The sequence below is a fragment of the Amphibalanus amphitrite genome, unplaced genomic scaffold, assembly GCF_019059575.1.
Source record: "Amphibalanus amphitrite isolate SeventyFive unplaced genomic scaffold, NRLGWU_Aamphi_draft 000085F_arrow, whole genome shotgun sequence".
Taxonomy (NCBI): Eukaryota; Metazoa; Arthropoda; class Thecostraca; order Balanomorpha; family Balanidae; genus Amphibalanus; species Amphibalanus amphitrite.
The window spans coordinates 1,011,354-1,155,532 of record NW_024881581.1 but is presented as its reverse complement, the minus strand read 5'-3'; the positions used below and the strand labels follow the sequence as shown (position 1 = coordinate 1,155,532).

General features: G+C 49.7%; 3 protein-coding genes and 1 long non-coding RNA gene across 11 annotated transcripts; 2 read left to right on the top strand and 2 right to left on the bottom strand.

The window, feature by feature from the left end:
• The first annotated feature begins 9,291 nt into the window (after positions 1-9,291).
• Positions 9,292-13,476, top strand: LOC122379863. Its single transcript, XM_043362414.1, has one exon. The coding sequence runs from the start codon at positions 9,292-9,294 to the stop codon at positions 13,474-13,476; it is 4,185 nt and encodes a 1,394-aa protein (XP_043218349.1).
• Positions 13,477-28,803: 15,327 nt separating this feature from the next.
• Positions 28,804-47,559, bottom strand: LOC122379878 (DDB1- and CUL4-associated factor 6-like). The gene is made up of 14 exons (XM_043362455.1): positions 47,521-47,559; positions 44,098-44,341; positions 42,779-42,933; positions 42,351-42,468; positions 41,811-42,001; positions 41,302-41,437; positions 40,564-40,893; positions 39,961-40,193; positions 38,949-39,637; positions 38,332-38,496; positions 37,685-37,821; positions 32,438-32,553; positions 31,678-31,780; positions 28,804-30,586 (listed from the first exon to the last, which is right to left on the bottom strand). The coding sequence occupies exons 2-14, from the start codon at positions 44,192-44,194 to the stop codon at positions 30,579-30,581; spliced, it is 2,478 nt and encodes an 825-aa protein (XP_043218390.1). The 5' UTR covers positions 44,195-44,341; positions 47,521-47,559; the 3' UTR covers positions 28,804-30,578.
• A 315-nt stretch (positions 47,560-47,874) lies between these two features.
• On the top strand, positions 47,875-130,132 carry LOC122379847 (phospholipid-transporting ATPase ID-like). 8 transcript variants are annotated; one of them, XM_043362392.1, is made up of 22 exons: positions 47,929-48,170; positions 59,575-59,744; positions 76,455-76,513; positions 81,692-81,904; positions 89,326-89,531; positions 92,900-93,055; positions 108,238-108,412; positions 109,232-109,301; positions 110,422-110,563; positions 111,166-111,328; positions 111,703-111,795; positions 115,237-115,399; positions 115,711-116,012; positions 116,374-116,545; positions 116,830-116,934; positions 117,440-117,629; positions 121,988-122,035; positions 124,001-124,281; positions 124,651-124,874; positions 126,688-126,913; positions 127,940-128,043; positions 128,529-130,132. In XM_043362392.1, the coding sequence occupies exons 2-22, from the start codon at positions 59,708-59,710 to the stop codon at positions 129,075-129,077; spliced, it is 3,678 nt and encodes a 1,225-aa protein (XP_043218327.1). In that variant the 5' UTR covers positions 47,929-48,170; positions 59,575-59,707; the 3' UTR covers positions 129,078-130,132. The 8 variants fall into 8 exon arrangements, with proteins under 8 accessions (XP_043218330.1, XP_043218327.1, XP_043218331.1 ...); XM_043362395.1 differs by lacking the exon at positions 121,988-122,035 and having other exon boundaries at positions 47,875-48,170; XM_043362390.1 differs by lacking the exons at positions 47,929-48,170; positions 59,575-59,744 and adding an exon at positions 70,959-71,569 and having other exon boundaries at positions 122,018-122,035.
• LOC122379848 lies at positions 65,456-66,687 on the bottom strand. Its single transcript, XR_006256239.1, has 3 exons — positions 66,576-66,687; positions 65,995-66,264; positions 65,456-65,778 (listed from the first exon to the last, which is right to left on the bottom strand). It is a non-coding gene; the product is annotated as an uncharacterized LOC122379848 (long non-coding RNA).
• Positions 130,133-144,179: the final 14,047 nt, after the last annotated feature.

The window sequence follows — 144,179 nt, the reverse complement described above, 5'->3', positions numbered from 1 at the left end:
ATATATAGCCAAATGCTTCAGGCGCACGAACGAGATTTGACGATGCTTGATTGGCCCAGCCAGAGTGGAGTGGCGAATGGTGAATTGTTGATTGATTGAACATCGAAGCTTATACGGCGAATAGCGATTGAGCCACTGATGTGGTGAAGAATATCCTGATTTAGTTATTCATTTGAGTAGGATTGCGGGTTTTTTGAAACGCTGAGTTTTTGCAGCGAGCTTTTTCTCTTAGGGCTTGCGAGATAGCTGCGTGCACACATATCTCTTCAGCATTGCGCGCCTCACAGGAATGCGGCTGATTCACGTGACAAACTCGGTGGCGGTCCCTCCGTTGCGGAGATTCGCCGCCGACCGCCCGACGACGGGAAAAACTGCCGAGTCTGCCGGCAGCTGCTGCCACCTGGACCGCAGTTGGGGCGGCCGGACCGGTGGCTGCTGCCACCTAGCGGTACAACCGCAGTCTGGCGCATACAAGACCGCAGCGTACACTTATCAAAGCATACATGGAAGTCGTAACATACAACGTTCAAAACATACAAAACAGACCAGGTAGTCGAAACATACAAAAGTGCAGTACCAAGTACATTTGCGAATACCAAGCACTTTCGCAAGTACCAAGCAAGTACCAAGTACTTTTACAAGTACCAAGCAAGTACCAAGTACTTATGCAAATACCAAGCAAGTACCAAGTACTTTGGCAAATACCGAGTACTTATGCAAATACCAAGCAAGTACCAAGTACTTTGGCAAGTACCGAGTACTTTGGCAAGTACCAAGCAAGTACCAAGTACTTTTGCAAGTTCAAGTTTTTCGCCAATATCGAAGCTTCTAGACGTCCGATCGTCACCGGAAAAACACCATTCGATCCCAAATTTTCTCCCGAATCTTTTTATGGCCAAAGCGACGCGGAGCGAGCCAAGATATCTTGTTTAAATATCCATTTGAGTAGGATTGCGGGTTTTTTGAATTGCTCAGTTTTCGCAGCGAGCTTTTTCTCTTAGGGCCTGCGAGATACCCGCGGAAACACATATCTTAAGCATTAGACGATGACCAGGAATGCGGCTGATTCACGTGCTTTTGTGAGCGAGGTGCCTCCCTCCGGGAGAAATTCGCCGTCCCCATATGCTTAACACAGAGCCGAGCGGCGGCTGACAGGTGGCCGGCTCTCGGGAGATCGGCAGCCAACACTCGAAAAATCGACAACCCGCCGCTGAATGCGCGTGCGGCAGTGCTGAGCCGAGTCGTTCCCACGGTCTGAGGTACCCCCAGTTTGAAGATTCGGCTGTAGAATATGTAGTTTTAAATACGTAGTTTGACGTACATCTCGGAAAAGTGAGATACGGCCAGAAATGAGTGTGGGTCCCTCCGTTCTGAAGATTCTGATCGACGCCGATTGAAATAATCGCCGTGCATATCTCGGCTTATTGACGACCGATTGACACGGGATAAACACCGATCGATACCAAATGGCTCTGTGGGGGGGGAGTAGAGTGGCAAGTTTTCCTACCCGACGAACCCGGAATTATCCCGAGGGGTTAGGTGTGGGAGTAGAGTCGGGGGAACGGGGGGGGGGGGCGAGTGCAAGTACCAAGTACTTTCGCAAGTACCAAGCAAGTACCAAGTACTTTTACAAGTACCAAGCAAGTACCAAGTACTTATGGAAATACCAAGCAAGTACCAAGTACTTTGGCAAATACCGAGTACTTATGCAAATACCAAGCAAGTACCAAGTACTATGGCAAGTACCGAGTACTTTGGCAAGTACCAAGCAAGTACCAAGTACTTTTGCAGGTTCAGCAAGTTTTTCGCCAATATCGAAGCTTCTAGACGTCCGATCGTCACCGGAAAAACACCATTCGATCCCAAATTTTCTCCCGAATCTTTTTATGGCCAAAGCGACGCGGAGCGAGCCAAGATATCTTGTTTAGTTATTCATTTGAGTAGGATTTCGGGTTTTTTGAAACGCTGAGTTTTTGCAGCGAGCTTTTTCTCTTAGGGCCTGCGAGATACCCGCGGAAACACATATCTCTTCAGCATTGCGCGCCACACAGGAATGCGGCTGATTCACGTGCTTTTGTGAGCGAGGTGCTTCCCTCCGGGAGAAATTCGCCGTCCCCATATGCTTAACACAGAGCCGAGCGGCGGCTGACAGGTGGCCGGCTCTCGGGAGATCGGCAGCCGACACTCGAAAAATCGACAACCCGCCGCTGAATGCGCGTGCGGCAGTGCTGAGCCGAGTCGTTCCCACGGTCTGAGGTACCCCCAGTTTGAAGATTCGGCCTTAGAATATGTAGTTTTAAATACGTAGTTTGACGTACATCTCGGAAAAGTGAGATACGGCCAGAAATGAGTGTGGGTCCCTCCGTTCTGAAGATTCTGATCGACGCCGATTGAAATAATTCGCCGTGCATATCTCGGCTTATTGACGACCGATTGACACGGGATAAACACCGATCGATACCAAATGGCTCTGTGTGTGTGTGTGGGGGGGGAGGGGGTAGAGTGGCAAGTTTTCCTACCCGACGAACCCGGAATTATCCCGAGGGGGTAGGTGTGGGAGTAGAGTCGGGGGAACGGGGGGGGGGGGGCGAGTGCAAGTACCAAGTACTTTCGCAAGTACCAAGCAAGTACCAAGTACTTTTACAAGTACCAAGCAAGTACCAAGTACTTATGCAAATACCAAGCAAGTACCAAGTACTTTGGCAAATACCGAGTACTTATGCAAATACCAAGCAAGTACCAAGTACTTTGGCAAGTACCGAGTACTTTGGCAAGTACCAAGCAAGTACCAAGTACTTTTGCAAGTTCAACAAGTTTTTCGTGAATATCTAAGCTTCTAGACGTCCGATTAACACGGGACGAACACCAATCGATCCCAAATTTTCTCCCTCATACTTTGATTGCCAAAGCGACGCGGAGCGAGCCAAGATATCTTGTTTAAATATCCATTTGACTAGGATTTGGCGTTATTTGAAACGCTCAGTTTTTGCAGCGAGCTTTTCCTGTTAGGGCCTGCGAGATACCCGCGGAAACACATATCTCTTCAGCATTGCGCGCCACACAGGAATGCGGCTGATTCACGTGCTTTTGTGAGCGAGGTGCTTCCCTCCGGGAGAAATTCGCCGTCCCCATATGCTTAACACAGAGCCGAGCGGCGGCTGACAGGTGGCCGGCTCTCGGGAGATCGGCAGCCGACACTCGAAAAATCGACAACCCGCCGCTGAATGCGCGTGCGGCAGTGCTGAGCCGAGTCGTTCCCACGGTCTGAGGTACCCCCAGTTTGAAGATTCGGCCTTAGAATATGTAGTTTTAAATACGTAGTTTGACGTACATCTCGGAAAAGTGAGATACGGCCAGAAATGAGTGTGGGTCCCTCCGTTCTGAAGATTCTGATCGACGCCGATTGAAATAATTCGCCGTGCATATCTCGGCTTATTGACGACCGATTGACACGGGATAAACACCGATCGATACCAAATGGCTCTGTGTGTGTGTGGGGGGGGGGGAGGGGGTAGAGTGGCAAGTTTTCCTACCCGACGAACCCGGAATTATCCCGAGGGGGTAGGTGTGGGAGTAGAGTCGGGGGAACGGGGGGGGGGGGGGGGCGAGTGCAAGTACCAAGTACTTTCGCAAGTACCAAGCAAGTACCAAGTACTTTTACAAGTACCAAGCAAGTACCAAGTACTTATGCAAATACCAAGCAAGTACCAAGTACTTTGGCAAATACCGAGTACTTATGCAAATACCAAGCAAGTACCAAGTACTTTGGCAAGTACCGAGTACTTTGGCAAGTACCAAGCAAGTACCAAGTACTTTTGCAAGTTCAACAAGTTTTTCGTGAATATCTAAGCTTCTAGACGTCCGATTAACACGGGACGAACACCAATCGATCCCAAATTTTCTCCCTCATACTTTGATTGCCAAAGCGACGCGGAGCGAGCCAAGATATCTTGTTTAAATATCCATTTGAGTAGGATTGCGGGTTTTTTGAAGCGCTGAGTTTTTGCAGCGAGCTTTTCCTGTTAGGGCCTGCGAGATACCCGCGGAAACACATATCTCTTCAGCATTGCGCGCCACACAGGAATGCGGCTGATTCACGTGACAAACTCGATGGCGGTCCCTCCGTTCCGGAGAAAAATTACCGGCCGACGGCTGGAAAATTCCACCGGCCGGCCCGGCGCCGGTGTGCAATGTGCATGTACATATGATAAGCGTAACGCATTTATAAATCGTGAAATCGTCTTTTTTTTCTCAATACACGATGCTGCCGAGATACACGAGCGCTTTATGCCGATCATCTCCCGTCTGCAACTTCCGTGACGGGCCGTCTGCTCGGCCGCGGCGCCGGCGTCCGCCCGTACTAGATCGGCCGGTTTTCGTCACCGGACGAGCCCGGACTCGCCAAAAATTCAGGTAAGTTGGGGCCGACAGAGGGTGGAATTGATTGAGGGACGATCGAAAAACATGATACAAATAATAGGTAAAACATTTTGCAAGTAGGACTCGAAAATCTCTAATCGTACGATTTCCGTCAGAACCGGGTTCGACAAATGTTTGCTCCAGCTGCGGAGAGCAAACTGCGTCACTATAGTTACATACCATAATACGATAGAGGGACTGCAAAGTAAGACATAGTTTAGCTCTAAAAAAGTAGAAAAATATGGCAAGCATTTCTGTGTAACAAAGTATTCATGAACTCCTTCAAATAGGCATTTCTTTTAATACGCTTAATATTCATCACTAAATCGGCCGTTGTGTTTGGACCGAGGTGAGCTTGGTGGTGGATGCGTCACAATGATTTAGATAAAACATTTTGAATTTGGAGGGTGTTAAGATTACATATGAATGCCAATTGACCTTGAGAGCTGTTGTTAATTACTGGGATGATTTTTCAAAGGTGGTTTTGGTGCATAAAGGCTTATTTATTACGAAAAATGCAAGTGGCGCGGCTAACGTGGCGCGTGCATGATTGCCTTTAATTGAAGTGATTTATCCTAATATTTTGCCTCATGAAACAATTTGAAGCAAAAGTTTAGTTTTTGCCAGTTTTTATTAGTCTGCTGCTTAAAACATTTTGAACTTTTTAATATGGTGATGGTGAAACGTGATGTTAGGAACTTGAAAAGCAGTTACCTAGCAGGTTAAAGCCGCCCTCTGAACCCGGGGCTCTAAATGTGCATAAAACCAACAGAACAGGTGTGGCGTCAGCAGAAATGCAAAAGCTGAACCCTTCCCTTCTAATATGACCTTGCCATTCCCAATGTAACTAAGCCTTATTTGGCCCAGCGGATGGTCAGGTGAGTCATAAATATTTTTTTTAAAATAAAAAGTATTGTGAGTATCAATGCGTGATGTTATTTTCCAATCTTAGAAGGATGTTTTCATATTTTATTGCCTGAATTCATTCAGTTTCTGCTTTGCAAAGGGTGGAAAAGGTAGTTGGAGCTGCAGCGCTCAGCTAACTGCATGATTTACTTCAAAGTACAAAGATAGGGCTGCCTGCTCCTTTTTGGCACATTTGTTCAAAAATTTCCTGTTAGACAGGAGACATTTAAAGCCGCCCTCTGAACCCAGGGCTCTAAATGTGCATAAAACCAACAGAACAGGTGTGGCGTCAGCAGAAATGCAAAAGCTGAACCCTTCCCTTCTAATATGACCTTGCCATTCCCAATGTAACTAAGCCTTATTTGGCCCAGCGTATGGTCAGGTGAGTCATAAATATTTTTTTTAAATAAAAAGTATTGTGAGTATCAATGCGTGATGTTATTTTCCAATCTTAGAAGGATGTTTTCATATTTTATTGCCTGAATTCATTCAGTTTGTGCTTTGCAAAGGGTGGAAAAGGTAGTTGGAGCTGCAGCGCTCAGCTAACTGCATGATTTACTTCAAAGTACAAAGATAGGGCTGCCTGTTCTTTTTTTGGCACATTTGTGCAAAAATTTCCTGTTAGACAGGAGACATTTTGGTTCTCTCCAGTCAGTCATCAGTTGCTATAGAAGCTGGACCTAATTTAAATTTGCAGAACGTAACCTGTCTTGACCAAATCTGACCTAACATAACTCAACCTTACCTTGCTCGGGGTGGTGGTTTGGTACATAAAATGTTTGTGTAAAATGTATTGTGAGTTTTGATGTGTGGTGTCACTTTTGGAACTTGGAGGATGAGTTTTTTTTTCTTTTCTCTCTTAAATTACTGAATTTCTTCAGTGTTTGGAGGTTGCATAAGGCAGTGATAGCAGGAAAAACATGACATTTTCGATCTATATGTCAGTGTGTGACTGCATCCGTCATTGAAACGTAGGTTGCACAGTAGATGTTCTCTAGGGGCTAGGTGCTAGATGTGAGTTGTTGGCTATTTTTCTACCTTTATTACATCTGTAAACAGTGTTGATATAGCAACAGCTGCAATCAGCTGTCAGCTGATTGCATAATGTTCTTGAAAGAGCGAAGTTAGGACCACCTGTTGTTTTTCGACTCGACTCAACTAATTTTGAATTTTAACTATTTAAACTGGGATGAGTCATGTGGTAGTAGCGCCTGATTGATTTGGTTAAATGCTTTGAATGTAAATGAAAGGCTTAAAAATAACATTCTAATAAAGAATTGATATATCATTGCAAAGGTGGCTGCTATGGTGCTAAATTATTGCTTGAATTTGAAATTCATCTCTGTGTTTGAACTCAGGCTAGCAGCATTGTGGTAGTGCGCCAGACTGTTATAACTAAATACTTAAATCTGTAATTAAAATTATAAAATTATTATAATCTAACATAAAGAACTGACGCTGGCAGATGGATTGTGTTTGGTGTTTGTCTATTGATAAGACAGTATTACCCATGTGCCCTCTCCTAGCAGATTCTGATTGTAATCCCGTAGTGCCTGATTGATTTGGTTAAATGCTTTGAGTTTAAATGAAAAGCTTAAAAAATATTATTCTAACAAAGATTGATAATGGCAGAGGTGTGGTAAAAAATAATATTCTAACAAAAAATTGATAATGGCAGAGGCGTGGTAGTTGTGGATTGCAGGCACTAATGTGATCTTGAAAAAGATATCGGTCAGCAGGACCGACCGACCGACCGACCGACCGACCGACCGACCGACCGACCGACCGACCGACCGACCGACCGACCGACCGACCGACCGACCGACCGACCGACCGACCGACCGACCGACCGACCGACCGACCGACCGACCGACCCGACCCGACCCGACCCGACCCGACCCGACCCGACCCGACCCGACCCGACCCGACCCGACCCGACCCGACCCGACCCGACCCGACCCGACCCGACCCGACCCGACCCGACCCGACCCGACCCGACCCGACCCGACCCGACCCGACCCGACCCGACCCGACCCGACCCGACCCGACCCGACCCGACCCGACCCGACCCGACCCGACCCGACCCGAATTTTGAATTTTAACCATTTGAACTGGGGTGAGTCATGTGGTAGTAGTGCCTGATGGATTTGGTTAAATGCTTTGAATGGCTACAGTGTGGGCGGCAGTTCGACCCGAGGCAGGCCAGCACTGCAGCTGTGGAGCCGACATGGGGTCGCCGTGTGGTTAGAGAAGCGATCGAAATTCGAGTGTGCAATCCGTCTTTAAACCAGGGCGTGGGTAAATTCTCGCTTAGCCCCATATGGGACAGTGCTCTAAAACAGTAGTTTTTCTTTGGAAGAGGAAGTGTACCTATTGGCTATGTTTTACATATGAGAATAGGCAAGTTGTGCGTCACGTGCTGGATATTTAGAAATTTGATTGATGTGTTGCGAAAAATGGCTACCTGATTTTTGTCTGTTTTAAACCTATGTGTGCCCCATCGAACGGGACCAATAATAACTTTTACCCACTATCCAGTGAAAGTCCGTTAAAACAATTTCAAACAGTATTACCCTTTTGCCTCCTCCTAGCAGATTCCGATTGTAATCCCGTTCCTTTGTTCCATTTCCAGAATTGCTCGCAATGTCGGGTCAAACACCTCCGCCAACGTCGCCGAGTCGCCCGACCGCCGCCGACCCTCCGGGGCCAGCGCCGGAGACGGTGGCACGGCGCGCTGACGGTCTGATGGTCGATGGCGATGCAGCTGAACCCGCAAACGGTCAACGTAACGGTCAGTCCGTAGATCCGACGGTGAACGCCGCGGCCGCGAGACGGGCGCGTGATCGCGAGCGTCGTCGCCTCGCCCGAGAGCGAGAAACTGAGGCTGAGCGACTTCTTCGCCTGCAACGTAAACGTGAACGTCAGGCTCTGGCGCGCGCTAGACAAAGAGATCAGACAGGTGGCGCGGGCCCTTCCCATCAGGCGGTAGTCGATGCAGTGCCGGTTCCCGGTCCATCGGGGGCCCAGCCGCCGGTCATCCTTGCCGCGGATATCGCTGCCGCGCGACGCGAGCGTGACCGGGAGCGTCATCGACTTAGGAGGGAGCGTGAATCGGAGGCTGAGCTCGCCGAGCGTCAGCGACGCAATCGTGAGAGAATGGCTACGGCTCGCACTAAGGTCAGGACAGGGAGAGACGGCGCAGGTCTTGAGCCACCTGTTGCTGCTGGTGTGGCGGATCAGCCGATCGCACCACCGACTGCGTTTGAACCGCCGGTGGTGGGCGGTGTCGCGGACGTCGCGCCCGGCGCGGAGGCAGTGGGCGGCGCTGTAGGAGAGGTGGCAACGCACTCGCCCGATGGTGCTGTAGATGCTGTCGAGGCGACAGTAGCCGATGCGCCAGACGACGCAGCGGCGCGCCGGCCCGCGGCCGATGCGCCCGACGCGGAGGCAGTGGGCGGCGCTGTAGGAGAGGAGGCGCCCCACACGCCCGATGGTGCTGTAGACGCTGTCGAGGTGGCAGCGGTCGATGCGCTAGACGGCGCAGCGGCGCGCCGGCCCGCGGCCGATGCGCCCGACGCGGAGGCAGTGGGCGGCGCTGTAGGAGAGGAGGCGCCCCACACGCCCGATGATGCTGTAGACGCTGTGGAGGTGGCAGCGGTCGATGCGCTAGACGGCGCAGCGGCGCGCCGGCCCGCGGCCGATGCGCCCGACGCGGAGGCAGTGGGCGGCGCTGTAGGAGAGGAGGCGCCCCACACGCCCGATGATGCTGTAGACGCTGTGGAGGCGGCAGCGGTCGATGCGCCAGACGGCGCAGCGGCCCGCCAGCCCGCGGCCGATGCGCACGACGCGGAGGCAGTGGGGGGCGCTGATGGACAGGCTCCGGTGGACGCGCCCGCCCGTCGTCGAGGCGACCAGCACCTGCTGGCTCGCAATTATGTCCCCGCCGAGTTCGAGCCGCCGGCTGGCATGCAGCTGGGCCGAATGGACACCGTCTGTGCCCATTGTGGAGCGCTGCGCTGGCGTGCCGAGCCCGCAGGCGCCTGTTGCCATCAGGGCAAGGTGCAGCTTGACTTCCATCCCCCGCCGCCGGACGAGATGGTGGAGCTGATGACCCCCGGCACGGCGTTCTATGACGAGTTTCGGGGCAAAATTCGCGCTTACAACACGGCCTTCCAGCTGGCCAGTATGGGGTGCAACGTCGTCCGACACGACGGGGCGTATCACGCGGCTTTCACCGTTCAGGGTAGCGTGTGTCATCGTATGGGATCTCTACTGCCCGCTCGCGGCGGCGAGGAGCAGTTCATGCAGGTGTATTTCCTCGACGCAGACGAGGCCACCGCGCGACGTGCCACCATGTGTGGCGGCCTCGACAGAGCCGTTCTCGACATCCTTTTGGGCATGCTGCACGAGCACAACAACTACGTGCGTGCGCTCCAGCCGGCTCTGCTGATGGCGCGCGGTGTGCCGAACTGCCGGATCGTGTTGTCGGCCGAACACCGGCCGCTGTCGGAGCACGAGCGCCGGTTCAATCTACCGATCGGTCGCGAAGTGGCGGTCCTGATGCCCAATGAGATGGGGGGCCGGCGCGACATCGTCGTTCGCGAGCGCGGCGGACAACTGTTCCGCATCGACGAACTGAGCCGCCAGTACGACCCGCTGCTCTATGTGCTGCTGCACCCGCGCGGCACGGACGGGTGGTCGCTCGAGCTGAAGGCCGAGCGCGGCGTCACAATCCGTCAGTATGGTGCGTTCCACATGCGCTTCCGACCGGGTCATTTCAATCTCATTCCGCGAGGGGGCCGGCTGTTTCAACAGTACCTGGTGGACACTGAGGCAAAAGCTGAGTCGAGTCGTCTGTCGTATGTGCGCGCGAACCAGGACGGCTTCAACGGCTTCCGCGCCGAGACCATCCGCGGCGTGCGAGACGCGCTGGCTGACGGCGAGGAGCACGGCCGAGCCGTCGGACGGCGCGTGGTGCTGCCGGCATCCGTAACGAGTAGTCCGCGCTTCATGATGGCCAAACTACAAGACGCTCTCTGCTACGTTCGAGACTTTGGCGCCGCCGACTTTTTCATCACCGTGACGTGCAACCCGGCCTGGCCAGAGATTGAGCAAACTCTGCGCACCCTCTACCCGGGAGAGAGGCCGGGCGACTACGATCGGCCGTGCGACCACCCTGACGTTGTCAGTCAGGTGTTTGACCTCAAGCTGCAGGCGCTGCTGAAGCAGCTGCGGGGCGGCATCCTGGGTCGACAGCGGGCCATTCTGCACACGATTGAGTGGCAGAAGCGTGGCCTGCCGCACGCTCACCTTCTGCTGTGGGTCGTGCCCGCCGACAAACCTCGCGCCGAAGACGTGGACACGTGCGTGTGCGCTGAGCTGCCAGATCCCGAGACCGATCCGGAACTGCACGCGATCGTCTGCACCAAGATGGTGCATGGTCCGTGCGGCGCGCTGAACCCGCAGGCGGTCTGCATGAAGGACGGCCGCTGTAGCGTCGGCTATCCGCGCCCGTATCTGGAGGCCACAGAGCTGCCAGAGCGCAGCTATCCCAAGTACAGGCGGCGCGCGCCGGAGGACGGCGGTCAACGTGCGCGGACGCCCGGACGGCGCGGTGTGGAAATCGACAACCGCTGGATCGTTCCCTACAATCCGCACATCCTTCGCGCGCTGGACTCACACGTCAACGTCGAGCTGATCACGCACGCGATGGGAGCGATCCGCTACTGCATCAAGTACGTCACCAAGGGCTCGGATAGGATCATGTTCGCCGTGCAGCCCGACGGCGTGGTTGACGAGGTGACCCAGTATCAGAACAGCCGGTACCTGGGATCCATGGAGGCAGCGTGGCGGCTGCTCGACCGACCAGTCCACGTCCATCATCCGCCGGTCCAGCGGCTGCAGCTGCATCTCGGTGACGACGAGAGACGTGTCGTGTTCCGCGGCGACGAAAACCTGGAAGCGGTCATCGCGGGCGAGCAGGCTAATCCATCCATGCTCACAGCCTTCTTTGAGCTGTGCCAGCGTGACGCGTTCGCGGCGACACTCCTCTACCCAGAGGTGCCGCGATACTACACGTGGCAGGTGCGACGCGGCCGGGGCGCAGACGCCCGTCCGGCCCACTGGAAACGCCGCGTCCGTGGCCAGCCTCACCCCGAGGTGCCGGGCGTGGTTGCCTCTGAGACTCTGTCGCGCGTGTACACCACGACGCCGCGCGCGGGCGAAGTTTTCTTTCTTCGCCTGCTCCTTCACAGCGTCCGAGGTCCGCGCTCTTACGAGCACCTCCGCACGGTCGATGGCCGCGTGTGTGCCACCATGCGCGAGGCGTGCTCCGCACTGGGGCTGCTCGAGGACGGAGCGCACTGGGCGCGCGCACTGGAGGAGGCGAGTGTGACGCGCTTTGCAGGTGGTTTGCGTTTCCTCTTCGCTCTGATTCTGATCGAGGGAGAGGCTACGTGCGATCCCATGGCGCTGTGGATGAGGTTCGCGGACGCCCTGTCCGAGGACATCGCTCGCCGTCAGCGCACCGCTCGCGCGGCTGGCAGACGTGGTCTCACCGAGGACGAAGTGCGCCAGCAGGCGCTGCGGAAGATCGCTGGCATTCTCCGCCGGCTGCGCGGCAGATCTCTGGCGGAGTACGGACTGCCGGTGCCGCCGGTGCCGGACGCCGCCGCCGCCGCCGATGGCGACGACGACGAGCCGCCCGGCGGTCCCGAGTACGACCCGGCCGCTCTGGCCGATCGCGTTGAGCGCGACGAGCCGCGTCTGACGGATGACCAGCGCGCCGTCTATGACGAGGTGCTGCGACGGCTGGACAATGACGAGTCGGGTGTCATCTTCCTGCAAGCTCCAGGCGGCTGCGGGAAGACGTTCTTGGAGAACCTGCTGCTGGCCAAGGTGCGCAGCCGGGGACACGTGGCAGTTGCAGTGGCCACATCCGGCATCGCAGCCAGCCTGTTGGAGGGCGGCACGACTGCCCATCATCGGTTCAAGATCCCTCTGCAGCTGCATCCTGACAACGAGAACGTCTGCGGCATTGATCGCCGCTCTCCCGAGGCCGACTACCTTCGCCGCTGTCGCCTCATTGTATGGGACGAAGCGGCCATGACGAACCGGCGCGCCACTGAGGCGGTCGACCGGGCTCTCCAAGACGTCCGCGACAGGCAAGAGCTGTTTGGCGGCGTTCTGACGCTGCTCTCTGGCGACTGGAGACAGATCCTGCCAGTGGTGAAGCGCGGCGGGCGCGCAGAGGTTGTTGACGCCTGCCTCAAGTCATCGCCCATGTGGCCTCGGATCGACACCATGGAGCTCGCGACCAACATGCGGGCGTTGAACGGCGACGATCAGGCCGGTGAGTTCGCCAACTTCCTGCTGCGCGTCGGCGACGGCCGGCTGCCCGTCGTGGCACAGCCGGACTCGGTGCAGGTGCCCGAGTTGGTGGTCAGTCCGGCGCGCAGTCTCGCCGCCTTGGTCGATCGCATTTTCCCTGACATGGCCGGGCGACACCGTGATGAAGAGTGGCTGCATGAGCGCGCCATCCTCTCGCCGCTAAATGCGACCGTTGACAGGGCGAATGAGGCCGCGCTGGCCCTTCTGCCCGGCGAAACAGTCACGTACGCTAGCGTCGACACCATCAGTGACGACGACAACGAGGATCACGGGCCTCCGGTGCCCACCGAGGTGCTCAACGCGATCGACGTGTCGGGCATGCCGTCGCATCGACTTCAGGTCAAGGTCGGCGCCCCGGTCGTGTTGATGCGCAACCTCGACGCTCCGCGCGTCGTGAACGGCACGCTGTGCACGGTGCTGCGCGCCGCGCCCAACGTGCTCGAGCTGCGAATCGCCAGTGGAGTCGCGCGTGGCGAGACGCTGTTTTTGCCGCGCCTCCCTCTGGTGGTGAGCGCTGTCGATTCCGGCATCGGCCGACCATTCCGCCGCTGTCAGTTCCCCGTCAAGCTGTCATTCGCCATGACCATCAATCGCTGCCAAGGGCAGACTAAGCGACGCGTGGGCATATATCTGCCATCCCCGGCCTTCACTCATGGCCAGTTCTACGTGGCTCTCTCGCGCGTAGGCAGCTTTGATTCAGTCGAGGTGCTTTCCACGCACAACCATCGGACGCGGAATGTCGTATACAGAGAGGTTCTGTGAGGTGCGCGCGCCAGGATCGGGCGTCATACGGGTGCGTTATGGGGCGTTATCTTAGTTCGGTTGTCGAGCGACGATCGGATGTACCCCGCGTTGTGCCGTCCTTCACCCAATTGCTATGACGTTGAGCCCGGAGTGGCCGGAGGAAGCCCTTGCTCCTTGAGTGGGAGGGCCACTCTGTCTGTCCGGGTGGTCAATGTCGACGGCCAACTGTAGGCTGCGGCCAATCGTATTGGGCGTTAGGAAGCGGGTGCGTCATCGGCCGTAATCTTAAACGTTATCGGAAGTATAGTCAGGCGGCGGCGTCCAAGAGCGGTCAGATACTCCTGTGGTCAGTCGTGTGGTACGGCTGGTGGTCCGTGTGCTGGGATTTTTTAGTCTGGAAATGTTAGCGCGTCGCTGTTGGTTGTGAGACCCCCTTTCAGACGTGTGAACGTCTGAAGTCCGTTTCGTGTGATCGATCGGACACTTCACCCCTTGATAGGGGGAGTCTAAACCGCTGCGGGGCGAGTCTTACGTCTGAGCGTGTCAGTGAGTGAGTCCGTGTGCGAATGTGTGCGTGACTGTAACTGTGTCAACTGTCAGGTGTGACGGTTGTTAGGCGCGTCGCTGTCGGTTGTGAGACCCCCTTTCAGACGTGTGAACGTCTGAAGTCCGTGTCGTGTGATCGATCGGACACTTCACCCCTTGATAGGGGGAGTCTAAACCGCTGCGGGGCGAGTCTTACGTCGGGGGGTGCCAGTGAGTGAGTGCGTGGCTGCATCTGCATCCTGTGCTTAACCCTTTCGGTGCTGTGGGTATTTGGAGTGGTGAATGATTGCGCGTGAGTGAGTGTATGCCGGTACGCGCTGACGTAACGGGCCCTTAACCGTTATACTAAAAGTTTGACATCGTTAACGTAAGTTCATCAGGAGGCTGACATTGACATTTCAGTGTGCTTAACTCATTTCATTGTGCTTAAATCATATTTCAAAGTTACTTTAAAAACGTGTTAAGGGCGGGGTGCGCGCTCGGAGCACTTCCACGACAGTGCACCCTGGTAACAGGCTGTGTTCAGTGTGCGGAGCCGACCTTGATGTTCCCTATAAAACCTTCAATCTATCCATCACCTCGGCACGGCGACCCTGAACTATGCCTGGCTAAGACTCCGAGCCTTTTGACTTCCTTATGCCGTGTCCCTGACTACATTTCTCGCCACCATGCAGTTAACCAGCAGGGCCGCCAGTCATCGACACCGGCTGCCGCCAGCAGCCGCAGCTGACGCCAACAAACCCCGGATCCGATAAGCTCTGCCAGGCAATCGGACCAGACCAGTCCAGCTAATCCCAGCAAGTCATTCTGACTGTGTCTAATCCGGTCAGTGTGTCGCCTAATGCCGCTTTGACACTTTGCTTACTTCTGTTTCCTAATCGGCCTTCCTATTGTGTATCGCCATAGCAGCACGCTACATTTACACTACTTCTACTTCACTGCTCTTTTTCTCCTACTGAGCATGCTGCCTACACAGGGCGGTTTTTGTAGCGTAGCTTAGCACGCCAGCATTACCGCTGTCAACCTTCTGAATTCATGTCAGAATGATTCGCCATGTCAACTACTGTGACCTGTCCCCTGGCCCAGTTAGGTAAATCGCTGCTGCTAGATTTCACATAAACATTCACTGCTCGAATTGGCTAATCCCGTCGTTTGGCTGCTGCAAATCTCCTGTGGCCCAATCATGCGCGCGGAGCAAGCAAGTCACCTAGTTTAAATATCCATTTGAGTAGGATTGCGGGTTTTTTGAAGCGCTGAGTTTTTGCAGCGAGCTTTTTCTCTTAGGGCCTGCGAGATACCCGCGGAAACACATATCTCTTCAGCATTGCGCGCCACACAGGAATGCGGCTGATTCACGTGCTTTTGTGAGCGAGGTGCTTCCCTCCGGGAGAAATTCGCCGTCCCCATATGCTTAACACGGAGCCGAGCGGCGGCTGACAGGTGGCCGGCTCTCGGGAGATCGGCAGCCGACACTCGAAAAATCGACAAGCCGCCGCTGAATGCGCGTGCGGCAGTGCTGAGCCGAGTCGTTCCCACGGTCTGAGGTACCCCCAGTTTGAAGATTCGGCTGTAGAATATGTAGTTTTAAATACGTAGTTTGACGTACATCTCGGAAAAGTGAGATACGGCCAGAAATGAGTGTGGGTCCCTCCGTTCTGAAGATTCTGATCGACGCCGATTGAAATAATTCGCCGTGCATATCTCGGCTTATTGACGACCGATTGACACAGGATCAACACCGATCGATACCAAATGGCTCTGTGGGGGGGGGGGGGGTGGGGAGTAGAGTGGCAAGTTTTCCTACCCGACGAACCCGGAATTATCCCGAGGGGGTAGGTGTGGGAGTAGAGTCGGGGGAACGGGGGGGGGGGCGAGTGCAAGTACCAAGTACTTTCGCAAGTACCAAGCAAGTACCAAGTACTTTTACAAGTACCAAGCAAGTACCAAGTACTTATGGAAATACCAAGCAAGTACCAAGTACTTTGGCAAATACCGAGTACTTATGCAAATACCAAGCAAGTACCAAGTACTTTGGCAAGTACCGAGTACTTTGGCAAGTACCAAGCAAGTACCAAGTACTTTTGCAAGTTCAGCAAGTTTTTCGCCAATATCGAAGCTTCTAGACGTCCGATCGTCACCGGAAAAACACCCATCGATCCCAAATTTTCTCCCTCATACTTTGATTGCCAAAGCGACGCGGAGCGAGCCAAGATATCTTGTTTAAATATCCATTTGAGTAGGATTTCGGGTTTTTTGAAGCGGTCAGTTTTTGCAGCGAGCTTTTCCTGTTAGGGCTTGCGAGATACCCGCGGAAACACATATCTCTTCAGCATTGCGCGCCACACAGGAATGCGGCTGATTCACGTGCTTTAGTGAGCGAGGTGCTTCCCTCCGGGAGAAATTCGCCGTCCCCATATGCTTAACACAGAGCCGAGCGGCGGCTGACAGGTGGCCGGCTCTCGGAAGATCGGCAGCCGACACTCGAAAAATCGACAAACCGCCGCTGAATGCGCGTGCGGCAGTGCTGAGCCGAGTCGTTCCCACGGTCTGAGGTACCCCCAGTTTGAAGATTCGGCTGTAGAATATGTAGTTTTAAATACGTAGTTTGACGTAAATCTCGGAAAAGTGAGATACGGCCAGAAATGAGTGTGGGTCCCTCCGTTCTGAAGATTCTGATCGACGCCGATTGAAATAATTCGCCGTGCATATCTCGGCTTATTGACGACCGATTGACACGGGATAAACACCGATCGATACCAAATGGCTCTGTGTGGGGGGGGGGGAGTAGAGTGGCAAGTTTTCCTACCCGACGAACCCGGAATTATCCCGAGGGGGTAGGTGTGGGAGTAGAGTCGGGGGAACGGGGGGGGGGCGAGTGCAAGTACCAAGTACTTTCGCAAGTACCAAGCAAGTACCAAGTACTTTTACAAGTACCAAGCAAGTACCAAGTACTTATGGAAATACCAAGCAAGTACCAAGTACTTTGGCAAATACCGAGTACTTATGCAAATACCAAGCAAGTACCAAGTACTTTGGCAAGTACCGAGTACTTTGGCAAGTACCAAGCAAGTACCAAGTACTTTTGCAGGTTCAGCAAGTTTTTCGCCAATATCGAAGCTTCTAGACGTCCGATCGTCACCGGAAAAACACCATTCGATCCCAAATTTTCTCCCGAATCTTTTTATGGCCAAAGCGACGCGGAGCGAGCCAAGATATCTTGTACATCATCCATTTGTCTACTCTAAATCCTTTTATAATTCTTGTCATGCAGCACATTTGCATTTAAAAACGATCGCAGTTTGTGGCGAAATTCAGCCATCTTGCAGTGGTAAAATAGCATAGCTTTCGGACAAACCACATGCTGTAAGTTATTCACACTACCAAATTACACAAGTGCCACTCTCCAGATCTTCCTTGGATTTTTTAACTAATGCACTCTTAATTTAGAAACTATCAGTGTCCAGAGCCATTAGAATTTACAAATGATACGTGTAGAACACTGGTCAGTTTGATAACTTCATGCTTTCGCAAGCGAAGCATCGCAAGGATTGCCAGAACGGCTACTGTGCGATGCGGCACATCATAATTCCGAGGATGCTGCGCCGCAGGACACGGCGTTGAAGTCGCTGGTTATTCAGGCTCATTTCAAATGTCGGGTGGTTACAACACGTGTGCATATATTTGTCAGCGTTATGCACAATGCCCATGTCATTTGTGCTTCTTGTAGTTCGGAATTTCCCAATTATGCAAAGTAAGCCCTGCCAAATTTTGGAAATGAAAAATGAAACGATAAAGACCAGTCTAAGCAGATCATTTTCTCAAACGATGTGATGTGATGTGGTGCTCTGAACTGAGCAGTCGTTTTTTACTTCTGACTTCGCCTGTCCGAAGTTAGTGGGATATCCCTGATGGTGATTTTCGCTTATAAACACAATAAACATATACAATCTACAGATATTAGTGCCTACCCGGGAGAAGTTGAGTTGGGGGCAATATCGTTACAAGTGAAGCTCACACCAATATAGATGAGAGACATATTTACTATCCTCAGCAGTAGCGCTCACACATGCGTTGTGGCCGGTAGTTCAAACGCACCCCCTTGTAACGAGCAGCTATATAAGCCCCCCGGCTATAGGGAGAGCGCCACTGCTCGAGTCTATCGGCCACTCGCCTAGTGTGGGAATCCTGGCGCTCGACCTTATTTCTCGAGTCGGTATGTGCGCTGACGCTGCGTGGCCCAGCCGGTGATATATCACTGGCCGGGTAACCGTCACACGCCTGCGGCTATCTACCCGATGGTCATGTTTACCCAGTGCCGCGCGCCCAGGGCGGGACGGCCCGGAATCAAGCGACACCGGCCGGCCAGTCGGGCCATAGGAAGAATGACCTGTCAGCGGGGCAGTCGGTCCCATGCAGGACCCGCACCGGCGGCGCACTACATCCCAACTGGCCACCTTGTCCGACAAATAAATGATGATGTTTGGCCGGGCTGGGTATTGGGCGCAGTGAGCTTCTCGGCAGGTGTTCAGTGATACTTTGATCAATTTGTCGACTGAACATGGCCGAATTTACAATTCAAATAGAGTGGTCTTAATGGCACCGTGTGAATATCTGAGAGTGGGCCCTTCTTAAGCAGATTTATGTGTGAGATAGCTTCTATTTCTACTTCAATCCATGGATAGGTATACTCCCGGAGCTATCAAATTTCAGGAGTCGGCAGAACCTCAGACCTATCTTATTTCTCCCTAAATTTAATGCCATTAGAATAAAACCAAATACCAGAGCCAGCGTGCAGAAGAAAATCACAAATCCCATCAGAACTGAGACTGCTGTAACGGAATAGCCAAGGGAAATTATCTATAAGTAGACCGGTGGATATTTTCAGCGGACTCGCTGTCCGGCCCCTGCATTCACCTCCCCCAGTCACGGGGTCGCTGGGTTCCCATGGACAGACGTCCGGGTCCATTCGAGCCGCCGGACCGTCCGGCGCTCCGCACCACCGCCCGCGGCTGTTTAGTGTTTACCTTCTCCGCCCCCGTCGGCGACCTCGTCATTACACATTACCGCCAGCGAGGGAAGCACCCAGTTAGCATGTCACCCGGCCGCCCGGCATAAATCATGTGACCGATCACCAATTTGCACAAGTGGCCCAGTCGCGCGCGAGAGGGAGAGTCCCGCGCGGCAGTGACGGCGACGGGAAAGGCAGAGTTGGTGACGGATCTTCAGGGAACAGCTTGAATATCTCATGGGACCTGTTGTGTTGTGACGTAGTGCGCCGCCTTACAAGTGCGGCGAAGTGCGCACTTGTGCCTGCGGCACGGCGCGGCGCAGCGCGACACTGGCGGCGCGTCTGACACCATCGTGGCGCGCCAATTAACCCCAGTGCGCCACGCGTCACCGGCGCAGCGGGCGGCACGTTTGTCGCCGGGCCTCCCGGACGAATCCGTCAGCGGGCCCTTCACGCACAACTGTTGTTTGCTGGCGGCATTCTGCCCGCAAGCAGATAGCGCACACATCGACCATATGGTGCCGCGACGCCCCTCCGCCCCACGCCGAGCTCCAACTCGGGAGCGAAAGGAGGTGGTCCAGCGCACGGCGCACGCACATAATAGGTACGAGCGGATGTGTGTGGTTTCTGCCATCCCCGGTGGCCAGAAGAAACCGACTGGTCCGACGATTTCTGGACGTCGGAACGGTATGGCTCCAGGTGGTCTTCAGGTGACCCAGTAGCGGCGTCGTGGGCATAATTAGACCGCTTTTGTTCTCCTGTAGGATTATTATCCAATTAGGGCCCGGCACCGCCTTTTTCGCGGATGTTGTGCAGTTTTGGGAGAGTGGCCGCCGCGTTGCCAGGACGGCAGGATGGTGGTCTGGTATTGGTCAGCTGTCCACCAGGTGACAGGCACTGATAGGAGGGATAAAAATACATTTCGTCCTACCTTCTGAGTAAACGGGTAAACGGCCAATGATATGGACTGGTTGTTAAAATGTTGATTAAATTTCAGCAAAGTCGATCCTGCCAACGATACGTTCTTGCTGAGCAAACTATGTACGAGCATAAACTGCTTATGAGCCATCCTGATCGGTATACCTTAATTTGTAAATAAAAACGAATATTTGTGGAATATAGGTAGGGATATTTCATGTGTATGTATGAAACGCAGAATGCTGGAGAAAGTGTATAAGAAAAAATGATTTATAATATCAATAAAACTGTCAGGTGAAATAAATTTGAAAAAAGGATTCCTGCAGCAAATATCAGATTAAAAGCTGCAATGGATCCAACACTAAGAAACATAATGGAGCAGAGATCCAAGCAGAGACGTAACATTTTCCGTCTTCAGCTGGTCCGCCATCGACCGACACGTCCGCTGCCAGGGTTTGGGGAGGGAAGGGGAGGTGATTGTCCCGAATTACACCGTCCCAGCTGGCGTCTCGGCCCGATCAAATCGAAAACAGAGGCACTGGTGCCGCTTCGATTCAACTTCCCCGCCCGAGCGGCGCCGTATAAGGCCGGGGCGGAGAGATTAGTTTCTGGGCTCCACGCGCTGCCTACCAAGCTGTTGGTTGCAGAGTTATGGGTAACCAATTGCCGCTAAGGAATGATTGGAAGATAATGACCGAAGCAGCGAACATGATGACTTCATATCACAGAGACGAATCGCCGCTGAATAAATGGCCGAAAGGAGCTCCACCTTCCGGCGCTTTGTCTTCGTCTTGATTTACTGCACCTTCAGCCGACTTTTAATAAGAATCATGCGCAGCTGTCGGTGAAGAGCCTAGAGAGGGCCAGGTTGCCTCGAGCAATTAGCCTGCATCTCTCTAAGGGCGCTCATATTGAGCAGACTATTGTCAGCAGCTGGGCTGTTTCTACCCAGCACTCCCTCGCCCCGGTGCCTTTGAAATTCGCCGCCATACGCCAATGAGCAATCCGGGAGTCGGCAGGGGGCGGTTTGGCTGACGAGGGGCGGCAGAAGGGACGCGCCAGCAGGGACAGGGTCAGGGGTCGTCACGGGAGGGGCAGGACGGACGTCACTGCATGCAGCTGGGGTGACAGGGAGCGGGGGATTTGTAAACAGGTGGGGAGGAACGGAAGGGGAGCGAGAGTGCCATCTGGGTAATCGGTAGCCGACAGATAATCAGCAGTCTGCAGCTCTCCTGCAACTAGCACAAGTTTTCAAAGATGCTCAATCTCCAAATTGTGTCACCCGATTTCATGTGACTATCATGCAGCTCAGTCTTGCAGGCAATGACTGGGTTGCGTCGTCCCATCTCGGCGTCCAACTGGATCCGGTGAACAGCTGCGGCATCACACAGCAGGCAATATACCCTCGGATAGAGAGCAGATAGCCGAGCGAGGCGAGCGCTCGGATCCGATCCACCCCACTAATCGGGCCGAGCACACAACAGCAGGCCAATTGGACTGTGTGAATCGTAATTACACGGTTTTCGCGCGGGATGTGCCGCGTCTAATGCGCATTGTTGTACGAATCTCTGTCCAAACAGCATCTGGAACAACGCAGCCGGCGCAAAAATCAGCTTACTCTCGCTCTCAGTGCTCATGAGCGACACTACGGCACCAAAATTGGCTTAGCACACTGTGAGCACACTCTAGAAACAACACACGGACGGTGCAGCGTCACCCCTGCGCTCTCTGCGGCCACTCGCCTGTTCTATCTGCGGTGACCTCCCCCGGAGCCGCTGACAGCCGGCGTTTGCTCAGCGCGAGTCTGACAGCTCCCATCGGCCGGGTGACAGGCTGTGGCAGCTTCCCGGCCGGGGGTCACCTCAGACGCTACAAACACTGGACAGCGGGGAGCGGAGGTGGGTGGGCAGCGGGGAGGGGGGGGGGGGTGCCCAGAGGGGGCCGACGGCGTATTTAGCTGACAGGAAATCCGGTGTGGGTGGGTTTGTGAAGATGGGCATCAGTCAGGTCTGCGTGAAGGGAAGGATAGCCGCTGACAGCTGACTGACCAAAGGAGCCTTTATAAAACTAAACCAAATTGTACGATAGCCAGCTGACAGTAGGCATCAGCCAAGTTTCTTCAAGAAATTATTCTCTCTAAAATAGAGTTACCTATATGTCTCTTTCAGGCAGAGTTCCATCTTCCACCAATCTGCCAGAGTGACCGCGCTCCACTCTCCAGAGCTCCATCAGCCAGGTGCCGAGAGCAATGGAGGAACGTTTCTCCGAGAACTGCGGACCATCCTCCAGTCCTACGTCAACCAGGTGGCGCCAGTACCTACTGGAGGAACGCTCCTCTGAGGACTACAACCAGTCCTCCGGTCCTCCGTCAGCCAGGTGGCGACAGCGCCGCCGGCATACGGCAGACAAACGGCCACAAGTGCGATACGATCGCCCACCGAGCCCAGAAGAATGACCCGCGCAGAGGCGTCGGCGCGGCGCGGTGCGATCCCGGCGCGCCGGATAGCGATCTGCGCCAGAACTGTGTCAATCGCCGGCCGGCTGCAGCGGGGCGATGCGTCGATCCAGGTGAAGATAGCATTGAGTGTCGCGCGGACGCGGTGCGACCGTCGGGCGGGGTGCTAGCTATAGGTCGTCCAGAGGTCGGATAGGGATGGACTGTGATTTGCCAGGGACACCTGCCATTTCGCGGACACCTGGGGACAGCAGATATGTGACAGCACCATATACGACGACACAGAACGGACACTAAAAAAGTAAAGGTTGCACAGTGACCTACAGCTTCATTCTACTTCTGCAAGCTTCTTTGGGGCTCACAGCTCCAAAACTGGACTCACAAGCAGCCGATTCGACACCGTAAGTTCAACTGTAAACTGCAATAATCGCCCAGAACTCAGCGTCATATATGCGCAAATGACAAAGGACGCCAAAACGATGCCTCAGAAACATATATGTGCAGTGCAACTGTGTATTAGGGATAGTTTCCCAAGAAAAAAATCTAGCGGAACGGAACGGAGAAAAGCAACTCTCCGATTGAAAGTGCGCACAGAATTCGGCGACATCAGGAATTCATCGGCGGCAGCGGGCGCAGACGGCTGACGGGCGCTGTCCAATCAGGAAATGGAGATCAGTGGTACAAACAGGAGTCTCTCGCTATCGGCGGCCGAGTGAATTGAATTGGCCTCGCTAAACGCACACAAGAATGTAGCCCACTTTCTTGGATCGTAATTGGTTTGGCTCAGTGTGGTGGTATCGAATTTGCCAAAGGAATTAGCCCGGAACGGACGCGAAGATGCAGTGTTGGTATGCTGGAATCTTGAAATTGAAAAGTATGTGTAGTATTGTTAGTTTGTGTGGCATGTGGTCCAATTCTGGCCCAGCTCAATGTGACAAGTTCGGCTTCTTTCAAGCCGAGCCGAAATCACGGCTGGCAGCTGCGTGGAAAGTATGACTCTGGTCTCTCACAAACACCTTTGTACGCCCTCTCTCTGTACTTCTGTGCGATGTATTTGCCGGTGCGGCGCCAGAAGGCAGAAGCCGCTTGCCCGCCCGCCCGCCCGCTCGCCCGTCCACCCGTCCGTCTATGCGTCAGCCATTAGCCGGGCCACCATTGTGCCCGATCATGAGATCTGCGCCGGCTGCCATTCCAAACTGTCAATCACAGACGCTGACTTCCAGCGTCCACACACACAGACTGAAAGGCTTCCGCCAGAGTGACCGGCTCGAAAACATCACGGCCTCATGACTGCGGGGACAAACGTCCCTGACAGGTCCACTCAGGCTGTTAGTGTGGTGCCGAGACCAATGGCACGTAATTAGCTCCGATGGTCAGTGACAAAAGCGGAGATTTTAGCGCTGCTCAAGACGCTTTAGTCTTGTGAGATGTCAATGGATTTTGGAATGCGTTTTGACGATAACATGTTATAAATGCACTTGCCATTGCTTATCGGCTATTGTGAGATGTGCCCACGTGATGCGTGCTGAACAAAAAGCTTTTCCTCTCAGCCTGTCTTGAATCCTGTGCGACCGTTATTCACCATTAGACCAGGAAGCTTATCTGGTGGACGCGACCGAGTCACGTATCGAACAATCTAGCGTGTGGCGCCGGGCGCCTGACGCTTCCATCTGAGTCCAACGGTATCGTCCCGTCACCCAAACTGCCGTGGTTGGAATACCAGCCAGTGGTCGGCGACACATTCGGCTGAGTTAAGGTCAAAGGTCAGGTCAGGAAGAGCTCATCACCAACGGTAAAATACAGAGACAATCACGAATACAATAGAACGACGTGGCATGGAATGTCTCGTGGACCAAAATGACACCCAAAGCAAAAATGAGCACAGACCGAGCACAGACTGCTTCGGAGGCGGAGTTTCCCTACATTCCAATCTTAGTCTGCGACCGAAATACACCTCGTTTCCGCGGGAACAAACCGACTCTCTCGACTCTGGGCGGCGCCTGTGATCGCACCTCCCACGAAGGTTAGCCTTGCTATCCACCGTCACCTCGATACGGGATGACGGGCTGCGTTCCAATGGGTGACGGCGCCATGACTGCCGATGATGACAGCTGTCACTCGCCGATATGATCACCGGAGCGGCCACGCACACACGCATACACGCGCGCACAGCCCTCTGATCTGCCGACAGAGGTTCTGACGGCGGCGGCGGGTCAAAAGATTTGCTCCGCGGCGGGGTCACGGCAGCGGCGGCCTCTCAGTTGGTGGCTGCAGCTGCCGTCCGGCGGCGGCAGACTCGCTGTTTGTTCCCCACCGCAGGTGGTCTTACTGGGAACAATAGCGGCGACCGCGCCAAGACAGCCTCACCGTCGGCCCCGGCTGGATCGGATAACCCGACCGCGCTAAACACCAGCGCGTGCCAGATTCGTTTAGCAGGCTATCGGCCAAAATTTGGTGAGGAAAACTTCCAGACAAAGCTCAATGAGGTAGAGGCTTTTCTTCATAACATCTACATAATACGACTAAGCTACTTGAGGTTCGAAGCGCGTGTGAGCGTGTCATCTCTGGATGGCCGAGTGGGCAGCGAAATCTGCATCGGAGGTGTCTCGTCGGCATAAACCGGTCATCGTTTCTCCAACGAGATCGTCGCTGACGACGTCTGAATAATGTATCGGGCAATTCCGGAGACCGGGATTCTGTGTCACATTGTAAAAACCCACTCACACGGCCACGGTTGCATGAAATCACCATAGATATTGGGCTGACATCGGTTCGGAGGTGTCAAGCTCGACGGATGACACTCAGTTCTGCCGTCTATGCAGGAATTATGCCGCCCTCAACATCAGCACACCGCCCCCGCCCCGTCAGACAGGCTGTCTACAAAGTGGGACAAAACCTGGTCCAGTCTCTGAATGGTCGGCAGTGAACCACTTCGACGTGTTTTGAGTTACGTGCTCGACGAGCTTCCTCAACGATGTCACGGAAACTACTCCCTATTGGGAAATACTCGGCAAGATGATAGTAATTAGTACACCTATATCTTTGGATATTCTTTGGAATTCATTTCATTTTGCAACTAATCAATAACTACCCATTTACGCACTTATCGGGGAACCAAATTATATACCATCATTTCATGCCTCTATTTCACTCTTCAATGCCCGTTTCCAACACCTTCCCGTTTTGAACCAGAAAAATTATATCGCGTGGCCCACACGCTGCATTTTCCGCTCTCTTCTCATCATCTGAGCATCCCTGCAGTCTGAGAGATTCCTAAGGTCAGTGCCACGCAGCTCATAAAGGGCGGCGTCGATCGTTGGCCCGGCATTTCGCCGCTCACCGTCCGTGAATTCCAATCTGGGGAGCAGCGCCCCGAACAAAGGCGCACGTCTTCACTCGCACGAGGCGCCACGATTAGTTTTTGGGGCTGACATATTGCTCTTGTTTTGTTTGTGTGTTGTGTTGCTACCAGCCGTTGAAAGGCACGTCAACTTATTAACTGAAATATTGTTTACTTCCTAATACAAAATGCAAATTCACGAGAATCTCGACATCCGTTAAAAAAAAATTCAACAGAGACTGTCTTAGCGAACCCTTCTCCCGCCCATATCACCGGTAACTCTTCTTCACCCCGGTAACATCCGGCCGCAGCCTCCTCCTCTGTCACCGTCTCAGCCGACGCCGACGGCAGGCCGCGACGACCTGCGACCTTTTTGTGCCACCTCAGCAGTCAACATTCAGCGTCCCATCTCCCCGTCCAAGGCCACACGTCAGCGCGAGTCCCCACTGATGGCTCACCGGCTGCCACGACACGCCGGCGGAACCATGACACAAATGCCGCCCCCGACAGTAGTCAAACACAGCCAAACGCTGTACCATAATTGAAACAGATGTTTTTGTGCGAAATGTTTGAGCAGTGGCGTCGGAGGGCTGGTGAGGTCTCGCGGAGAACAGTCGCACACGCCACCTTGACCGTGCGCTGCCGCCGGGCCATGTTTGCGCTGAAATCACGGACCGAAAGGGCCGTGGGGTGACGTAGGAGAGGAGCCAGGGTCGGGGCCGAGGGAGAGGGGAGAGGGGATGGCGGCAGGTGGCGCAGAGCGGCAGAAGCGGCGCGTGGCCGGCTGCGGTAAACGATGGCAGCTGGTGGATCTGGGAGCGACTATCTCTCCACCAGCCGGAGTCAATCACGGTCAGAGGGGAGCGCGGGCCCGCCGGCGGAGCTCGGACCGCCGCGCCGCCGGGGGACCATCAGAGACCATCAGAGACCATTGGGGACCGGCGGGGACGCGGACGGCCCGGCCAATTTAGCGGACGGTAATGACGGCGGGGGACGCGCCGCCCATGGCTGTTTGGGACGGATAGACGGACCCCGGCCGGTATGACAGGCATGGAGAGAATGCTGGCATGACACACAGGGGGTCAATTTACCGGCGTCATATGTGTCATTAGACTCATTACCTTAAATAGGCCATTTAGCCAACCAGCAAACCCAGCACAAGCGTCATTGTCTGTGCATATCAGCACCATCCAAACCTTCACCCCGCCATCACTTTCGATAGCGATGTGATACGAACGTCCCACTTTGAGTGACACACTAAGCACATCACCCACCTTTCAAACCACACCTCTCTGACATAACGGCGCGGGAGACCACACCTTGGCAGTCCATCCCATCCCGGACCACCCTGTGCGTCTCCCGGCCGACCCGCGTCCATCTGACACTGCAGGCCGCCTGTCGTGGTGACGAGACCCATCTACAGTGGCGGATCCTGGGGGGGGTCCACGGGGTCATGACCCCCCCCAAAAGGTCTGAGAGGGTCATTTGACCCCCCCCAAAAGCCGAAGACCTAAATGCGTTATGACGCCGTCTTACATGCTCAAAATCACCTGTCAAACACTTCTGAGCTAATACCTTTGTTTTTCTGGATCGTGTTGCGTGAAAAGGCGTATTGAAGGCCAGAATCTTACTCGTTTTTGTCTCAACCGTGCGAGCACCAGGGGATGATCCAGGAAAACTCCAAGGGGATGGTCATGAATTTAATTCCTGGTGCCCCTACCTACACCCAAAATTAAAAACTCAATGGATTTCGGCCACACACCACTCTGAAAGGGAGAGACCCTCAGTAGAGAGGAAGCCCTCTGTAGAGAGGAGGCCTTCTGTAGTTGAGAGGTCCTGTGAAAAGAGGAGGCCCGCAGTAGAGAGGTGGTCCTCTCTAGAGAGGAGACCCCCTCTGTGTTTTGACAAATGTTTTTGCAAATTTTTCGCGGCGCTTCGCGCCGCCGATTCATGTACGTACAGGTCAATACGAAATCGTGACTGTAACTACACCAACCAACCGTGTCAAATTGAATCAGAATTCATATGTGTACTGTGAAGGAACTCCGGCTTGTACCGCCATGCTAAAAGGGTGGTAAAATTTGTGTTTTGGAGCTGTGTTTTGACAAATGCTTTTGCAAATTTTCGCGGCGCTTCGCGCCGCCGATTCATACACCAATCAATAAGAGAGATCGTGACTGTAATAACACCAACCGTGTCAAATTGAGTCGGAATTAATATGTGTACTGTGAAGGAACTCCGGCTTGTACTAGCATGCTAAAAGGGTTGTAATATTTGTGTTTTAGAGCCGTGTTTTGACAAATGTTTTATTGCAAATTTTTGCGGCGCTTCGCGCCGCCGATTCATACACAGGTCAATAAGAGAGAGCGTTACCGTATGCTACTAATGCATTAGGCTAAAAGTGAGGTAACTATGTCTACTTCTGGGTTTTTAAGTCGGTCGATCCGCCCCCCCTCCCCCCAGTACAAAATCCCCGTGGCGACGCCCCTGTATAGGTGGGTTTCACTAACTAAAAGTACTGAGCCGATTGACTTACAATGATAAAACTTCATCTTAGAAACGACGAAGATCAAATGTCATTTGATCTCGAGATACTCGCTCCCTACCCCCCCCCCCCCCCCCCCCGGTCGTCAGAATTCATCCATCAGACCCGGCATGTCGGCCGACTTGTGACCCCCCCCAAAAAGTTCCCCTAGATCCGCCCTTGCCCATCTATTGGCCGTCTCGGCCGCGACAGAGCTGATCCTATCGGGGGCCGTCTTCTCAGATGCACCGATCGCCTTCCACGCCGTGGAGGGGGGGGGGGAGTCGGGGGGGGGGCGGTGTCACGGGGATACAATATTGCATGCATCGTGTCGCAAGTGGTGCACTATTGCAAGCGGCGTGAAGTTCTTGATGTGAGGATAATTTCCACCAAAAATTGCTAGAGAACTCTGGATCTAGAAAATGGTGGCTCATTTCAACGTAAACCTCTCACAGACTTCTGTCATGTTCGTGCATACCCGCAGTCTGCACTTGTGCTAAAGACTATTTCACAACCGTTTGAAAATACTGACAGCGACAAAAAAAAAAACGCGGTTTCAGTAAACCAGTGAGTTTTGTTTTTATTGCACGGCACGCGTTATCACAATATATCCGTGTTGAGGCACAGAAGTAGGTGCACATCAAACAGTAAACCAGGAGTGCTATACAGTAATAACAGTAAGAGCACCACATTTGAGACACACAGTTACATGCACGCTAAACAGCAAGACCAGTAGGTTTATAGACAAACTGGATAGAGCACATCATCCTTCAAACAATATAACAGGTGAGCTCAAAGTGGGGGAGAGATGACTGTAGATAACCTCAAAATGCCATGTCAAACAGGCATCATAGAAGCAACAGCAACAGTGCAAACGCACTCACTGAAGCATTAAATTTATAACTTAATAAAACATTCAACATGCTGAATTTTCTCCAATACGCGATTCGACAAACACAGCCAGCAGACTGACTTGAGATAATAAAATCGATAATATAACACCGGTAATTAACACGGGTTGCTCACGGCATTGCCCAAGGCATCCACGTTCCAAGGAACCGCATCTTACAGAGCCACGTTTCAGCTAAAACGGACACAACTGACGCCCTTCAGACGCACCCCCATCACGCACGCCGCACGCAACGCCGCCGTTTTCCGTGCATCGGTGCCATTATGCGAATTACGGGCGGGTGGATTGTGCGTATGTATGCTGGATTCTTACATAGTGTGGGAGAAGATGGCGCCACATATCATATGACTGGCACGGAAGGCGGCAGAGGCGGGGGGGGGGGGGGGGCGGGGGGGGGGGGGCGGGGAAGGAGGGGGAGCTAGTTTGAAGGGGAAGGGGTCAGGAGACTTGGACGGAAATGTACGTGTATGGGTGCAAAAAACGAAACTCGTGGCGAAACGCATCGCTGAGAGTCACTCTGGCAAGCACAGTTTCCAAACAGTGAACAGTTAAATTAATCCAGCTAGAGACACTCGACACGTGAGCTTTCCTCCCGTTGCCTCAGTGCGCTTTGGACAACGCTCGTAAGCCGTGCATGACAACTGAAGACGCGTACCAAGTGCAACTATGCCACAATGATCACAACCAATGGCGTACAGGCACATAGTTATGCACTTTCCGTTTTGCGTAATTACATTATCATTGGGACGAAGGCTCAGCCGAGTGCTTTGGTAACAAATTCACGGCTTACGATATCGTTAATTGATAACATATTCACGGCCCGGTAGCAAACGTTCCTGTGTTTCAAATCGACTCGATCATTCGTATCTTCCCACATCTTCGTACGAATGAGACACTTCTTGATAAATATCCATCAGGGAGTATACCAATAAAGCAACATATCACAAAATATGTAAAATTGAGAAAGATAAATCACTTTACCGGTGACTTCGGTATAACATAAGACAACCTTTAATCGCATTGTAAAATTGCAAACGATATATAATCTCACGAGTGGCTTTGGTATAGCAAGATTAGTCACTTAGATAGCCTTTTCTGCGAAGAAAATGTTCATTTTGCGAACACTGATTCATTCGCTAAACTACTGACTAGTGGGCCTTTTAAATACGGCAACCTAAAAATGACATCTCACGAGTTGAACAACAGCTTTCAGATAATATGCTGGGTCGTTTCATAAAGCATCATTCATCATTGAGAAAAAGTGAATAGGTCTTCGATTCTCACACCATTCGCTACTTGGCGCGCCATTGCTACGTCGTCATCTTTCATTACCCTCACCTTCCCGGTTTTCCAGCGGCGAGCTCACTCGCAGAGGTCGCTCGTCGACTATTTCTGGCTAACGCTACCGGGATGCCACCTTCATCGACCTGAAACAGCATAGGATCAGTGTCAGCGACCTCACCGCATCTCATTGCAACGCAGCGAACCAAAAGCGCCATAAAAGGCTACAAGAAAGCCCGCCCGGTATACTCAAATACCCACTGTACATTACTGCAGTGTCGACCCCGAGCGGTATATATCCGTGCATCCCATTATCATCAAACAGCCAGCCCAAACCGCTTACAGCTATTTGTGGACACTCAGCGCCTCACGGAGACGGCTTGCAGCGCCGACCGCGCCGCCATATCCCCCTAACGTTCATGACACCGGATCCAAACAACTCCAGCCGCTATCCAATGAAAGCGTCCGGCCACTTAGCTGCAACTCAGCACTAATCTACAGTCCGGCCACTCCTAGACGGAGAGATGCACCGACCAGCCGACCGGCGGGCCAAGAGGGCTCGGCACCGCCATCACGGGCGCACCTTATACTGAGGTGACGCCGGGTTAAAAGCCGCGTGCCTTATCGCAGATGGCATCGCCCATCGTCGCCTCATTAACGCTCGGACGCCTCTCCGGCTCAGTGCGAAGACGACTCATGTGTATGACCGGCCTCGCTGACGGCCTGTATTGCACCGACTGGGCGGTACGGCCCCGGATGCATTAGGTGAAGGGGTGCAGTCCGCTCTCGACTTCTTGTGTGGCATACCGCCCGGCGGGCTTGCCGGCATAGTTAGAAGCCGCTGCAGCGTACCGGTTTGATAACAACCAAAGACGTGATTCTTTTTATTCGAATCGGAATAGCTGAGCAAAGAAGTCCATTCATTTTCATAAACAGAACAGCTGCTCGTAGCATAAAAATGCAACGCAAAATCGAAACTTGCGGGACAGTTGGAGCAGATATTCATATTTTTTTTCAACGCAGTTATTTTCCCCGACGCCGCTAAAAACGGCTCTACAGGGTCGCAGCAATGGTGATTAAGTCGTCCCTGTACGAAGAAACCAAGAATGTGCAGAAGTAGGCGAGTAGCTTATTGTCTTTATATCAACCTGTGGAATATTTTAAAAGGCGGGGTTTTTGGGGCGCCCGCCCGGACTACAGTGGTCATCGGCGATTTTAAAAGGCGCTCGTATCTCACCTCTGCGACTGCTGAGGGAGGCCAGCATGCGGATCATGAAGGAGGCCGGCACGGTGATGGTGTCCCGCGTCTCCTCCAACATGATGGCGTTACGGGTCATCAGCTGCCGGAGGTCAAAGCTTAGGTCAGGTCACGTCAGCGTTACGGGCTATTAGGTGCCGCATAGCACATGCCAGGTCAGATGAACGCTATGGGTCAGCAGCTGCCGGAGGTCAAAGCCACTGGTCAGGTTAGGTCGGATGAACGTTACGGGTCATCAGCTGCCGGGGGTCAAAGCTTAGGTCAGGTCAGGTTAGGTCAGGTCAGGTCCGGTCAGGTCAGCGTTACGGGCTATTAGCTGCCACATATCACAGGTCACGTCAGATGAACGTTACGGGTCATCAGCTGCCGGAGGACACGGGTCAAGTCACGTCCGGTGCACGTTACGGGTTGGCAGCTACCGGAAGATCACAGGTCAGGTCAGATGATATACATCAGATATTGATACAACTCGCGCAGAATAAACCACGGCCGCACTGTGCACTGTTCACCAGAAACAGTAGCTAGAAAAACCAAGCATCGGCTGCGATGCTGAGCCTCATATCACCCATTATTCCAACCTCCCTGTCCCCTCCCGATACAGAGACCTGCCCCTGCATCCCTCCCTATTGAAACCGACCTCCTTGTCCTCCGCCACCCTCCCCATTGAAACCCACCTCCTGTGCCCACTGTGACCTCCCCATTGACCTACTGCCCCCGTCATCCCTCCCAATCGACCCACCTCCTGCGCCCTCTGCTCGTCTAGCGTGGAGTGCGGCGCCAGCGGGGCCCACAGTTTGACGTCGTAGTCGATACCGGACGTGGCCAGAAGGGGATCCAGCGGGTGCGGCTGCACACCTGGTGACGAGAAATGATACAAAGCTCGGTTATAAATACAGTACATATATTTATGACCTCATATAATTGACTCGAAAAGGTAGTCGGCACTCGGCAACAAAGAATATGTCAAAAAGTGATAACTCTATCTATACGTGAATACTAGTGATGTCAATCGGTTACCAAAATTTCGGTATACCGATACCGAACCAATACCGATTCGGTATTCGGTATTTTATACCAAAAGCATTTGGTATTTTGTCGGTATTATTAAAGTCAACTACTGTCATAAAAAATTGAAAACATTTTTTATAAACCTTCTGAACTCAAATTTGATTTGCTATATGACATTGGATGAAGAAAAAGGACAATCATGACACATTTCTCCCAAATGCATGTGATGTCACAAGAAATGGGCAAACACATTAACTGTAACATCAAACACATCAGTCTACCAATGTTAAATGGCAAGTTATCAGTGCTAGCAAATTCCAATACCATGAGGATAATCATCTTACAAAAAAAAACTAATGTGCAAGACATAAACATGCATCAATGTTTAACTCACTGTATACTGGAAAGCATACTTCAACTACCTTACTCAAAATTTCCCAAGCATTCATTAGTAACAAATTTGACTTTGTTTTGATGAGTCTGTGATTGATCTTGACCTTGTCTTGCTCTCCATTTCACTGCAATGCAGTTACATTATCAAAAAGCCAAAACCCTGTTTTTTATAGCACTAGCTTCACCATTATCATCTAATATTGAAGGCAGCATTTATCACTTTATCATCACCCCACAAATTCTCAACTTCGCTCAACTTCAAAAAGATCCTGTGGATAATTTATTTTCTTTAATTAGTGTTCTCTTTCCTGCTCTCCTCAAGAGATAGAAATCGCTAGCAATGTAATCAAAAGCATTTCTAAAATATAATTGGGTCTTGGCTTGATTCGCAACTAGCAGTTTAAAAACTGAACACAATTAAGAAAAAGGACAATCTTGATGATGTCGCAGCTGCGCCAAAACCCGATGTACCTCAATAGCTAATTAAAAATAATTGAGCAAATTTATTTTTCTGGTTCTTCATTTTTTATCAATAACAGCCTACAATCTTTCTTAAATTAATTTTAAGATGCCAAAATATAAACATCATATTAATAACGTAAGTGTTCTTAAGCAAAAAAGAAAAAAACTTTGTTAATTCCGTGCCTAAATGCAAATGGCCGCCGCCTGCAAGGCTGCCATTGTGGAAGAGACTAGGGTTACCCGCGTGCTCCGCAACGCGAAGGGAGATTTTTTGACCCGTGGGTATTGGGTTGGTCTGTGTCGATTTGGTTGGTAGATATCCATTTCGTTCGATTGCTTTTTGACGGCCAAGCATTTTGTAAGAAACAAAAAGATACATCGCATCGAGGTGCCCGTGTCGTATTATCATGCGTTCTACTTTAGAATGATTCGAAAACTGACGTGAAGTCTTTTGAGGGCCATCGATGAATTTCGCTAAAAATGACAATGTAATGGTTTGGAACATTTACATTTTTAAGGATACTGTTGCTAAACATGCAAAAATGAAGAGTGAATATTGGACAGAATTGAATGCTCTATCCATGGGCGGCGCCAACGGGGGGGACGGGGGGGACAGGTCCCCCGCTATCGAAAGTTAGGGGGGTACAGTACCCCCCTATCGGCGAGGCCCGTTCAATAGTTGATAATAATGCATTGTAAAGTTATCCGTCGCATTTAATGCATCGTTGGTTAATCAAGGCAGGTTCTGAATAAAGATTGCTGTTGGGATGTATCGCAGGGGGTCCTGGCCATCTGCAAAAGGTGTGGAGCTGTGATGCCTATAAGGTGATCGGCAGGGCCTCGGGGATCGTGCCCCCCCCCCTTTTGGGGCGCCAGGCAGGGTTATTACCTCCCCACCCCACTGCCAGACCCCATTGCCGACAAAACCAAGTTAACTGAAATTCCATAGATTTCCGTTACTATATTGATATTTTCCATTCTTAATTAGTCAAATTCAAGCATGGCAGTTCTACCACAGGAACCATTTGAAATCTATGCCATTTAACCCCAGCAGTTGTGGGGAGAAGTGTTCGGATAGATCACAGGCAGGACCAAAAAAGCACGCAGTAGCCCAAGACCTTATAATTGGGTAGCATCGGCTCCCTCTCGTCAAGGGGTTCGATAGCACTCGTTTTTTTTCTGCAAAACTAAGTTCGGTCGGCGGCCGAACGGCTGGGGGTCTAATCGAGCCCCCCCTCCCCTTCTTACGTCAGCGGCTGTGAAAATGCCATTACCAGCTGTTGAAACATGGCAGTTGCTTTTGCATGAGTGCACGAAAGTGTTTTAGGTACGTGATACGTGAAAGGTTCTACATGGAAACTGAGATACACCAGCTTATCAAATTGTGCTTACTGTGGTGCGCTCGGTTTTACCTTGACTAGTCTTTGAATTCTGGGGTGAAACAGACCAGTCAAGAAACCTGTTCCATAAGGAGAGCCACTAATGCTAAAGAGATTAGGGATGAAGTTTCCAGAGACCTTCATTACCTCCCAAAGAGGGTGCCCCGCCATTTGCCAATCCCCATGCTGTGTTGTTACGATTGGAGGGTGAATATGAGAACGATGCAGGTCGTGCCAGCTCGATCATGACGAACACAATGGTGCCGACATCACAGCTCTACTGCCATTTTTGACGAAGTTAATCAACAAGGACCGGAATCCTACCCTGGGGCATTTCACCTGCAGAGGCCGCCGGACCTGAGACCCTTTCACTCAATTCTTTTTCAACGGTGCATGCGGCATGCGCTCGTTTTTCCCGCGAAGCTCTTGGTAAGTAAAATCCATCAGAAAGTGTGATCAAATAACGGCTGGTGACCTTCCATGACCTAGCATGACCTTTTGAGTGACCGCCAATGACATGACCACTGGGCACTGACGGCTAGCCATTAGCTGCACCCTGCCCGTTGCATATGGATCAGGTGGTGATGTCATGATTCTGAAATTATATTGCAGTTTTGGCGCACTTGTCAGAGCAGAAGACATTCCCACTTTTCCTCCATGACTTTATGATGGCGAAGCCATGAAGCTGACCAGACGTAAGATCGAAAATTTGAAAGTACGAAACGTAAGAATAGTTGGCACTGCTACTCGACACTGACCGGCCGGTCGCGAACTTCCCGCCTCCGGATTTCCAGCCGGACACCCAATCCACTCGGCCACGCGGCCAGTATCCCTAAGCAATTCGCAGCTTGTAGGAAACCAGCTTTGAGTTGGCAAGACTGCAAATTTTGATTTAGAGGCAAGGATGCTTGAAAAGGTGATCGATCTTAGGTGTCCTAGGATAAGTTTGGAAACGGGATGCACCATTCGATGTGTTTTGGGCTTTGCCAAGTTTCGCGGCGTTACGTGCCTCGTTTTTTCTTTTTTTTGCATACACGATCAGTATCTACTTTTGGGATTTTCGGACAGCTACAGTCCCCGTCCCCCCCTATCGAAAACCCGTGGCGCCGCCCCTGGCTCTATCCAATGGTACCATATTCAATTGCCAAAGGTATCAGGTTATGCAGCAAACCCCGTGTGATTAATAAAGTGGCACAAAATTGACAAACACCATTTTCTCCTGTGATTTGCACCACCTTGATTTGGATCAATCAGCTTTTCACAATTTTTATATGAGAGGCGGTACCTTTCTCTTGCAAATAAGCGTTGATTCAACTCGCTCCATTTAACGGTCACCTAAAATAAAATTAATTCCAAAATCCCTCAAAAACCGCAATTTTTCAAATAAAAGTGCCCTCTCCGGTGCACGTGGCGCGTGCTATCCTCTGCATTGCACACCATTCAATAGCCCGTTCAATTCTGTACACGATGCTGTTTTCCCCGTGCCGGTCGGACCCCTGGTCACCAAGATATTGCACGGGAACTGGACCCGTGTCGGCCAATATTAGCCGTTTTCGCCCGATTTTGCAAGCCGATTTATACATGTAAAGTCTATGACGCGAATTTGCACTTTTTGAGCACGCGCCACGCGCTCCCTATCGACCCGATCGAGCTGAGACCCCCCAAAGGCACGTCGCGCATCCTTGATCTATAAGTTGTGCAAATTTCACCGGGCTAGGTGCAACGGTCTGGCCTGTAGTCCACGCAAAGCACCACCAAGTCGGGACCTCGGTAACGGACAGACGCACCCTCCTCAAATAGTAATATAGATGCCACGTGACACGTGTCAATGATTCTGTAAAATTATGAACATTTTACTTAGCTTTCATCACGATATCATTACAGTGGTGTCTGCTATCTATCAGTGTGCCCCGTAAGTAATTATTTATCAAGATTTGTTGTGTTAAACATTTGTTTATGATGAAAAATTGGCTGCGTCACTATCGTCACCATCGCTACTTGAGTTGAACTGTAGGTATCATGGATTTTGTTTACATTAATGGTATAGCCCAGCCCATCATTGTCATTTGGTTACCATTTTTGGATCATGATAGCACACGTAACCCTGTCTTGACTGGACTTGAATTGAGTGACTTGAATTGAAAGGACGTTTGATGGTTCAGGCATGGATGAGATTCAGGGTTCAAGTTCTTGTCCTATATCACCTCATGCAGATGACTTGAATCCACATCCCAGTTAAGTTACTGACCTGAATTTTTGTTCATAGTTACACAATACAGTTATTTTTTTTTGCAGTGCAAATAATTTAGAGATTTCCTGACTTGTTTTGGTTGCCTTATTTTAAAGTATTACCTTTCAATGCTTATCATTTGTTTTGAAAAAGTTTGAAGCATTTGTTTGATGATTCCCTGAATTCGGTACCTAGTCGGTATTTCACCCTATTTCTGCAAATCGGTTCGGTTTTGGTATGCTCTCAGTGGTTTTGGTCGGTATCGGTTTGGTATTGGTTTCCAAAATTTCTGAAATTGACATCACTAGTGAATACACACTGGTGGCTACACTAAATTAATTTATGAGCACACCCACCCTGACATAAAAAACTGGTGTCTAAATACATCTTGCTCACAGTCGGCACGTATCCCCACAATAAACATACACGAACCAGATCCAACTACACATGACAAGTGAACCACTCGTGTACAGTTAACGACGTGCGTTGTTAAACAATAAACACGTGTACTTACAGTTAACCACGTGCCGGTCGGCCTCCAGCACCGCCACGAGCCGGCCCGTGTGACGGTTCCAGATGAACACGTGGCCACAGTCGGAGCCGGACAGCACGTGGTCTGAGCCCCAAAAGTTGGCCTCCTTGATCATCGTCCTGGTGGCACGGCAGAGGTCGGTGACTGAGTGGTGTGGATGACAGAGATGTGGTAGGGAAGGCCGTGAGACTAGATGAGGGGCCAGGGAAGCTAGGGGCTGCTTTAAGGTTATACGAGAAAATGGTGGACGACATCCGTACCCGTCTTATAATAATAATAAAAAAAAAACACGAAAGAATGGGTTCTGCAGCTGGCTGCCTGCAGCGCGGATGCATTTGACAGATGTCTCCAACCAACAAAACCAGTCTATGTTTGAACCTGATGAAGCAATACCAATGCATCATAAATCGACTTCATGGAATTGAAACCAGCGTTAGTAAGACGCAAAACAGCATAGAGGCACATGGATAAATTGTTTGACAATCTAGACAAATAGCTAACTGTCTGCAACGAAATTGACAAAAAGCTGAACACGCGCCTACAGTCCACACCACTACTCAAACAGCTAGCACAGTCTCCACCAGCTGGGTTATCACAAACAGCCGTACCTGCAGTACCTATGTATGTACCTGGCGTTGCGATGGCCGGTGTACCGCCCCACCACCCGCGGCTGCTGCCGCCCGGAACCACTCCCGGAGCCGGAGCAGGCTCCTCCGGACGCCTCCTGATCCTCCGGATCGTCCGGATCTGCCCGGTCCGGCTCCTGAGCGGAGCCACATGACAGCAGTAGAGCTCTGTCGGAGACGGGCAGTGGGTGGTGGTTACAGCGGGGGAGGAATTGGGTGATATGTGGGCGACACACACGTTTGACCAATACAGGTTACTGCAGTTACTGCCACGGAGTGAGACCTGAATTGAATATGTGAAGAGAAGTAAGTACTAATTACACTTGTCAGAGACAAGGACCATTAGGTGAGAACGGTATTATTACAGCAAGGTTCTCTGTTCGTTGAGCGGGTATATGAACGGTATAGTGAACTACGAGTTTCTTTTTCGACCAATGAACTTCTGCGTCACAGCAAATTGTCCAAGGGCAAGTCAGATAGCAACATAAACCAAGCAACATAAGCTATTTTTAGGAACTGTGACTATCGCCCAGCAAAACACGCGAACGTCCTTTCCTCCCACCTGCCTTCCAAGATACCCCTAGGCCTTAGCCCTACCCAACCTCACAATGCACCCTCACCTCTCTGCATACGTGGCGCGGCGTGGTTCTGACTCCGGCGGCTGGGGGAGCCCACTGGGAGCACTCTCGGGGCCACCGACAGATATCTGACCGGCCGTGGAGCTCTGAGGGTTGTAGTAGAGGCTGACCAGCGGTTCACTGCGAGGCGTCGCCGGTTGTGCCTCCAGGTACGATCCAAGAGGAGACGGGGCCTCCGGAGCGGGCACGGTATTATCAGAGGTAGACACCGCGACAGCAGCGCCGCCTGTGCCGGTCAAACCGTCCGTAGCGCCACCCCCAGGACTTGTGTCAGCCGGTGCTGAGCCTGTGGTGCTCGTAGCCGCTGAGATGCTAGCAGAGCCGCTCATAGCTCTCTCATTTCCATTAACAGTCCCGCGAGCTATCTCATCGGCAGCTCCTTCAGATCGATCTCTTGAACCAGCCTCCTGACTAGCATCATGTTCGGCACCTTTCTTTTCCTCCACAGCCACCGTACTTGTCTGCAGCTCCGCCTGAACGACACCATTCTCCCCGTCAGCGCCTCCCATTTCCGTGACAGCGCCTTCCGTATTTGGTAATCCCTCCCCGGCCTGCGCAGGGGATGGTCCGACCTCTGCTCCGTTTGCCGGCTCGGCAGAGACATCACCAGAGGTCTGGTTCGGCTCCGACGGGTCCGCAGAGGTTTGTAGGGACTCCATGTCCTGCACCACCTGCCAATGAGGGAAAGTTTGGGTGAGTGGTGACTAGTTGTGAAGAAGTAGTTACTAGTTGTGAAGAAGTAGTTAGCGAGTGATGGAGGAGGTATCTATTCGTACTGTTAGCTAGCAGAAAACTAAAAGAAAGCTGACGAAATGCAGTTCACTTTTAGGACTACGTATTGCATTAAAAATCTAAAAAAATCATTCTTGCCTGCCTTCCAGCCATCCTTTCTGCAGTGGAGTCAAAGAACCATCCCTTTTCACTTATCTATCAACGAGCCAGTATCCTTTCTCTTCCCGTCGCTTTCTCTCCCTCCCTCACATCCTCTCCGTACCTGTTCCATGTTAAGCGCGCGCCGCTGTCGTATTCTCTCCATGACCCGGCGTGTGACCGGCCTCCTGCTGAGGTCGGGCGGGGGCGGCGGAGGCCGGACCGGGGCCGGTGCCACGCCCGTCGGACGGCTGGGCATCTCACTGGTCAGCAGGCGCTGCAGCACGTCACTCATCTGGTTGATGAGGTTGGCGTGCAGTGAGACGCCAGAGCGGCGCGGACGGTCCTCTTCAGTGCCTGGCGGGAGGGGAGACGGAGAGGGAGGGTCAGAGACGTGGAGAGATCAGTTCAAAAGATAATTACTGAGATTGTCCCATCTCCGTCAGATGATCATTCATTTGTGTCAAGCTGAAAAAGAAAATAACAAGAACTGCATATATACAGAATAAAAACAATGTGTAAATTAGGAATGGCATAAGATGACTTTCTCAAACGAGACTGAAAAGCCCCCTCCCGCCACTTATTTTATCATGAGATGCCAAAACACCATTATCTAACTATAAGCTCTTCGCCCCTTCCCACTATTGTCTGATCAATACCTAGTTACTTCTCGCAGCAGCTTTCACTTCTCCCAGCCATCTCCTTGTTTTGCTCTCTCATTTCTCACCTTCCTCCATCGTCGCTCCTCCCTCCTCTGCATCTCCCTCCCTTTCTCCTCCGCCAGCAGCAGCTCCCAGCCTCTCCGGCCTGGCCTGAGGCCCAGTATCAGACCAGTCCCCACGCAGTCTCAGTCGCTTCACCGGCGGTCGGGCCGGCTGCGCGGCGGCGGCGGCTGCCGGCTCTGAAGACGTCTCCGTCTCGGCGAGGTCGAAAAGGTAGATGTCGCCCGCTGAGTAGGATACGAGCAGCTCCCGGCCGCCTGTGGCGTATTTGAGCGCGGTGATGCGACGACCAGTGCCCTGGAAATCGGGAGCCGTCCACTGGCGAATAGCGCCACCTGCAGATGGAAGGGACGGGAGGATGAGTTGCAGATACGCAGGTAGTAGCACAGATAGAGACAGCCTCAGACATGAGCTCCAAAAAAAGCGTCGGCTACGACTAACGAGACAGTTATACGTCAATACAATATGGCATACATAATTGGTGTTGCAAGGTCAGTAAGCTGGAGTGAGTGCTACATGATAAAACAGCCATTCCACAACACTTATAATCGTGTCAATTTTTATAGTTTGACGAGTGCTCTATAATTCATTTTGCATCAGCTTCTCATTAGCCTATGTCACAGTTGTACCTACGTTCTCCAGGGTAGCAAAAACAGCCAAGCTGCACTCGGTTTAGCTAACTGTTGTAATATAGTCATAAACTTCCATCGTAAAGACCAAGATCTCCCCGCGAGTCCTCTCACCGTTCTGTTGCGGCTGCACCATGCGCCTGTCGTAGAGGCTGACGGCGCCGTCGGCGGTCGCCACGGCCAGCTCCCAGACGGAGGCGGGGTTCAGAGCCATCGTGGTGACGGCGCGGTCCGCCCACAGCAGCACCGTCTGCCCAAAGGTCACAGGTCACAGGTCATGTCATATCTGGTACCACAGGTCAATCGGAACCCCGATTCTATTCGCTTCACCGACTTCACAATGGCCTGAATTTCTAGTTCATTATCTCCAAGCCCCGGCACGTCAAAATCAAGCCCCGAGCTAAATCTATGGGTGCAAGGAATTGAGCGTTACTTCTGCCATACACAGTGCTGAACCAGCCTCTGCAAAATCTCAAATTACCTCAGTGCAGCTGCATGAAACTGACATATGCACTATGCAGTATAATCTCTAAACTCCCTGGTCAAAAAATGCGAAGACTCAACACAATCTCAAACAGACGTCCACAGAGGCTCAAACCTCTCCATATCTTCCCCAAACCCACCTCCGTACAGCCTCGAACGCTGCAGGCGCGGTGCTGTCGGAGGTCGTAGCTGCGCACGGCTCCCTCCTCTCCACAGCTGAGGAAGCAGTGCGGCTCCGAGTCCCAGGTCAGCACCTCGTAGGTGGTGCCGGCAGGACAGAGGTACAGCTGCGGCGGCCGGCCGGCCGACACACACGGTAGGTCCTGCAGGTCTGCGGTATACGCGGTGGTCAGTCGTCGGGGTGGACGGGCAGGGTAGTGGGGTCAGATACATCAGTCAGGACAGACCGGCGGGTCAGATAGACGGACAGATGATACACTGGGTGTGAGGATGGGTCAGAGTTACGAACAATTCGCAAGCCACAAAATGGATGGCAAAAGACGACTTGTGCTGCCTGCTGCAGCAATAGCCAATAGGATTATAACACCTTTTTCGGAGAAATGGAAAACGAGCAGCACATATATGGCTGTTCCTAGCCCGGAACTTACTAAGCGCATGCCCATACAATATCACTGTTCAGATCGGTGAAGCGCGAAGACGCAAGATCTCTGCCTACCCACCTGTGTAGAGGACAGCGCCATCTCCCGAGCAGGACACGATCTTGGAGTCGTTGGAGAACGGAAGAAACTTGGCCGAGAAAATGTTGGCACGATGTGCGGTCTGGTGATCCACCACAACCTGAAATCATAGTTGATCAGCGATGTGCCTATATGACTTGCAATCAGAATAAAAGGAATGAAAAGAGAGCTCTTTGAGTAAAACAAAAGACTAAAGCACTTAGACAAAACTTATTTGCTTGAAATAATACACGAGACAGAAACCTTAAATCCTTCTGCATTGTGTGTTAAAAAGTGACCAGCTTAAATCCTAAACGAGCCCAAGTCAGCACCAAAGACGTACTTTTTGTAGCTCAATCACACGCAATACATACCGTAGACATATCGCCTACTAGCTAAACTTAAACCCATCTCTCCCCTTCCAGCCATACCCTGGCCGTGTAGGGCTCGGTCAGCTTCAGGTGATGGTCGTCAGAGCCGGAGAGCAGCAGGGTGCCGGCAGTGTTCCACCAGATGGAGTTGACACAGCCGGTGTGCACGGGAAGGCGGTGACACAGCGTCAGACGCTCCACGAAGCCGGCGCAGTCTGTGTGAGGAACGGCGGGGTAAAATCACAGTTATTGACTGTCGATGCATTATCGAGCTGAAAATCTGCGTATCGATATTGATAAGGCGATAGTGTCCTACATTTTTACCAGCTAAGTGAAGGCAATTTCAAATTAATCATCTCTCCGCCTGAAATCAGCTACGTACGAGCCAGCAACACGACTTAACCCTAGAACGCCTAGGGGGGGGGGGGGTTGTATCAACCCCCCCCTGAGGTTTTTTCGAAGTGCACGCTAAACGGCTTGTCGTAGCGGGCTGAAATTTTCAATACCCTCTGGGGCAACCTTTGCGCATCTTTTGCCGAAAAAAAATTGATCGGGTCATGTCAGGTCACGGAGTTATGACGTCATAAGAGGTACAGCCTCCGGCCGGATTTTCACAAACTGAGTGCCAACGCCCGAGGTTTCCTGCCGGTGGTACGGACATCGGTTGATGGATCGTGATGAAACTTCCCATGCATGTTGGGGCAAGTATTGGCTATCATATGGTATAAGAAATTTGACCGGGTCAGGTCAGGTCACGGAGATATGACGTCACAAGAGGAACAGCGTCCGGTACTATTTTTGAAAAGCGCCCGAACCACTATTTTGCTAATTCTTGTCACCTCAATGGGAATATGCAGCAATATTAGCTTCTATAGGGAGCAAATGGACCTCCCAAATCCAAAAATACAATCAGATTTCAAAAATTTAAATTTTGATTTTTCGAATTTCTGCCGCCGACTGTGACCTTGCCGACTTCCGGCGCTCCCAACGCGCCATTTTTAGAGCTAGGGAAACGAAATACATACCAAACGATAGAGAATTGATCAAGGAACACGATAGTGAAGGTTTCAAGTCGATATCTCCCACCGTTTTGCTGCAATCGCCGCCGAAAGTTGAAAAAAGTCTATTTTTCCGAAAATTTGACCTTTGACCGGTCAAAAGTAGGTCAAATGTTGACCTAGGACCAAAAAATATACCACCAATCGCGAGATCTCGTTGAGAGCAATCCGTTGGTTTTTTCCGCTAAGCTCTACGACCTTCCGTTTCGAAACGCCAGGGGGGGGGGGTCGTAACAACCCCCCCCCCCCCTGGTCGTTCGTGTTATGAGAAATGGCCTGGTCGTGCGAGGGTTAAATACACGAGTTCGGGCACCGACCCACCTTTGCTGGCTGTGTGGAGGTCAGCGGCGCTGGCCACCCCGTAAGGCCGCTGCTCGAGAACATCGAACACCCTCTTCCTTTTCCGCGGCAGGACCATCTTTTCCTCGGGAGACTACGTGACGGGGTGTGCTAACAGCTCCACTCGACGTCTAACGCTTACAGAATACCCGTGCACTTCGATTGTTCAGAGACGCGGACTGACGCAGTCAGTCGAAAGAAGGTTGTTCATCGTCATGGTCTCAACCTGAGGAAAGACACAATACAATGGTGATGCAAAATTACATAAGTCAGTTAACGCCTATCGAACAATATGTGGATTTGGAACTGAGAATGCGTACCGATAACCAAGAATCACGAATATACTAGTATCAAACACATATAAGAAGTGCAAGTATGAAGTAAGAATAGATAAAAAAGAATCACGAGCAGGCCTTTTAGTTGTCTCCAAATGGCGTCGAGCCAATTTTTAAACGCGCTGAGAGAGTCAGTGTCTAGGATGGATGGTGGTAGGCTGCTCTAGTCACTGATGACTGATTGAGAACATGTTTCGACGGACGCGGTTGACGGCATGAGGCTTCACAATGTGCCAGGAGAGCTCTCTTGTATTTCTGCGTCGTCGTCGGGAGTGGAGGGAAGGCAGCTTCACTCTTCAGGGACCTCAGTCCTCAGTCTGTCTTGGTATGGTAGGTGGCGTACTTTTTTAGATTTTTTTCGTTTTTTTTTTATTGGAAGGATTCACAAGGACAGAGCCACCGCTAAGCGAAGCTTGTTGCGTTGACTCTGCCCTCTACCCTCAGATCGCGCAATTCCGGTTCTATGGCAGAATTTAGAGTCAAAAGTTTAACGTGCGCACATAGCCGCGCACGACCGGTCCCCTCACTGACTTCGCCTGGCTGCGGCCTGCCATCAACCGCAACCATACCTGTCAGGAGGCCCATAAACGTCAACTGTCAAGCGCCCATCGCGCTTCGAACCCGGACTGTTATAACCAGGAACGCGTGCTCTCACCACGCTGGAGTCCAACGCTGTACCGACTGAGCTACAGGACCGGCTTCCTGAACCAGCTGAGTCGCTCAGTGCTGGACTCGTTTGATGAAAATTTCATCCGCCCGGTTGAATGGTCCCCAGGGCCCAGACCCCACACGATATTGCCGAACTCCACCTGCAGTCACACAAGCGTCTTGATCAAGATTGGCAGGACTGTCTAGTGTCTTATCCAGCAGGCTGGATGATCATCGTATCACCGCCATTACGCAGGATGCCTTGTTGACCACTGCCACTGGTTGCCTCCTAAACTTCAGCTCCACTTTACAGGGCCTCGGCTAACATGTTAATTGGTGGGCCAAATGGCCCACCAGTGACCCGAAATGGCCCACCAGCCTCAAAGATTTGGCCCACCAGTAATTTTCCGAAAAATCTAAGTTTTCACATTTTACACATTTCAAATTGAATTAGCAGATCTTATCGTACATTTTCAGGCTGTAAAATACACATCGGTGAAACATATTCTTGTGAAAAAAAACTTCAACCTATTGTTTGCAATATCCTTGGGGTAAAAAGTGGACTATAGTACCCGCAACTTCAAAAAGAATGATCGTCGTTGCCCGCCTAATACCATCACCATTCCCGGTTTCTTGAGACAGCCGTAGCGTAGGTTGAGCCTCGGTCACACTTCACCGGATTGGACCAACGAGTGGTTGCAGTCACATAAGCATCTGCCGCAGACCAGTCGGTTACAAGAAAAGCTACGAATAAAGAACAGACCAGCTCAGACGGTCGGGGATAAGCCTGCGAGCGATCTCAGACGGCTCGCCGATAGACACGATACAAGCCAAAGTCAAACTAGAGGTAGTGTCGGCGACTTCCAGCCGATTGAAGTCTGCAAGCGATAATATACGTCTTCACGACCGGTATGATGCTTGCAGTCACACCTCTGACCAGTCGGACGAATTTCGAACCGTTCACAGTCAGCGTTCCAAAAATTTCTCATTTGGGCTGAAGATAACACTCAAGAATAAGAATGGATAATTTTCCACTCTCACATTTTGGGTTGCTAGAATTTTCCACTCAGACACCCAAGGGAAATCTGAAGCTTGGGACACTGTTCACCAGAAGTGTACATAACTTTTTTATAGAAAATATTAGGGTTGCGCAGTGCGCTTGGGCTAATTGAGTAAATTATTTTCCATGCGACACCAATAGGCCAAATGATCATTTTCAGAGATGTTGGGGTTGCTGCTACAACCCCCTTTTGGGGTTCCTGCTACAACCCACTTTATATAGGTATAAAGTTGCACTCGTGCTGTTCACAATTCCTCCCCATCCACTCGACAACGCCCGATCCCGTCCGACCGCTTTCGATTCTCCGACTCTTCGACTAGCCGGCGAGCGATCCACTCAGGGCTCGCTGATTTTAACATCCGATCGGCCGTAAGTTATCGTCCAAAGTTTTATAATCTGCGTCAATATTTTGTGCATACTTGTGCGATTTTATGTGCACCCCGCCGGAGTATCACCACTGAGAGGGTTGTGGGTCCCTACTCCCTCCTCTCTCTGAAGAGTCGGGGGGGGGGAATCGAGCCCTGCTTTTTTACATTTTTTGAATGCCATCCTGACGTTTTTTGCAGAATAAAGTGGCCGAAATCTGTGGAGAAATCGAAAATTGGAGGGGGGGGGGGCTATGGCTACGAAGGTCAGTCCATGTCGCTGCCGCAAGTGGCCCACCAGTCAAAATTCCTTAGCCGAGGCCCTGCCACTTTAACAATCACCTTTAGGTTCTTTTCTTCTGATGCTGCCTGTATAACTTCTCAATTCAAGCGGTTATCATGTCAGTGGACATAATTACCGATGTGGAAGACCTTGCATTCGTGTCATTGAATAGCAGTTGCCACTCATTGCCTCACTGGACACCAGCGTCCAGGTTCGCTTGGAGAGCCATTAGCCAGGGCATTGTTTTGGTCACAGACGGCCTGATAGAGTATGCTATCATCGGTAAAGACCTTGATGCTGCAGTTTAGGATGCTAGGCTTTTCATTCATATTGAGGATGAACAGTATAGGTACCAGCACAGATCCCTGCAGGATTCCACTTAGGACTGAGGTCCAGTCCAAGCAGGAGCAACGGAGCTGCTGACCATATAACCCACTGCTTGTATCCTGTCAGGAAGACCTCAATTATTTGTAGAGGTTTCCACCACTGTGAACACCCACCTTGGAGACGAGTCTACACATTGACATAAGAAAAGAAGACAAGAAGCTAGAACCCTGTATTGAATCCTTAGAAAGGAAATGCATCGATCACTTGTATGCTGTAGGTATTATTCAATGAACAATGTAATATTGACAAATGTAGTAATTCAGAGTGCAGAAGTCTGAAGTCAGACAGATCAAGATGGACATTTCAAAATAAATTATGATTACCTACCTCAAAGGTCACAACAATACAAGGTATATAAAAACACTCACAATACATCAGCTGCGCATCTGCGACAAAATATAGAAGAAATAATATAAATAGTTTTCTAATGTGCTATAATTTACGTCATCAATGATTCCAAATTTTTTTGTTCAAAAATTCATAGTTTGGAAAATGTGATAGTTTCAATTACAATCAAATATCAAATGGCGGCCAAAAAAGTTTTATACATTTATTTGAAGTAACTTATAAAAGAGCAAAACTATTTTTTGCAAAACTTGATTCGCTCGTATATGATGACGTCATTAGAACAAAATTACACAAAATGAAGTATTTTGTTTATAATTCCAAATGTGAGGAAAAGGAAAGGGGATGGGGATGAGCAAGTGGCATATACTCCATGGGATCATGAAGCGTTGGAATATTTATAAGATGAATAAGGGGTAATTTGAGGATGATGTATAAGACGTGTGTACAACGAATGTTGTAGTTGTGGCCGTTTATATAACCTTGGTTGTAGCATTCGAATGAGGAGTTTCACATTGGCTGGATTGAACAAATGGGAGGCCTGTTATGCTTCCTGAATCAGAGTTCAAGAAAATAGCCATTATCATTCTCATTTTTTGTCATCTTGAGCTTGGTCTGCTGAAGCTGAAGTTGTAAGTACCCTCAATGGCTAAACTACTTAGAACATCAGTTTGATTTGCCTACTCCTTGGCGTAATGTTCATCTTAATTGAGCTGGATAAAGTGGGCTTTACTCAGTTACTGCTTGGTGTATATATAATGTCTATCACATGAACATGGGGACGACGGTGAAAACAGGGCGCCTGGGGCGATTTGATTCGTGAAATTAACACGTGACGTTTAGCATGTAGTTGTAGAAGGCCCACGGAGGGGGAGAAGCTCCAAATGTCACGTGACTAATATGCCCTCCGGCGCCCTGTTTTCACCGGCGTCCGAACATGGTTGGTGACTGTCTATTCTTGCCTTGTGCCACACTGACAACTTCTGGTCTTAGACGGTCCCAGTGGTTGATGGCCCTTCTCGAGAAGCAATGTTTTGAGCTCTGGTGACCACTTTCTACCTTTTTTATGCTTCAACTCACAAGTCACAAGTGTCTTCTTCTCAAGTTTCACAGGCAGTTGAGGTGAAAAGGTCCAACAAGTACAGGCCAGTCCCACCATGTAGTACCTGAAACACTGTTATAATGTATCCACCCAGGCAGCAAAATAGGTCTGGGCTGTAGCTGGGATTTACTCTGGCTCGCTCTGGCACTTATTCCAAATGAAGTTCGGGCAAGGTCTGGAGCTGACACATGATCCCAGAGCTTGCCTGCACCACAGCCGACTTATGCCATATCAGCTGTGCCGTAGGCCGTGGCTCAACCGTAGTTCAGCTACAGTAAGCCAGAGCAACTATAAGGCGGCCGGACCTGGCCGTAGCACGCCGTGGCAGCCGGCAGGGAGTCAGACTTGAGCTGGACTAGGCGTCCAAAACCATACCAACTCCGGAGCACCTGAATGCAAAGACTGGCTAGTGGCTTACCAGAATAGAGCCATATCGACCCAAACCCCCTGTTCCGACGGCGTTCCGTTTACACCGGCCCAAATCTAGCATGTTGGAGTTGCCGGGGCAAAACGGACTTTAGCCAAACCAAGTTGCTGGCTGGGCACACTTCCATTGGTTGAACAGGGATAATAAGTTAGTCTTCTGCAGCCACTCTGCATAAGGAAGGTGATGTAGCTGCGATACCTTCTTTATTACCAGTGAATGTGTTTCACAACTCTCTGGTGTGCCTGATTGAACTTTGAAGGGGTCCCAGTCAATTGTCCTTAGTGGGCCCTGCTCAGTGCTTTAAACAGTAGGGATAAGGTAGACTGGTGGAGCAGCTGAAATGACCCCTGTTGATAGTAGGTGCTTATAAGGCCTTGTGAACTACTGACTGCCGACTGGCTTGCGGGTCGAATTTCTAGTTCGTATGTGTACACTGTACAAGACTCCCAGAATTTTGGCCGGCTTGCATTCCAGGTGTCATTCATTGGCCCATGTTGTGGCATCGTCCCAGTCTATCTCTTGGTGTCGTTGGTCTGATGAAACACGGACAGAACTGGAAAGGTACCTATGTTTTTGTACGCTGCTGATATGTTGATAACGCAGACCGCAGTGGAGTACACTTGGAAGGTCGTTTATGGACAGTACGAATAGTACGGGCGCCAACACTGAGCCTTGTGGGTTGGGAGTCCGCTGCGTACTGGTGCCCACCGCCCATCCTGATCGGCAGCCCTCGATAATGACCAGTTGCTGTTCAGAGGGTAAAGCCTCAATCCAGCAGAGCAGCTTATCACCTATCCCGTGGGCGTTTACCTTCTCGATGCACATCCTAAGTGAGACTGTGTTGAATGCCCTGGCCGGATTCAAGCATAAGAAATCAACCGACTCACACTTCTCTTCTCGATCCCGCTCCTTTTTTTCTCGGATTGCTGGAAGCATCAGCGTGATGCGTGACCTTCAAGCTACGAAGCCGGGTTGGGCGCCGCTGAGGTAGTTTTCGAAGGTATGCCTACTGCTATGAGGTGTACCATTTTTGGAGCTGGTTCCCGATCATTACCTATACTCCTGGCACCTTACAAAGCACGGATGTTAGACTCACTTGTCTGTTTTAGTTCCCTAGGCTGTCCTTTGGTCTACTTTGATAAATTACCACTACAATTTCGAGCTTTCAGTTATTTATGATTACCTATTCATAATTGTTCGGGAAAAGAGAGCTACTTTTTAGTTAAAACTTCCCTTTACTTACAAAAAAAATGCGTTCAAATTGGACCCTCAAAAGAAAAAAAAATCCTGAAAATATATGCGCGACATATCTCTACCGCCCGCTGCGCCAGCCGCCTGGGGATAGGCTCGGTGTGGGCCGGGGGAGCGTCACTGGGTGTGATGGGTCCCGCCATTGATTCGGGCGTCTCCTGTGACCGCTAATGGGCGGCGCGTCACCGCTCCGTCAGCTGATGAACAAACGGCGCCACGCACCGCCATCCGCCGGTAATGGCCGGGCGCGGCGGCTCTGTTTAATCAGAGTCGAGTGACACCACCGGCCACCGCGCCCCCCGGGGACCGGACGGTCGGACGCCCTATCGCCGCCCGAAACTGGGGTACGGTGGCGGCCCGCAGTCTGACGCTTCCAGAGCTGAGACGCGGGTGGCGTCCAGTGCTTTGACTTGTCCGCCTCGTTGAACGGAATGAGAAGAGCTTTACTTGTCCAGAATATGTAATTGAATGTTTTTGACCGAATTTACGCTATCAGCTTTGATTAACGGGGAAACGAAGCACATATGTTTACCGTCAAAATAGAAGTTTTTTTTCCTGAACTAACTTTGACTCAATCATTGTATAACATTCTGACTGCCACCGTCGTGTTTCGCTCGTTGATACACGTTTAGGTAATTGGTAATGGTGGGACCGGGCACGATCTGTCTCAGTCATAATTACACTTAAGCTGGTTTCAGCTGCTCCTACCAACTGCTAGTCATCATCCCGTCAGGAAACTTATGCATCCAGAGTTGGCGGCCAAAGCGACTCGATTTTGGACTTGTCAGTTTCCACACCTATGGTCCAGGTCCAATGCTTTACGAACAGTGTAGTGTTGCAGTAAGAGCAAATTTCAACTGCTCTCAGATTCCATAACGTCACTTTATTCGGCACAGGATCGTTTCGTCCCGACCAAAGTTTCCCAAGGTCCAGCGTAGAGATTTGCCTATCCTGAAGATGTCAAGCATTGCGGTACAGTCTGGTTTCAGGCGTTGACCACTAGTGCCATCTATGGCAGTGTTTGTAACTACGACTTGTCGGGCTCTACATTAGAGGCGCTCGAGGTTACTAGTGCAGTTTTCCGGCGATCGGTGGGAAGCAGATTCTTAACATTAGTCATGCGGTCATGCCTCTGTTATTTTAGGAGGTTTTAGTTTGATGCTATCCTTTTTGTCCTTGCTATATTGATATGCAAGGCTTTTCTGGCTTTTACTTCGACGGAAGGAGCACATTTGAGCTTTCCGGCTCACGAAGTCATCGGAAACTTCGTATCCGATTTGTGAAATTCCAGCAACGGTGGCGCTTAATAGCACTCACTCTGATTAAAAGGAAATAGTTGCTTTTATATTATCCGTTCTGCCTTTCCACAGGACGGTCTCATCCACTTTTTTGAGCCCACTGTCTTCTCCGGGCTGACGATCAAACCAGACAATCTGTAAACGACAGACCGAAACGACCACGCCTCCGTGGTGACCATTTGAGTGGCAGGGTGACTGCTCCACTGGGATGCTAATGTAATGGGCTCAGCAGTCGTGCATCATTCGATGGCCAACCCAGCGCAGTGTCTATTCCCCTTCCCCCTTTCTCATAGATCTTTGCCCCGAATGGGTCGCAATAGACCGGAATGGTCTAAATCAGCGATTGAGAAAGCGAAGAAGCAACATTTTGTGAAAATTCCAGCTTACATTAGTGTCTTACCCAAGTATAAACGCACCCGATCAGTTAAGAATTGTTTTGTAAAACGTACCTACTTGGCACGCCATTCGAGTTAAGATTATGTGAAACAGTGCAACTTTGTCACATGGGATAGCAAAATTTTAGTGCTTGTCTGCAGCTGAAAAAAATATGTAAAATGTCGCGGATATTCATAGTCATATCCTAGTCCTATGATTCAATTTGTCATGGCTCGAGCAATCGGCACGCGCACACGAGCACATTTCCTCAGGAGGGGTCTCTGGATAACAAACTGTTGGGCAGGAAAAACCCAGGCTTGCCAAAGCAAATGTCATGTGATTCCCGACGGGAAATGTCTGTATGCTTTATCCACTTCCGCTTTCCGATAAACACCCAAGCCGCTACAGCTGTGTGGGTGTGTACCTGATACGATGTGTATGTGTACACATATTTTCTTTTAGATCATACTGAAAAATACCAGATATGATATCCCTTGTCTAACTTTTTAAGTTTGTTTCCGGTCTGGATGCTTATAGCTAGTCCTTAGTGATTAAGGGCAATGCCTCGTATCATGACTCAGGTAAGAAATACTTGATGCACCGGAAATCCAAGTGAGTTGATTCATGTCCAAGTGACTTGGAGGGTAATGAATGTAGAGCAGGCCTACACTGAAAACAAATCGACACAGTGAGGGCATGTTCTGTACTGGTAACACATCAGTCATGTGTTAATCGCACCCAAAACACAATAAGGCTGTGTATTTTCACGCTTGGCGGGACCTTCGACACGTTTGATAACACATAAAACAGAATAATGACACAATTTTATCGTGCCAAGCACGCTGGACGAATGTAATGCATCAGTGTATCGAAATCATGTGTTGTCGGATATGGTAGATGTGTACCCTTGCACAAATACACCGTGCCATCCACCAGTGAGCGACCTCTGAACCTTAACTTCAGATGGGGATAATAGAGGGCGTTTTTCTAGCACCTACTTTTATGCTGGGTTTTTGTAAAAAATTGCCAAAGTGTTTTGAGAAAGGTCAAAATGCACAATACAGCCGAGGGAGTCGATGCATGATAAATTGTCTAGAGCAATATGCGCTGATTACATCAAGTGCAAGCTGAAGCATGGCTAATTAACGTCTGTTTGGAGGGAGAAACTCCTCGGTCTATATAGGATATATTTGAAAAATTGGTGGCTGGAAATTCACCTATCCGTGCTTCTATCCTCAGGACACTGAAATCCTTCTCCTCCACACCGCCACCCCCTTCCGGGCTGGACAGGCAACTTTATCTCATGCAGGCTGCTCCCTTGGAGCGGCACCGCTGCTCCCGAGGTAGCGCACCCCGTAGCCGGGTGCAGTGAGTGCCTTGGGGCTGGGTGGCCTGTCTTCGGACGGGCCCAGCCCCGGCGACTCACTAGGATACCTGCCCAGACCAATGTCTCCCCCTAATTCCTATCATCCTTCCGGCTCTGCAATGGTCTTGTCGACCGAAAGGGCCTAACCCAACAAAACAAAAAGGTTGGAAATTTATCCCGGCTGTCTGGATAACTGTGTTGTACAGTATAGACCTCCAATTTGAGGCATCGTCATTTGGTGCACTAATTGAGCCGTCCACGTGACGCGTTCTCCCTTCGACTCTGAAGTGGCCGACCGGACGCAGCTCCAGCTCGTGTATGGGTCGGCGGCCTCGTATGGGTCGGCCGCCCGCGTGCTCAGCCCTGATCGCGCCCTGACCTATGGGTCGGCCGGCCGGGTACTCAGCTCTGACCGCACCCGAGCGCCCGATTCCATTCGGGGCCCGGCTTTGGCAGTCAGCCTGTCCGGCTAAAGCCAAAGTCCCTTCAACTGCGCCCTGGCAACAAACTACATAATCACCACGTGTTTCCTTCTTTCACTTGCGATTTGTGTTAAATTTAGTAACACATTTACCTTGTATTCTGCAAATGTATTCACACAAGCCTTATGTGTTGAAGACACAATGATATTGTGTTTTAGGACACAACACGACTGGGTTAACACATTTGTAAATTGACACGTCTGCGACGGGTCAAAAAATGCATGATGCAGGGTACACAAGAAAGCCTAGTTAACACGCTCTGCCTGTGCGTTTTTAGTCGTTTTTTGTGTCATTTTGTTTTCAGTGTAGGTATGTACCTAATATACGTCCTTGAATGTAGGGCTTTGGGGTTTTAGCCGGTCACGGACGACCCGGATACAAAATACCATCGATCAAGAAACTAATATTTTAATCCTGTGTCACATCTTAAAAAAAAGTTAATCCAATGTGCTAAGTATAAACTGGACCTGTACTTAACTTGTGTTAAGTATAAACTGGAAGCCAATAACCAGTAACTGCTTTTAACAAAGTTCAGAAATGAAAAGGTAGCTGAGGGAAATAAACTGAAAAGCATGTTATTACTAGCTACGTGCAAAACTGATCGCAGACACGTTTCTTCCAAGTTTTTTTTTTCAAATATGCGAACTTGGTAGGCACGTAAGTTGGATGTCAAGTGTCATTCAGCCTGCCCATTGGGGTTTACCTGTAATTTGACGAGTTGACCACAAAACTGGGTCTATACACCTTTACAGGTGCCCACCCAATTGACAGAATGTTCAATTCAGCTAAAATTACTGCAGCTTCTACAGACCGCTATATCGTTTTAACTGGCCTCGTCATGCATAGTGTGGCAGCTCCCTTTGAAATGCAGCTATATGTACCAACCACAGTTAATTGCATGTTACCTACATCAGATTTCGTACTTTGATACCAAGCCTGGGTCACCGCCCTTCACCGCGCAAACCACTCCACTCCGCCGCTGATTCCGACATTAACCGTGGCAGCTCCCAGTACGACTCTCGTTTTATATTTACCCGTATGTTGTCGGTCGGCTGCCGGTTGCTCCATAGCTATGTACCGGTCATCGGCGCGCCGTTGACCGGTGACCCGCGGTTGGTGTCGGCCGTTGCCCGGCACCGGTTGTTACGTAGTATTGGCCGTCGCGGCCGACACCCGGGTCAGGCGGCCGCCGTGCCGTGTGCGCCGATGGCGATCGATGTGCGGGCCCGGTTTGGGTGGCCGCGAAGCAACTGGGAACGGCCGCCGACAGACGGAGCCGGACCGACCCCAGGTGAGGAGACGGCCACCGGGCCGGCCGGGGAACACCCAGAGACGGGTGGGGAATACCCAGAGACGGGTGGGGAATACCCAGAGACGGGTGGGGAATACCCAGAACTAGGGGGGAATAACCAGAGACAGGTGGGGAATAATGAGAGATGGGTGGGAAGAACCAGAGAGAGGTGGGGAATACTCAGAGGCAGGCGAGGAATACCCAGAGATAGGTGAAGAATACCCAGACACAGGTGGGGTGTGCCCAGAGACAGGTAGGGGATAATCAGAGACAGGTGGGGGAATACCCAGAGACAGGTGGGGAATCTCCATAGATTGGTGGGGAATGCTAAGCGATAGGTGAGGAATACTTGGGACAGGTGGGTAGGGGAGTATTCAGAGATAGGTCGGGAACATCCAAACACAGATGGGGAATGCCTCGAGATAGGTGGAGGTTACTCAGATGTGAGTGTTTATTATCCCGAGTTAGGTGAGGAATATTTAGAAGACAGAGATAGGTGAGAAATATTTGGAGACGGATCGGGCAGCTTCCAGATACGGACAGATAGCCAAATGCCAAAAGCACATGCCCGCGGAAAAGGAAAACAAACAGAAATGCCCAGGATGAATGGGGGTAGTGATCAAGTCTGCCAGGAAATAACTGTAACAGTTGAGCATTGCAATGCCTAGATTTAGAAGGAAGAGTAGGGTGAGAACAAACCAGGACCTGGGGCAGTGTTTTTGGACATAAAAAACAATCCGGAAGTTATTCGTTGGAAATATACGTAAAGACGAGGCTAATCGCTTGAACCCGAACGTAACACACATGATAAGCTGGCCTGATGTACGGACTTGGATCTCAAGTGGATGTCGAAATCCAGGTGGAAGGAGGGAAATCTATCCCGGTCACAATTGTTGGAAATCTGAGTTTATATAAAAAGAAATAATAATGTGACCAATTCTGGTGATCAAACCTTATTGTTAAAGGTGTGTTGGGTCCTGCAGGAAGACACAGTCGGCAGTCGCTGCAAATCGGGATAACGTTTGGGATATTATGTTGACTGAAGCTATTCATGATCTGGATTCCCGGGAGGTGTTTATTTATGCAGATTCCGGGGCATATTCCGGGCATATCGCCGAATCCCGCAGACGGTCAGACGTCATCTTCCTTTGACCTCGCCGGATGGCGCCCTTGGCATTGGACGGTGACACGGTGACGAATTGTGAGGGCTTCACCGGCGGACCGGCGAGGTGGTCCTTAGAAGGCCGATATTAATATCAAAAGCTGGAATAGAATACTTGAGGGATGAAATTGATCTGCTACTAACTTCGTTATTACTCGTGTATTTAGAGAAGTCTATGACTCGGGTTATCGTGGAGACTAGGATAATTGAGGAAATAAGCCGGAAATTTGGAACAGACCACCGGAAAAGCAGCTGGCGTTCTGTTAGGCAGTAGCCTCCAAATGGCTTCAGATAACGATATAGTTTTATTTAATTATTTGCTTTTCAGGTATTTTGGTTTCCTTCAGTCGCGATGAAGTGGGGCTCCGCATATATTTGTTATGCTCGCTGCACTCCTTGAATTCTGTCTTTATTTCTTAGTAGCCGATATTAGCTCCATGACCATTGTTTTTGGCTGCACATATTCCTCTGGCGCTTCACACAACCATCCCTGTAACTATTTTCCCGTACATTAGCGTGCCACCTCTGTTTACAGTCCTTCTCATGGTCTCTGGCGCCGGTGTCCCGCCTCCCTCCCAGGGTGGCCGGCCGGCCCTGTGAACGGGAAGCGCCCTCCCTCACCTTTTGTGTGTTGACATTGGCCGGTGGCCAGCCGTCGAGCCGGAGACCCGCGGGGTGGAGATCGGCGCCCACTCCGCCTACACATGTTCCCGGGGCTCTGTCATGTCACTCTCGGCGGACCTATAAGCCCGAGCTCGTTTGTCTTCGTTGTGCTGGCGCCGACAACAATTGACCTGCGAAGGCTGTCGGACTAGACTGTGCCTGCCACTGAGCCGGATGATACAGTTACAGTCGCTGCTGGCGGGCTGCGAGCAGCTGGATGGAGGGGCTATTCATTTAGTTTTCAATTGCTGCTGAAATTCAATCACTCTGCTGCTGAAATCAATCAAGCTAAATCTGATCAATCGCTTGATTTCATTGAGGCTATGAAAGCAAGTTGCAACATCAAAAATGTTATATAGGTACCTACACTTACAAGCCTTTTTTCTATAACCAATAACAATATTTTATCATGTAAAAATGTATGTGATTTGGAGTAAGTAAGTGCAAGTAGCATACATTCGTGACACATCGATCAATATCACTTCCAACAGAAGTTAGCGGCGCTGTTCAGGATCATCTGCATTGCTTCCACCGCTAGTTGTGCCACTGTTGATTGGTTGCACAATTCACACCTCGGTACGGACGGTGTAGCTCCTGCTCATACCACTCTCCTCCACCCTCCTTTACGGAACGTGCGCGTGTCATATCACCACGAGTGGCCGCTGTGCAGGCGCTGGTCGTGCCGGCCCGGCTCGCCTCCTGTGCGTCCATTAATCAGGGGGTCACGATAGGTCACGGCCCGGTCACCTCGCCTGAGGTTCAGCACTGGCGGTATGGGCACCACCGGCGCCGTGCTTTGCTGTTATGGATGTTTACGGACTGACTTTGTGTTTACGAGTGCTTAGATTTATGGTCCGTTTTTGGGTTTGTTGGATTGGATCTTTTTGGATTAAGACCTTAATGGTAGGTATATCATGGAATGGTGAGTTCCTATAGATAGGAGTGGATGGAAGTTCTTTGAATGAAGGCACTAATGTGTTTCATAAATTTAGATACTACTTTACGTCAACACATATAATTTGAAAATCTGTTAACAAAATGCGCCTATTTGAATTTCTTGACTAGTGTCCCTACAGGCGGCTCGTGCGAATGAGCGTGAATTGAAGTGGATCGTTTCAATCCAAAAAGTCTAGGAGAGTTTTTATTTTCTTTCTTAGCTTTTCGGCAGATAAATGCTGAAGACCAGCCAATAAATTCATCCCGCTCTAGTCTCAGACTAATTAGGTCGCAAATCAGCTGCGTGCACATATAAATTAGCGGACGGAAATTTATTGCCTTGGACAAACATGTTAAGATGGTTGATACCATGCCGGTAGTTTTATCCGGCCCAAACCATTATACCTAACAGGTTTATAGTTATGTCTGCTTAGCTTCTCGGCACGAATATTTACTTTCATTCCTAGCTGCTTTGATCATTGATTACCAAAGTAATTCGGATGGCGTCCCCGTCTGAGCGACACGGAGTTGTTGACCCGCTGTTGAAGTGCAGTTTCGATCGTCCAATTTTTACGTCGTTTGAGCTTTATATTTCGTTGGCTCTTGTCTTTGTCTGCTTTGTGTCCGCCTTTGGCAGGGCTTTTAGTTTTATTACAGCGTGTGATAACAAGTGAATGGCCGAAAGTATCGATCCTAGGAGCTGAGTAACGGTGTTGAGGTGAATAACGACCAGCAAATGTACGCCACACTGTAATCTCCCATTTTTGTATGACCGCATTCTTAGGGTAGTGACGAAGCTGTCCTCATTTGCCCTCCAAAGCTATTGTAGTTGACCATTTTGTTTTCTTATGACTGAACATGCTGCCCCGCTTTACATTCTCCCCCAGCTGGTAGTTGCGACTGTAAACAAAATGTATTTTTAGCAATTACCAAGGTCATTACGAAAGGTCATTCGTTTAGGCGTCTTTTCAATATTGTTGTATTACCAGTCACTGGCAGCAGAAGTGCATTGGAAACGTTAATCGATCTGTTGATATTTCTCCAAGGAACACTAATTATGCTTACATAGCTCGACAGTGATAATTCCACAGTACACACATGACACAGCTACCCTTTTCACCTCGTCATTTGTATTATCGTCATGGGCATTGGGCGCGGTACACACTGCACATTACACACCCATTGTGTGCGTCAGTGCGTCATCGCTCACCACCGTGTGACCGTCAATGGCCGGTGGTATGACGCGCCAGCACAGGTGTCTGTACCCGTTCGCCGGGCTCTAAGCACCAGCTGCGGACAGTTGTCATTGTCAGCGGGCCGGGTCGGGCCGGCGGCAGTTGGTGGCGATAGGTGTCCGGCCGAGGGTGTTGAAGTTGTGGATCTGCTGAACAACTCCTGCTGTGCCAACGGAATAGCAGTCGTGCTTGGAACCTTCATTGTCCCCAGCCGACTCTCGTTTTGGTAACTGATCTAGAAAGTAGATGGAAAGATGCTAGGTTCCAGTTTCTTGATGAGTCGCCAATCATCAGTCTTACTCTCTTTACTCTTTGTCTTTATTATCCCGTTCCTTTGGGCGATTATGTATGTGTGCTGATGATCATAGCTATTTCTTCCCCTGATTTATCAACCTGACTCAAGTCCATTGTCTCCTGTCTCAGTACCTGCTCCTTCTGTCTCTGGCAGGTGGAGGCCCGACCGAGGGGTGGCCGGCGGTCGCGGCACCATGACCGGTCCAGCGGCGATGCGCGGCCCGCCAGGCGCAGTCAGCTGATCCGGTCGCCGCCGCCGCCGCCGCCGCCGCCCCCGCCCTGACGCCATGGTGTTCGGCGCCAGGTCCAAAACGGCCGTGGCCGGTAAGTACTTGCAACGCTGTAATCTTAGTGCTAAGAATCTGTGTGGTAGGCTAACGCCTCTCCCAAAGAAGCAATATGTTCGTTTTTTTCTCGTCGAAGCTCATTTCTCAGAAACGTTTCAAATGGCTTGTGTGACATCAGCTTTACCTGGTTCGTGTCTAATTATATCTAACGAGAAATGACAGGTATTTTTGTACTTGCCCATTGCTGGGACGGTATGCAACGCCCTAGGCGTTATTCTATATTGGAAACCAGTGCATGGCAATGCATCCCTCAATTCTACCAGTATAAGTGGAGGCTGGAGCCCGAGACTCTAGCCGACCACAATCAGATGCTGTGGTCGCTCCAAACATTGGCTGATGTGGATATTTCGACTATGAATGGCCCTTAGCCTGATTGGACCGGATTGATCCGGCGGGCCTGCGGTGCGGCCGCTGTTGCAGCGTCATAAAGCGTGGTCCTCATCGGCATCACACGGGGATTGATCCACACGGGCCGGTCCTAATCAGAGGCTGTGTGTATGTGTGTATGACCTGACCTTTAGCGGGCCGTACCTGTGTGCGCGGAAGGCAGGCGACGGTCCGCGGCCCTGACAGGTGGGTAGTAAGAAGAGTTAGGCAGCATTCACATTGTAAGAGGCTAGCGCTAACGGCACACTTGGGTAATTTTATCAGCACATGTGCTAATTTTATCAGGAGCGAATCGGCAGTGAACACGTTTGTCAGGTGTCTTTTTACAGGCTGGTCATAAGCCCCTACGCGCTGCTTTAGAGATGGTTGAAATTGGATTTCCGGGGACCACCATAAAAACGCGTATAAATAACATCAAATACCAACTTTGTTAACAGTTTAAAAACTGAGATTTTCAGCACTACTGCGAGTGTTTTATAACTGTTTCGTGCATATCATTTTTCCTCCACGAAATGTAAAGCTGTCAATGCCACAGACCCCGCAGATGACCCGGCCAGATGCTGCCAACCGGATCCTTGTTCAAACAGCTCATCCCCCGGCAGTAGCAGCATCTGGGACGTCACTATGCATACTTCCGACATGAGCTGCCTGTTGTAAACTCCCTCCTACCGACAGTTTCTGTAAACACTGCACAGCGCCATCGCTGTCTGCAGCTAGCCGTCAGCAATCACTCTCAGCTCATCAATCGACGCAAGGCATCCGTCATCAGATGACGCCTGTTCTTCGTCATCAGTCCGTCACACATGAACATCAAAGCCGGCCGCCAATTTTAATCATCATTTGATATACAGGGTGGGGCAGAAAGATTTACCTGTTTGTTTTCAGTCTATAACTCAAAAAGTTATAAACGGATTTTGATAAAATTTTGCATGCAGCTTCCCAACTGCCTCATGTATCAACATTAAGATCGTTTTTGCATTTTGTAATATTTGTTGGCGAGCTATGGCGAAGATGACTAAGAGAGCCCAAATTGCGGCGCTGAAGTAGGTTGGCCATAGCTCCTGAAGCATACCCAAACAGCTCGGTGTTGCTGTAAAAACTGTTTGCAATGTAATTAAATGACTTAAAAAGACAGCCTTAGTGTCGACGAAGTCCATGCCAGGCAGAACAAGGGATATCTGTTTCAAAAAGCTGGTTAATATCGTGCACAAGAAGGTGTTTCAAGTTCTAGGCGAAGCTTGCGCAAACTGCCAAGGGAACTCGGTGTTTCGCCAAGAACCGCCAGGAGAATCATAAACGACGGCTTGGGCTTCATGTCACACAGAGTGCAACATCGGCACCTAATTTCGGCGGCATCCAGGGAAAAGCGGCTACACGGACCCAAAAGACATTGGAGGAGATGAGGAGCGCCGGTAACAAGGCATTCTTCTGGTCCAATGACAACATTTTCATGCTTGAGCCCCAGAGACACTCCCAAAACGTCAGAATTTTGGCAGATGGTCCATCCAGCATTGATCCTGCTATTCGTACCATTTTTCGTCCCCAGAAGCTTGCTGGTGTCTTGGGTTGGGCTGCCGTCGCATCCGACGGCTCAAAAGGAACCTTGGTCTTCATCAAGGAGGCTGTGAAAGTTAATTTTCAGGTTTAAGTCCATCTGCTGGAGGAACATGTTTTGCCTCGAGTCACTCAGTCGTTCCGAGACGGATACGTCTTCGTCCAGGACGGTGCGCCGCCGCAAACGGCCAACATCGCTCAACCGTGGTGGGAGACCCACATGCCTGGGTTCTGGGACAAAGACATTCGCCCATCATCAAGTCCAGACCTGAACCCGATGGACTTCGCAATCTGGACCATCTTGGAGAGGAGGGTGTGTGCAGCGCCACACAGCAGAATCGCCGCCCTGAAGTTGGCCATCGAGACGGCACCGTCGAATCTTGGCGGGGACACCGCGCGGCGCTCGTGCCCCTCCGCAGAGGAACGTTTCGAGGCAGTGGTAAAGGACAAAGGTGACCATATGGATTCATAATGCCGTCGCTGAGATGTGTACATGTTACTGCATATATGCGCCAGAAATCAATTTGATATCTTTGTTCGGGGCCGAAATATTGAAGAAAATCAAGAGGTAAATCTTTCTGCCCCACCCTGTACATTAGTAATAAATAGGTTATTGAAGATAACGAATTGATACGCTGATGAACCACCATGCAGTCTAGGGAAATTCAGTCCCATGAGATCGTGCCTTTTGTAATTGGTACTGGGCTGGATAATCTGGTTGTGAGCTTTCATCTTGCAATTGACGGTATGACAGGAAAGTTACTTTTCAGCATAGTTTTTCCGCTTTTTATTCTTCTCGATCAAGTGGGTCGAGCTCCACTGCATACCAACTAATTGACAACTCCGAACATTGCGGAAGACTCTTTCTGATGCCAGTCGGCGCTTGCAACTGTGTGAGAGATACATAGGAGTCTCGCTTGTGAATGTGACCGCGTGTGGTTCGGTATTTGGCACTTTCCCATGGCTTTGGTTAGTATTTGGTTTGGTATCAGTTTTCCAGTTATCCGCAATGCGCATCGCTAGTCCTTGCATCAGCTCTGACGCTCGATGAACCACATGTACCGTCTCTGACGGGTGTAGGTATTGCAGTGTCATCAGTCAGTGAACTCCCGTGTCACTTCCAACGACCGACGTACCTGCCTCATGTATTGTCTCCGACCGGTGACGTACTCCAGTCGGAGAGGTCTCGACCGTCGCCGCCGCCGCCCCCGGTCCACTTGTTGCCGCCTCTGATGGAGACGGATCGAGTGGCCCCGAGGCAGCATCCCCAATGCCTATCCCGTGGTGGGGAGAGATGGGGCCGCGCCTTAGATGGGACAGGAGAGCCGGCCGTTCTCCCTACATCCCCGATCCCGGTCCCGGCCCCGCTGGGACAGGAGAGTCCGGTGGGACAGGGACCTGGGAGCCGTGCCGTCTCCCGGCCTTCCGGCTCCCGACCTCGGCCCAATAATGAACGTCCAGGGCTATATTGATTGTCGCCATGACGGTGGTAGCGTGTGGGACGACGTCCGCCGTCCCGGGGGAGACTGGGCCTCCAGGCGGAACGGCGGTCTACGGCCACTTGATTGAGTGGTGGTCTGTGGTGTCTTCAGGTGGAAGACTATGGTGGTGTATCTGCTTGGCGTTGGTGGGATTCGATACTGTCCAGCCGATTCATGATTAACTCTGATTCATGGTATAATTGTGGTGATTCCGCAACATTGCGTTCTTTCATGCTTGTTTGAAGCATGTTTTATTGGCTTTTAGCCTGTCGGTTTTCATTCTAAAGAGCACTATCAGAGTGATCCAACCAGCAGGATGGGATGCTGATGTGATTTAGATTGTTCAGTTGTTGGATGTGGCTTGGTGAGCTGCTATGACTTTCAGAATAGGCTGTTCTGGCCTGATTTGAGCGAGCGAAGTGGGCAGTCTGCTGACATACATATTTGCCAAGATTGCATCGCCAATTTTTCGCTCAATTGGGTTTCTCATATACGGTAGCTCTGCATCCTCATTGTAACCACATCACTGTCAGTAGTTAACGGGAAGAATGAATGGATATATCGCTAGTGCTACTACATACCCTCTACTTTGTCCTTTTGCCTATTGATTCCGCCCCATTAAACAGCAGTTTTCCGATTTGGTGTACCATTATCCTCCGTCACAACCAGAAACATCACATGCATGTGACGCACTACACGCACCGTCATTCATGATAGTCATTGCGCGCTGGATGATTCCGATTCAATTATGATACCTTTCTCCACTGTCAACCTGACTGGGCGCCCAGGTCCAGTCTTAGTAACCTTGACACAAGACTCAAGAGTCACTTCACTTTCTCTCACTTTTACTTTCCCTTCACATGGCCGGTGCACTGTCACCCGCTTGTTGACATTCTCGCTGAATGTTTTCACCGGCCGATGCCGCCGCTTGTTTTTACGATAGAGAACGGGATGGTTCCACATCCAGTGATGTGAGAACAGCGTGAGCAGAGACGTACGTTTAAACGAAACTTGTGTCGTAAGCGTCTCGTTGTTACTGACCTTTCATAGGAATGCTATGTATGTCCAGTTACTAACCCAAAAGGCAAATATTTAGCTGCATATGCCATCACTCTTCAAGCATGGAAACCTTTTGGATCAAATCAGCATGAACGGTTAGAGATGTTTACTGTAATTCTGGTATGTTCCACTCAGGGCACTAAAGAGTCTACTGACATGTCCCAAAGGACTAGAAGTGCATTTCTAGGACACCATAGCCATGACTCATGTTCCTGCCTGCCAGCTTGGTCCGTATCAGCCCCCTCCAAAGTCATATGGCAGCATGGGCGTGACTTTCCCTACTAGCCCATAGGGTTACGTGTTAAAATGCGACTTTTCGCGCTCGATTTTCAAGGTTTCGTAGTGTGGGCGTCCACATACAAAGCATGTCAAAAGATAGCTACAACATTTTTATTTCCATTTTTGGGATGAAAAGTTCAAGCCCATCCAACCGTTTTCGAGATATTCGTCCATATATGACCCCATGTTTTTGATACATCGGAAGGTCCTGTGTTCGAATCTCGGACAGACCAAAACTTTTATCGTTAATGTGCGGCAAACCATTGCTGCAAAGTAAAGTAGGGGTGAGCGCGCTGGTGATGGAGGGTTGTAAGTTGGCATACCTGACCTTTGATTCAAGCCGGATTTTGTGGCACCAACCTCATTTTCAGGTCAGGTCAGGTCAATGACCTATGACGTCATAAGTGAACCTCTGCACGGTCTCAAAAACGTCTTAACATATGTCATATAGTAGCAACTCCACCAATTCAAGGAGATCTATCACAGGTAGATGAAACTTACAGAACTTATCAAACTCCCTTATTCTCAAAAGTCGTTAACTTCGGATTTCTCCTAAGGGTCACCTAACGTCAGGTCGGTCAGGTGATCTGGCCATTATAAGCCGATGGGGGGGGGGGGGATAAAGAGAGTTATTTTGGCGCTGACAATGATCTTAGACGGAAAAGACACAAATAGACTCAGAAAGACCTGCCGAATTGAATAACGTGCAACTTGACCTCATCATGAGGTAATGACCTGACCTGACCTTGGACGGAGGTCAACATCCTAAATTGACCTCACCCATACAAAAAGCATATCAATCGACGTGGCTGAGCATGACGAACACGATTGTGTCAAAATTGCAGCTCTGATACCATTTTAGGCGACCACCGAACAATCCACTTCCTGGTATGCCAATGCTTTTATTATCTAAAGACGATGTACACTGAACATTCTCATATATGCAAACATGCCACTTTGGGTTACAGAGTAAGTGGTTCCCAATCGTACATACTACACGTTCCACACATCACACTACCGCTCGTAATTGCAATGCAAATAAGCTTTGGCTCGTTGGAAATAAACTTTGGCATTGGAAGATGTCACGGAGTTACACTAAACATTGACCACAATAAGATATCAGGTATCAATATCAGTAACATTCAGCTCATCCTCAACACATAAGAATCAGACGGAGAACACTACGGTAAACCTCAAAGAGGTTTTGGCCATGGTAGGCAATGAGGCATAGCTGCGAGCAGGATCTTCGATCTGAGAAAACATGAAGATGAAATTACATGCATCACACTTGCAATAAAAACAAACTCAAGTGATACTTATCTTTGAAAAATCAGGATGAAAGAACATGAACCTATTTGGAAACATAACATGCATTATCAGAGGAATAATGCATGGTTATTTAAAAGACCTGTTAATATTAAGGTAGTGGATTGTTAACAGGATCTTAGAATGATCGAGAGATGTTACCTTCAGAAGGGTTTCCTTTCGTGGTCACACATTATTGATGTTAACAAATGAACACTGGGTGGTGCACACCCTGAAAGTGGCAGCTTCACACAAGCTGTTGTGTATGTTGAAAACTAGGCTTCCTTCCTGTTCAAATTAAGACAGTTGATGGCACCTTTGGTTAGCTTTGTTCAAGGAAGCATTCATTTTGCCAGTGTCGGTAGGGCAGCCCGGCTACATATAGGAATCTTGAGCCAGGCACAGCATACATGTAGTAGTGCATGTCTTGTCCTGAAAAAGGATCAAAGATATATGGCTAAGGAAGTCATGAATGGAATTGACTCGGGCTGCTCTGAGGATGATTGACCACAAAGACATGGCTATTGTGAAAGCCCTGAAATAACTTATGAACTGGTGTGTTTTGAGTGAAGTGGAATATCAAGAACATCATTAAAAAAGAAAAAGTAAAAATTGACCTAAAAATTATCTTCCATGTTTAGTTTCAATCACCTAAATCTTACGCATTTTCATACAAACTAAAATTACCAAGAAATTGCACAATTATCACTAACATGTGGCAACAAATGCTTCTTTCTACTTACTATCCACTTTCATGGATGCAGGATGCATGTGTTTTGATTTCATTATCACAGCAACACAGTTGTACGAGATGCTTACACAAAGTATTATGTTATATGTTGATGTTATTCAGCTGGAGCCTAGGACAGTGATATTGTATTAAGTTTTTTTCAAAACCAATGTCCCAAAATTTGTCAGTTTTGGGTGGGAAGTGACATCCAACTGAAATCAATTTTCCACTTTCATCTCCAATTTTCAAGAACAATTTTTCACTCTGAAATAAAATTTTGGGACACTGTTCACTGTTCATAACACCAGCTTCATTTCTTAGTAATGATAGCTTTCAGAAGACTTCACTCTTCCTTCATCAGCCTGTCAGGGCTCTAAAAATACATACAAACGAGTAGCGACCAACATAGAAAAGACAATACACAAATGCCGTACGAAAGCTGCCATTGCAAATAGATAAAGCCGGTGTACGCAATCTTTGCAATACGATTATACCAAATATGCTCACAGCTAAGTCGAAAGGTGTCGCCATGCATCACAATTGATAACATTCCTTGAAACATTGTTACGCAACAGTGAAAGAATGAGAAAGCATGAGGCTGGCCCACCAGTCACCACCCAGTCAAGTACAGCAGTTTGCAAATTTGCACACAGTTACTCAGAAAGGCCTTTGTTCACACCATTCCATGCATAATGAAGAGCCAATTTTTTAATGCACACGATAGTTATTTAATACTTAGCCAGCACAATTTGTAAGTCTTTAAATAAAGGGAGAACACCATGGAACCGCGTGAAATCACAGGCCGCCCGCCTTGTGTATAAATATGAAGCGCAATGTATTGAAACACGAGCGCCAGCTGCGCCGCGCTTTAGCGCAGCCATATCCTAGGATAATTTTCAGTATATAGTAAAATGCTCCCAGTTCTAGTTGTTTTTCTAGATGATATAGTATAATTCTAGTATATACTAGGAAAAACTTTGGAGTACCCGACTCTTTAGTGCCCTGGTCCGTATAAGCCCGTATTTAACCCGTCGGTGCATTTATATGGGTGACTGCGCTACCGTGAGTGACGCCTCGACTGACGAACACGGTTCGGTCCTTACTCGGTATATTCGGGAGTCAAGCGTGAGCCGTGTTGGCAAAGGCTTGGGCGTCGGTGTCATGGGTCATGACAGCAAACGTTTGTATCAGCCCTGGAGGCGTGCCCAAAGCTAACCAGCAACCACCCATATCGGGAAGAAGTTCCACGACAAATCGACGAATAAAAAATTAAATTTGCACCCTCATATTTTATTCTTCGTTGAAAACTGGTGTAAGGGGTTGTGATGGGCGGGGAAGCCAGCTGTGGCAGGGATTTTTTTCTTCGAACAACGGTTTCCGAGATATAGCCTCGGGCAATTCCTGAAGTTCGCGCTGCAGCCCTATGTTTGGCGACCTATAACTCAGAAACTATTGGTTTTTTACGATAAAAACTTTATATGGTTCAGCTCACAATCAACCAACAAACATTTTGGCTATCTCGGATTTTCAATTTTTGAAAATTTTGATCACGTGACCTTTTGTCCTATTTTTCGAAGAGTGACCTTGATATTTTCCCCACTGAAAGTTACAATTTTGTCTGATGACGATTAAAGCCTTATCGATTGTCATGCATATGCGATAATAAAAAAGGTGGTTATCGCTCTGCGTTGACCTCAGGTCAGGTCATTTTTATGACCTGTCCATTATTACGAGCGGGAGCGACAGCGAGATCTCGAGAATAAAGCAAGATAGCGACAAGCGGTAAACGGTAAAGGGTACACACGGATAAGTTCTATAATTTTTACTCAGGTCATTTTCAGGTCAGGTCAAAGATGACGTCACAGGAGCTAAAAGGAAGTCAAAATAGCGGCACTATACATATATATGAAGTTTTTCTCGAATAACTTTCAAGTTATCCCAGCTAGGAACAAACTAATAGCACCATCGTGATCCTCTCGTCGATCCGCATCGAAACATATGTAAGTTGACCTCGAAAGGTCGAAAGGTCAAAAGTTGACCTTAGATCACGTGACCTAAGGTCAACTTTTGACCTTTCGACCTTTCGAGGTCAACATACATATGTTTCGATGCGGATCGACGAGAGGATCACGATGGTGCTATTAGTTTGTTCCTAGCTGGGATACCTTGAAAGTTATTCGAGAAAAACTTCATATGTATGTATAGTGCCGCTATTTTGACTTCCTTTTAGCTCCTGTGACGTCATCTTTGACCTGACCTGAAAATGACCTGAATAAAAATTATAGACCTTATCCGTGTATACCCTTTACCGTTTACCGCTTGTCGCTATCTTGCTTTATTCTCGAGATCTCGCTGTCGCTCCCGCTCGTAATAATGGACAGGTCATAAAAATGACCTGACCTGAGGTCAACGCAGGGCGATAACCACTTTTTTTATTATCCCATATGAATGACAGTTGATAAGGCTTTAATCGTCATCAGACAAAATTGCAACTTTCAGTGGGGAAAATATCAAGGTCACTCTTCGAAAAATAGGACAAAAGGTCACGTGATCAAAATTTTCAAAAATTGAAAATCCGAGACGGCCAAAATGTTCGTTGGTTGATTGTGAGTTGAGCCATATGAAGTTTTTATCGCAAAAAACCAATAGTTTCTGAGTTATAGGCCGCCAAACATAGGGCTGCAGCGCGAACTCCAAGAATTGCCCGAGGCTATATCTCGGAAACCGTTGTTCGAAGAAAAAAATCCTTGCCACAGCTGGCTTCCCCGCCCATCACAACCCATTAGACCAATTTTAAGCAAAAAATAAAATATGAGGGTGCAGGGCACTTGTCGATTTGTCGTGGAACGCCCCAGAAAGTGATTTGCTAAATATGTATTACCGTAACGGCTCTAATAAAGGCAAGATCTTTTTGTATGCACAAAACACCCTCATAGACCCTGGCCTAAACGCCTCGCATTCCTTCCGAATTAGCGCTTATTTGAGCCTCGTCCTTCCAGTGTGTTTGTTTGTTAGCGAAATTTGGCTACATACCGGAACCGCATCTGGCGACTGAGAGCCGTACTTTTGTCGAAAGATGGTGTGCGTCGGAACGAGACGACCGTTCATGAAATTGCTTCTTGGTGGACTCGACAAATGCAGCAGCCTTTTGTTGTCGCTCAAAGCTTATTGCGCCTAACGGAGATAGGATAACATTCGTGATTACGTGTCCTAAATCAAACGGATTTTTAACGTTGTAAGAACAGCGGAACAATTTTGTTAAAGCGATTTGTAATTTTTTTACATGAAGCCCGATCTCTGCGAGCATTTGGGTATCATAGAAGCTATGGAAACGATATCATATGTATTACCCAGCTAGGGTTATTAGAGAACAACCGTAACACAAAAGTAGCGCGTGTTTTGCTCAGTTGGTCTGTGTTTCCGTACATCTCTGTATTCAGGTATGCGGCCTTACCTTTGGGCTGTTCTCTGGCAATAATGCATTCTCTGTACCTATTGGGGAGAAAGGAGAAACCACATTGCATACGCAATGTCCTTACTAAGCTGGGTATGTTTCTTGAAAAAAGAGCCTGCAACATATTGGCTTGGCGATAGATTCTAGGGACATGATGCAAAAGTTCATAGTATAGAAGAGGTGTTGCTAGGGTGAATTGGAAGGATCCTTATTACCTAACTTGCCTGTGCCGAATTTTTACCCGGTTGTGACTTTTTGGGATTTAAAAAATTGTTTTCCGATCCCCTATTGCAGCTTTTGTGGGTGTAAACCCATGGAGTATAGGCTGTTGTAAACGTACTTTGGTCCCAAACGACCAACTCAGTCTTCTTTTTTAACAAGAGAACCGCATGACCTCACCACACCGCCGCCTGTTGTGCCTTAGGGAGCGTTGTTTGGCTCCGCCCCTTGGCCACTGATCCGTTCTTAGACGGAGCGCCAGTGGTACGCTACAGCCTCTGAACCGTTAAGCTGCTGTTGCACGGCTGTCCAGAAACGGGCTGGTCAATACGGCGTGTCGTCGACGTGTCGTGAGTCGACGTGAGGCGGGCGGTGCCGGCGGTGGTAGCCCACCGGTGCCAGTCCGTGTTCAGTCTGAAGTCTGTCAGGAGGCGGTGTGAGTGTTCCGTTCCGGTCCCGCTTCTCCTCCCCTCCCATCCTCGCCGTTCCGGAAGACCGGTATCAGTGCCAGCCAGCCGTGCTGAGTCGCGGCAGAACCGCCTGGCCGGCCGGTTCCGTCCGGCGTCTACCGCCGCCTGGCGGCCGACCCAGGCATCGCCTGTAGTCCCAGCCAGCCCAACCCGCGCCGTGGCGACCGTTTTTCAACTCACCTGGGCTCCGGCCGTCACCTGGCTTGGTTTGGGCCGGCCGACCGGCACGGCCGCGTGGCACGCAGCCGCCAGACGGCCAGTCGGTGCTCGACGCGGCAGCGGCGCGGGCCAGACCAGAGCAGCGCGCCCGAGACGAGAGTAGTGCAGCGCGTCGGCGGTGCCGTGCGAGCGGCGTGCTCGTCTGTCGATCGCCGGCGGGCGATGGGGGACGGCCGTGGCGGGCACAGATAGCGGTGTGTGTTCAGTGACGCGACGGGCCGGCCGGCCGACCGCGCCGGGGCGGCCGCGGCAGGGCCAGTGACCGCCAACAGGCTGCCCGGGGGCGGCGGGCGGCGCCGGCGGATGTAGCTGTGGATAGCGCGGTCTCTCAGCTCGGCGGAGGCGGGTCCAGTGAGTGGCCGTGTGGTGGCCGTGTGTCTGTGTGCTGTGCCGATTAGCACCCAGTCGTCATGGCCGCCGGCACCGCCGCCGCGGACGATGGAGACGACATGGAGACGTCTGGCTCGCCAGCGAGCGGCCAGTCGTCCCCTGCCGAGGGGAACGGAGAGACCATCGAGATGTGTCGCCGCGGCTCGGAGGATCCCGAGGTCGCCGAGGTGCTGACTCGCCAGCCGGCTACGGCCAAGGAGCGGCTCGTGGCCGGCGCGCGGCGGGTGTTCCGCCTCAAGGAGCCGCCCCCACCAGGTAGGCGGGCGCTCGTCACCGCCCACTTGCCGGCTCGACTCGTCAGCGCGGCGGTATTCAGTGTCTCCACGCCTGACCTCGGTCATGGTGTCTCCTATTCACCCAGCCGGTCCTCTCTATGTCTCGGGGCCAACGTTTGCGCCATCCGCGCGGACCAGTGCAGCCGTCCCGACCCGGCGGGGCCCGGCCCGCCTCGTGGGGGGCGTGGTCGTCCATGGCTCCGGCCGCGCCGTGCGGGAGGAGCGGGGGAACGGGGGGGGGGGGGGCGGTTCGCTCCAACGCTCCCAGCCGGCCGCCCTGTGGCCAAGGTTGTCTGTGCTGTCGGCGTTTGGTTGGCTGCGCCCAGCGGGCGGGGAGAGGGTGACGGTCGTCCCCTCGGGCTTAGTCACCGCAGGGCACGCCCCTTTGTTATGAGAATGACAAGATTACGGGTTTGTTTTTTGACTGTCATATTTATTCCTCTCGCTGCACTATCATTTCTCATATTTGGTACAATTGCTTTAGTCTTTGTTACAAATCGTTAACGTCCTTGTGCTCAAGTCCATCGCGGTAACATTGATAGCTGTATTGAAGTATCTACCAATTGTAGGTACCTAGAGTTCAGTTTAAGGAAAACATTGAAAAAAGAAATAATTTGATTATACATGATTCAACCACAGTTCACCATGACTCCTCAAAAGCATCATGATTTGTTTCAGAAATAATAATGTTCACATGTCATCTACACTGAAATGTTTGTTTTTCCCATTCTTTGAACGCGAATTGACTCCATTTGTCCCTGGCTATTTGTACTGACTGTCGTCTCCAAGAACGGCTAATAAAATACATATGTCATCCCGCACCGCACCTACAGCTGCGGTTATTGCTTCTAGGACGGCTCTGTTCATCTCACTTCTGTGACAGGATCAGTGACATACTGCTAGGAACTGTATCCGCAAAAATTAAACCTTTAGCGAGGCATTATATGGCTTCCGTCATTATGTGCGGCCACGTGCGACGCCGGAAAACCAATAGGATTTGTCGTCACCTGTCCCGGTGTGGCGGTCTCTATTGGTTTTGGTTTTGTTTGTTGCTTATAGCATGCATGCTTTTCTTCACTAATAAATTGTTTATTAACTCTTCTTAAAACTTATTGTAGTTTTGAACTCTTACCCTTGCTCGTACCCTTGTTCACACTTCCTGGTTCTTACGTGTTTGATGCAGTGGTTGTTAGTGCGTGCGTTTTGCATGTAGGTAATTTCATTCGGTCTGACGTTCTTTAGGTGTCTGAACGCCATATTTTCAAAGAGGATATCCATTGTGAATGATTATCGAAGTGCAAGGTGCATCGGAATATGCATTCATAGCAAAGCATTAATATCACGACACTGTCAAGCCGATCAATTTCCATTTGGATATTATTCCTGGGTCGACCGGATGGGAATCGTATAGATTATCCAGTGCTACTTTGGAAGAAAGCAATGTAATACGAAGGGGATGTGTGACTGCCTTGAGGTAGGTCGAAACGTATTCGCCTACAGACTCCAGAGTAGTTCTCGGCACAGCCAGTCGGCAATTTATAACTGCCTCTGACAGCTGGATAAATAATTTAACTCGCTTCTGTTGCTGAAGAACTTATTTGTGGAAACTGGAACGTCCAAGGCCCAATCTCAAAATAGCTGTTCACGGCGAGTGGCTGAAAAGGCGCATTGAGGAGCATGATGGGTGTTACGCTATTGCCGCCTTTATATCTTAGATCCGTGAAAATAACTAGCTTAGGTACGGTTTATCAGGCCGTTTGGTAGGGGAAGAGTGGTGCAGGGTTTGCTGAATTATTTGTTTCATAGTGAACAAACACAAAAACAGCAATGTCTATGGACTGCATGTACACTCGGGGGCAGATTGATGTTCCACAACTCTTTATCCACCGGGTTCCTATGGCTCAGCATTGGCAGCAGCCGCCTGGTAACGGTAGACTGTGCCGCTTCACTTACTTGTCAAGCGGCACAGCCTACCCACACCGTATGACACTGGTCTGGGTCGGTGTCTGAAAGGTGATGTGGGCCGCCTGTGACGTCAGCGCAGCGGTGAGGGCCGGGCCCGGAGGCATGGCTCTGGGCGGCGCAGCGCGGCGGCCGGCTGGCGAGGGCTGGGGAGTGAGGTGGGGTGGAAGCATGGACCATCGCGCGGCTGGGCGAGCGTAGTTAACTTTCGCGTCTCCATTTGCCAATTATTCTACCTATCAATTGCAAGCGCTAAAGCATTTGTTAAAATGCCCTATGCCCAAGACAGCGCCTATCATTTACTTGCCATGCGTATTACGAAGCACTTAAAGCGTGGCAATGGGACAGCCGATAGAACTTGTCACCCGTGCATCGAGGTGCGGAGCTATATTTTGCATAACATGTTAGTATTGAGGCCTTGATTGAGCAGATTGGTGTCTATTGTTTCGCAAGGCAATCGTCTACGTGGGAACTAGGGGTATGGGTATAGTGCGGCAGCTAACGCCCCAATTTAAAGCGATTATTACTGTTCCTCTTATATGAGGTCGCAGCCACCAATAGCAAACCGTTCCAACCAGGAGCCAAAAAGTCGGACACTCAGGGGGGTTCGAACTTCGAACCGGGCTTCCCCCACCGGTCAGCTCACGATACGAGCGTTCATCCACTGAGCTACCGGAAATGGTCCCCGTCAGCACAAAACAAAATGACATTCACCCGCTGACCGCCAATGACAGTTTTGTGACATTTCATCGCGTTTGACCGCGGCGGGTAGTCGCTGGTCTCGGTAGCTCAGTGGATGCACGCTATAGCGTCGTAGGGTGACCGGTCGGAGAAGCCCGGTTCGAACTGTCCCAGGTGCGCAACTTATTTGCTCCTAGTTGAAACGGTTTGCTATTGGTGGCTGCGATCACACATTAAAGGAACAGTAAAATTTGTTTAAAGTTGGGGCGTTGGCTGCCGCGCTATCCAAAAACTGCAGTTCCCACGTCTCTGGACGATTGCTGTGCGAAATAATAGACACCAATAAGCTCAATCAAGGCCTTAATAAATACCTCTTGTCTGTTATAAACAATGTAGCTCCGCAACTCGATGCACGTGTGATATAAATTCTATCGGCTGTCCAAATGCCACGTTAAAGTGTGTCGTAATGCTCATGGCAAGTATGACGATAGGCGCTGTCTTGGGCATAGGATATTTCAACAACTGCTTTAGCGCAATTGTTAGGTAGAATAATTGCCGCCTTGAGACGCGAAAGTCAACTACACTCGCTCAGCCGCGCGGCGCGATGGTCCATGCTTCCACCCTCTCACCCCACCTCACTCCCCAGCCCTCGCCAGCCGCCGCGCCGCGCCGACCCGAGCCATGCCTCCGGGCTCGGCCCTCACCGCTGCGCTGACGTCACAGGCGGCCCACATCGCCTTCCAGCCACCGACCCAGACCGGTGTCATACGGTGTGGGTAGGCTGTGCCGCTTGACAAGTAAGTGAAGCGGCACAGTCTACCGTTACCAGGCGGCTGCTGCCAATGCTGAGCCATAGGAACCCGGTGGATAAAGAGTTGTGGAACATCAATCTGCCCCCGAGTGTACATAGTAGTTGTAGTTGAATCGGTTGCGCTGCACTCACATTTGAAGTGCGTAGAGATATAAATGCTGTATATAGTTATTTTGTTGTTCGGAAAAGCCTTCGCAAGAAGACCCGTGATAATCTTGGAACGTTTAACTCCAAATGTCTCATAATTTACCCTCTTAGAAACGGGAATTAGTGATAACACGCCGGCTCATTATGATAAGGCTCGCTTAAGTTGTTATTCGCAAGGCTCGTTATTCGTTACTTTGATGGAAATGCAGCTATTTGAGTGACACTGGGTGAAAATGTGCTGCTTGTTGCGAAGCTATCGCGTTAACTCATAAGCGTCAAAAGTTGTAAAACCGTTTTGATTTGAATGTGCATTGAGAGGCGTTCAGGCGCAGCCGCCACTACACCGTCAACAAGCGAACTTTCTGCACCGCAACATTTTTTGGTGCGAAGACGACCAAAAACAAAACTCGGTCCACTGCTTGCGCATTCTCGCAGGTTCATAAGTCCTCACTCTCTAACTTTTGAGGCGTACCGTATCTTGCCACGCCCCGCCGTGCCGTGCCGTGCCGTGACGAACCGTGATGTGTCGTGCTATCGATATTTTACGTCCTTCGATGGCGTGAGGGTGCCGTCCATCCAGTCGGATCAATCGGAAACATCACAACTGTCGCCCGCCGCATCAGTCTGCTTCGGGCTGTGGCACGAACGGCCGCCCCCGCCCCCGCCCCCGCCCCCGCCCTCGCCATGCCGCCGCCGCTGCCGTCAGTGCTGGTGCGAGGCCCGGCTCGCGGCAACAAACGTCACACAGCCCGTGAGAGACCACATTTCTGTGAATAGGGCCGGAAACGGGCGTGTTTGGTGGCTATACAAGAAGGTGGCAGGCGAAAGGGCGCACGGTACACGTGGCGCTTTGTCGTTCTAACGGGATGCTTTCACGCTACGTAAAGCGCCAGTAGGACAGAGAAATACCAACAAAATGCTACAAACCGGTGTAATTTTCATTATAAGCAGTTAGTTTATGTGACTGCTCGATGTCTAGAATATTGGGCTCCTTTAAATGCCATTCCCTCTGCTCTCGAATTTTGATTAAGAAACGTGACGCCTCAGGCTCGCTTTGTTTGAGCATTGCATCATTCGTATTCATAAAACCATTGATCCTGTCGTATGAGACCGGTATAGCTGAATACTGATGTGTGCTAGATCACGCCCGCGGGTTTGAATTGACGTCTGTAGCAGCCGTGTGGCATGTGCCGGCATTATAACATAGTTGCGATTACCCCTTGACGTAGTTTTCCTCCCTGACGTAGTTCCCTCTGTGTTCCAGAAACGGAGCGACGGATACGGGCCAATGACCTGGAATACAACTCGCAGTTTCAGTATGCGGTGAGTACTGACTCAGAGCATTACTTATGTTTAACCCGGCACCGCCTGGGCTATTTCCGTACCCACGACAGCCTGGGGGGGGGGGGGGTCGGATCCGACCCCCCCTGTTATCTCGAGAACCAATGGTCGTATCGAGCCCCGCGAGGCGGCGTTCGAAAGGTCTCTACGAGACCTTCCCAAAGCACTCTTAAGATTTTAAGATTGAGGTCAACTTTCGGGTCAAGGTCAGGTCAAAGGTCAAATTCAGGGGTTTTGCATGATTAGGCTTACGGACAGCGGAATCGATAGCTGCTGCTCGAAACTCACCAAAAATGACCTCAAAGGCCTAGTGAAGGTACCATGTGTGTATAGGGGTCATACTAAGTACGGGTCAAGGTCAGGTCAGGTCACGAAAGGTCACGGTTTTCAATTTCTGCTACATTGGCGTGCGACACATGTTTTATGGCTTATTTTTCACGCCGAATCCGATGGTAATGGTTATATGTGACCCCAAGTCACTGTGCTGGTGATAAGTGTGCATTGAAAGCATAAAAAATCGTTTATACTATACGAGGGCTGAGAAAAAAGATCAATTTTTCAACTTTTTATTTTTGACATAAAAATGCATTTTTCTAGACGAGCTTTGTCCAAGGAATCTAGTGGTGCCATTTGTTTTCACATGCGATGTTCAGAAGTACCTCTAATTCACGAAAATGCTTATGACGTCACCATGCCCTATACATGTTGGGGTATTTAAAGAATTGGAAAGAAAACTTGAGTAGCGTAGTGTTGAATGGCCATTGTAAATCTGTATATGAATTCATGTATGAATAAATAATAAATATGTATACCTATATCGATGAACTAACAATACATACATGCTAAACGGAGTGCAATGCTAATCCCGTTTATGATTAACACTAGACATAATGTGTTTGGCTAAGTGCAGCGGGATATAGGTTGTTTAACTTCCTGAGGTCCCGCTGCACGCCAATAAGTCAAGAAAGCAACGGATGTGGTGGTGGTGGATCAGAACTATCAGGGAAAAAAGTAAATATGGAAAAAAAGGGTAAATAGAAAGAAGACAAGAGCAAGTAATACAGCTGAGTTATTGGAAAATCTAATAGTCATCAATGAAGATATGCATAAGACATTTCTTAAAAAGGGATTTACTGGAGGGGATATCACGAAGGTTAGGTATACGCGAGGCAATTACTTGGTTCCAGATTACTGGTGCTCTACAAAATGGTGAAAATAAACGATAATTGCGTAACCGATAATTAGGCACCCCATCCCCGTTGTCCGCAGAGACCAGCTCATTGAAGTGCCTGGGATTACGAACTGGACGAGAATGATTACTTATGTACAAGGAGAACCTAACCGAAATAGCATCAGGTAACCGGTCAAAGAGGAAGTCATGTAAAACAAGAAGCAGCTGTTTGTTTAAGACATCACAAAGCTTAAGAAGTTTAAGTTCACGGAAGAGTGGGGAGGTATGGGACAGGCGACTCACACCAGCTATGAGCCTGATCGCTCGCTTTTGCGCAGTGATGATAGGAATTAGGTTACATTCATAACTGAGATAGGCCTATAATTCGAAAATAACGATTGCGAGCCTGATTTATATATTGGAGTAATCAGAGCAGTTTTCAGCACAGCTGGAAATTTGCTCTTAGTGATGCAGGTGTTAACTAAATGAGTTACGTGTGGAACAATCACTGGGATCAGATGTTTTAAAAGTTTACTGTTGATGCCGTCCAAGCCAGCACCAGAATCCTTTAGCCCTTCAACAATGTTTAAAACAACTGCTTGGTTAACTGGCTGAAAAGCTAATTCATTTGGAACCGCAACATCATTCAGGTATGTTAGAGGATCAACCTTGCAGGGGCCAAGAGCTGCATCCAAAGTTGGGGCTACTTGAGCGTAATAGTCGTTAAACATGCATGCCAGCCTATCAGGCGCTGTGACTGTACCGCTTTCAGTCTCGAATCTGCTGGGCAGATCCCTTTGTGTTTTTCGTTTATTAATAGCCTCTAGCAAATCAGCCCAGAGCCTCTTGGGATTGCCAGCATTCTTTTCAAATTGTGAACGGTAGTAATTTTGTTTGGCATGTCTCAAAGTAAGTCTCAGAGCATTACGGTACTTCTTGTACTTATTCAGTTTATCATTGGAGCGATCCTTTAGAAATGCCTTCAGAAGAGCGCTCCTCGTGTTCATAGAGCGTAGGAGCCCTGGTGTTACCCAGGGTTGTACGGGGATGCTTTTCCTGGAGGTTTTGATTGAGGAGAGTTCTGAGACTTTGGTCTGTATTACAGATATTAGCTTACTAGCACAGTCGTCTGGATCATCCAGTTCCAAAAAGCCCTCCAGACTGTTGAGAACATTTACTTTGAGTTCATCAATTCGATTATAGTTAAATTTAGGTCTGGATGCAGCTCCTTTGACAGTTGGGCTTTGTTTGACCAGGTTGGTAGTGCAGCAAACAGCTTGATGGTCAGCGATCCCCGCACAGATAGCCCCACTAAATGTGATGGCATCTAGGACATTTGTGAAAATATTATCAATGATGTTGGAGCTATTTTTTACAATTTGGGGGTCAAAAATCAAGATAGAAAGTTGAAATTTGGAGCATCTAATGTTCTAATAGAGCTCTACAACATATAGTCCGGTTTTTTGGAAATTCCCAAAATTTTGGATTTTATTAGCTGTTTTCCAAAAAATATAGTTTTTTGAATTTTTAGGGGTGAAAAACGCATTTTATGGAAAATCCGAGATAGCCATTTTAAAGAACTCGTTGAGCTGCGTCTTTTCATGTCCTTAATTTGCAATTTGCTTTAAACCCTGATTTTTGGCGATTTTTTAAACATTTACCATTTTTTGACTAAAAACGCCATGTAGTTACATCACTAAAATCGATATATCTAAAAAAAAAATTGGAAATTTTTTCTTAAAAATTGCACAGGAGACGTCAAATTGATGGGGGAGAAGGTATGCCAAGTTTCAAGTAGATAGCGAAAGTGGTTCATGAGTTATTCAAGAAAAACGGAGGGGGGGGGGTCGGATCCGACCCCCCCCCCCAGGCGGTCGCGGGTTAATTAAAATGTTCTCTCAGATGCGAGGCTCCGGAAAATTCGATGATGAACATGGGGTACGTATCACTTACTAACTTAACCGTCGAACAAATAGATGCTTGTTTGACCGTCTCGAATTCGATAGTTCAATTGATCGTCCAAAGAGAATCGTTGCTGGGGTCACCGTGGCGGGGGCCTTGACTCCTGTGACATTTGTGTTACGGCTGATCTGCTGATGCGTTTTGCTGCACCCCGTTATGGTCGACGTGTCGCTGCGAAAAGCTTGGTGGCATTGGCGCTTCGCGTTTGGGGAATCCGTTTCGGCTAGATGTTTCAGGAACCATGGAATTATTAATTCGGTGGAACGCGTCTCACGCACAAGCAGTTGTCATGACAGCTCATTTGTGCCTTTATTTGTGATGCATGAATATTTCAACCATAAGTTGCCAAAAGTCGTCTCATCCCTTCTTTTTCGCTTACATGTGGGTAGGCAAAGTTCGTTTTCGGTTCGCATGGCAAAGCCTTTTTAATCTGATAGATAAGCTTAATTCAATTAGGCCCACACTAGGCGACGCTTGATGTGACAGGGGTATGGGAGTTTTTTACTTTTCATTTCGCCAAAAGCGGTGAAAGCCTTTTCAGACTCTTAGTTTGAAACACGTACTTCGCCGCCAATGCACTGGCCTAGGGTTCATCTTCCTCTCTCTTGTATTTATCCTATAATCGACGGACCGCTTACTGTTTTTTTTAGGATCTTCTTGCCATTCCTATCCCATCGATCCCCTCAATCCCCGATCTAGGACCTCTCTCCGGTCCCCATCCCATCAGTGGTCCGCCGGTCAGTCCAGGACTTCCCTTCCCGTCCCATCGGTGTGGTTTAGGACCCCCTCCCCGTCCCATCGTCGGTCCACCGGCCGGTCCGTTTCTGATTTCCGCTACATCCGTGACCACTGGCCGCTCACGTGTCGCTGGCCCTCAATATTTTAGCGGCAGTGTCCTTGGCGGATATCCGACAAAATGGCCGCCTCTGCGACGATTGGAAACCGATGCCGATTGGAGGTGTTATCGGTGGCAGCGTCCGGAACAGAATGAGCCGAGCAAACACTCTGACCCGCCGTAGGTGGCCTCTCGTTTGAGGAAACGGCCGGCGGAAAACCGACCGTGTCAGTGTGGACTCTGCAAACTCGCCAGGCATGGGTCTGCGACTCTGAAAATACACAGTCACAGACCACGGATACTACGGGCGGACGTCCCCGAATAGTCTTCCAACTGTCAGCGAGGGTCAAATTACCGGGGACAGGTCTATGAATTCCGATGCGTTTCTCGACGCGTGTGGTGTTTGATGAGAGCCGGTGTGGATTCCTCGAGAGGGAGAAATGTGTTTACTGTGCCGGATGGGAACGTGGTTTGAATTTAGCTGAAGAGTAGATAGTTGGACTCACATCAGTATGCCGTAGGTCGTGCGTCATATAGCGACTGTCACTGCACACGGTGTTGAGTTCCTTCAGGCGTTAATTTTATATGCATTAAAAAGTCCTCTTCAAGTATTTTTTAGCGTAGATTAGATATGTATTCTACTGAATACGCATACATAGAAAATACGGTATGATGCAACCACTGGCCTCATTAATGGCAATTGCATTCGGGTGTAAATCCTTTACGAATGGCTTTTGCTATACACCGAATGCGCCAGAGAATTGGCAAATGCGATACACAGCTGAATTTATGACATTGTGGGCTATATTGGGAAGCTTATGACCAATATTATCGATCATAGGGGTCGCTATCACTGTAGTCAGGACGACTATGAATTCAAATCACCACCAATGCTGTTTTGTTGGGGGAAAGCTGGCCACCTTTATCGTGATACAATTGACATAATTTCGTGAAGCAGTAGCTGAACAGTGCCAGTGTGCTCGTCCTCAACGTTGTTAGTTTATGTTTCATTCGTATATCCCCCATCTGTAATCGAATGGCTCTTATTAACCTCAGCAATGCTTATTTCACACCCATCACCTGATGATGGGTCACTGATGATGATCTTCATTGACTCTTGGATCTCTCACAACTCCGAAAGTCAACCGCCTCGCTGACCTAACGCTCGTCTGTTCTCTCCCCCTGTCGACAGAACAACTTCATCAAGACCTACAAGTACACGGTGCTGACGTTCTGGCCGCTGAACCTGTTTGAGCAATTCCAGCGTCTGGCCAACTTCTACTTCGCGTGCCTGCTGGTGCTGCAGCTGATCGGTCCCATCAGCTCTCTGACGCCCATCACCACACTGCTGCCCCTGCTGGGAGTGCTGAGCGTCACTGCCGCCAAAGACGCCTACGATGACTACGTGAGTGTGCTGGGAGTCGTGGGAGAGGGGAGAGGAGTTGGGAAGGAAGGAGGGACTTGATGACAGAGTGAGTAAATGTGCGGGTGGGTGAAAGACTAGAGAAAGAGCAAGACGAAGGGATACATTCTGATAGACATAAGATACTTGATTGAAAGATTGGGGACAAGGAAGCTGTCAGCTGGATAAGGAATGGACCTTGTAATTTAGACTTACTGGATTCGGATGCGTGAAAAGTCACGGTAACCGAGTAATTGTTATGATTTATTTCAAATCAAGTTTTAGGCGTTTTCTACACAATTTTTCTCTCACTCTGGTCGTTTTTCACAAAAAGTTGTTTATTTCGCGGATGAAGCATGAAATGCAGTGCTGTAAAAGGGCTTTTGCTGTAGGCATAAGATATGTATCGCTAACTGAGGAGGATGAAATACTGCTTGTGGTATTCATCACTCGCTACGAGCGGGGAAGTTGTTGACGCTTTTCTGCGAAATAGTTGCCGGTCTGCTTACCAGAAATGGAAGCGACAGCACTTTCTAAAGCCGTGGTCAAATCAGCAAATTGACGTCGCGAAAAAGGACTTGCTGACCTGGCTACTCTGATCCACAAAATGTCACAGTGCTGCCTCTATCTCGGTCTGAGTGTCATTCGTACCATTGTCCGCAGAACCTGATCTCCTCTGGAACCTTTCCATGTCTACAGGGCATATGTTTGGCTTATAGGTAGTTGAGCAATGGACATTGTTTCGTTGTGTAATTTCTGACACGTTCAGAACATGCCTTCCTTTTGATCTCACCCTCGCTCATAGCCTCCTGAGCACGTTTCTGTCTCAACCTGACACCACATCTGCTATGTTCATTGACGAGGGGGCGCGCTGCCCCTCCGTCCTAATGCATCCTCGTCTGCTCATCCCCCCCCCTCCCCGGCCACCCCATCCATAGCCCTCGCATATTGGCACAGCTGCGCGCGGGCCGTTTGCCTAGCCCGCAGCGCGCGTGGTCAGATATATGAGATTGAGCGAGTGATGTCGTTATCGAGCTGCGTTGGGGTCACGCGATATCAGGAGTATTCTGGACACCACCGCTGAGTTTTCTCAGCCCTCTTCTGCGTTGTCTATAGGAGCGTTGGTGTAGCAGTCTGCCCTTGTAGTTTGGTTAAATGGTCTGCTGACATTTTTTAAAGTAGCAGGTAATATCAGTATTCAGTACTACGCAGTTCAGCTATTTCACGCTGATCAATTGCAGCTCAATAGACCAAAGCAATTTCTGTTGTCATCGCTCTGCCAATTTCAAACGGTGCATGAATGATAGGACATCAATGGTACTTATATAACCTTGTCTAATTGGCTCACCTCAAGGTCAATCGGAGGCCAGTATGATCGTGGGAGCCATTTATATGTGTCCGAATCGTTTCCTGATCGAATTTTATGCGATTGTCGGGCAATTTTCATGCAGCGCTGGTCTGTGTGTCGGCCTTATCCGCTTTGCCGGTGTTCTCGAGAGCGGTCCGACACTATCGCCCGGTCGTTTTTCCGGCCGTTTGCTATCGAGGTGGGTTGGAAAGTGCCCGTCACTGGCCGGGCTAGAAGGTCCACTTGACCTAGCCGACCAGCTCTCATAGTGGCTGACCGCGGGGTCAATTTGACCGGAACCACAAAAAGAGAGATGTGCTGGTAATGTTGATATTGTCAAATGCTGTCTTTTTAGTCACCGAGTCATCTGCATAACATGTACGTACGGGATTTCTCACTGACGCGATTCTCGTAAGGCTGTGGTCTGGAATACGATGCGCCGAGATTGTGGATCCTCAGAATGGCTGGTCATCGGTCAGTCCGGGCGGTGGACTTGTGGACGGTGTGATTCTGTCCACGTGGCTGAAGGGAGACCAGTCTGGAGTCGCGCGCTGACGCACTGAAATGTCAGCGTGACTCGCTTCTAGGAATTTTTCCAGTCGCGAGACTTTATGAAAGCAAATCGACAAGTTTATGACACGGGCCACTCTTTTTAAAAAGCGAAGGTGAACTTAAATTGTAATCGATGTGCCTTTCCGTTCGGGCGTGCGTGTGGGCGCCGCAATGCTGAAAAGCGTCTCGATCTTGAAAACGGGTTTGTGCAAAACATTCATATCGACTGATCACGTTTTCCTGAAGTCAGCGGCTGTGACACACCTATATGCGTTAGTGTCTCACGGTGCGGCCAGTTTCCTGTTTAAGGTAGGGTCTGGGCGGACATTCCTCAGGCGCCCGGTGGTGCTGAGGTCACCGGTCCTTGAGGTGGAGGTGGCAGGACCGCATCGCGCCACCTCATTGTGTGACGTCATTGGGTCTATTGTGACGTCATTGGGGCGTAGGAAACGCTAATGACTGTTGTGACGTTGCCAGGTCAGGCTTTGTCCGAGCGTGAGTCACTCCGAGGAGAAATGGCTGACCCAGCGCTACTGAAGGCGTTGGTTTGATGTATGGACAAAAATGTTTAATTGCTACGCCATGAAGAACCATGCTGCTTTTGAGGCTATGAAATATTTTGTCAGGTAGCATGTAGGTTGATGGTTGGTTTGTGTTTATTTGATTGAACAATCAGTCAGCACAAGTCACGTTCGGTATTGGATCAATTTGCCAGAAACGGCTGTCATGAAGCATGCCGGAGAATCTGATCGGTTCTGATAATTTAATAGTGCTGATCCGTCCCCGCTCACTCATTGCTCTCTCGCTCTCAGTGCTCTCTCCGACTTGCGACCGTCATCACCACCGACCCACTAATACCCGCTCTCGCTGCCCTGTTTTTATCGCTGCGGCGCGCCCGACCCCAAAAACTATCGCTCTTTGGGCCAAAATTGAAACCATCCGGGCGCGAAATTTCCATATGAGGGCGCCACTCTGGGGCGCGTTTTGTGAGCGTTGAACTGGCCCTGGCAGCTGGGTGGAGGGGTGGGGGTCGGCGGCCCGTCTGACCCCGCGCGCCGGTCGATGGGGCGTGTTTGGACGGACGGCCGCCGTCTGCCGGGCGCGGACCATCTCCAGCCCATCGAGACGGCCGCGGCGCGATCGTGTTTTCGCCGCCGGCACAAAGACGCGGAAGAAGAGGATGAACGGAGCGAAGGATCAACGTCGATTGGCGCCGCCGGTCGTCGATCGCGACGGCGAACGACGGGCGCGACGATAAAACTCGGGCGGAAGGAGGATAGGGAGATGGGAAGTGAGGGACAGGAAATGATGTGTACGTTCTAGGACGCTGATCAAACGTCGTCCAAACATACAACGCTGATGACAAAGATGACGCAACGGGAAGGCTGTAACGGAAGAAAACAAATCGCAATAAATCGAGCAGATGACGGGTATGTCAGAGGGTGCGTGATATCTTGCAAAACTCTGTAGAGACTCGACAGAGCGGCGTTTAGCGTGGTGAACTGATATGCGCTCCTGACATGAAGCTTCTAAAGCCAGGACCGTGGAGACATTTCCCCTGCGGCGGAACCAACAAACTGTAACATCTCGATGAGACAATTAGCTAGTCTGGGGACCAGATGATGAGACAATCTGAGAGCACCGCCATGAGACGGCCAGATGCTGTCAGCGACGGGAGCGATCGGCCTGATCGATTCCGTCTAATGAGATCCTCCTGTGTCTGTGGAGAAAGGGGAGGGGAGGGGCTATACCCAGTGGCCGACAGACACGGGTCCCTACCTGCTGATTGGGCGGTGTGATTGGCCTCTGTGGAGGGGAGAGGGGTGGTACTCACCAGTGGCATCAGGCAGAGCTTCCTACACCTTTCGAAAAGAACAATCGGATGGTCTCAAAAGAGGAGAATGATCGGACTGTTATGTAGCCAGCATGTTTACCGCACAATGTCGTATAACCTGGTCCTGATGCTATGGTCCAAGGGATTTCAATCAGTACAGAGGTGCCCGACCGGAAGTGGAAGTTGGCAGTTTTCTAGCCCAATCAAGTGGCTTGGAGCAGGTGTTGGAGGAATCGGGCAACCGCTTGTGCATACCTGGGTGGCCAGCGATTAACCTGTCTCTTATCAGAACAAGTGTTCATCTCATTATCCGTTTTCACAAGCGCTCATTTAGCCGGTCGTGTGAGTAATGAGTATGGTGACACCACGCAGCCCTGACCCTGGCCACCTATACACAAATAAACACGATGTATCTTGTGGATGAACGGTGAATGTACAAGTGGTGACATTTTTGCCTCACTAGCTTTGAATGTAAACGATCCCATTCGGCGAACTATATAGATGACGCATATGTTTACCGAATGTATCAGGCGTATACATCTGTTGTACTATTGAATGGCGCATATGTATCCATTCAGAACTCGCATGTGGCTGTATAGCATGCATCCTAACAGAACAGTGCGCTGCTAGTTAATGATATTCTGGGTATCATCTTCATCGCTTATATTCAGTCAGATTTCTGTCGCGTCATACGATAGTCTTGTTATGATTATGCTTCCTGAAACTAGTCAATACTGTTTGCCTGCCAGACGTGTATCTGGCTATCGAAAACGGGTCTGTTGAAGGCTGTCGGTTCTGAATCCTACTACTGGAGAGTCGCTAAAATATTTACACATTTTACTAGGTCACTAAGCTTCCAACTTGTAAAGATGTAAAACTTCCCCATTTACAATTGGCTGTAGTGTTTGACACGGCTATAAGAATGCATTTTTAATCAGATCTTAGCTATTAAATACTTTGTTTGTATATCGAGGTCAGTAGGCGGAACTATGGTCAAGCGTACCCATTTTCGGGAACGCATTTTCGTTCCCATGTTTGGGAACGATAAACCCAAATATGGGAACGCCATGTAGGCATTATTTAAAACAAGAAAAAGAACCGTTAAATGACGTCCAAAAAATATAAAACGATCGTGAACCGCCTGATATTTGTCTCAATATTGTTGGGAAAGAGTTTGATATTGTAAGGTCCATCGTAGTTTCAAATCGTTCCCCTATTTCTAAAGCAGTCCATCATCCGGGCCGCGAGCCCAAATTTGGGAACGCTCTCGTACACTGGCGCTGCAAGCGTTCCTTATTATGGGAACGGCGTACCCAAAATTGGGAACGATTTCACCGACGCCTTTCAGGGGCTCTTTTCATTAACAAGCATCACGTCCAACGCCTCAAATTATTGTTAACGCAACAATCATCAGATGACCTTTCCGGCAAGACCGTCGCATGTTTCGCCCGGTCTTCTGCGCTTTTATTCCCGTCGATCTCGCAGCGGGCACGCCCCCCTCTGCAGGATTACGTAATTCACAACGCTCAGCGATGTTCAACAAGGTCTTCCATACCTATATCCACCGTCCGCGCTGAGGGTAGAGACATGTCAAGCACCTGTCTGTTTATCACCGATAGTTGACGAGTACAAGGAAGTATCCAAAAATGGGAACGCTGAATATGTTACACCCTCAAAACACCTAGTCCCAATGAAAATCTAGTTTTTTCCTTTCTTGATGAGTGTAAGTGGCAAAAGGCCTGGTAGGATGGGCACGAGGAATTATCGAAATCAGCATAAAAATTATAAATAAGCCACACAGAGCGAGCTATATAAGAGAAATTCCCCCAAAACGATCAGGCTTAGAAACACGGAAGACAAAAACCACGCTCATGACGCTCCTTATAAAACAACTCTTAACAGCTAGCATCCAAATAAAATATGTCTTTCCGGGATGATAAAATACAGCTGGATAATTTTCAACCGCTTAAACTGAGTTTACAACAGTAGCTCGGTAAATTCACTCACGTTCCACGCGGTCGTCCGCCCCGACACAAAAGTCAACAATATTACCTCGGGACCGTCCGCGTCTTCGCTTGCATTTGTCAGCATCTGGTGTCGATAGTATGAAAGTTCATAACCAGGCGAAAATTATTATACTTTACCTCAAACTAAAAAATGCTTCATTTTCCTTAAAATTGCATGTTAAATGTCGTATAACCCATATTTCCACCATTCTGTCATTTTCAAAAAATCATTAAAAATATCATTCCACGGTCAATTTCCTTGTTCCACGGTCAGATTAAAGATAACTTTATGGAGATTTAGTAGACACTTAAATCAGCGTGCACTTTTTTGAGACGTGATGCACTTTTGAGTTTTAGTGGGAGAACGGCCGAAAAATTGCCTTCCGTTCTCATAAATGGGAACGCCCGTTCCCATATTTGGGAACTCCGTTCCCAAAAATGGGAACGTTCCTATATTTGGGTACTCATGACCATAGTTCCGCCTACTGAGGTGCATTCAGTGCTCATAATTTACTTTGAAAAGTTACTTTACTTGCATTTTGCATAGGCTGCCGACGACTTTGTGCGCTTACAGGCCTTCTTTCAGGCAGTTTTGTGCTGATTTGCGGTAAAAGTCACATTCAAACGGAATAAACGTTGATGATAATTAGCTAATGTCACGATTTAATTCTCATGAGCAAAGCGTTGAGTGAAATTGTGTCTTGGAATGAGGTTAAAATTGATCCGCTTCCATAAAATGGGAAGTAAAGATCCTTACCGCTAGAGAAGAAATACGTACTACATCGCCTAGCACATAGAATTGCATGCATAATATGTGCAAATGCTTCCACCATAGCTAGCTTCCACACTCAGTTGTACGGAAAATCATTCTCTAGGTTAATTTGTGCCTTATGTCATATAGGCCCAAGCTGACCACTCTGGTATTTTCACTAGCCAGGCACTCCTTCCTGGCTGATCCAGTTGGCAGTAGGCACATCGTCCACCTGATTATACGCCAACGCAAACATACCGCTGATTATTGATATAAGTGGGGTCGGCTAAACGTTAGGTAGCAACGGGAGGGCGGATGGGCCGTCCTTATATTAAATGATTTTCTAATTTATCCACCTGCAGTGACCCTATCAGTCGTTTCATGGTAAGTTGAACTCCAAATGAATGGCCAGGTTTAATTGATACGACATTGACCTCTCAACACCGCCTTGGAAAGTAATTCGCTGGAAGAGTTTCTGTATGGGCTTAGTTTGGCTGGCGGAGCACGTCAAGACACCCACTGTGCGCTTTTAAATGGCTCGTGCGTCCCCTGCGGTATCATATTGGTTTTATATGGTCGTGCCATCCAATAGAAGGTATCGATAAGGCGGCTCTTGGTTCTGACCTTTGGCCGTGTAATTACTGTAAACTGTTTTGATGTTCTACTTAGTTACCAGTGTTGCCACCATTCCGGCTAAAGTGGTTATCGAAAGATAGTGTAACGTAATTGCGAACCATTAGCACCAACTAAGAAGGAAGCAGGATCTACGCTACACCGCCTCAACATATCCACCACTGCTCTTTTGGTGATCCTGACCTGTCTTTGTCCCATCTCTGTCCTCTCATTGGCACAGTACTGATCCGCCAATGACACGTCGCCGACCCATCACTGACTGACCCATCACTGACCCTTCATTCTTTTCCTCTCTTGCAGCAACGGCACCGCAACGACCGGCAAGTGAACAACCGCGTCTCTCTGGTGTTACGGCACGGTAAACTGACCCGTGAACAGTGGTCCAACGTGCGTGTGGGCGATGTCATCCGCATGGAGAACGATCAGTTTGTGGCCGCCGACCTGCTGCTGCTCTCCACATCGGAGCCGAACGGACTGAGCTACATCGAGACTGCCGAGCTGGACGGGTAAGAGAGAGGGAGAGAGAGGAGGAGGGGTGGAGGGAGAGAGATTGTGAGAGAGAGGAGAGAGAGATAGAGAGAGAGAGAGCGAGAGAGAGAGAGAGAGAGAGAGAGAAAGAGAGAGAGAGAGAGAGAGAGAGAGAGAGAGAGAGATAGAGAGAGAGAGAGAGAGAGAGAGAGAGAGAGAGAGAGAGAGAGAGAGAGAGAGAGAGAGAGAGAGAGAGAGAGAGAGAGAGAGAGAGAGAGAGAGAGAGAGAGAGAGAGAGAGAGAGAAGAAGGAAGGGAGGGAGCAAGGGAAAATGAGAGGGAGGTAGTAGAGTCAGATGCATCCAACTCGCGGATGAGAGTGATTAAGGGAGGAAGAGGATCATAGCTTCATTTAAAATTAGCTTCATCGAGACTGTCTAGAGAGACGAGTGAGAGAAAGAGAGATGGAGGATGGGAGTGATCAAAGGTACTGCGGATGGGAGGAGATCTGTAGATGTGGTGGGAGGAGGCAGGTTAGGCGTTAAGAGGAGGAAATACGCCTCCGCCGCCCACACCTAGTCGACACACGGATCCGGCATTAACCACCAGCCCCGAGGGCCGGGTCGATTGGACGGCAGGGATAGAACAATCTGCGCTCATTGAGGTCACGCAGGACCAGAGCTGGAGATGGGTGGGAACCCAGGATGGCGTGGGTGGTCTTCTTAGTGTGATCGAGGCTTTACGTGTGTCGATGAAAGATACGTGTCATGAGTTTCTTATAAGGGGTTGGAGAATTGTCAGAAGAGTATGTGGCTCCTCGCTTTGAAGCCAAAAATTTAAAACATCACTATTTGTTTTATTCTTCAACTACAGCGTGACCTGATAGGGAGTGGCTTTCCCGCTACCCTGCCTTGAGACTTTTCCGCTGCCCTGACCTCATTATGCCTATCTACATACAGCCCTTGTGAAAATGTACGATGCTTATATATAAAAGATAACGATTAACGATTCGCGCACACCAGCAGTGCGTCTTTGCTCATCACTCTTTTTGTGGTCCTGACTAGGAAAATAGCGCAGCCGGGGCGCCTAATGTATGCCCTAGATAATCAGGTGTGCACATTGTGCCCCGGCTGTGTCAGCTGAGGCCTTCCCATCGGCCGTGCATCACGCGTTGGTTACGTAAAGCGTTTGCAGTTATTTGTGTCTCCCCTGTTGTTAGGTGATGTGTGTATTGGACAATGTGTGCTGCTAGATGCTGCCATCAGGATATTGGGTCGCGTATGATTATTGTAATGGAATGCGTCTTGTTGGATGTCAGAATTGGTTGACATTGATAAAAGCACTTTGAGCTCGTCATTGTTGGCCTATGAAGGAAATAGCTAGGGGAATTAAGTGATACTTACGCGCAACCTCTTTTAATTATTCGTTATCGTTCCTTCAAACGTATTTCTTCGCTATCGAAACATCTTTTCCTCTTGGCGATGCATTACGAATTATCGTACCAGTATAACGCCTTTTGGGGCGACTAACGGAGCGAGCGAGAGGGTGAGCCTTGCGCGTGCGAAACTTCGAGGGGGTACCTCCAGCTGACTTGTGCACGGCACCCTACTAACCGGTCTCTAGCGATGTGCCAAATTTGAGTACAATCGGCCCAGCCGTTCTCGAGATCTGGAAGCGGCACCCTGCACGTGCGCACGTGCAAAATGGGTCCCAACTGACTTTTGCACGGCACCCTACTAACCGGTCCCTAACCATGTGCCAAATTTGAGCGCCATCGGTCCAGCCGTTCTCGAGATCTGGAATCGACCCCTGCACGTGCGCACGTGCAGCAGCACCCCAACTCTGGCACATGGATATGCATTGCCTAGTGGGTGCCTACCTACATGCCAACTTTCAGCGCAATCGGCCAAGTAGTTACCGAGATATTACAACAATTACAAAAGTGACACCTCTTCGTTTTGCACGTGGCACGTGCATAAGGGGTCACCCACATGCATCGGGAATAGTCCAATACTTGGTAGAAGGAATGAAGCTACCCTACAAAAATTACCGCTTGTAAATCGGTCAAGTGGTTGCTGAGATATAAGCGTCGCAGAAGCGTGACCACGGCCGGCCGGCCGGCCGGCCGGCCGGCCGCTCATACTCAGAAATTTCCGTTATTCTACGTAAGACTCCGCTCGCTTCGCTCGCTCCGTAATTACATATTATCCAGAAGTTTTGCTCCATGAACGTACTATCATTTTAAAGGGAGATAATGACCTTTTTCCACAAAATCTGAGTTAAGACCATTTTCTGACAAAACACAACAAGTTATAATGTAAATTAAAACCATTTTGCTCAATTCGGTACCTTGCCGCAAATATCTCAACTTGAAGTCACGTTAGCGGGGAGCGCTGAAAATGACCGTTGAATAAGTACTTACATCACTTTTTGGTACTTGCATGTAATTTTGTAAAATGAGCGTATTCCTTACATTTGATCTTCATCACATCTAGTTAGTTAATGGTCGTCTATAGTGCCTTCAAAAGATATTCATGGTTTGGGGGTGGTTTATGTATAAATTTACGCAACTATTTTTCCTGTTCATCATCTGACGCCATATGCTGCTATTTTAGTAGCAACGACTCAATTTTGAATCGGTCCCGCCGACTGCACAATAAAAGAAGATAGATACAACACTTTTGCGGCATCACTGAAAAACTTATGCAGTACTGTTATCAAAATTCTCATAACACCGTTCGACAAACCTGAAGTCTTTTTGAAATAAATATGCTTGTATTTTTCGCTTCAGGCTCTGACGCCAAAATAATGAATTTCGTAGTCGCAATCGCAAGATTTGGCTGCGTTTCTGGCGCATGCCGTTCATTTGTGGCGCAAAATAATACCTACTTGGAAACAAAGAAGAGTAGGCACTATGTACCCCCGAATTAGAATCTAATTAATTCTAAACCGAATTAACTCTAATTCAAATTAGAATCCTTACAACCAAGCAACGACAAGGCGATAACATAAACAAAAACCCAAGCGTCGCTGTTTGAAACAAAAGCGCCATATACTGCGACTTTTTTATAGAGAAGGACAACGCATTTCGGTGGGTGTTACAAGTACTGCAAGTACTGCTTCTTTTTTGCAAAAATAAAAACATTTTTCACATACGAAAATGTGCTAGGAAATTTTCATATTTTATAGAAACTACAGTAGAAATAGTATAGATGTCGAGTAATTTTTATTTAAGAAAAAGAAAGCTCATTATCTCCCTTTAACGCAGGTTATCCATTTCCCAGTTTTCGCTCCTGTGCGCCCCGACCGTTTTTCTGCTACTGTTGCGTACCCCTTTGTTCCCAGTGTTTTGCCGCCCCGTAAAGCTGGCACTCGCTGACCCCCGTGTCCCTTTTTTCTGCCGCCAGTGAGACGAACCTCAAGTGTCGCCAAGCTCTACCAGCCACAGCCGAGCTCGGTCAGGACGAGACGCTACTGGGCAAGTTTGACGGCAAGATCAACTGCGAGCCGCCCAACAATAACCTCAATAAGTTCGAGGGCACACTAGAGTGGAACGGAAAAAAGTGAGTCGATGGGTGCCTTGGCTAGCGGTGCTGTTGGTGGCGTGGGGTGGGGTGCATGTGATAGGGTAAAGGTAGTGGATAGTCCCTACGGCTCAATCGCTGAAACCGTAATAGCAGACCAGTCTCCAGTTATTGCACATTGACAGCTCATCCATTTTGTATTCTTTGCGATGCTAGACGTGCCATTACTTCTGTATTTGAGACATGATTGGACGTTCGTTTGTCTTCGAGGCTTTGTTCTCCGAGAGCGTCCGTTCTTTACGAGAGGTATCGTCTGCGGAATCTGCCGTAGATCAGCCCGACTCATCTTCTGAGCGTCCCCTGGGCCGCGTTCATCTTCCCCGGCTGCTGCCCGTCCCGATCTTCCTCTCATCGCCTCTCTGTGCTGCTGGGGCGGGTCGCCGCCGGCTCTTATCGTTCACAGCTGTAGGCGGAGTCCATTCAGCTCTATCGCGTCTCCACTCGCTTATTTCCGCTAGTTATCTGCTGCCGTTTTTCATCTGAACAGCGTCCGCCGCTCTTTGCTTTCGCTAGCTCCGTAGATATCGCCTGAAGCGCTGGCTTTTTTGCATCGTGTGTCGGTTCTTTTAAGCTCTACTTTGATTACATTGGCCCGGCGTAGTTGGCTGTTTTGCTCTTTTGCCATATCCTCAACTCTGTGCCGGCCTGTAGCTGATACAGAGCTGTGTTCCCTGCACTGTATTGACTCATACTCTGACCTTTTCGCTGCCTGCCGTCAACCACAGCTGTTGTCGGCCTCCGCCCTCCGTTCTCAGCCATCCGTCATCAACCCATGCCACCCTCGCCTGTCGCTCTTCATCCTCACCCCACATCCTCTGCCACCCCTCCACCTCCCCCACCTTCCCCCACCCACTCTCCCACCGCCACCTAGCCCTATCCCACCCCGCCTTCCCCCACCCACTCTCCCACCGTCACCCACCCACCTCCTCCCATCGCCCCCACCACGCCGGTCGTTGTCGGCTCGTTGCCACAGTGGCACCGCGTGGTCGCGACGCTCGTCGCCCAGGGACGCGGACGCTGCCCCTGACAACGGTATCGGCCCTGGCGGTCGGGCACTGATTGTGAAACGGACGGTGGGCGGTGCAGAGGACGCTCGCCACATGTAGGGACGCTTGATGTTGCGTCGATGATAGTTGATGGGAGCGTTCTTGTGCTCTTGAAGTATACTGTATCAATGACTAGGAACATGCGCTTGGTTTCATTTGCCCATAAATGTCAGACGTGACCAGAATCAAAGTTGGGTATGATTATTAAAGTGACCAATGACCATCCCACCTTAACATTAGTTTTGAGTTGAGATAGCAAAAATGGGGTCCCTTGCTTGCACTTACCGGTTTGAACACTCACAAGATCGAGAAATGCCTCAAATCGAAAATATCTAATTTCAAAGCTGCAGCACTTGGCTTCAGAGGGGCTAATGCATTAGAATGCCCCCTCTGAATGTGTGACGTCAGCGCAGATCTTACGATTTTAAATCTTTCACTAAAACGTTTGGTATAGCACGCGATGGTATATGCTGCTTTGCGCGCAACAATTGCCGCACTTTCAAATAAAGTCGCTAGGAACAGCGGAGATCCCAAAAAGTAAACAGAAGTAAAAGTCTAATTACGGAGCGAGCGGAGCGAGCGTAGTCTTTCCTTAGATTAACGGAAATTTCTGAGTATGAGCGGCCGGCCGGCCGGCCGGCCGTGGTCACGCTTTTGCGAGGCTTATATCTCAGCAACCACTTGACCGATTTACACGCGGTAATTTTTGTGGGGTAGCTTCATTCCTTCTACCAAGTATTGGACTATTCCTGATGCATGTGGGTGACCCCTTATGCACGTGCCACGTGCAAAACGAAGAGATGTCCGTTTTGTAATTGTTGCAATATCTCGGTAACTACTTGGCCGATTGCGCTGAAACTTGGCATGTAGGTAGGCACCCACTAGGCACTGCATATCCATGTGCCAGAATTGGGGGCGCTGCTGCACGTGCGCACGTGCAGGGGTCGTTTCCAGATCTCGAGAACGGCTCGACCGATTGCGCTCAAATTTGGTACACAGTTAGGGACCGGTTAGTAGGGTGCCGTGCACAAGTCAGTTGGGACCCACTCTGCACGGCATATTTACGTCTGGACAACGAGTTGCGGGGAAAAGTGCTGCTTTTGTTGCAGTTTTAGGAGCCGGTAATTAGGCTGGATTTTGGGGTTACTTTTTCGTTCCGATTCATATATTTCATAGTGTTTGGCTTTTGAATATTTTGGTTCTTTCAGATAAATATTAATCACCTTACAACTTTTGTAAAAACGTTTCATTTTTTATAAGCCGACATTCAGAGTCCTAAAAATACATCAGCACTACAATCATTGTAAACAAACAAATGGAGCACCACTTGGCTCTGTTCCGAGGCGCTTTTTAAGTTTATCTGGTTGTTTCCGTACTCTTGTACGTCGTTCTGTTGGATGTTTTGAATCCTTTAAGATTGACTTATATCATATTTAAAAAGCATGTGATTGAAAACAATCCGAAGTATCCAGGAAGCTGACAGAGGTCCTGACTCCTGAACAATATCAATATCAAGTTGAACTTGAAGTTATGAAATTTTGGTTGATAAACACAAGTTGATCGGGCTCATATATCAGCCAGAAAAAAATTAAAATTAAAAGAGCTTATTGGCCGAAAACAAGTTATGATATTGCAGATCTTAGAGCAATACTGAAGAGCGCGCTGAGCAGGATCATGCCAGAAAATGTTGTCTGATGAGCGCATATTGATGCATTGGATTGGTATGAATATTGAATGATAACTTACAACAGCAAGATAAATTAGTGCTAACTATCAAGTTAAAAATCTAGAATGAATGGACTTTGGCAGCTTTACTATGCTTAGATGCTATGCAGATTGTAATATGTGCATCAGGTACTCAGTGTCTGGCAAATGAAACATGCGGTCATTCCATTGCTACTGGAGGAGAAAGCTTGGATCACTAAATCCACTTTATGTTGATTTTGAAGTTAATCATTACTGTATTTCTTGAAAAAAGGATTGTTATAAAATTGTCAATGTGACAATCCATGCAACAATGTGATCATATAATGTGTTCATAGTCATTCGTGATATGTGATTGTTGGTCCAATATACAATGGCAAAGCTCTCAGTTTCAGCGTTTCTGCCTGTGGCTGGCCAGCAGTGACTCAGAGCTTAGAAGTATTAGTTTTCTTCACAGGGCTGGGATAAAAAGTACTGAGGGTAATCTTCCACCAAGGAACTCTACTTTGACATGGTATGAGATGTAGGCACAAGTAGGTAGGTGCTTAGTTCCTATAGTCAGCAGTTGTGTAGGTTTAGTCGGGTTAGCTTAGATTAGGATATGTTAGTTTTTTAGGTTGCCAAGTGTCCATAAAAATGTGACCTGAGCAATGAGCATACCTGAATAACCTGACAGCTGACCTAACCTCAATCATCACACATATTTGCAGCCTGGCCAAGACCTGCATAGCAGTAGCACCCAGTTATATAACTGGGTTATATAGGTAGGTACTCACCCTAACTCAATCTTACCTGCTAACCTTCAACTTGCCAATAGTTAGCTCACCTTGCCAAGCTGCATCCAGGGAAACAGTCAACTGAGGAACTGGCTCATTGGGTGGCTGGTGTGAGTCTGTGCATTTAAAGTGTTTCTTCTCTGAAGCTGCTCTGCAAGCTGCTGTATGTCATGTTAGATGCTCAGAAAATGTGGGAAATGATTACTAAGCTACTTTAGTGCTTTGTTAATGCTCGAGACATGAACAAGTACAGATCCTGCAACGTACAGCTATGAGTTAGGTGCTAGGTGAGTATGTTATGTGAATGTGCTGTTCCCTGTTTGACCATAGTAAGTATACAAACAAGCACAGGGTCACAGTTATATTCAATCTCCACATAAACATACAACAAAAACGGCCATATAGCCTCACTCCGAACACACCACAAAGAACTTAAGCCTTTGCAAGCAAAAAAATGCTTTGATTTACAGGACAGGTACACAATATATCCTCTGTCCTTGGGGATCTTGCTGCCAAGTGGAGGTGCGATGACTGAACTTCAGGATTGATCAACCTTTTCTTCTTAGCCACTGCTTATATACGAGAAAGACCAAATGCTTGTTTGTAAACTGCCTTGAAAATTTAATGATCTACCTTCAATTCAGACATGAAGGCACAAATAAAATAGTTCCCTCTCCTTTTGGAATACACAAAGCAAAATATTTAAAAACTTCTAGTGGATGGACAAAAGCAATTAGCATAGCTTCCCCTCAAGTCAATTTCGCTTCATATTTTGTAACAAACGCGCTAAAACTGCAATATAACAGCACTATATGCTTCTTGACAAAATGCAAAAGTAGTAAAAATTTAGCCCTGATGGCATTCATTCTTGCTGGAAACGTAATCACAAAACATTTTGTAGTAACTATTAAATTCCGGCCGAAAACAGTGCACGGTTTAAAAAAGAATCATTCCAATGACGGTCCATTCTTGCGGTCCTGAAATCGCCACTATTTCCGGCCTCTCCAACGCAACTCGTTGTCCAGACGTAAATATGCGTGCGCACGTGCAGGGTGCCGCTTCCAGATCTCGAGAACGGCTGGGCCGATTGTGCCCAAATTTGGCACATCGCTAGAGACCGGTTCGTAGGGTGCCGTGCACAAGTCAGTTGGAGGTACCCCTCGCAATTTCGCACGTGCAAGGCCCACCCTGTCGCTCGCTCCGTTAGTCGCCCCAAAAGGCGTTATACTGGTTTCTTGAAAACCGGTGAATATTTTTCGATGAAATTTGGTAGATATTCGTTTTCGCTCTTTCTGAACCGAGCGACATCACTTTCATTCCATTTCATGAACTTTTTGAAGGTGGGAGGGTCCCTTTAAGGACTTCATCTTCCTTAGATAGGCCTACTTCAACCATCTTTTGATACTTGCACTCATACACACTCGTACACACTTGTAATTCGACCCCACAATGGTTATATCTCAGATTCGAGCCGTAGCTATCCCTGCGGGAGCCTCTCGCCACCGTCAGTTGGTCGGCATGTTGCACCAGTTTGTTAGTGACCGCCCGACGAATAGTGGGGCGAATGTGCCACTAAAATCGTAATGCGCCGCCGCCGACCGGCCTCAGCAATCGATTCGATCGGTGCAGCTGACAGTCGACCGTCACGAGCGGTGGCCGTGAGACGGAACGTGACGGTACATTTGGCCGTGACGCCCTGTATCCGCGGCCGTGATGGGGGCTGTGGCTCTTGGAATTACCAGGGTGACTGCCTGACTCGATTGATGTCGCGCTGGATACTGATTGATGTTCGATTTACTGGGTTTGGAGGGAATCTAAGCCTGACGTATTTTGATTTGTGAATGATACGAGCGGCTTGGCCTTGCGACGCTTTACAAGTGTCCTGGTCCTTGTTTGACAGGGATCTTAAGAAATATGAAATTTAATTGCCTGATGTTGTGCGTACTCTACCCGTTCCGTTTTGTTCATTCTAGGCTCCCGCTTTACTCTACGCCTTTTGTTGACGTCGCTGTAGAGACCTCATTCGGTCAATGTGACCTCTGCCCTATTACACCATCGCTCGAAATGTCGCCTCACCCGTCCACCGTGCACCTGCACACCTCGCTCTACCCCAGCCCCCGTTCCTGGGGCTCATACGGGTCACCGCTAGGCAGTGTCCCCCCCCCCCCCAGGACCGAGTATGGCATGCGGAGCCCCTCCCTCCGACCCGTCGACTGCGTGTGTTCGTGCTATCCTGGCGACAAATGGACACCTCAATTCGGCTGACGGCTGCCGCTCTGCGTCGTATGTCCCCTGAACACGTGAGCGGGGGTCCTGGCAGTCATGCCAGCTTGGTGTGGGCATACCGAGTTTGTGAGTCGTCGAGGTTGTCCGTGGCACGTCTAGGGCGATAAGGCAGGCGGGGGAGGGTGAGGGAGAAATTAGAGATAGTTGATGCACTTGGATTTCCTAGGTTCCGGTTTGTTTGTAAATTTCCCACTCGCCCGCTCCGCTCGACTTTGTTTTGAATCAGCTAACTCCCACTGAGGAAGTCAGTCTTTCCTAGCTGTGAAGTGAGCTCATGCATTTACAAAATGGAACAGCCGGCCTCGTTTGGTAACGGTTTGCACCTGCCGTTACTGACTTAACAGACAGACTACTGACACACAGCACCAGGTGTAAATGAGGCAAATTGGAGCCGACTGGCAAACACGGCTCGTCTGGGACTCGTAACGGCTGTCAAATACAAATGCACCCGGCCCCTTGCAGTCACTTGAACTTTGTAGCCGCCGACCGGCCCTTGAGATTGCTGCAGGGCCGACGCTGCTGTTTTTGCCACTTCTGTCTTGTTGCAATTGCACGTGCATCATGCTGCTTGCAGTTGTGCAGTGCGGTCAATCAATCAATGTGTTTTGTCGGTAGGACGTGACGTTATATGATGGCCTTCTCAGCACTCTTACGAAATATAGTACAGTGACGTGGTTACTTCCGTTACGCTCTTTCGAAACGTGGTACAGTTTTACTGCTACGCTAAACCACTTCATCGATGTGGAAAGTTTGTTTGCAGTTTTACCGAGCAAAGAGTATGACTATTTGTCGTTGAAAGTATACCGTAAGGTGGGGCTATTTGAGACAGTGGGGCTATTTGAGACAGTATTTAAAATTGTTATAAAATAAAAACCGTTGGAAATTTATGCTTAATTTTTGCTCAGGCGATTTACTGCTCGATTCCACACCTTCCTGAGCAAAAATATCACATAAAAATCAAACGCTCTTCATTTTATAGCGATTTTAAATGCTGTCTCAAATAGCCCCACTGTCTCAAATAGCCCCACTTTACGGTATCGTTTTTATTGGTATAGATCACTTATCTGTTCATGCCGATGTCTTGTTTCAACAGCTTCGTACTGTGTCAGTATCTTCCGCGGTCCTCGGTATATATTTATACGGCACATTTATTTGCCCTCACCCCGTGGCAGCTTTCATACCGGGCATCCAAATACTCCCCGAGGGTTAATGCTGCGGTGACATAGCGTCTGCTTCTATATGGACACCGCCCACAGTGTCTCGAAATATCCGTCGTGCAATAAGGTTTTGTGACGTCAGTGGCCTCATATGACGTCAAACCATTGCCGGGTGACTGGATGAATGCCAGCGGGGCACCTGTCTTATGTTTGAGGTAAATAGGCGTCTCGACACCTGTGGACGGATTGCCCGCTGCCCAATGGGCCAGACTGGTGATCTGCAAGCTGAGGTCATCCATGGTAACCCCGGGTTGATACCTTGTACTGTAGACGATCCTCTCTGGCTCTGCTTTGCACCATTGTCGGCCCCAGTAGCCGAGACAGGCGGCCCGGGGGAGGGCGATTCCTTGTGATGTTGAGTGTCGACTGCGGAGCTCCGGGACTGACTCACTGGCCCTGCCTCAATGACGTCATCCTGCAGAGCACGGGAGAGGGTGTGAGGTCAGCGGTCGATCATCACCGCGTGCCTAGTGGGAGGGCGCTACGGATGAGTCATACCCCTCGTGGCACCTCTGTCCCTTCGTACCCTGGCTCTGGCCTTTCGTCTATCGCTGTTATGACATGCGCTTCCTTGCGACTCTCTATCCCTCCTTGTAATATCATGTCCTTCCGTTGTGTGGTCAACCTTCCACGCCGGCGGAAGTTCACACATCCGTTCAACCACGGATGTTAAATCACGCTGCATTACGCCACTGACCAGTGATCACTGGATCGATCCGGTCCGTATGGAGCAGCTGGTTGCGTGACATTGTCCTATCTGTCTATCGAGGAGCTTTCAAACACTTTACTTAGAGGTGCTGGAAGAGTTAAGTGCGTTACACTGTGCGTGTTGCGTGTCGGGGGATTTGTATGGCAGAGGGCTTAACCCGCGCCCAGCTGGGGGTCCTGGATTTCCACGCCCTGCTGGGGGGGTGTTTGAACACCCCCCCTTGTAACTCGGCTCCTGGGCCACGTAGCGATACGCGGAAGGCGGCGTTCGAAAGAGCGTCAAAAATAATGACGAAACTACTTCGGTCAATTTTTTGGTCAGGTCAAAGGTCAGGTCACCAGAGGTCATTGAAGGCAAAATTTCGCCGATTTCCAGGTCGAATGTCGAAAATTTCCAAGAAGCCAACGCATAACTCGGGAACCAATAGAGATACAGCGCCGCAGAAAAGCGCATTCGATAGCCCTATTAACGCCCTTTCTGAGTAATTCTCTCAGATTTGACCTAACGTCAACGGTTTTGCCTGCAGGGGGCAAAAACTGCAAAAATAGCCGATTTTTTCGGAAACAGTTTTTCTGCAATAACTTTTGACCCAAGCCCTGTACGAGCTTACTTTTACCGGCATCGTGTTCCTCTCGTCAAGACGCATCGAATGAACTATAACGTGACCTTGAAAGGTCAACTTGAAAATTTGACCTCAGGTCAAGGTCATGACCTGACCGGAAAGGGTCATGTTGCATATCAGTCGATCCGTATCGTCGAGCTGAACACGTCTAAGGCGTTTTCATCGCTCTAGCATGCCTCTATCAAAAGTTATTTGCGAAAAACTGTTAGATACCATTCGTGACCTAAGATGACCTCAGGGCATAAACAAGGGTCAAGGACACCATTTTCATGTTCAGTGTGTCTAACCCACTTGTAATTCGGTGTTTGGGAGTGTTTATAATGTCTTTCGTCCAAAAGAGGCGCATTTCAATTTTCTCCCATTGACTTATAATGGGGAGGTCGCAAAATTGACCTGACCTTAGGTCATCGATATCAAAATTCTGAGATATACATTTTGTACATGCTATTGCTCTTAGCAATCGCTGAAAGTTTCAAAGCGATCGGTCACTCGGTGTAGCTATGACAGACATTGAAACTTTTTATGAGGTGAGGTCACTTCAAGTGACCTGGTGACCTGACCTTGAATGACCTTGGTCTGAAATTTTCACAACATGTGTAGAATTGATGTATGATAAGGTGTACCAAAAACGGCGGCGCTCCGCGCCGCCGTTTTTGAGATATTCGTGAAAAACCACAAGGGGGGGTGTTCAAACACCCCCCCCCCCAGCAGGGCGCGGGTTAAGTGGGCTCGTAAAGTCAGCTTAGCTAATCGAGAAGAGGAATTGTGCATGCACTTCGCAAAATGAGCAGGATGATGGTCCAGGTGGCCTGCACTCTCCATGGATATTGATAGACATTTTGTTCCCGATCATTACAAATTGGGCACGTCAGTTAAACATATGTGAAATCGATGTGGTGGTCACCTCGTTATTTGGCAGTTCGAGATTTACGGCTGCTCTATAGCGCTCTCGTTAGCGAGTTCCGTCGTCATGTGTGTGTTTTACGGCAGTTCCTGGGAATGGTCTGAAGTACCACAGGTGTTGGTCGGTTTCGAGTGAGACCACTGCAGTTGGTGATGTGTTGGTAATAGTCGGTGGTGGCCCTGAAAAGAGTTTGATGACCTTTATACTGGCAGCTGTGCCGACTGTTTTGGAAATGTCATGACTTTCCCCTGTATCGTGTCCAATATATTGGGCCAGTTACTAGAACAGCACGTTGTGCAGCTACGATAAACGCTCCATTAGATGCATTGGACGCGTCCGTGCCAGTCTGTGGTTGAACAATGAGCATTTCCTAGAAATGAGCCGCCTGCCGTCTTCCAGTGTCCTGTCACATCCAGTCATGTCCGCCATCGCATCCGCTTCTAATGTCTTCTGTCACAGCCGGCTTTCATGTCCGCTGTCACATCCGGCTGTCATCCCGCGGAGTCTCAGCGTGTCTGCTGACAGCTCACCCTCCCCGCCTGTCACATGTCATCTGTCATGTCACCTGTCACCAGTCAGAGCCCCAGTGACGCCAGAGCTGCCACCCGTTGTCATGACACCAGCTGCTTCCGACGCCACTCTCCCGGGTGACAGATCGCTTCTTTGAACGTCGTGCCACCGGCCGGCCACCGAGACGCGTGGCTGTATTGACCGGACGTTGACTGCCGACGCTCGACCGCACAGCGCCGAGCCGTCCGTGTGTGTATGCGTGTGTGTAATGGTACGATAGACGGGGCCGCTTGTTGTGGCAACCAGTCAGCGGCTGGCTACAGGAGCTGGGCTCACACAGGTTCTTGAAAAGCATGTTAATGGATAAGTTAATATGGGAATGTTTATAGAAGCGATCGTGGTAATTACGATAGTTACTCTTAGAAGAGCGTGATGTGGATGTCTCATGAGAAAAGGCGTTAGTTGCGTAACGCTGGGTGGGAAGGGATGGGGAGACGGTACATCAGGATTTAGTGGCCGGTTTGTCGCTCATTTACAGGGTAACGGCTCGCCGTAAACTGGTGAATAGCTCGCTCGATACGGTATTCTGGCCGAGTATGCCCTTGGTGTGTGATTCGAGCTTTGTAATGGAGCCATCGGGATTGTGCCGCTCTATTGAGTGCAGTTCGAGGGATGACTTGGTTATTTCCGCCACATTGACTGCCAAACTGTATCCTGCAGTAATGCGCGGATAAGGGGTCTTTCCGCAGTAATCTTGACCACCGGCCCGAATTTCGTCCACTTTGATATTTCCAGTGGGTATCCGAGCTATCTTTTCCAAAAGGCTGGCCGTCAGTGATGTTTCAAAAGCGGTCGTTTGGCTGTTTGGGTCAGGTGTGCCCGCCTTATTTATTGAACTCGTCTTCAGATCAGGGCCCCGGCGGCCACCTGGTATCAGATTACGAACGAACCCGTACCGGGCTCCGGCCAATGCGGCCGCACGCCGCCGCTGATCCAGCGGCCTTACTCAGAGCCTCTGAACCGCCTGAAGCGCACGATCAGCACCTGTTTGTGGCCGATACGGACGCGGGTACCGCCCCCGCCCCGCCCCGCCGCGGCCATGCCAGCTGTGCGCGGTCAGGGCGAGCTGTTGTTGCAAGTCACCGGTCAGTTGACGGCCGTCTCCCGGCCGACGGACTGGGACGGGGGCGGGTCGCCGGGCCGACGGAGCCACACACGGCCGACGTCGGCTGTAGGGGCCACCTGTCGGCCAACGGAGTCCGTCTGTATGTCTGCCTGTGTGTATGTATTCTGTATGTGGGTCCGTGAGTGAGTGACTGTCCAATGAAATGGGCAGCGACTCGTACATCCACGCGCCCACCTGTGTACAGAACATTATTCAGCTCCTTTCTCACATTAGTGTCTGATGAAAAATACATGTCGCCTAGTGACAAGTCGATGTGAAAAATCGATTTGCTGTCAATAATTGAGTTGCTCTTTCACATGCTTCATCATCGACGCGCTTCCTTGTGACTTTCCGACGTTAGTACCCAGACACGGGGCTAGCCATTCTCAGCCTCCATCCACGTTGTAAAATGTCGGCTAGGGATGCTACTGAGGCAGGCAGTGACTGAAGATGGTGTGCTGCTTCGCTGAACGCCAAACGTGCTCCTAGATGGCGCTAGGGTAGATGCCTGAAGATATGCTGCGCCGCTGGACTTCCAATGCTGTTCCTAGATGGCGTTACGGTAGACGCCTGAAGATATACTGCACCGCCGGACTTCCAATTCTGTCCCTACTGGCGTTAGGGAAGACGCCTAAAGATATACTGCACCGCCGGACTTCCAATTATGTCCCTAGATGGCGTTAGAGCGCATACGCCTGAAGGTATACTGCACCGCATGACTCCTATGCATCGCCGATATGTCGTGACGGTTTCCTCGCTGAATTTCTGAGTTTTTGTTTTGTTTGTCTCAATAGATCAACCCATTTAGTACTTTTATATTTTGGGAAAACTGAGTGAATTGTATTGCTTAACCATATTTTGTTCGTACAAAGGTGGTTATCCAAACTCCAACCTCCCACAATAGTTCCACGCTCACCACCCAGCGCGCCGTCTGCCTTTCCCTTTTCTCTCTCTCCTCCAATCTTTGCTCTCAGCTCTTTCTCTCCCATACGGAGCTCAGTGGCCGTTATATCGTTCATTGTTCGCCGCTCCCCCGTGGTCGCCGCGGGGCGCCGACCTCCCCTCCTCTCCCCTCCTCCCCCCGTCTTTCTTCGGAGCCGCTCTGCCGACGGGCCGACCTCTGTCGTCGCCGACGCGCCGATCCATATTGGCTCGACTAGCGACGCGTGAGAGCCGAAGATGAACGACCTCGAGACACATGTTGCTCTCTTCACAGCATCTAACCACGCGGTTCCCGAAACAGCTGGGCCCGGCGGCGGTGATGCGAGACTCCTTTCGTTGGCACTGACGCACGCGCGACCTTGTTCCTGTTTTGCGCGCTGTCTGGATGCTGCTTGCGTGCATTTCTGTCGGGTTTGCGTGTGTACAGCGCGTGCTTCCCGGATTGGTGCCGCCGTGGTCTAATTTGTATTTTCGGCCCCGCCACCGGCCGACGAGCGACGGAAGTCTGTGAGACCGGCCGCCTGTTGTGCCTGCAGGCTTGTGTGGTCGATCTCCTGATGGCTATTGACTAGCAGGGCCCGGAAATCTGTTGCGCCATGCGCCCTTTTCGGTGGGTTTGCGGAAATCGGTCTGAGGGCCGTGGCCTTGACACTTGTGGTACTGGGGCGTCACTGTGACCCAGACTGAGGCTTTGGTTGATTTCGTTTGTGGGACGTGAAGAATGGCCGACTGCCGTGGTCTAAGTCGATGATTTGGCAGTGGCGTGAATCACGGCCGTCACAAACGCTCGGTCGTGATCTAGAGCCGACTGTATATCGTGACTCTGTGTCAGCCTGACACTATGACATTGGCTTTGACACGGCCTTGGTGGGCGCATGGCAGATTAATGGGCGCGGCTGACACCGGAAGCTGTGGCATTTTTATAACCATTGACTTATTTATAATAAATGAATTACTTTTCGCCGGATTAGGTTGATTTTAAACTTGTTTCATGACTTATATGGGTCTTCTGTCTGATTTATTTATACCTAGTTAACTATGCTAGGCTTTGTAGCTGTTAAAGTCATCATATGAACGTCAAGATTCTGTCGTGTCTTAGGACGGAATTAATTGTTGTGTTCTAATGAAGGGTTTTTGTCTGACCACCCAAGTGTTTGGTCATATAAAGTCTTGTTTTACGTTGATTATAACAAAGCTAACTAATACCTATTGGGCTGGTAGTTATCAGGCTGCCTTCTGTTAAAAGGCACACGAGCCAGTCATCATCTTTCCGTTCAATGATTACTATATCATATGCTACTCAGCAGGCTCTTGGATTACATATATCTACCAGTTGTTCGTATATTGCAAGCCAGTTTCTGTCTGATGCCTATATTTTTCGCTGCCCGCATTGCTACAGCTAACAGCATCTCCGCAAATAGACTTGTTTTCAGCCAGAGTGGGCCAGTCGGGCGGCGGATTCCCCGAATTTTCCGCGTGCCGTGTCGCCCATCACGCGGGCCCGGCCGTCAGAGTTTCCAACTAGTGGCTCAGTGCGTGAAGCCTATCACTGTTATCGAGGCTTGTCGCCTCACGTCTAACTAGTCCCGTTCCGTCCGCTCCGGCGGTGCCAAGTGCCGCCCTGTCAGCGACCACGCGAGCCGACCTGGTGGAAAAGACGCGACCTGACGCCAGAGGTGGGAAAGAATGTGTGAAAAGGCGTTGGAACGGCTTTGGTGCTATCGGGAAGGAATTGGATGTTTTGTACAATTGATTGTGATGATGGAAAAGGAGGATTGAAAGAAAAATGGCGATGCTTAGGCGGCGATGTTTTATGGTGTAGTATGTTCCGACTGACTTATTTTGTTATTCGTGTAGAATAAAACAAATAAAAACAATATACATATATTTACCTAACAAGTGGTGAATTAGAAAAAGTGAATCCTTTTTTACCTGGGCCGTCAGGAGAATGTAAAGTACCTATTTACCTAAACATTCGTTAGAGGTCGACTTATGTTTCATCTTGCTGAATGTCATGAAGCTTGAAGTTCCTTGATTCCCAGGGGCGTCGACTTGCAATGACGTCGGCATTTGCTGCGACCTCGCTATCCAATTTGCTGGTATTGACACAAATTGAAGGTTTGTGTTTGCCAAGAGAGGCTTCTTTCGGCATAACCGAGCTCGCAAAAGAACGTGTTTACTGTGTAATAGTGTGTACAGACGCGAACCAATGATAATCATGCATTCGCTTGCGCTGCTTTCTTTCGTCATGGAAATGATGTATATCGTTAGATCCTAAACGTCCATAACATGCTGATGGGACTTTCACATTTTCGCCGGTTTACATAGCTGCGGATTATTTACATTCATCAGAAAAGTCTTGTTCCAAATGGTGTGGTTCTTGCCAACACATTGTTGTTGCTGTTGTTTTGTCGGCGGCACTTCCAAAACACATCTTTGCATTCAGCTCCAGTTCACATTTGTCCTCTGTGCGTCCCATCCAATATAAGCCTCACATCAAACGACACCATTCTCAGCGTCATTCTAAGAAACTGCACCGCCTTATGGTGATGGCACTCTAGAAACGTGCGCAAAATGACACCACTGTTCCTCAACGGACGGGCGTGGTGGGGTATTTTCGTCACAGTGGCACCTTTGATCGTTTCGGCTCAGCTCTGTAACAACGTTTCTCGCCCCTCAAGAGAGTTCTGGCGTGCCTCCGTATGGACTTTCAGCTTTAAGCATGGACAAGTTCCAGGAGTTTGGATCGTTTCAGGGAGAAGTTCACACTGTGGCTGTTCAAGTTGGCTGTTTCGCCTAACTTAATGCGTACGTGAATGGAAATAACGTTGGGTTATGGATATTTGGTCGATAGATTGGCCAGCTATGAGCTGTGAAATATTTTTTTTGTAATAACTAACCTCCCAATTTTGTGCAAGGGATGGCGGAATGGCTCGCCTGTGCTGAACTTGGACCTTTGCGTCGTCCATTCACGTGTGATGCTCTTTTTGTATCGAGTTCTGTCCCGTGTCCAGTCAGTGCGGCTCATCCTAAGGCTAAGACTTCACGATGTATTCATCAAATTGCCAGTGACCCAGCACGCTTGGTACAATCCCATGTGGGCTCTCACTGCTGCCGTGGTCCTGTCCAACTGGCCTGGTCCCCAGTGAACCGTCTGACTCGGACCTCTGCAACCCCTCTTTGTCCCTATGACCCAGCTGACCATCGGTCGTCCCTTCTGAACCCTTTCGTCCGACCCCGGCGACCTCCATTCACTGACCCGTCACCTCTCTGCCGTCAGGTTCGCGCTGGACAACGACAAGATTCTGCTGCGAGGATGTGTGCTGCGCAACACGCAGTGGTGCTACGGCGTGGTCATCTTCGCCGGCCGCGACACCAAACTCATGCAGAACTCTGGCAAAACAAAGTTCAAACGCACCAGCATCGACCGGCTTCTCAATGTCATTATTCTGGGGGTGAGTTGACCCGTGTGGGTGCTAGCTATGTGCTGGGAGCTGGACTCACGTAGGCTGGTTTTCAGCAATTTGGTTACTGGTTGATCTATAGTGCCGGTGACCATTCAGTCAGATTTTGTAATGAATAATGATGCGAAGCAACTTTGCTTGGACTGAAAGGCGAGGCTTTCTGGGAGGCGTATTAGCAAGGGTGACTGACGGCGTAAATATCGAGCATTGAGCTAGTATCCCATATACGCTCGTTTCACCGCTAAAGAATGTCAGGTGTTAGTGACGCATGGTATGTCGAGAAGGCTCATATCGGCAGCCGCTATTGATGCGACAGTGCGTATATTGCCGAGCCTTGAGTGCTGCTCCGAATAGACCGATGTGCTTTTTCTTTGGGTCCGTCCCCCAGGTGCCTGCTTCCCGTTGAAGCGGATCAATGCTGTCGAAGGAATTGTGAATAGGTATTAAATGGGCTTAGCTATTGTGTCCGTGCCCGTATGGGAACTTATTGGTTGGCTGGGACTAATAACCTTATTGAAGATTCCTATATTGAGCGTAATAACGAAATCGTATTCAGGTTATTTACAATTACTGTCCGTAAAAAACGGCTTACTTGCTGTGATGGTCATCCTATCCAGGGTGGATTTATACTTGCTCATACACCGTGACGTATTCACCTTATGACGATGCGTTATTCTGTGCTGTTGCTATACCAGTGATACTGTTGCCCCTGTGACCCTCTGCGCCACGGGTGAAGTTCAAACCCTCCCATCCCCTTCGTGTCGAATCCACGCCCCTGTCTGACACACGTCCCTTTGGTGTTTGTTTCAGATCGTGGGTTTCCTGCTACTGATGTGCCTGTTTTGTACTATTGCCTGCGGAATCTGGGAGACTGTAACTGGTGAGTGACTGGTGCTCGACAAACTCGCTGGCTGCCGCGCTGTGCAGTGCCGCGCTGTCCATTTGGTAGCGTTAGCAGGGCTGCGCGGACCCGTATCAATCGTTCAGAGTCGACACCGCGCCAGCTGCTTTTGCAGCGGAAAACTATAAACATCGGCGTTCGAGTCGATAGGTAATGGTGGCTGTGGGACCGAAGGCAAGGCTGTGTTTGAGGAATAGGGCTTCAGTGTTTTTGGTGGGTTGAGTGTGAGTGATGTTTTTGTAAGTGTGTTTTCAAAGTACATTTGAACAGCCGTCGTTTCAATATCAAATAGATTAGCCGATTTCAAAGTAATTCGTCAGTGGGCATTCATTTCTAGGCAAGGGATTTATTCAAAATGTGTTAAATGCTCTTGATAGTTATCGATCTGAGGAAAGTTCTGAGTTTGGTTATTTAACTTTCTTGTTTGCCCCACATTCGGTCGACAAGTGCCTTTAGTTTTTCGACAAAGGGCTTTCGTCGACATAAGAGCTGCTTGAGTACCCATGCAGTTAGCACGCTTATATCGTGGTCGTTAGAATGGTTAATCACTTCTCAGCATTTCTATTCAGTTCCTAGTATTTGAAACTAAAGGCCTAGTCGCACCACTTGAACACTTGACTAACGTGGAGTGATTGCGGGCTCGGGCTGTGGCTCGGGTAATGGTACCTTTGTGATTATGGCCCACTTAAGTTTCTTTATGCGCTATGCTTATAATGAGTTGTGGTGAATATATAGCAGCACATGGCGCGCGGAATGTTCTTCCTCCGACAGGGCATTAATTCATGTTTTCTTATTTGTGCGTCTGTGAGTATTTCGTGGCGGCGGCCGGGTCAGCATTTCTATGGATGTTTTGGTGTGCGTCCTTGTGCGTCTCTGTGTCGGTCGCCATGTCAGTATTTTTCTGTGTTGACGTATCTTTTAGCCTTTGGTGACCGTGTCGACATTTGAGCATTTTCACGTGTAATTTCTGCGTGTTGAGCGTTCCGTGTCGTTTGATAGGTCAGTGTTTTGATAGGTGAGGTCTTTGATCGTTTGGTGTTGGTGTTCGTAGGTCTCAGCTGCAATTCCGTGTATCGAACGTTTTGTTCTCTGTCGTCAGGTCAGTATTTCCGCGTGTACCTGCCGTGGGACGCGCTGGCGCCCGAGGGAGCCACTGCAGGCGCCACGGTCACTGCGCTGCTCGTCTTTTTCTCGTATGCCATCGTACTCAACACCGTTGTGCCTATATCGTTGTATGTCAGGTGAGTGGAATCGATTCGTGACGGAGAACAAGTCTGATACATGTTTGATTGTTGATGGTACTGCGTACTTCGTTTGTATTTGTATAGGTCTGTGCAGTAGCGGCGGAACACCCTCAATTAGGGGGGGGGGGGGGGGGCACTGCCGAGTTTTGGTCCCATTCTTTTCATGCAACGCCCATAGGGCTAATGTTAAAATGTCAAAATCAAAGGGGAGCACGGTGCCCCGATGCCCTCCCCGTTCCGCCGCCTATGGGTATGTAATCGTAGTGTTGAAAGTTATACAAAAGGTATTCCAACCGTTATCTTATCTTCAGATAAGCTTTCTTATATAATGCGTCTTCTCTCGTTTTCGGTCCTTCACTGATGAGTCTGAAAACAGCGCTGCTCCTTACCAGCTCATTCGTCCCTGAAGCACGCTTTTAACTGCCCTGAGCCCGGCTCTACATATTCCTCCCCATTTCTTCTCTCCAGCGTGGATATAATTGGAAGGCGTCTCTAGCGGAAATATAATCACAGTTCAGTCCCCGACTTGCCATCTCCCGTCCGCCTCGCGACATTGCTCTGACTCTCCCTCTCTCTCCCTCCGTCGCTCTACCCTTCAGTGTAGAGGTGATCCGGCTGATGCAAAGCTTTCTCATTAACTGGGACCTGGCGATGTATCACGAAAAGTCAGACACGCCGGCCAAGGCGCGCACCACCACGCTGAACGAGGAGCTGGGACAGGTCCAGTACATCTTCTCCGATAAGACCGGCACGCTGACGCAGGTACGGTGCTGGAATGGGTGAGAATGGGACTGGGATATGCTGGAACGGGGAATGCTCTGGGTATGGATTGGTGTCTTTTATTATAGGTTACGTGAGACCGTTGAAAATTTCAGGCTATTCGTCGTGGCGAACGGGCTTGAGCGCCTGAAATTAGGCAACTTGTACGTCACTTCATATTTCACGAGGCTTAATCACAGAAGGCCAAATTAAGTTGATGAAGCCGTCGGTATCGTCGTTCCTTCAGTTTAATGTCCCCACTTAAGTCTCATCATCATTCATTAGGTGTTAATGGTGCGATTCATCGCTCCAATAAAAAGTTGGCAGCTTTTGCTACAGTTCCAACTCTGTTTAACGTGTTGGCGCTTTGTTTGCAGAACATCATGGTGTTCAACAAGTGTTCGATCGCGGGGAAAAACTATGGCGACTTCATCGATCCAGTCATCGGGGAGGTCATTGAACCAACCGAGGTGGGTAGCCAGACAAACCCGACTTTGACCCCATGACATTGCAGTTGACATTGACAGTTTGAGAGAGCTGGCGTTGAACATAGTCGACATTGACACTGACAAGCGCGGCGGGTATCCATGCCAAGCCGACTACATACCCTGTTGTGTCACAACTCGTACTCGACGGACTTGTTACGTCTCGCTGTCATTAGGTTTTGCGGCACACGCTTAAATGGAGAAGGACGCTGACACGGACACGGACATGATTATTTTGTCATGTAATGTACGGTTTCTGCACTCGGCTTGGTTGTCTGGACAGGATTCTGGCAGTAAATAATGTGTAATCGCGGCTGACAATGGCGTAGATAATCTCCGATCTGTCAATATGAAATTTATGTAGTGGGTAGGTACTCCCTCTTGGCACAGATTACCTTCAGATGCTGAAATATGCAGCAGCCTGGGAGTGACGTAAATTAGAGAAATGAGACCGAGAGCTGCTCTGTGGCTTCGCTTTGCGAGAGTTTACAGTCAGCCGGGCGCCTAAGGCGGCCAAAGTTTCGACGCACGCGGATATGAGATGCAGTTTGTGTGATTGGGCCTGCTTTGATGTCTTGCGGCAATTTAAGAACTGTTAAGACGCAGTCGAGCCGTATTTCAATACCAAAACCTATAGATTTTATCAAGTGTTGAGTGGCAATGGCTGGAGGGCGGATTACTTTATACCATAACGCTTCAGTGTTTTAACAATGTCCTCGAGGATATACTAAGTCGTGGAACGTTTGGAATCTTCGTATCATGTTGGATAATCGTGTTGCTCGGAATAGGATTGACGACCTCGTTAGCGTTTCGTCGATGCTCGTCTGCTCCGGAGCCTGTGTTGTTTAACCAATCACGGCTTAACTCTATGATCCTATAATATACCGACTGATAGCCCGTCCCTTCTCTTCGCTGATGAGTCCCCGACTGCGTGGCGTCGCTTGTTGCCTAGCAACGCGTCGCCACGGCTACGCTTGTTTGTGCCGCGTGAATGTCCATAACCTACCGACGAGGTCTGAACGACGTGTCGCCGTCGACTCCGTCTTTGTTGCCGTAGGCGTGTGCCTAATGCGCCGCGCTAGTTGACAATATAGCAATATACCACGCTGCCCGGGACGGACAGACTATTGCGCTTGATCGACAGAGACAGAATACGACATTCATGATGGCAGTCGCTCTCACAAAACGCTGTGCGACTGTTCCAGGTTATAGCCCCGGCCTTGTCTTCTGGGCCACTAAGTTGCCTCGTGTCCGGGTTCGTTGGAACGTGTGTGGTGTCTAAGGCTTTGTCTGCTGGGTGACTCAGTGGTATTTGTCGTGGCTCAGCAGGGAAGCTGTGTGAGAGCACGGAGTCACGTTTGCCCGTCAATTCACATTGACATTCAGAGCTATGCAGTGTGTCAGTCCTGACATGGGCCCACATATTCACAATATGTGACAGTTCTACCACGGTCCTAACTCCTACGTGACCTGTCACAATGACAGATTGACGCATTCATTGACTGACAGTCCTGTCGCATTTACAGGTCAGCCCCGCTTGCATTGTCAGGTTGACCTTTGATACTGACATACTGGCCTGTCACGCCGGCGGGCTGACCTGACCGACACTGACAGACGAACCCGTCACAGTGTGTGACACTACTTTGTCTACTGGACACGGGGACGCCCGGAGAGCGTGACAAATGACCATTAAATGGCGACCGGAGCCGCCGCGCCGGCGAGCCATCGCTGCCGTCGGTCGCTCGTCAGCGCTAAATGGGAAATGGATGTCTGACAGGGCGGACCGTAATGAATGGCGCTGCACGCGCTGCGAGCGTGCCCCTCGGGGTGGGTGCGTGATACGCCTACGGCTTCGGTATGCGCCATGGATGGTGGGTCCATGGTCAAGCGCCTCTTGACCCTTGATTGCGTAATTAAGGTCGGAGACTCTGAAGATAAGACCAGCGATGCTCGACGCGATAGACGATTTGAGTTTGTCATCTGTATTGTTCACCAACCGATAATGTCTCCAACTTGAGAGTTCAGCATTGACGGACCCTCTGGAGCATGTACTTTTCTGCTGTTTTCATTGGCGGGAGTTTTCAGCCTATTCAGACCATTTCGGGGCCGTGAGCCGTGAGAGGGCTGGGGGCCGTGAGAGGATACGACGAGATATTGGGCTGGCACGAGACATGGCGGGTGGCTCGGTACGCCGCAGCTGAGCCCGCCCCGTGGGACAGGCGTGTCCCGGTGGGACAGGTTACCCAACTGCGCAGCTGATCACCCGCGAGGGTTGTGCTAACGCAGGTGCTACCCCCACCGGCTAGGGAGGGGGGGGGGGGTAGTGCAGGTGACCCCTAGTCCGGGACAGGGGTGAAGGATAAATGATGCGGAGAGGCTTATCCTGTGGATGAAAACGGAAAATTGGACATATTATCCTGAAAGCATGCTTTCCGAACAAACACTTCTTATGCGATAGCGAGCAGAATAAAAAGATGTACCATTGTACAGGTAGCAGTGAAGAGCAATGGGCAACATCGTGGTCACTCTCCTCGATGAACTGTGTCATAACCCTGGCCCACCTGCTCTCTCGTCACGCCCCGTTTCAGGACCCACCAGTCATGTGCGTCACCTCTGCGACCACGCCCTCGTGATGACAGGCCCAGCTATAATTTCCGATTAGGTGATGGACCATACTACCTCACCATGATTTATGGCGCCTCTTTATGCAACGATATGTCCCAGTATATGGATTAATGGTGACATTTTGTGGCCCCGTCACGGCTTCCCACTATGAGTTTGGGAAATTTACTTCCCATATTGCGATATGGTCACCACGCCCCGGTCGAAGCAGATAAAACCGCCTCATACCACTTTCTCCCCTCTCAGTGTTGTCTGTGGTCGCCACGGTTTAATATGGTATGAAACTGATGCCACGGTTACCAAGACTCGAAATGGTGTGTCAGTCACTAGGACGACGCCATAGCCTGGCTAATTGAAATGCGTTAGGCGGTCTAAGTGCGCATTTGCGGCGCCGGACGGCCCATTTCATTGTTTGACGATCGACCCGTTCCGATTCAGTGATGCCAGAGGGCACTGATTTGGTAGCCAGACGATGTTACCAGATGGATGAGAGATGGCTGAGCACTCAGTCGATAGTGGATGATGATGATGATGATGTGGTCGGGTCCATAATGTGGCGGGATGTGATGTGTCTGGTGGTGTGATGGTCATTGTCGTGCACTGACGTTTTGAGTCAATATTAAACTTTCCCAGTGTCAGTTATATCACGTAGCTGCGGTGATTTTCAATGAGTTGTAAGCTACCCAATGTGTTTTTTTACGCCTGGAAATGGGCATTGACATCAAGCCATTCATCCACGTCAAGGTCTGTTAGCCCTTGTTCCTCCACACCGATTGACATTCTCCCTTTCTGTGTCTCCGTCAGGACACCCAAGCGGTGGATTTTTCCGCCAACGACATGTACGAGCCGTCATTCCGCTTCTTCGACCAGACGCTGCTGGATGCCGTCAACAGCGGCGACGAGGACAGCCACATGTTCTTCCGGCTGCTGTCGCTCTGTCATACCGTGATGCCGGAGGAAAAGGATGGTGAGAAGGGCAAATGGCGGCAAGATATAAAGATTGCTGGACAGGACAGTGAAGCGATAGCGGAAGCTCAGATAGAGAGGATTCAGGATTGCAGCTAGCAAGGGATTGGGAAGCCAGGGGCGGGAGAACGGGAGGGACGACTGGGATGGGGAAAACGACTGGGGTGGGGATTGGCAAACAATAGTGTCGCTTGCCACTTTGCCAAACAATTTTTGCGTAATTTTCTACTGTATTTATGTATTTGTCTTACGCTCAGGCTCAATCAATAATCGCAGCATAGTTACCCCTAAGCGCTACTTTCTGTCCCGCAGGCAAGCTGAAGTACCAGGCGCAGTCTCCGGACGAGGACGCACTGGTGTCCGCCGCGCGCAACTTCGGCTTCGTGTTCCTCTCCCGCACGCCGTCCTCGATCACGATCCGCACGCCGCGCGGAGAGGAGGAGCACGAGGTGCTCTGCATCCTCGACTTCAACAACGTCAGGAAGCGGATGTCGGTAATCCTGCGGCACGGCGGTAAAATCAGGCTGTACTGTAAGGGAGCTGACAACATCGTCTTTGAGAGGCTGGGCAATGTGGAGCCGGAGACGAAGGCGCGAACGGAGGAACATCTTCAGGTGAGTGACGAATGACTTGGAGTAATATGTAGATATTTGTCGTAGGCAAATGTCCTTTGGACGATGAAGGTGGTTCTAGGCCCATAGGATGATGTCGGGCTGTAAGAGGCAGGTCTCGTGGCAGGGTAGCAGGCGTATGGGCGTACAAGGAGTCATCGGAGGCTGACAGTCAGTAAACATAGGTCTTTGTGAACGTTTGCTGCTATCATTCACATTACGCTTTCACCCGTGACCATGAAATTGCCATATGAATTGAAAGAGCCAGTACGGTGTCCCGTTTAACTTTATTTTGGAAGATTGGTGATAGGAACCTCTGCAAATACCAGTATTCGCTCCTCCAATCACCTTGTCATGCCTACAGAAATTTGCCGGCGAGGGCCTCCGAACACTCGTGCTGGCGTACAAGGAGCTGGACGACGCGTACTTTGAGGAGTGGAAGAAGCGCCACCACGAGGCTTCCGTCTCACTGGTGGAGCGTGATGAAAAGCTGGACGCCTTGTTCGAGGAGATCGAAAAGGATCTAGTGCTGATAGGTGGGTACGAGTGGTGTCGAAGCAGTTATGGACGAGGGGATGAGGAGGGTCTCTGTGGGACGGTGTACCTAATGGCATGAGATTGTGCTATGTGCGAGAAGAAGAGGGTAGATAAGTACTGGAGGAGGAAAAGTCGTTCAGCCGATTGTCCTAAGCATTTTCACCGGCTATTCTGTAACGAAATTTTGTGAGGCTGCTAGCCGAGAAATACGATGACGTTGCCGTTCATTAGGTTTTACGTATATTTCTCTACCTACCTGACCAGTTTTGTGTGTCGTTCTCAGGTGCCACGGCTATTGAAGATAAACTCCAAGATGGCGTGCCGCAGACGATCGCCAACCTGATACTGGCCGGCATCCGATTGTGGGTGCTCACGGGAGACAAACAGGGTGAGAAACTGGAGTGAGAGCCATGTAAAATAAAATGACGAATAAATGAAGTTGGTACTTGGTTATGCGTTGTTATTTCGGGGCTCTTACTCGACGCTGCAGCCAAGACGAATACGTTTGTTGTTGCTTTTGCTCAACTTATAAGGAAAGGTTATAAGGAAATGTTAGTTTTTGCTGATCTCTTTTATTTGCTTGTTTGCTTGCTTGCTTTTGTTTGCTGCATTTGTTGTTCCCTCTGCTTTTTTTTTGTTGCTTTTTTGGTGCAGAGGCAAAAACGTTCTCCTTTTCATGCTGACGCATTTCTGTATAAGCCCAACTGTTGTGAATCCGCCTTTAGAATCGACTCACCGACACAACAGGCTCCAGCTAGTTCCGGCCTCTTTGTAGCCAATCCAATCATCCAGACGTGCAATTGATCCGATCGATCTCACCACCCAATCTATCAGCCTGGCTTCCCTGGTCTGCTGGGGAACGCTCCACTGAATCCCCCCCCCTCCCCCCCCAGAGACGGCCATCAACATCGGCTACTCGTGCCAGCTGCTGACGGACGACCTGCAGGACGTGTTCGTCGTCGAGGGGCACACCATGCAGGATGTCGAGGCCGAGCTGAACAGGTGTATGGACGATTTGAGCCGACCGTCAGCCGACGCCAAGGCACACCAGCACAAACAGTCACTCTCAGTGGTGACGTTCAGGTGAGTACGACGCAGAGGAGAGAGGAGAGAGAGAGGGAGGGAGGAAGAGAGAGAGAGGGAGAGAGGCAGAGAGAGACAGAGAGAGACAGAGAGACAGAGAGACAGAGACAGAGAGAGAGAGAGAGAGAGAGAGAGAGAGAGAGAGAGAGAGAGAGAGAGAGAGAGAGAGAGAGAGAGAGAGAGAGAGAGAGAGAGAGAGCCGGGGGTTGTGTGAATGTGGTAGTGTTTGGGCGGGTGTAGAGGCTGTGTTGTGTAAATGTGGTAGGTAGAGGCTGGAATTAGGTGTTCGGTGACCTAGAGGTAAACGTCTTGCATGAAGTGAACACCGACGGCACGTTTTGCCTCCGAGGCAGAGTGGCCACTAGGGACTCACAATATGAATACGCCTTTGGTATGAAGTTGAAAAAATTAACATTGCCTTGATATGACATCTCGTTGATTAGGAAAACTGGGGGGAAGTTATAAAAAGCGGCTAAACGTTTGTAAGGTGTCTGCCGATATGGTTGAACACCGTCTGGTAAAAGCTGGAAATTTATCTGGAGTTTCTTCAAATTGAAAAATAGACTCAGCTAGGCATTAGGCATACCACCGACACGAATTCATAAATGTGCGCTAAGTCATTGAATGAATGTGCATTATGCATGACTTTATGCCTGTATGTTCATGGGATATCTGGATTGACTCGCTCCATTGTGGATATATTTCATAGCTACGTGCATTATGACGATTTTGGAAAGGCGTCGTATTTTTAAGGAGACGTTCTGCCGCTATGTTTTAGAGTCTGTTATGATGGGACTCCTCTCCCCTCACCTCAAATAGCACGTGGGCAGTTCAAAACTCAACCCTGGTTTCATGTGTTGCATGTTATCCGTTGAATGTCTGGGTGTGATTTTTTTTTACAACATCGCTGTTTCTGTTAGTGGTGTTACACTGTGGCTAACCTCACTTTTAAAAGTGGTTGCGGAAAGTATTCGTGAGCCTACTTTGCTTGGCTGTTGGATACTCGAAGGGAACTGATGGTGGCAGCTGTTCTTATCTTGTTTGTTAACGAGCTGTCCTTTGTGTTTCTGCCATGTTTGTTGCTGGTGAAATAATATCCATTTTACGTCATTTGATTTTCAATTATTATTCAGTTTGTTTTAATTTCATATATGTTTGTCTTCCTGTTTCCATCCCTCTAATAGGTACTCAAAATTTCAGTTTTAACTCACCTTGAAGGTTTCAAAGCTTCGTGCTCAGGTTCAGGTTCAGGTTCAGGTTCAGGTTATGAGCTAGGAGTAGACACTGTCTATTTGGTGCTCATATCGTGGAATGCACTAATCAGAGGATGAGCTTTAGTGGTCGACTAGGGTAGCCCAATGTCGGTCAAGCCTCTTCTTGAAGGCACTAGTACTTGGTGCTGACACAACATAGTCTGGCAGCTCATTCCAAGGGGTGACTACTCTGTTAGCAAATGACATGTTTCTGAAGTGGTGCGTTGACCGTCTTTTCTTCAACTTAAATCGATGACCCCTGGTTCTTTCATTGTCTTGAAATTCAAAGAATCGTCCTGCATCTATATCAACTTTTCCTGTTACAATCTTGTAAGTCTCAATTAAGTCACCACGCTTGAGTCGATCTCGCATGCTCATCAGATCAAGCCTCGTCAGCCGTTCTTCATAGGGATAGGCTCTAATTTCTCGTACAAGCTTGGTAGCTCGTCTCTGAACTTTTTCAAGCTTTTGTATATCTTGAACCATGTGAGGACCAACCGCAGACAGGCAATAATCTAGATGCGGGCGAACATAAGTGGTGTACAAGGACCTGAAGTTGTTGACATCAATATTTCTGAAAGCCATTTTTAAAAGCCTTAGTGCAGTCATTCCTTTCAGTGCCGCAGCTTGGCAGTGGCATGTTGCTTTCAGGTTGTCGGCTACAATCACGCCCAGATCACGTTCATGAGTTGTAGTGCAGATCGTCCTGGCTTCATCATTACCTTTCATGACATAGTCCTCTGCAGGGTTCATATATCCACAATGCATGATCTTGCACTTTTCAACGTTGAACTTAAGCAGCCACTGATCTGACCATTCAGATAGCCTGTCAAGGTCTGCTTGCAGTGTTGCACAGTCCTGTTGGGTTACTATGTCTTTGAACAGTTTTGTGTCATCTGCGAACAGTTTACAGCCACTCTGCACCAGGGTTGGAAGCTCATTGATGTAGATCAAGAACAAGGTCGGTCCCAATACCGAACCTTGCGGTACTCCACTGGCCACATCTACACACTGTGACTGGCTTCTCCCCACTGTGACCTGCTGTTTTCTGTTCCTGAGGAAGTCGGTTAACCAAGCGAGCAGTTGTCCTCTTATTCCATAAGCACTCAGCTTGTGGATGAGTCTTGCATGCGGAACTCTATCAAAGGCCTTTTGGTAGTCAAGATATGCAATGTCCACAGCTTTGCCTTCATCCATCCACTGAGTCAAGAGTTCAAATGCTTCAAGTAGGTTGGTCTGGCACGATCTACCCTTTACAAATCCATGTTGGTGCTCACTGATCAGCCTGTGCCTGTTAAGGTGGTCTTTGATGTGTCTCAAAATAATTCTTTCCAGAACTTTGCACAGCTGACAAGTAAGACTTATTGGACGGTAGTTTCCAGCAACTTTCTTGCTCCCTTTCTTGAAAATTGGAGTGATGACTGCCATTTTCCACTGGTTCGGCAACTGTCCTTGAGTCAGAGAGCACCTAAACAGTCTTGTTATGGGCTTTGCAAGCTGTTCTGCAGTCTTCCTCAAAAGGGTTGCGGGAAATCCGTCGGGGCCCCCCGCTTTACCTTCTTTGAGACAGTTCAGCTCGTTAAGTACTTCTGTTTCGGATATGTCAAATTCATTAAGTGTATCCTCCTCGTCCACAACATTGGGAAAATGGGGCAAACATCCAGTCTCTTCTTGGACAAAAACCGATTTGAAGCAGGCACTCAGTACTTCTGCTGCCTCCTCATTGCTCTTGGTCAGGTCCCCGCTTGCAGCTTCAAGATCTCCTACTGTAGGCTTAACCTTCAGTTGTGATCTTATATATCTGTGTATTTTCTTTGGGTCTTCCTTTCCTTGCAGGATTATGCCATTTTCATACTTTTTCCTTGATGCCCTTATGAGCTGTGTAACCTTGTTTCTTTGCTCAGCGTATGCATTATAACTGTTGGATGTGTTCAGTCTTGTGAATTCTTTCCACCGTTCGTGTTTCAACTTGACTTCTTTTGTCAACCGTTTTGACCACCATGGGACAGTTTTGTGATTTTTTTTCATTGATGAAAGTGGCACATGCTGCTCAATATTCTCTTGGATAACCTCCTTTATCTTGGACCACATACTTTCCACATCCATGTCTTCAAGAATGTCCCAATTCACATCTTGCAGACTCATCCTCATGTCCTGATACCTCCCCTTGCCAAAGTTATATCTGGAAGAGTCTTCTTGTGCCACAGCTTGAGTAGTAAAATCAGGCTGGTACTGATAGTCCCATGTAAGTACAAGATGGTCACTCTTTCCAATGGGGGCACTGGTCTCAATATGATCAATAGCAAACTCATCTTTTGTGAACACAAGGTCAAGTAACGAAGGCGATTGTCCAATTCTAAACCTGGTTTCGGTCATAGTATGTTGCACCCAGAAAAGATCTTGAGTTGTATCGTAGAACTGCATTGGATATGAATCTTCTGGACCATCAACATGACCTGACTGCCAATCAATCTCAGGGAAGTTGAAGTCCCCAAAGACTAGCAAATGCTGTACATGTACCAGTGCTGTTTGTCTCAAGGTTCTAAGCAGCTTCTCATTGTTGTCCTGACTGCTTGAGGGTGACCGGTAACACAATCCCAGTAACATAAATTCAGAGTTATCCAGTTTGATGGTGCACCAAACAGATTCCTCAAATGATGTTTCACCCATTTCTGGACAATCAATAACTGTGATGCTGTTTTCAACAAATATCAACACCCCTGCTGTACTCCGCTTGATTCTCAGTAGATGGCTACTTTAGTAATTGAACTACAAAGCTCCGTTGACCCCTCGGATTTCTCTTCATGTGTTTCTCCGGAGGACCCGAGGTATCAGCAGGGCACCGCGATATGTGTCGTGGTTCCAGTAGTTATTCGAGTCGCTGTGCACCTCGCTCGCTGTGTGTTCCAAAGCCGTGTGCTGCCACCACCGCCAACCTGAACCCACCGACTTTGACTAGCTGTAGAGGCTGAGGGGGAGGGGAGCACGGGCTCACAGCCGAGACAGAGGGACGTAGGGGTGTCTCCGCCCCTCTGCCCCGGTCGGTCCCCGCACGGGCGTCCCACTGAGGTCTCTGTTTGTCCGTTCCATGGCGTATTGGGCCAGCCGCCCCTACGTGTACGTGTCACCCCACAGAGGCGGCGCCGCCCCCACGTGAGTAGTTGCGCCACCCGCCGCACCGTGCCGCTAGTGTCTCGCCTGCCAGCTGTGATATGGGCTGGGTGGATGGTTCGGTTTCTGGTTACTGGTCGTTGGTGATTTGTCAATGGTCATGCCTCCTAAACGCCACCGCCAGTGCCTTGCTTCGAGCGGTGTCAGGGAACTTAGGGGGTCTCGGGCTGCTTTGGTGCAAAATCAATGTACAAACTTAAATTGCTATTAGGTACTCAAAAAGTGACACCTTCCGATTAGGAGAAATACCCAAATAAAGGCAGATGTAGCTTGAAAGCTTAAAATTATTAAATTCAGCTATAATGTTCGTTCTCTTTGCATTCACTGGAAACTGTTTGTCTATGACATCGAATACCTTGTCGATAAGTGTAGGTGAAACACACCAGTTTTGATGCATGTAAAGCAATATGCACCTGAGTAGAAGGATTATTGTCCGATTATAAATCGATGGCATCCATAATCTAAGGCACGGCCCCAGTCATTTGTAGCCCTACGTCAAAGTTGATCAATATTTGCGGTAGTTACGTAAGTAGTGTACTCTCAACCTGTCATTCGCAATGCTGTGCTGATTCAATTTAGCTCAGCTGTGAGGACGTCCTATGGAGGTGACACAATAGTTAGAACCCGAGTGAAATAAACATTTTGCCCTGTGCACATCCCGTGTCCTCTAGTAAACTTCGGAGACACGGTTAAATGACAGTAATAATAGTATTAGCAGCCCCTCACGACCCCAAGTAATTCCCGCTAAGAGCACCTGCCGTTTTTACTGCACTGCCCAGCACGACCACGGGACACAATGACGTCAGCAGCGTCTTTGACGTCACTCGCACATATTGTGATTCAGTATCCAGAGTACGCTGTTTGTTCGGCGGCACCGCTTCTGCAGTCTGTAAAGCCACATCGCCTTTGCTTGTCGTACGTTGTGACACCCGCTTTGGATATGCTTTGTATGACGTTACTACACTGGTGGAATGGCTCTATGACGTCATTTCACCAGCCTCAGTGTGTGGAAGTACGACCCTTTTATCCTGAGTGTGAATGGAGACGGCCGGTGGGTCGACTGGAATCCGGTTCCCCAGGAGCTGTACATACGTAACCTGGTCTGCCATTGTCTTTCTCCTGGCTAGCGGTTTGCCTAGGGTGGTCTGATAGAAGTGAATGAACGACTGTGCGCGTGCGTCTGCGGGACTGTGCGTTCGCGTGTGTTGAGCTGCCTGTGGCAGTGCCAGCTTTCTGCTTGTCTTTGCGATGTTTCTCCGTAATTCTGCTTCAAAAATTGTATATTGCTTATTTGTGCTTATGATCTTATCATTTTCAATAAGTAAAACCACTTTGTAATTGTCTAGCTGTTGATTGTTTTTGGTGCAAAAGCAAGCTGGCATGTTTGATAAGCTGTCGCGGAGAGAATTATTTTCAAGTAAAGTTTTGTCACAAGAAGTGTTTAAAGTGATGCGTAACATTTTCGTACCGCATATCTCATTGCATCCTTCTCGTCTGTCCTTCACCTTTTGACCCGTCATCTCCTCATTTTGCCTCGCCGGCCTGTCATTTGACCTCGCTAACCTCTTATTTGACCTCGCCAGCCTCCCATCTGATCTCGTAGACCTATATGACCCTGAAAATATTTCATTTGACCTCGGCGACCTCCCATATCACCATGCTAACCTCACACCTCGCCAACCTAACATTTAACCCCGCCAACCTCTAATTCACCCTCGTTAATGTCCCATGTTGCCCAGCTCCCGTCACCCCCCTCCCCCCACCCCCACCCCACCCCCACCCCGCTGTCACCTCATCATTCCTCGCCAACGTCACATTTGACCCCGCCAACCTCTCATTTGCCCTCGCTGATGTCCCATGTGGCCCAGCTCCCGTCCCCCCCCCCCCCCCCACCCCCACCCCGCTGTCTGACGTCGTCTCACGCAGCTCGGTACGCTCGACCGCCAGTGACGAGGGCTACGGACACGACACACCCGAGGAAGACCCGACGTCCAACGCCAGCGGATCCGGGGGCTTCGCGCTCGTCATCAACGGCCACTCGCTCATCTGGGCGCTGACCAGCAAGCTGGAGCGTCTGTTCCTGGACGTGGCGTGCCAGTGCCAGGCGGTGATCTGCTGCCGCGTCACGCCGCTGCAGAAGGCCCTGGTGGTCGACCTGGTGAAGAAACATAAGAAGGCGGTGACGCTCAGCATTGGCGATGGCGCCAACGATGTGTCCATGATCAAAAGTGAGTTTATGGTGGAGAAGGGAGGGTAGTGGTGTTCAGAGAGGTTGTCGACGGGAAGGATAAGAATAAAAGCAATGAGTTTCACAATTCAAGCTAATGGAGTTAAATTTACAATAAGGAGTGTTGTGTGCGGATTAATGAGTAGCTATCACCATTTCGTTTGTTTCCTTTAGTCATGTTCTTTTTGATGCTGTAGGACGGCTTCGTCATTATTCGTCGTCTACGCCACGAATCGCATTGTTACTACATGCACGGTCTTGGACGCCGTATGCCAGATCTCGCTTGTTTATCACAGCCTCCGAATCGCTCTCGTCATGCATCCCTCCCCTCCACACCTAAAAACCAACCCCTGCCCTCTGCCACCGACAGCGGCGCACATCGGTGTCGGCATCTCTGGCCAGGAGGGTCTGCAGGCCGTACTGTCGTCCGACTACAGTATCGCCCAGTTCCGCTACCTGGAGAGGCTGCTGCTGGTGCACGGCCGCTGGTCCTACTACCGCATGTGCAAGTTCCTGCGCTACTTCTTCTACAAGAACTTCGCCTTCACGCTGTGCCACTTTTGGTACTCGTTCTTCTGCGGGTTTAGCGCTCAGGTGAGTCCGGCGACGGTCGTGAAGAAAGGGATAGTGAGTCTTGAGAGTCAGAAGTTTGATAACGATCTTCATGGGTAAATGGTTTGGTCAAGCTCAAGATAGCTTAAATGGGTTTTTATTTTGAAAGTGTTTTTTTTCAAGGACCTTCGTTTTATATAAGCAGTAAGCATTGGTTATGTTATATGTAGGTGTGGTGGTGCTATTAAGTCCTGTCCGACTAGAACTACGTGCTATGCCTGTTCTTACCCTGTCGCTTTTAGAATACCCAACCATGAATTCACGTGATATCTGTAATTTGTAAACCGGTCCGATACCTCTGACATTTCCGGTATGAAACTGTGTCCTGCCACCCTGTCGATCCATGCCAAGCTGCTTTATCTAATCGATAGCTATGAAAACGAGTGAAAGTTGATCAGTCCCATCCTTCGGCTGGTGTTACTCTGTAAGGCAACGTTGCCCGTTGCCTTGTTGGTGTGCTGGCTACCCCAGTTACGGAAGCTGGCCCACTCTGTTTTTTTTTCTTTAGATGTGTGCGTTCCTGTTGGAATTTCCGAGTACCATTGCTTATTCCCAATACCCAATTCCATAAAATTGAGGTTTATTTATGTTCATAATGTGTAATGAGTGTACATTGAACGTTCAGCTAAGGGTGTTTCGTTCTATCTTGTTCTGTTCATTCTATTTAGTTGTCTGTAAAAAGTGGTTACCGTTTTCATTGTATCATGTCATTGATTGCAATTCTTCAGATGTTCTGTCATTTGCCCTTGCTTCTGCGTCTCTTTATGTTGACTTCTCTCTTCTGTTTCTTGTCTTGCCTGTTTGTTATTTTCCCGGACACTATATATGGTGGGTGTCCTGCTTCTGGCTCGGCCGGTCAGTTTTTTCGGCTGTTTTTCGGCTTGTGTCACGAGTGGGCTTCATAGCTCTGGGCAGAGCACTGCAGCTCTTTGCTAATCCTAAGCCTTCAGCGTGAATAAAACGCACTACGCGAAAATTAATACCACAAGCCTTGTACCTGTGAGAGCTCCCTTGCTCTCATCGTTCGGTGGCGGGACGCTGTCTGGCACAGCTCTAGGTAGGTACGGTTGCTGCCTTCTTCCTGCGCCTAGCCCTGTCTGGCCTGCGCAGCATCCTGTCAGCGGAGCCCGGCGCGTCCGACAGTCCAGCTGACGCGCTGGGGCGCCCGCGGCGCTGTTTCAGACCGTCTACGACGTCTTCTTTATTTCCACCTACAATCTGTTTTATACGTCGATGCCCGTGCTGGCACTGGGCGTATTCGACCAGGACGTGAACGCGGCCAACAGTCGCTCCTACCCCAAACTGTACACGCCCGGCGTGCGTTCGCTGGGCTTCAACAAACGCATATTCGTGGGCAGTATGCTGCACGGCGCTGTCACGTCCCTCGTGCTGTTCATGATACCTCACGGTGAGTCGGCCGGCGGGCACGGAGCGGCGGAGAAGGAGGCGCACAGACACTCGGCACAGAACGACACGGTTTGACGCACCGTCTGCCCCCAGCACTGGTCGACGTGGCAGGGACGGCATGCTCTTTGGACGTCTCCAGCTCGTCTGTCTGTTTCTCTCCTTCACTGTCTATCCTCATTCCTTAAACTCGCTCGCTCTTCTCTATTTCTCGATGTCGTGTTGTCGTTTTTGTGGATGCGTGACTGTGTTCCATTTCACGGGCCTTTTTCAGTCCGTGAGTGTGAAGTGCGTTTTGTGCGCGCGTTCGCGTGGATGTTGTGTCGTGACGTGTCACCGCACCTGCCGTATGCCGTTCTTTCACAAGGGCGCACCGCCTGGCCTTTTTCAGACCGTGTTCGATCCTATGTTCATTGCCGTCTACAACCTTTTCTACACGTCCATGCCGGTACTCGCACTAGCCGTGTTTGACCAAGACGTCAAGGAACGCCAGAGCCTGACCTACCCGAAGCTGTACACCCCCGGGCTGCGTGACCTGTTCTTCAACAAGATAGAGTTCTTCAAGTCGGCCACGTACGGCTTCGTCACGTCGCTGGTGCTCTTCATCGTGCCGTATGGTGAGCGGCTGGACGTGCTGTCAGAGTAGTTGGAAATCGGTCAGCGGGTGCGGTGCTGTGGTACGCTTCTAGGAGGGACTTTGGATGGGCGGGGATGAAGCGATAACCGGAACAGCAGGAATTTAATGAAAAACGTGCGATGTGGGTGTATTGGCGCCCGATTACATAAAAAAGTTAAGGGCCCTGAAAGAACTATTAGCCTTTGGGGTGAGAGAGGGACTGAAGGAGCTGAGAGGATGCAGACAGGCGTGCTGGGCATAACGAAAAGCTGAACACCGAGTACAGGTGGCTCTGATTAGGCAAGTGTCGAGCATTCGTGGAACAAATAGGAAGCTCTAGATTTTTAGTGCTTCAGAATATGAATAAGGCAAAATGACGCTCAAAGATCTTGAGAAGTGTGGTACGGCTCAAATTTCGTGATGAAACAATGAGTTACATTGAGAATGCAGTACATGCTCTCCGAACTTTGAAAATGTCGTATGAGAGACGAGAAATGGTAGCGTCTTTGAATTAATTTCTAGGGCGATATCATACAGAAAACGTTAAAATCTGGCTGCGGGATCCAAACGTCACAGCTCACCATTTGTGTTTGTGAGGCAGTCGCTCCAGGACGTAAAATGTGTTGCGAGTATCTAGCATAGAGCTTGGGGATGCACAGTTGCCTGTTACCGGGTGCATTCGCCCTTTGTTTTAAAGTGAAAAGCAATCACATAATAAAACACTCACTTTCGTGAGTAGAGCACCCATGCATGGAACTGGACACAGGCCGTCAGTGTTGCAGATGATATAGCTAATAGTCGTCGTGTCAACTCAAAAACTTTTGACAGAACATTTATAGACTTTGTTAAAAGAAAAAGTACTGCGTATGTGTGGATTTACTCGACTGAATCAATGATTCACATGACCGAAGAAAAAGTACTGTGTATGTGCAGTGGATTTACTCGACTGCATCAATCACATGACAGTGACATTCTATCTCCACCCCACCTCACCCCTATCGTCTGACCCCATCCCCTCCGGCCGCAGGCACCTACAAGGACGCCGTGTCACCCGAGGGCTACACCATCTCTGACCACCAGCTGTTCGGTGCCGTCGTGGCCACAGTGCTCGTGGTAGTCGTCACCATGCAGGTGCGTGTCGAGGCTGGGATGAAAGTGTCGCGGCTGGGCTGAAAGTGTCGGGGCTCGGCTGAAAGTGTCTGGGCTCGGCTGAAAGTACCCACCTCGGCTGGGGTCCTGCGGCTTGGTATGGAAGTTTTAGGTGCTCGAATGGCTTAAGCCTCCGCTGCTTTGTGATCTTTTCTTATGCTGTATTTTTTTATTAATGGGAAGGTGTTCTGTTGACGGAAATGTTATTTTCGCGGTTGGTTGGTGGCCCCCAGTTGACTAAATGGGCGTAAAGGTGCAATGAAATTGTTCGAAAATCCCTATTAACTTCAACCAACTGACTCACATGAAATACGGATGAAAAGACACGTTCCTTTAAATTAAGCCTCCGTAAATCTTCAGTATGTTACGATAAAACTAGTTATAAATGACAAGCCTGCATAGCACCGTTCAGTTTTCTGGTTCATTTATCGTCGTCAGTTGCTGACTGCTCCCGTTTCTGTCCGCAGATTTGTCTGGACACGACATACTGGACGTGGCTGAACCACCTCTGCGTCTGGGGCTCACTGTTCACCTACATCCTGCTGCAGTTCTTCTACAACTACGTGCTTGGCGGCGTCTACGTGGGCTCCCTGGCCATGGCCATGTCAGAGGCCAACTTCTGGTTCTGCACCCTCCTCACGGTCATCGTCCTGATGGTTCCCGTGCTGGCGTGGCGATTCTACTTTGTCGACTTGCACCCGACGCTGGCCGACCTGGTGCGCGCCAAGCAGCGAGAGGACAAGGCACAGAAGCGGCGCATGGACGAGTTCCAGCGGACGCCGTCGGCCCGGCGACGCGGCCGCTCCGTGCGCTCCGGTTACGCGTTCGCGCACCAGGAGGGCTTCGGACGGCTCATCACGTCGGGCAAGATGATGCGCCGGCCGCCGCCGCTGGCGTCACTATCCATGTTCTCGCTGGGCAGGTCGGGGGCCAGCTCGCCGAGGGCGGATACCCAGGTGACGTTCTGTGCGGAGCCGAGCAGCGTCAGCATGGGAGGCGGCCATGGGGACCGGTGAGGGACGGCGGCGATCAGCGCGGCCCCACACGGCCTCTGCGCGGCGCGCCCAGCCCCGGACCGCCTCAGCCTCTCATCGAAACCGGTATTTTTGTAGCTGTTTTGGGGGAGGGAGCGGGAAGGGCGTGCCGGGTGCCGTGCCGCCGCCGCCGCCTTGCGGTTCGTTTTCGAAGCTGTGGTTGTCTGTCGTGCCGCGCCGGCGCACATATCGGCTCTGCCTGTCACGTCGTGCCTGGGCTCTGTCCGCAATAACCGGGGGTGCAGCGGCAGCGTGCCGCGTGCCCGCCCGCTCCTGCTGCACGCACAATGAGCAGTGTGACAGAGCCGTCTGTTACGAACAGCCTTTGCCATCGCCCCGTGGGATGGCGAGCGACTTCACTGTGATCTTGAGCAAGAACTTACGGGCGTACGAGTCCGCCTCGACCGAATTTATAATATCTTGGGACCGTGATTCTTGGGGTCGATTGGTGATCAACCATCCTGTTAGAACGTGATTTGGTAGAACAGTCCTCGGACTGGGTATGTGTAGATGCACCGTGATCGTTTCATCGCTACTTTTGTTTGTGCTTTGTTGTGCTCGTGCTTTTTTCTGTGTTATTTATCAACGGGGAATAATTTCTCTGTCATGGTAATCGGCGAGACTCTATTTTCGTACCAAAACTGGGTTGCTTTGAGGCCCGATACAAGCTAATCGAGAGATATACCGAAGGTTGTGTTCTGTTGCGTGCTGTCCGTAGCGAGTGTCTGAATACGCAGCCCGTTTTGGTGCCTTATGTGTAAGCTGGCGATGTATGTGTTTCGGTTTGGTCGCGACGACTGCTGACAGCGTACAAGTTGTGTGAACCTGGTGCATTCAATCCGCGAACGGGCTGGTCGTGGTGTTTGGACGTGTCACTCGTGGTAGCCAGTTGAGTTCATTCTGTGTCTGTATCATTTACTCATATCACACCTTTGAATTGTGCGCCGCACACTGGCGTCCGTGTATATGCGTCAGTGACGTCATTGTTTTGTTAAAGTTTTACACTTGACGAAATACACAATCGCCTGGAATTGACTGAAAGGTTGTTTCCCATTCGCATAGACAGTGTTTGGCACGCAGGCACTGTCTCAACATACCTGTAGATTCAACGTGTAGATTGTGTTGTCTTTCGGGAAATCTGGACTTGGACCTTGGTTACCTCAAGAACAATGGAAAAGCAACAGTTATACCTGCTGTGCAGGCATTTATTGGTTGTTCTAGCATCTCTGACTCTCTTCGTGGCTGGCGTTGGTGAGTTCCTCAATGACGTAGCTCTACGTATAGAAAGGAAGAGGGAGAAGGATAGAGGAGGAAGCGGGTCGTAGAACGACAATCCGTATCCCGTCCCTCGCGGCGTTTCTCTCAGTAGGCCAGGAGACCCCCTGCCGGGGCCCACCGCGGTATCGGGGCAGTGCCGACCTGGGTGGTGGGTCGGATCACATCCAGCTCCGGGTCCGTGGAACTTTCGCTGTCACCCGTACCGCGTCAGTTTGACGGCCTGAACCAGACGGGCCTGAAATTGGGCAGCCATGGGCACAGTTCGAGAGGAAGACGGAATACTGGCTCGATGGACAGATTGAAGGGCGGGAGATGCGATAGACTCGCGTACTATAGGCGAGGCTGAGTTGTGCTGCAAATGGCTCGCCTTCATCTCATGGTAGCAATTTCGGGTTAAGTGGCGTTTTACGTGACAAGGGATCTGCAGGATTAATAAAGGTTATGTGCACTTTTTACGAAACATAAGCAAAAAAGATCATTTATCTAGTCCAAAGCTTCCGGTTGCTGTGAATCTCAATGGTCTTAATTACATCTGTGGCGTATGGAGCATGAGGTAGAGTTCATTCCTCCCACATCATTAGATTTGGTGCTGCAGAGAGACAGACCATAACTCAGTGGGATGTTTTCATAGCAAACACGGCACAAGCTGTCCAGTGTCCGCTTCCTGCCTGCAACTTGCCTGCAACTGCACTCTGCAGCTCGCTGCACTGTCCAACGACTGTGGTGTGCTCGTACTCCAGTCTCCATTAGTGTGGGGAGCCTGATTGCTGAGCTCACGACTTCCGCTGCATCCGCCGTTAAAATGCAGCTTTTTGCCGCTTTATAACACAAAAAAAAAACTTTTTATCCACGAATTTTTAACCTTACTCAGCGTTGCATCTTTTTCAAGGGTTCCCAAGCTTCCCATCTGTTCTCCGGAATCCGGCCACACACAAACCAACAGCGCTCGGGGGCCTCCCCTTCCTCATTCCCACAGCATCCCAGCCTCCCTGCTCCCCCAGCCTGTAGCGTCGTTCGACGCCATGTGCGCCTCACACGAGCAGGCGACGACCGGCTGCCGGCGCTGGCAGTGCTGCCTGTTCCCATGGCCTTGGGGCGATCTAGCCGGCTTTACAAGTGGGTCACTCGCCGGCGTCGGCCGACCACGCTGCCGGCACGGCGCAGCGGCTGGACAGGCCGGCTGGTGGCGTGGTGGCCCGTGTGTGGGCCCGGAAATACCACAGATGGCTGCTACCCTACGAGGCCTACCGGTGCTTCAGTTGGGGGGAGGGTCTTACACGTGAGCTGCCGTTGTGGCCTTGACGGAAAAGCCGTTTTTCCTTGGCACTCTAATGATTCACTTCACATTATTCTTATCCTCCCCCCCCCCCCCCCCCATATGTACCTACGGCTGTCACTAAAAGATATTCCATGCGTTAGAAAAAATCAGTGTTTACGGTCAATGCGAAAATATTACGAATGCAAGGAGGGCGATATCACTTCACTTCATGACTTCAGGCTTAGAAAGGTTTACGGTCCACTTGGCACCCCCCCCCCCCCCAACTCTAGCATACACAGGAACAGTTATCCCCTCTTCTGTCGGATTTAAACGTGCTCGGAGCAGCCCTTGGGGCAGCTGGAGCGACCACAAATTACCCACGCCACCACTATTGTCTGTCCAGGGAACGTGTAGTGGTTGGGTCGTGCCCTAACCGCCCCCAATTACGGAACGCCTAAAATGGGACCGAGGTTGCGAGCTGCCGGTTATTGATCGGTTATTACCGCACAGGATTTGATGAAAGGCAGCGCTCAAACACCGAACGCGTGTTCAAAACGGTTGTGATCTGTCAGATTCGTACATTATCGATTGTTGTCGCTATTTTGTCGTTTATTTGCACGTCATGCTCACTCCTACAAGAAGAAGGGATAACAGCACAGCTGTGGTTGAATGAAGACATGTGCTCGTGTGCTTGCTATGTGCGTGCGTGCGTGCGTGCGTGCGTATGTGCGTGTGCGTGTTCGTGCGTTCTCACGAGGGGCGGTATCTCGGTGGATTTCTCAGTGCAGTTGTTGACCTCTCACTCCGTCCGGCCGCGTGTATATGGCGTCGTTAACCTGAATCGGCTTCTGACGGTCATCTCGGGTCGCTGATGAGCGCCGTACGAGGCCGCTGATGAGTGTGTAGCGTCGGCCAGTAATGACTCTACACTGACGGCGGTCATCAACCATGATAGCGCAAGTTTCTGCCTCCTGCCGTCGCCGCCGTCGCCGCCCGCGGGGTCATCTGACCGGTTACCCCACGCGCTGCAGTCGGCTCTGAGTCTGCGCCCGCCCGAGAGTCAGAACTCAGACGGCTGAGCTGTGCAGCTCCTCAGTCCCTCCTTGCCGAGCTGCACTGAGCTGTGAGCCGACTCCATGATCCGAGCTGCAGAGAGATTGGAGAGAACCTTCTGGAGAGCGGCCGACGCCCTCGGGCGAGGCTGGATTGATGGGATGGCGGTGCTTCAGAGAGCGTATGGTGCAGATACACGGAGCTGGGGCTTCCAGGGACCCATTATCGAACGTTAGGTGGAGCAGAGGTCTGCAATTTGCTCACGAATGATGCACGAAAATAACGCATGGTGCCAGAATAACATGTTGCGTCATTTATTGAGCCAAGCTCAGCCTCGTAGTCAAGCTGTGTGCATATTTTCAGCGCGGATTATTGTCGCAATAATTAAATTCCATATTTAAGACAGTCATAGAATCCTGAGTATGACCAGAGGGAGCTTGATATAATAGTCCTTGCACTTTGCAGACTTGACTTGGACTATGATCATTTAGCAACGACATTTCAGTTGTTCGATGCGAATGCTCAGATTGACACATGTGCTATCGATGGGCAATACCTTCTAGCTGCAAAAGAGAACACTAACCGACGAAGATAAAAGATTTGTGCGCTTACGTAGTGTTACAATTAGGTACAGCTCACCACTTGTGCTCGCTATATTCACAACCATCCCATACAATGGCCCATGAGACGTTCCCTTTCTAAGAAGTGTGCTGGCAAGCGACCAAGCGACTCCAACTCGTGCCAAGGCAGTTCCAAGTGAAACAGACGATGGTTTTCCCAGGCAATAAAAAGGCAGTTTATTGCAGGGTATGGTAGAATATACTACCGGTGGCATGCAGAGCATTTCTCGGAGTGGTTTTACTGTTACCGGGAAGCCGGTGTACCTGGAAGTTGTTAAAAGATATTGGGTAATGACTCAATGTGATGCCGGTTGTAAATGTAACGGCTAGGCTACAAATAGCCGAGTGTTTATTCGAAAGAAAAGACGACCGCTGCTCACAGAAAGGAAGAGGTAAGATTAAGCTGTAATCAGCACAATTTTCAATTCGCTGGCCACTGCACTATGCCATATGTTGAAACTGCCAATTAAAGTTTCATCGTCTCATGCGTAACTAATTAATTACTCTAAAGCAGCAATGAGTATGAATGTTTTTGAGCGCGTAAGCGGTATGCATAAATGGATATCACTAATGCATATGTGCATCCGGCATCGTGCTCTTAGCTGGCATACGACACCAATACGAATCACACACGAATCACAAATAGAATCACTCGTACAAGCGACAAAGTCGCAGCAGCATGGCGGCCCTGTCGACCATTCATCGTGACGTCACTGCTGCTCCTCTGGTCACGGTTGACCGCTCGGCCGACTTTGGGAGAGTGGTATGAACGTCGCTTTAGGGCCGACAGAGGCCGTGTAACTAACACTTTGCCTGTCCAATATCTCCAGCCCGGCTGTCATATTCGACACTTCCCGTCGTTTAATTTCGTATTTTCACAACGGGTCATGTCAGCCGTGACAATATAAAAAACGTTTTGTCCTGTTTGTCTACCAATCTAACTTTACGACTGACATGCTTTGATTTTTAAACGGCCGTCTTCAATCCTAGTTGTCAAGAACGTACATTATTTATCATTCCGTCTATTAATGTCATTGAATATGTATAAGTAGTTAGATCGGAAGCTTTCATTGCAAAGAGTATATATGGATAATGGGACGTATTTTACGTTTTGAATGCGTTTTTTTCGCCTCCTTGTAAGTCGTATCGTCAGCCTGGAATGCGATGTTTTGTGCGGTGGAAGTTTTTTTTTTAAGTGGACAAGCCATGGGATAGAATATATAGACGCCATATAGATAGAAATCATAGACGGAGTTGAAACATAAGAATAGGGCGCCTCTTTCATGGCCTGGAGTCTGCGAGTTTCGTGATTTCATTTTATGCTCATTCAGACTACTGTTAGTGTTTTCGCACGGGCGTACTAAGACGTCCATGCTTTCTTTACATCTGTCCAAGTCTTCACACCGCCAATTTAGTTCCGCATGCTGAGCGCGCAGCCCATGGACAGCCATAGTTTTCCAGCTTTGTGTGAAACGGCCCTGAGGACGGTCTAAGCTCCGCTTTTCGGGCCGTGGCCATTTCACGCTCCGGGTGGATCGGACACACGCGTGTATTGGGAGCGTGAATAGTCACCAGTTTTCTGACGGACGTGGGGAGGAGCCGAGGGCGGGAAACTCCGGCGTCTCTGTAGCGTGTCCCTCAGAAACCCTCCCAGCATCCCTCGCTCCCCGCATGGCCATTCACGGCGACTGTTCACCCGGTGACCTCGGCTCTCCGCAATCGCCTTACGTTCGAGTGACGCCGCTCTGAACTGAAGGTCTTCCCCGCTGCGCCGATCTCACGCCCTCTCAGCCAGGGAGCGGCTGTCACCCTCTGATCTCGTCCCCACCCCTCCTCAGTCCACGGGGGTCGCACGTGACGTCACCGTTGTGACTGACAGACGAGTGATGTTTCAGGGTTTCAGAACGGAGCGGGCGGGTCTCTGGATCGCTGGGGCTCCGGAGGGGATCGGAGGGGATAGTTCCTACGGCTGCCGCCAGGCAGCGGACGACAGCACCCGATGGGCTGTGGGTCGAGGTGGTCAGGATCGGCCCGACGCGCGGGGCTCGTCAGTGACTTGCAGACGCCCTCGGCAGACGCCGGCTCGGACGCTCAAACAGGTTCTGGTAACGGGTCTGTAGCGGCCGGCGGCGGCGGTGGCGGCGGCGGCGCGTTGGACTGCGCCACGATTGTAGCTGCGCGATAATTGGCCTCGTATTAGAGTCGGGGTGTGGGCTCTGGCCTGTAATAATAGCACCGACGCGTCGGCGGGGCTATAGGACATCGCTGATGCTGGGTGGGATGGGTGGAGTTAGTCTTACATTGACTCAGCTAGCGTCAATGACTCGACTGACTCGAGTCAGTGGAGTCATTGACTCGAGTCAGTTGGTCAGTACACCTGACGCGATGACGCTGCCAACCAACTGCCTCAATCGCAAGTCAGCTAGTGCGGTGAGGCTGAAAATAGTTTTAGGTATGTCATTTTTGTGATAGAACTATGGTCACTGTCGCCAACTGAACACTTTATATCAAAAGTTATGCAAAGCTGCATGGCGTTGACCAGAGGCTAGTCAATCTTAGCAAATCTTTACAAAAAGTTGCGTAATACATAAAAGGCTCAATGAGCTTGCGATTTGCGTAGCTTTGGTTGCGGTTCCGCTGGATAACACACTGAGACAGAGAGGAGCGTTAGAGGTTGCGTTTGCTGATCTCCAAAAGTCTCTAGGATTTCAAACCCAAGTAGGCATGACTCATATTTTTAAGTTGGTACATACCTGTAATTTTACACTGCATGTTTTAATTATAGGCTTATGTTCCGTTCGTCAAAGGAGCACACCATTTACCAAAATTACAACAAAACTTTTATCATCACCCACTCTCGATAAAAGTAATTAAGCTGCCTCGGTTGTAGAAACGGGAAAAAACAGACAACTGGCTTCCAATGCTGATATGACGTTTTCGTTGGCATTGAAACACGGCATGTCTAGCTGCCCAGATGTTTTATATGATATTTTGTTGACCGTAACCGTTATTTGGAGTAAGCGGGGTTCAGTTGCTAGAAAGACAGCAAAAACTTCTGCATCTTGCCACTCTTCAACCGTTTTGACACGAAAACAAAGCACGATCTCTCTCTCTCTCACTCTCTCTCTCTCTCTCTCTCTCTCTCTCTCTCTCTCTCTCTCTCTCTCTCTCTCTCTCTCTCTCTCTCTCTCTCTCTCTCTCTCTCTCTCTCTCTCTCTCTCTCTTTCTCTCTTTCTCTCCATCTCTCTCGGATGGATGCGATCACGACACGTACTATAATTTCAGGTTTGCACTACTCGTATAGTGAAAACCTGCCGCCATTCAGCCATGGCCACTTAGACCACTGCACTGGTGCAGGCTTGCGACAGCAGACGATTCTATCGTATAAGTTGCCGACCTGCCTAACTACGCCGCAGACCATACCAAACTGGCTGCAGAGTGCAGACCGTCCCGTCGAGACTGCAGCAGGCTTCACTCAATATACCATGCTGCAGGCTATCTTAACGATCACCCCAACTCCCAGTATGGTGGCAGACCATCCCACCCACGGCTGAACGCCATCCCACATTGCTGCACAACATCCCACCACGGCTGCAGACCATCCCACCGTGGCTGCGGACCATCCCACTGGTGTCTGCAGACCATCCCACCACGGCTGCAGACCATCCCACCACGGCTAGCTGCAGACTCTCGGCGGCTGCAGAGCAGGATTGCAGACGGTACGGGGCGCGGCGAGCGGCCACAAGTGCCGCTATGTCCGGAGAGCAGGTAGTTTATCTGCCGCCTGCGGGCCGTCTGCACGGCCGAACGATAACTCTTCTAACCGCAAATTCCTGCGTCGTCCGCCGGCCTCTCCGCGCACCGCTGCCGGAGTGGAGGAGTGGAGGGGAGACGGGGAAAGTGGAGGCAAGACTGTAGCAGAGGTGCCAGCAGCGGTGAAGGTACTCCACGCGCAACCCACGCGTGCAACCAAGCCTGGCGCCTGGCTGCCTCGCTGACGTCTGCTAGCCACCGGAAGAGGCCAAGCCGTCGCGAGTGATTCGGCCAATGTTCTGGCATTGTTGTATGCCGTGTTATAAATGTATCTGCGGCTGTCGGATGCCGTATTAGGCGTGCTACCAGACTCGCTGTCGGCTGCATGATGGCTGCTGGACGTAAGCCGTCACTCTTTTCCTGCATTGAGTCGTGCGCTGAGGGGACGTGTTATGGTTCAACGCGGCTTCCCGTACAAGGAATCGAGCGCTAGATTCGTGACTGGTATTTTTTTCGGCCAGTAGTTATAATGGAAATGGTGACTAATTCGAGGTAGGTATACCCTAATTGAAGACACCAGCTAACGTCATGGTTTAAAGGGACCCTCCCACCTTCAAAAAAGTTAATGAATTGGCACGAAAGTGATGTCGCTCGGTTCAGAAAGAGCGAAAACGAATATCTACCAAATTTCATCGAAAAATATTCACCGGTTTTCAAGATATTAGACTTTTACTTTTGTTTACTTTTTGGGATCTCCGCTGTTCCTAGCGACTTTATTTGAAAGTGCGGCATTTGTTGCGCGCAAAGCAGCATATACCACCGCGTGCTACCAAACGTTTTAGTAAAAGATTTAAAATCGTTAGATCTCCGCTGACGTCACAAATTCTAAGGGGGCATACCAATGCACTAGCCCCTTAGAATCCGAAAACTGCAAGTTTGAAATTCCATATCTCCGAATTAAAGCATTTGTCGATGTTGTGAGTGCCCAAACCGGTATTTGCAGGCCATGGCCACCAATTTGGCTATCTCAACTCAAAACTAATGTTAAGGTGGGAGTGTCCCTTTAATTGTCAAAGACGCAATATGTATAGCACGTTACACCTGAATATCGTCCAGATTCAGCGCAGACATTCTCAATGTCTGACGAGCGACGGGACAGATTCGTTATCTGACCCGCGTTCGCCACGGTGCTACTTAGCTGTGCGCTATCAAAGTCTCCCTATACAGGTGCAGCCCTCCGACGCCTGTCACCTGGCAAGTTGTGGTGCTATCTTCCTATGTCACAATGCAGTCTCCAATCCGGACGCATTTGTAGACATTTGACGCATTCAGCTTTGCACCGCTTTGTTTACTTATTTAGGTAGATTTGTACCAAACTGACGAGAATATTACGGTAGTCGGTAGGTATAAAGAAATTATGATTGCGAAGGACACTTTGGATCCAAAATGAGTGATGACATGGCAAGAAGAAAAAATGAGGGAATCGTGTGCTGTGTCTGAAATTATATTCCATAAATCTGGCATGTCACAGCCGTATGGCGGTTCCATCTTGAGTAACCGTTGCGCAGATGAACATTAACTTCCGACCACGTGGCCTGAGTTCAGCTGTTTACAGCTTTTCATTGGCTGTTGGCCTCCGAAGGGCCATTGGTGTTCGCTTTATGGCTTTTCCACAGTAATAAATTGTGATTTAGCCCCGCTATTTAAACTGCCTTGCGTGCGGTGAGTCCAATTAGGCAAATGTCGTTTCGCCGAGGGACCGGGGCGTTTAGAGGTGGCACCATTTTACGCAGCCGCACGGCAGCTGAATTCTCGGACTGCCTGTCCCGCTCCCCCTCCCTCTCTCCCTCCCTCCCTCTCTCCCTCCCTCCCTCTCTCCCCGGCGGAGCAGTTAAGAGTCAGGTGGGACCCGGGTGGTCACTCCACCTGCGCCGAGCCAACAAGGACCAAACGACGCTGTGAAATGGGGGAAACACGACCTAACGGTCTGCGCGTCCTGAAAACATTACCGGCCGGTCCCTGGGACGATTAGAGACGGAAGATAAATCAGTCTGGGTGACAGAGCTAGAGATCGCGTCTCCATCAACAGGCGCAAACCAAGCTGTAGAGTGTAGATAGTGTCCGTTGCCTCTTGGCTTAAAAAGTTTTATACCTACCTCAAAAGTCTACCTATAAAGTTGATGTCAGTGTATAAAATTAGGGAAATTGTTTCTGAAGGGCGTGCATAACGGGATGCTGTGGCTACGGTCATGTAGGCCTTCATACATTCAGATGTTCATATATTCAAGAGTTTTTAAACGGGTCACAATTACATATTGCATCTTTGCTCATAAGTATTGAAAGGATGACGAAGATAATGAAATCGAGGGAAGTTGACTTGCTGAATTTATAAGTAAATGCTTTTATATTCGGTCTCGGTGTATGTAACTAAACGCACACTTTTGAACGGTGATGAACGAAATTAAGATTCTAGAGAAACGTCGGATGACGCTCATAAAGACTTGTCACATTTCCGCTAATCTCACGGATATCAGCGGTGAATGATGCAATTGGCATTCGGCATACACCAGCAAATGTTCTTGATTAATGAGCTTGGTGGATTTCTGGATGTTTTTACTGAAAGACAATAGTTCTGGCTTGTTCTCTGCACGTGCATGCAGTTAGTGAAAATGCTTCGCATGCGTTGCGTACGTGACTGCGGTTCGTTTTCAGCCTAACAATGAGTCATTTGGCAATAAACTGAATTTGAAGACCACCACATATAGGTAATAACACAAGTCATAACTCTGATGCTTCCAGTCCTAATACTTTGTCACTGTCACTTATGAGCATCTGTAACACGACTGAGTAATGAGCAATGAGCAGGCCTATATGCCTGGGGCACAGACGAAGGAAGTGAGGAAGCGTCCGTAAATGCAGCGAATGCTGCACTGCATTATAGCCTTGTTAAAAATCGTTCAAAGGCGGCCAAAGCTGCACTTAGCCATGTTCTAGGCATTAGCCATTAGGTGTGTCTGAAATACGAGCAAAGGGCATGTTCTTATTTATACATGGTCCTTCTGATCTTCAGAAAACAATGAGCAGAAAAAAAAACAGTCGATGTGATAGCATTTCAGCATAGCAATCACAAAAGTGCCAGTGACATGTAACCAGGAACAATGAATATGAAATCACTTTCAAACAATTATTCACGTGGGCTCTTCTCTCTCTCTCTCTCTCTCTCTCTCTCTCTCTCTCTCTCTCTCTCTCTCTCTCTCTCTCTCTCTCTCTCTCTCCTCTCTCTCTCTCTCTCTCTCTCTCTCTCTCTCTCTCTCTCTCTCTCTCTCTCTCTCTCTCTCTCTCTCTCTCTCTCTCCCTCTCTCTCTCCCTCTCTCTCTCTCTCTCTCTTCTCTCTTTCTCTCTCTCGCTCGCTCTCGCTCTCTCTTTTTTTTCTCTCTCTCTCTCTCTCTCTCTCTCTCTCTCTCTCTCTCTCTCTCTCTCTCTCCCCCTCCACCGATTTACCGGTACTGTTGCCAGTGCCTGGAATCGCTGGCAACTTGCCAGACGCTTGGATGACTTCCACGCCCTTGCGGGAGGCAAGGAGTGCACAAGACCCATCCACTGCAACTTTGAAGAGAGGCACCACGGCGTTCGGTACCGTATATGCAGCGCGGGAGACGGCGGTCTCCCCTCGACCATTCATTGCGCCGCGCCCCGCTGCACAGACGTGGTAGAGCAGGTGCACCAACAGAGTGTCACGTGACAGTTGTGACGTCACAGACCCCCACGAAGCGGCTGAACAAGCTGTCCATGTGACCAGCTGTGCTGTGTGAACATGGGAACAGTGGATCCAGTGCCGTTTCAGGCTGCGCGCTGGGAGAAAATATGGGGTAAATTGCAAAATGGATGCAAAATGAGTCATCATGAGTAATGACAAGTTGTCGTAAAGGACGATTTAACTCAACGGAAATCGAAGACGAAATAATTCCAACTGGGGCAATAGCTAAGATGCGTTTTTCATCCTTAAAATACGATAAGGGTGCATCAGTATCTAATCAGCATTGAGATACGTAAAAGCAATAGTCACTGCGTAGCTGCAGTTACCTTTCCGTTTATGCATGCCTCTGCTTGAGGCTAAGCGAATTCAAGTTATAATTGCACAGGAATGCGTATGCCTGAAATACTTAGGCAGCATTAAATTAAAAATTGGACTGCTTGGAGACGGTAATAAGTACCTGCAGTCTCTTTTGATTTACGGGCCACAACCCACTATTACCTGTCATGCATTCATGCATCAGCGGTCGCTCACCTAAGTTAATACCACCTTTCGAAACCGCAAATTATTTATGGCGGCACAGTTAAGTGTTGTCGTTAACAGTGTACTTTACGCACTAGTCATATGCCCTGAGTTCCGAACCGGTTACGATAGCGCTGAACCGTGACCGAACCGATATTTGATGTCGCTCGAGGCGAATCGAGTACGATCGATGATACATCGGCCTTGCTTTGATTGCACATTGCTTGATGCCCCCCTATGCTCGGAAATTTTTACCTGGCTCCGCGAAGAGTTTTCAGTAGTTGCACGTCCTACATATAAGGAGTGGACCGTGTGAAAAAAAAATTAAATAGAGAGACAGGTATCGTAGTATTTACAACTGGTAGGTAATTTTAGACGGTTATCATACAAACGTTGGATAATTTTGATAATGCTCCATTTTCGCTGAAATTACGAACGACGATTAGTGGACCAGTTTTATACATAGCAGGGCATATTATCCGGCACATTGTCTTACAAAATAATAAAGCTGACCATATATGGCTATTATCCGGGCCGCTTCAGGAATCTTTTGTGCTGGTGAAACGCGCGTTTCAATTTCCCCACGTTGGGCTGACCGTTTTGTACGATGGTGCACCCTATTAACTTCGAACGGTTTTCCATTTCACGGACGTTGTCGGCCGTATTTTTCAAACGTCCCGCTCTGCCCCAGAAGAGCCCATTTCGCGGCCCAGATGCCGCAGATCCCTCGGGAGCTGAGGGCCAGGCCTGAACCGACCCGGAACAGAACCCTGACCGGCGCGTCGGCCAACGGCCCCCGAGCCTCGACACGAGGCGGCCGTTGGTTTTTTGTCGGTGGGAATGAGAGGGGCGGGGCGGCGTCACCTCCAGTTACTGCCGTCCAGCGTCGATTTTCAAACTGCGGGGTCGCGCCGCCGAAATGTGTGACTGTCGTACAAATGGAACAGGTTTCGGTGGCAGGGAGGTGAACGGACGGCCGTCGAGGGCCGCGCAGAGCCGCGCAGAGATAAATCTCGCCGGCCGCTGGGCCTCTTTGCGCTCCGAGTCGCGCCGCCGTCGAGCGGGCCACTTTGTTCCGATCGGCACCGGAGCAGTCCCCCGGGGCTGTGGAATATTTTTTTTAGGGGACGTTAAATCCAACGACATATAAAAAGAAGATCAATTTTAAACGACACTTTTATCTTCTTTTTGCTTGCTTTAAAAGTGCTAAGAAGGCAAACAACACGATGCTTTGTAGCGCCGTAACACCCGACTTCTACGTACCGTTAACATTTTTTGTTGTTATTTTTTCACTGCCGACTAAGGCAAGTATTAACATTATCACTACATTATGGTAATATTATTATTTTTTTCTTTTTCCAATTCATCGTTCCTTTCACCTAGCATTCAACACATAAAATGTTAAAAATAAAAATGAAATAAAATAAATAAAATAAAATGTTTTGTTTCCAAAGACATTATGGAAGAAAAACGCATGCTGCATACATGAGCAACACGCATAACTAATACAAAATTTTGCGAGAAAGGGGTTTTATTTATCATATGATAACCTAAAATAGTAGGTATGTAAACAACATTCTGAATTCTATCAAAGCTAATAGCATACAGCGATGGTGCGCGGCCGATAGTTGATGGGGTGAAAGTGATTTAACCACGAGATTGCATGGCGCTGTGTCAGGTGGGCGTCGGGCAGTAAAAATCCAACCGGCGCGGCCGGTCAGTCGCCGAGAGCATCAAACCGCAGATGATAAAGGGCCGGACTCCATTGTGGTCGAGAGAGTGAGGACATCGTATTCATCTCTCAGGTGGTCGCTATGGTCCGGTGAGGCAAACGGTCCACTATGTTCACAATTATTTTGACTGCTACGTAGTTTTCTGTTTTGATGATGCAGCAGCATAGTGGTCAATAATTGCGGAAACTAACCTGACATTTTAGAATGGATTTTGAGGTTTACGCCAGACAATCGGACAGTCGAGACATAAGCTTTTTATTTTTATGGCAAAAGAAGGTACACAGACCAAATAATTTGACCGTTGTCAGGTGAAGCTCTAATAATTTCATAAGACAGGTTTGACATGTGACGTCAAGGACACACGCCCTGTCACGACTGAGCCGATAGAAATGACTGCGAGGGTCTGGAATCCACCGACATTATCTGGTACCTCTCCCGAATTTACTGAGAAACGACGACATTTTTCCGCCGCACAGTGCTCGAAATCAGAGAGCTACAACACCTCGATAGATGAGGCGATATTATCTTCGGAAGTATAACATAATAGAAATTCCGGAGATAAAATTAATTGGGTGGATGATTGGGACTACCTTAATGTTTCACATACTAATCCTAACGACCACGAGCAGCAAACGGCAAATGGAGCACTACACACAACCGGCTGTTCCAGCCTCGTTTTATACATGGGTTTGAAAAATGTGGTAATGCCATTGTAAAGGACACTTATTCCTTTGGTCAATGAGCTCTTACTCGGACACAGTAAATCATGCACATGCAAGATACATTCATGAACTATGCCTATTTATTCAATTTTATAAAACATTGCTCAATGTTCATCATACGCAGCGAATACTTCGACAAGGACTGAGGCTATTCGTAGTCAATCATCTCTGTTCGCAACTGACAAAGCGCTTATCCTGAAAAATGCATGCCTAAGTAAACATCTACCACCTACCATGTACCTAGCTGCCACCATGTGTGTCTTACGATATTGACAAGCCTTACAAATAAATGCCCAATATTTTGCGCCCTATTTTACCAACAAACACCAACTCAGCCAGTCACCTCACATCACTTCAATGAGGAGACCATAGCAGAGCCGACCCCGCCAGT

Excerpts from the sequence above, each read along its gene's own strand:
- LOC122379863 (XM_043362414.1), top strand. The coding sequence starts at position 9,292 with ATGCAGCTGGGCCGAATGGACACCGTCTGTGCCCATTGTGGAGCGCTG.
- LOC122379878 (XM_043362455.1), bottom strand. The coding sequence starts at position 44,194 with ATGGTCCTGCCGCGGAAAAGGAAGAGGGTGTTCGATGTTCTCGAGCAG. Across the intron at positions 39,638-39,960 it reads GCGCGCTTAACATGGAACAG|GTGGTGCAGGACATGGAGTC; the intron begins GTACGGAGAGGA and ends CCTCATTGGCAG. Across the intron at positions 38,497-38,948 it reads CGCGCCACGTATGCAGAGAG|AGCTCTACTGCTGTCATGTG; the intron begins GTGAGGGTGCAT and ends CGTCTCCGACAG.
- LOC122379847 (XM_043362388.1), top strand. The coding sequence starts at position 71,335 with ATGGCCGCCGGCACCGCCGCCGCGGACGATGGAGACGACATGGAGACG. Across the intron at positions 117,630-121,987 it reads CTCTCAGTGGTGACGTTCAG|CCGCCCCTACGTGTACGTGT; the intron begins GTGAGTACGACG and ends GTATTGGGCCAG. Across the intron at positions 122,036-124,000 it reads AGAGGCGGCGCCGCCCCCAC|TGACGAGGGCTACGGACACG; the intron begins GTGAGTAGTTGC and ends CTCGACCGCCAG.